The 144,179-nt window shown below is 35.3% G+C and overlaps 4 protein-coding genes across 6 annotated transcripts in view; all 4 read right to left on the bottom strand.

The window, feature by feature from the left end:
- LOC121407149 (chromodomain Y-like protein 2) overlaps positions 1 to 5,520 on the bottom strand; it is a 9,474-nt gene extending 3,954 nt beyond the window's left edge. The window contains exon 1 of the mRNA XM_041598089.1: positions 5,411 to 5,520. Coding sequence (XP_041454023.1) covers positions 5,411 to 5,428 — 18 coding nt within the window. The 5' untranslated portion in view covers positions 5,429 to 5,520. The remainder of the gene's footprint in view (positions 1 to 5,410) is intronic.
- Positions 5,521 to 25,660: 20,140 nt separating this feature from the next.
- On the bottom strand, positions 25,661 to 41,344 carry LOC121407148 (serine/threonine-protein kinase H1-like). Its single transcript, XM_041598088.1, has 3 exons — positions 40,311 to 41,344; positions 29,665 to 29,976; positions 25,661 to 26,716 (listed from the first exon to the last, which is right to left on the bottom strand). Exons 1-3 carry the CDS (start codon positions 41,199 to 41,201, stop codon positions 26,192 to 26,194), a joined length of 1,728 nt encoding a protein of 575 aa, XP_041454022.1. The 5' UTR covers positions 41,202 to 41,344; the 3' UTR covers positions 25,661 to 26,191.
- Positions 41,345 to 51,137: 9,793 nt separating this feature from the next.
- Positions 51,138 to 116,064, bottom strand: LOC121407146 (WD repeat-containing protein 89-like). Of its 3 annotated transcripts, none has more exons than XM_041598085.1 (15): positions 115,644 to 116,064; positions 110,790 to 110,915; positions 98,189 to 98,289; positions 79,885 to 79,969; positions 78,959 to 79,008; positions 75,752 to 75,854; positions 63,895 to 63,958; positions 63,107 to 63,130; positions 60,538 to 60,669; positions 59,441 to 59,527; positions 58,754 to 58,798; positions 58,109 to 58,194; positions 57,390 to 57,495; positions 55,439 to 55,594; positions 51,138 to 52,864 (listed from the first exon to the last, which is right to left on the bottom strand). In XM_041598085.1, the coding sequence occupies exons 2-15, from the start codon at positions 110,891 to 110,893 to the stop codon at positions 52,766 to 52,768; spliced, it is 1,242 nt and encodes a 413-aa protein (XP_041454019.1). In that variant the 5' UTR covers positions 110,894 to 110,915; positions 115,644 to 116,064; the 3' UTR covers positions 51,138 to 52,765. The 3 variants fall into 3 exon arrangements, with proteins under 3 accessions (XP_041454019.1, XP_041454021.1, XP_041454020.1); XM_041598086.1 differs by having other exon boundaries at positions 52,788 to 54,035; XM_041598087.1 differs by lacking the exon at positions 63,107 to 63,130.
- Positions 116,065 to 126,966: 10,902 nt separating this feature from the next.
- The window catches only part of LOC121407145, a 51,330-nt gene continuing 34,117 nt past the window's right edge, over positions 126,967 to 144,179 (bottom strand). The window contains 11 exon segments of the mRNA XM_041598084.1: positions 126,967 to 129,011; positions 129,857 to 129,932; positions 130,304 to 130,466; positions 130,925 to 131,038; positions 131,594 to 131,860; positions 132,111 to 132,208; positions 138,932 to 139,007; positions 139,894 to 140,016; positions 140,406 to 140,534; positions 142,216 to 142,280; positions 143,000 to 143,060. Of these exon segments, the coding sequence (XP_041454018.1) occupies positions 128,824 to 129,011; positions 129,857 to 129,932; positions 130,304 to 130,466; positions 130,925 to 131,038; positions 131,594 to 131,860; positions 132,111 to 132,208; positions 138,932 to 139,007; positions 139,894 to 140,016; positions 140,406 to 140,534; positions 142,216 to 142,280; positions 143,000 to 143,060 (1,360 nt within the window). The 3' untranslated portion in view covers positions 126,967 to 128,823.

The raw sequence follows: 144,179 nt of genomic DNA, 5'->3' as shown, positions 1-144,179 counted from the left end.
CCTTTGTTCCCCTCACCACCTGATTTTTCTTTTCTGATATTTTTTACCGGACATCTTCTTTACTTTTACAGCTTTAATGGAAAAATATTAACATTATGCTGAAGAATTTGTCTTGTATAAATTTGTCACTTTCTAATGCAATTTTGGGCTTACCTTGCTTTAGAATCCAATGTCATGTGATTTAATGTCTCATGTGTGTGTGATGCCTCCAAGCTTGGATGCCTTGTTCTAACATAGTACAGTTAATATCTATTCCTTGCTCTCATAATTGATTATGACATTGGATTGTAAAGTTACTCCCAATAGATCATAGTCAAGTGATATACTTGTAATGTGTAATGTTTTTGAATGTTTATTGTGAGCAAAACAAATTTCCATGTGGACATTAAAATGAAATTGAATTGAATTGTTATTTACTTAGTGAGTAAAGTAACGTTAGAAAGAAGTAGATGATCTAACTTACAACTACAACAGTCACAAGTAGTGAAGGCTGAAGCACCTAACATGGGCAGTTCTTTTTCTTTAGTTTTCTAATTTGGGCACCCTGCCTTTTTTTAGCCTTGGGCTGGCTTGCCCACCGAAAAGAGGCAAGCGTACTAATATTCTCTAGACAGGGCTAGGCCCAGTCTTCCCTTTGTTGATGTGTCTTTTGTCAACTGACAAACACCATTCATGATCTGTAACCCGGGTGTGTCTCTGTCACGTCAGCGTCAGTGCACAGCCAAAGTACCGTATGGGCACTAGTATTCAACCCGGCATAATTCAAAGATTTTGACATATTCCCCAAAATATTTAGAAATAGGGAATTTATCTTAATTTCATACCTTTGTTATTTCCCGGGTAATCTGTTGTCGGTATTTTCTTTAATATCAATCTGTCGTCTGTATGCGCAGACGATCGAATTATGCGGCAATGGCCTTTTGCACTGAATGGCACTAGTATTCAACCTAGTGAGGATAGATAGCAAATCTAACTAGGGTTTAGATTGCTAAATTAGATCTAGGATCTATGTAAGTCTCTGGCTTTGATTAATTCCCTGTTTGGTCTCATCTCAAATGGTCTAGTCCATAGTCGGATGGGACAAGGCCAAGCCCAAGGGCAGATTGAGAAACAGGACCATCTTTCATCGCTAGGTTGAATACTAGTGCCAAAAACCGTCGCCGTATAATTCGATCGCCCGTGCACAGTCTCTGACTGCTTGTTGAACTTGAAGAAAAAATAATGGAAAAAGAATAACCAGCATTAGACAGCTGGCAGCCGTCTGTTTCGAGGAGTCTTTAACATTTTTTTTAATTTCTCCTCGTACACAGACGGCTCGCTATCGTGCACGCACCATTAGGGGACTTGCAATGCAAAATCCCCCCGTCGGGGCTCTTCAATTTTTGTCTTTAATGAATAAAAAAATTGACAATTATTGTGACCAAAATGCAAATTAATATTCCCTCTTGGCATTAATTGCCAAAAAACGGAGAAAAATCAAGTTAAAAGGAACAAAAACAGTGACTTACCTCGGCTGTCACGCAAATTCACTTCCCCGTTTTGTCCTATCTTAAAGGGGAATCCAGCCTTGGCCAAAAAATGTTGTGTTGGGAAGGAGAAAAATAAATTAAACAGAATGGTCACAGTTTGAAATAAATTGGACAAGCAATAAGAAAGTTATAGCTGCTTTAAAATTGAGATCACTAATACCGTGTAGATTTCAAATTGGCAACTGGGTAAGTAAATTATGACAAGGGGCAAGGACTACTTTCCCATAGGCCATGTACTTTATTATCAGGGATTTGTGGTTTTCTCCTAAGTACCCATTCCCCTGGGGCAGTAATCTAAATATAACCCTGGTAGTATATTGTTTTATGTCCTCATAAAAGAAAAATATCATTTGAAATAATACTTTTGGGAAAAATGACATTTTAGCTATGATATGTATTGGAGTACATGGAAGAGTAGTCCTTGCCTTACATCACTATGACATCCCATATGCGGCCAATTTGAAGTCTCCATGGGTATAGTGATTACCAATATTTACAACTTTTAAAAATTCATAACTTTCTTGTTGTTTGTCCAATATTGTTCAAACTTTCACCTATCAACTTGTCTGATTTTTCTTTTCCTTTTAAATGCAAGTTTTTATTTGGGTTGGATTCCCCTTTAAGTACATAAACATATGGCCATTGAGTCCCTGTACAGATCGCGCTAGAACTTCGGTCTCTGTATTTGGTGAATGAAGCCAACGGAGTTCAGCTGAACAACCAACATAACAGAGACCGAAGCTTTTGGTCTAAACCTAGTCTTGAGGACGCAATGATGATGATTTTTTTAGATATGTCTTACATTCTTTCATCATTGACGTCTTGACACTCTCTCCATAACGCCTTCAGCGAACGACCAAAACAAAGATGGATTTCCCCCCAAAATCCATCTTTTTAAACCGAACTAACTAGAAATTTGTTAATTTTATTAATTCTTACACCTTCCTACGCCTAATGCGTAGGAAGGTTTTAAATACTACTTAAAAAAATGTAAAAAAAATGAAGATTTCTTACCTAACTGATGCCGCGTAGACCTCTCGTTCCACATGTAAACAACGGAAATACAATAGCGTCGACCCTTGAACCGCTTATGTATGACGTACTTCCGGAAAGCAATGCCGTCTTAACGAACAATTTAGAGATAAAAAATCTTATTTAACAAATATTAAAATTTATTTTGTGATCACAAACATTTTATATCAATATATATAAATTATTTATGATCACAAAATAATTTTAATATTTGTTAAATAAGATTTTTTATCTCTAAATTGTTCGTTAAGACGGCATTGCTTTCCGGAAGTACGTCATACATAAGCGGTTCAAGGGTCGACGCTATTGTATTTCCGTTGTTTACATGTGGAACGAGAGGTCTACGCGGCATCAGTTAGGTAAGAAATCTTCATTTTTTTTACATTTTTTTAAGTAGTATTTAAAACCTTCCTACGCATTAGGCGTAGGAAGGTGTAAGAATTAATAAAATTAACAAATTTCTAGTTAGTTCGGTTTAAAAAGATGGATTTTGGGGGGAAATCCATCTTTGTTTTGGTCGTTCGCTGAAGGCGTTATGGAGAGAGTGTCAAGACGTCAATGATGAAATGTAAGACATATCTAAAAAAATCATCATCATTGCGTCCTCAAGACTAGTCTAAACCAGCATTTGCTCTTGGAAATGAGAAGGGTCTGAAATTCAGGTGGGTGTTTCATAAAGCTGTTCGTAAGTTAAGAGCGACTTTAAGAACGACTGGTGATCCCTTCTTGCGGTAAGTTGTATATTGCATTGGCGATGGTTTAGCGCGTTAGAAAGGGTCACCAGTCGTTCTTAAAGTCGTTCTTAATTAAGAACAGCTTTATGAAACAGCACCCAGGTAAATTCTATATTTCTACATATTTGAGGAAACTCTCCAAACAGATTGAATACTAGTGCCCTTACAGTACTATAGACCTTATCGCAAATAGCGTCTGTCGCGTGAGGGCGTCTGTCATCGCAGAGGATCACGGGATGCGAAAGGGGGCAAACGCAGAATCGGCTTTTGGGAAGCCATACAACGCCATATGTTTTGTGCAGTGTCACTCAAAATCCAGGCTATTTTAAAAGTCTGATTTCTTCGTATTTAAATTACTTTGGATACTTGAATGTGGATTTATAGAACAATCTATGTATCATGATTGCCCAGTGAAAGTATGAACTCAATACTCACCATATTTTCGAAGTTTTATGGGGCTAAACTTGGGAAGATTTTGTGGGAAAAGTGAGACAGTGATTGCAAGTCAATGCCGATCGACTTTAGAAAAGAGCACGTCGGCGATCCCAATTAGATAGCAAAATTTTCCATTAAAGAATATTCATGAGAATCATAATGCAGACCATATATCTCCATATAATTTAGCTATATAGTTTTGTTATTTTGGGGCAAATATAGTCCTCCTTTGCAACTCGGGCTCTTTAGTTTGATCATACAAGCTCTATATAGGGGGTGAGACAAATCTAAAGTATATAAAAAATAAGCTATATATATATATATATATATATATTTATTTATATATATATATATACATAATGAAGGACATATAAAAATGACATGCAGAATAAATAAATCCCTGAATTTGAAACATCCCTCCAACTCTCTGTAATTTTATTTTGTCTGAAACTTAGTAGATGATGGATATTTAATTCATATAAATGATATATATTCCATTCTTTTGATAAAAAAATCTTATTTCAACATTTACATCTTCAATTTATTTCATCGCATTCAGTCACTTCTCTTACAGATCACCTTCCTCATTAATTTTCTTTTTGTATCTTATTTTTCTCTCAATATATTTTCATCTATTCTCATTTTTTATTTTCTTTTTTTTTCTCATTATTTCATTCATTATTTTGTCTAAGCATGCCAATGATTAAACTTCAGAATGTCCGACCACGATCCTGAATAATATGCAACTATTATTTAGCCTACTGTGGAGAGAAAAAGAAAACACAACTCGGTTTTTAGGCCTACTGAATAAAATCATGATTGAGATAATTATTTATGAAACATGTATTCTTGACTATCGATTGATATTACAAACACACATAACTAGAATAAAGTAATCAAATGTACTGCAGAGTTTGTTTTATTGATCATCATTTTATTTTGGCTTGGAATTAGGGACCAGTTTCCTCCACTGCCTCGCCGACGTACACTGTCCCCGGGCCGAGAGTGCATGCCCACTGTCCGTGCATGCACAGCAGCTGCGCAGCTCAAAACACGCACAGACAGTGCGCGAAAATGAAAGAAAATTATACTTTTCTTCATTAAATCTGTGGTAATTCTTGCAGCTATAGACAGTACATCTATCTCTGCCACCCATGATTAAGAAGAAAAGTGATGTTAGACTCTGGAACAAATATGACGAGGCGTTCACTGGAAGTTAGCAAAATGTTGGCTGCGGGCGTCGATCGTATTTTGATACACTATGGAAATCGTACACTTTATTGTCGGCTGCTTGCGCTCGCATGGTCGCATCCGGACAACAGCGGCGCTATTGCCCCCTTTGCGATCCCATGATCCTTTGCGTGAATCTATTTGCGATAAGGTCTATCAGTCAAACTTCGGCCACAGCTCATTACATGTCATGCCATGATCAACTTCCCCCAAAGTCCCAGAATACAGACCGTAGACGGTTCGTGCCGGTGCCCGGCGCGCCGGCACTCAGACTATCCACTCGACCCTTCTCACTGCGCCCGTACGGCGGTACCGTAGTCGTTAAGTTATGAATATGAGATTTTAGTACATGATGACGTCGATAAAAATTGTACTTTAAACCTATAAAGACACTGTGTACACTGATCTTGTCCGCAAAACAGTCTTATTAAGAAAACACGATAAACTTACCTCAAAAACGTCTCCCATTATTGATTTTCACTTGCAAAATTGCCGCCACGATATTCTCACTCTCGATCGCGCGATTATCAGAACAACCTCAGCTCCAAGTGTGTACCGAATACGGAATACCCCTATGCCATACGTACGAACTCCATATCCACCAAAAAGAAAACTTTTGTGATATTTGCAATAAAACAAAACTTTTGACATTTTTGGCATCCCAAAATATAGACAGTTAGCTACCATGGCCTACGTTAAAATAGACTTCAGAACACGAAAATACATGTACACACATAACTGTAAGTTGTAACAGAACACAAGTTGTTTTCTAAGGTGTTATTTTTATAAGAAATCTCAGTTCTTTCAGACCACAAATTGCTCCTTGATCTATGGTCTGGATAAACCATGGACTATAGGTCCATGCCATGGATAAACCCCCTTTCCCGGGGGGGGGGGGCACTTCCATTGACGAGTGGATACAATGCGCTACTCCAAAAGCTCCCTAAACAAGTATTTTCCATACTCTGAAAATGCACCCTGAACAACTTGAAGTATAATTGGCGTGTGAAACCCTACCCTATTGGAAACAAAACGATACCCTTGGCATGTACTCTCTGAATTGAACCACTGATCTCTCCCCTAACTGGATATGCGGGGAGGGTCCTTTGTTTGAAGCCAGCGAGTTCTATTGTCCGCCATACCAGTTCCCCCAAAAAGAACGCGATCGCTCCATTAGCGTATGCATTGTGAGCGATACGCTAGCTGTCTGCACACTAAAGCTCTTGCTTTTTAAACAAAACTTCATATATTTAAGGTGCCACAATTCGCAATTTTCTTGAAACTATGGTACTTTCCCAGTACATTTCGGAAACATAATTTTGAAGGGGTTGGTGTTTTTCTCACCTAAGGAAGAATGGATAAAATCTTTGACTTGTCTAGGGGTATTTTGGAGGTTTGCCAAATAACCTCTTAGGATCGATAGGGCGACGATTTTGGCGATTTTCTAGGTTATGCAGGCTGAAAACACTGGGCTTGAATATCCCTTTAATTTAAGTCCACCCCCCCAAAAAAAAATCAAACAAGTGTAACACCGAAAATCTCATCGCTTAAGTAAAACTATTAAAATATAACTTTCATATTTTACTTCTGATTTTGATTAAATTTTTAGCATTATTGTGTGGTTTTTCTCTCTATTCAAATAATCGTTTCCGTGAGGTGGACTCGCCCTTTAAAGGACAAGTCCACCCCAACAAAAACTTGATTTGAATAAAAAGAGAAAAATTCAACAAGCATAACACTGAAAATTTCATCAAAATCGGATGTAATATGAAAGTTATGGCATTTTAAAGTTTCGCTTCATTTCACTTAACAGTTATATGCACATCTCGGTTGGTATTCCATTATTAACATTTTGTGCTTCAGGCAAGGAGGTCCTATAATCGTCAAATTCGTAAAATTGAAATATTGTATAGTTCAAACTATAAAAAACAAAAGAAATAGTGAGTGAGTGACATCATCGACTCTCTCATTTGAATGTAACTGACTCGTTCATTTAACTATTTTGTTGAAAATAAGCGAAAATTTGAAATGTCATAACTTTCTTATTTTACATCCGATTTTAATGAAATTTTCAGCATTGTGCTTGTCTGATTTTTCTCTATTGATTCAAATCAATATTTTTCTGAGTTGGACTTGACCTTCTCTCTCTCCTGTCACATCGATCGACCCTCTTCAATTATCCTCTACCCAGTTTGTTCATATAGGCAGCGGAAGCGGGGGGGGGGTCCTGTCCCCCTATATCTTAGGTGGGGGATAGACCCCCAAAATTTATGTTGACAACTTTTTTTTGTTCTTTTTGCTTGTCAATTTTTTTCCTGCATCCCCCTAAGGTGGACCCCCCTAAAATCATTGTGGTCCGCCCTAAAATTCTGGTTGATATTCCTTTTTTCGATGCTTGTCAGATTATTTCTTTTGTTTTGCATCCCTCCCTAAATTTTGGGTTGATAACCTTTTTTTTGCTTGTCAGGTTATTTCTCTTGCGTCACCCCCTAAATTTCTGGTTGTTAACCACCCTTTTTTTGTTCCACCGAGACATTTTTTTTCTTTGAAGACATTCAGCATCTCAAAATAAGTTCTGTGAAATTTCTGAAGTCTGTAAATCCGTCTCTGTAGCTTAATGTCTTTTTTACATACTTTCGTTTAAAAAATGAGTTCTTGGAAAAAATAATTCGATCTATTGTTGACAGAGAAATATCACAAATTCACATGCCACAAGTTACATAACCCCCTAAAGTCCTATTCCTACCGTACATGTACCTCTAGCTTGTAAATTTCATTGTCCTTTCACAAATAAAAGATAAAATAATTTTCAGAATACCTTGTAGATCCCGTCCTTGTCCAAAAAATCAGTCTATTTCGGTCAGGATCTATGCTTCGCAATTTTTTTTAACTCCTCCGAAACGGCAGATTTTCAGTTTTTACTTAAGTCAAATTTCAGAATACAGGCTACACGGTCAGTATTTTCGTGTCTCGTGATATTCTTCTGTCCAAACATGACTGATAATTTGTGAATATTAATAAACTGAATATTTATTTGAATCATGGTTTAAATTCATCACGCTTCCAGAGAAATCACAACAATCGATTACCCCCCCCCCTGGAGTTTTAAAGTTTTGGAAACTTGCTCTGGTAATTTAGAATTACCACACATGTATTTTGAGCACATGGGACTACATAAAGTCTACACCTATGCAGTTCACCAGCTTGTCTTATCTGTGAAAAGTAATCCCCTTTTCTCTGTTTTCACGGTCGTCACGATAAGTGCAATTATACGTGGCACAGGAAGACATCTTAAACTTTGTATTAGGCACAAATTCACATTGAAAAGTGCTGTTATAAGAGTTGATCTGGTAAGTATAATTAAGATTGATACTATTGTCGTGAACCAGACTCTACTTCGATTTTGGCTCTTTTGGGGGAACTCGGCGTGCGGAGGTACCAACTTCCGGTGCTTCAACACGGAATAGGCCAATCAGCGTTATTGTTCCCATCCAGATAAGGGAGAGATCAGTGAATTGAACCCCTAATTGTTGGTTGGTTGAGTTTAGTGTAGAGGTGGCGCTATCCATCGATATCCGATGATTTCCGCCAGGCTAAACGAGAGGGATTTCACCCTCCCCTGTACAGCTCTCGACATTCGATTTTGTTATATTGCACTGTTTGTGAGATATAGATTCACCGAGGAAAGGCGTTGTGTAGTATTCAAATCTTATGAGTATTTTGTTTAAACATCGTTTGTTAGATTTAACAGTTAGTACTCGTGCTTATGTTTTCCTTTCATGGATGTGGGTGTTAGTTTATTGGTTTTAATAAAGTGTCTTTCGAAAGCATATAAGCGCTGTACTGCCGTACCTTTGTTTTATTAAAAATCCGAGAGAAACAGAAGAAAGAAAATGGTATCTATATGGAATTCCCAATATAATATCCAGATATATTATGTTTTGTTGTCTTTTTTTAATTCTCTTTTTTTTTTTTTCCACCTCCTCTCTATTTACATATATACATTTATACATTATTATGCGACATACTACTTTAAAGTCAGCCTAAAAAATAAGCCTGAATATATACACACAACAAAATAATAAACAGCCTCATATATAGGTATTCACATGTATTAGGACATGTACATATATGTATGTTTATATATTCTCTAGAGTTGGTTGTATTTTCCGCTGCCTTTTATAAAGGCTAAAATGGCCGGGAAATTTTCTTCTTTGGCGAATAACGTCGTTAGGTTCGGGTTCGTAACTTTCAATTTGCGATAAAGTCGATCCCTTTGTCTGGCATATAAAGGACATAATAACATGAAATGCTCTATGGTTTCATGAGTTTGACAATTATTACAAAGTCCTGTATCGTGTTTTTTCATTATATAATTATAATAATTTAATCTGCATTTACCAAGACGGAATTGATGCAATATTCGTTCATCTTTCCTGCAAAAACCTTTTATAATACAACTATATTTCACCTCTGGTTGTATGTTAAAAAGGTGCCTTCCTTTCTCCGTGTTTTCCCATGAACTCTGCCATTCATTTTTATAAAAATCTGACCTTTCACTCAAGTATTCTTGTTTGTTTTTGTTAATGTAAACATCAATGTTATTTTTTGAAGCCGCTTGTTTTGCTAAAGCGTCTGCTTCCTCATTGCCTGCTAGGCCACAGTGTGCTGGTACCCATTCGAAATTCACTTCTATTCCAAATCTGTTTATTATCATTAATTTTTCATATATTTCGACTATCATACTACTTTCCTGAAAATTTTTTATGGCTTCTAAAGCAGAACTTGAGTCAGATAAAATTACTACTGCTATTGGAAGATATTCCTCTATCCATTCTAAGGCCATAATAATCGCTGACAATTCAGCTCTCATAATGTTTACTTTACATAATCTAAACTTTTTTCTTACTTGTAACTTCGGTATGTAAAAGGCCGAACCCGTTCTTCCATCTTGTAACCTAGAAGCATCTGTATAGATTCTGAGGACATGAGACCATTTCTTAGTAATTATTTCATTAGCATATGTTTTAGACTCTATCGGTGATGTGAATTTCTTATTAATGTGTTCTTTGATAATCGTAGAAACATTTGGTGTTTTGTAGTGCCAAAAAGGTCTTCTTGGAGCACAGTCTACCTGTTTTTCAATATCATCATTTATTTGATTTCTTATCCTTTTGACAAACGGACCTTCTCCTGTTTTTCCTGTGATTATTTCGTACTGCCAACATGGCAATAATATTCTTTTTGTGGGATGCGTTTCTTTTGCCGCCTTTAGGTAGTAATTATATTTATCTACAAACATACTTCTTCGCGCTTGTAGTGAAATTTCATTGCATTCCACTTGTAGAGCATTTAACGATGTTTGGTGTGCTGCTCCCGTGATAATTTTTAAGGCTTGATATTGAATAGAGTCTAATTTCTTTTTCAGATTACCACAAGCTCCGTCATAGGCTTCACAACCATAGTCCATTACTGATCTAATTAAACCTTTATACACCAAAAATAAGATGTCAGATTTTTGGCCCCAATCGGTGCCAGCTATACATTTTAAAAGATTGAGTCTTTTTTTACATTTTACTACTACTTCGTTTATGTGTTTTGACCAGGTTAGTTTCGAGTCAAACCATACTCCTAAGAACTTGTGTTCTTTATTTATTGGAATTTTTTCATTATTTATTCTTATATCAAATTTTAAGTCTTTTTTTCTACCAAAAGTAACTGCTACAGATTTGGAGGAGGAAATATGCATCCCCCATGTTTTGCACCATTCCTGTATTAAAACGATTGCTGTCTCCAGTTTCTTTATAATGAAAGAGGGGTTCCTGTGGGAAAACCATAAACATATATCGTCTGCAAAAACTGAAATCTCTACTATATCTTGTATTTTATGCAGATCATTAATCATAAAGTTGAATAATAAAGGACTTATTACACTTCCTTGCATTATTCCCAACTCAACGTTTTGCTGTACAGATAGGTGGTCGTGGATCCTCACTTGACACATTCTTTTAGATAAAAAAGCATTTATCCAGCGTAAAATTCTACCATCAAATCCCAATTCATATATTTTGCTTACTATACCCTGTCTCCATACTAAATCATAGGCCTTCTGTAGGTCTAAGAAAATAACGACTGTGTATTCTCTATTAATCATTGCCTTGTTAATATCCGTTTCCAACCTTATGATTTGATCTGTAGTACTTCTTTCTTTCCTGAATCCAGATTGGATAGGGGTGATGATATTATTTTTCTCTATATACCAATTCATTCTGTTTTTTATCAATCTTTCCATTAATTTACATAATAATGGTGTAAGTGAAATTGGACGATAAGATGATGGATTGGAAGCATCCTTTCCCTTTTTTAGGATAGGAATTTGTATAGCTTCTGACCATTGATATGGCAATAAGCTCTTATCCCATATTTCATTAAATAAATCTAACATAATATCAATTATCTTACCTGGAAGGTTCCATATCATTTTTGCTTGGACATCATCCTTACCTGGCGCAGTGTCCTTGATTTCATTAATAGCACCTTGTAATTCACTCATGTTAAAATTGTCATTAAGTACATTTTCTCGATCAGTACTTACCTTTTCAATATTGTTCATGATTATATTCTCAATCTTTTTTCTCCTGTTTACTTCTGACTTGTCTAGGTTTGAGTTGATACGGTTAAAACATTGAAGAAAAATGAGTGCTTTTTCTTCTGCCGATTTAGCAATAGTTTTTCCGTTATTTATGATCAAATCAGGTATCTTAGATTTACAACCTTCTTTTATACCTTTTATCCTTTTCCAAACAGAACCTATACTTACCATTCTATTAAGTTTGGCACAGTAGTTTTTCCAATATTCTCTTTTTGCTTTTCTGAAAACTGCCTGTGCCTCCCTTTTTTTAATCAAGTATTTCTCAAAATCCTCATAAAGAAATGTTTTATACATGAATCTGTTTTTAGCTTTATTTCTTTCTTTTGATGCTCTAAAACATTCTCTGTTCCACCAAGGTACCGGTGATTTATCGAAATGTTTTTTTGTAGTATTTTTTCTTTGTTTATCAAAAGAGGCAAGCATTAAGTGCACAAGTAAATCGTATTTACCTTGTATATCCAACTCTGGGTATTTGTCTTTTATATCCTCAAATCTGGATTCCATTTCCATCTTATACCACTTCCAATTTATTTTTGCCTGTTTTCTACTCTGAGAAACACTGTATGTATACTTTATTTCAAACATGTCCTTAATACCCTTATCAATACTAAAATTGATGACAAAATGGTCACTTCCAAAGTTGTGTCCAGAGACCGTCCAGTGAGTATAACCACTCTTTTCCTTGGATATAAAAGTAAGATCCAAAGAGGATTTTCCCCCACTTCTTGGGTCCAACCTCGTTGGAGAACCATCATTAAGAAGAACAAGATCATATTTATTCATGAAATCTTCGACAGTCTTACCATTAATGTCCAAAGTGGTGCTCCCCCACAGAGGATTATGGGAGTTAAAATCACCACACACTATAACCTGTTCTTTACATTTTTTCATTATTTCATCAAGCAGAGTGTGACTGATTTTTTTACAAGGGTTGTAAAAATTTACGAGAGAAAAAGTATTGTTTTGTAAATAGATATCCACTATAACATATTCACTTATCTCTGGGGTATTTATAACCCGGAATGCTATAGATTCGTGCAGATAAATAGCAAGACCTCCACGTTTGTCGTGTCTATTCTTCTTTACTAAATGATAATGAGGAAAATGTAACATATTATATTCATCGTACCACGTTTCCTGAACACATACTATCCCAGGTTTCTCTTGGATAGATACATTCTGTATTATACTTTCATAAAAATTAAAGCCATGAGCATTCATGGATTGGGCGTTCCATTGGAATATATTAACCATAAATAATAAAATGACGATCACTGCTGTGGATGAAAAAGTTCGAAGAAATGGGGAAAAGGATTTGGAAAGAATGAGATAGCTGAAGAATGGGGAAAAGTAATAGGAGAAAAAGAGTGGAGAGCTCAGAGAGAGAGAGAAATGAGGGAATGAAGGAATTCCATCTGTCATATCCATCATTCATTGGAAGTTGCTAGTCTTTCGTGGATCATTTGGGGAAGGATATTTGTAATTCCCAGGCAAGATTTGGCAGCTTCTACAACAAGGCGTATTCTGTTAGAATGGGTGTGTTCGTGCTCCAAATTATTGATTATAAAAACAATAAAAGCTAGAAAGTCTAAACTTTTCATGGCAAAGGTTGTTTTCAGACTATTATTCTTGACTTGGCTATTTCTAGATTCCTCTCCGGACTGTAATGGCGAAACCGTGGAATGTATCTCATCCCTAAATGCCATTGGAGTACTAGTTTGGTCTTTGCCAAAAATAAAAGGAGAAGCATTTCCATTTTTTGACTTATGGCTTATCCTTTGGGGTTTTGGTTTGCCTGTTCTACGTTGAGAGGGAGTATTTCGTTCCTCTTTTTGCGAGGGTGCTTGAACTGTCGCTTGCGCTTGCGCAGAAATGGGTTCTGCTTTTACAGTGTGGAATTTTTTGGTAGCTTCAGCGTAGGAAATTTTTTCGTTCTGCTTGATTGAGTTTATTTTAACAGCCTCTTTGTATGAGGTACATCCGAGGTATGCTGCCGAGTGGTTTTGTTTACACCTACAACATTTACGAGTCTCTTTGTTTGGACAATCATCGTAACTATGACCCTCTCCACAGCGCACACAACGTACTTTGTTTTTGCAACTATCTGCCACGTGTCCAAACATTTGGCATTTGAAACATCTAGGTGGCGGAGGAACATAGTCAAACACTTCATAACGTTCATATGCAAAATAAAGTTCTTTGGGCACCTCTCTTCTCTCAAAGGTCAAAAGAACCGATGGGGTGTTTTGCAACTCCCCGTCGATTCTTTTCTTGAACCTTTTGACTCCAATGACCTTGTCCTTCTTCAATACTTCTAATAATTCTTCGTCTTCAATATCAGTACTTACCTTTATAACTCCTTTTCTTTTCTTCTTATCTGGGTCGTACCAATCTGCCTTGATTGCTATTCCTGCAAATTCTGTCATTGACCTCAATTTTTCTGCTTGTTGTTGGTTTTTGCACATGATCTTTAAATCATTTCTTCCTCTTTCAATCTTTTGCACTTGCCCTACATTTTCATTTAGAAATTTTGCCCTTTTGATCGGGTTAATTTTAACTACGTTTGATTCTATACCTTCTATGATAATGGTCAACCCTTGTTGTTTTACAGGCGAGTCATTAATGGTACTGATTCTTGCTCTTTTAGGCTTTCTTTGACTACTTCTAACCTTCTTTGGTATAGTATACCATTCTCCTTCTTCTTCTGTTGTATTTTCTCGAGCTTCGGTAATAGTTTGATCACTAAATACCTCACGGTCAGCCACCATAGGCGATGGTGGGCTGATTCTCTCTTGCGATTGATAATAAATCGCGCTAGCATAATCTTCATACGCCTCCTCGCCAGAGGAGGCAGAAGTAGCCATTTTGATAAATCACAGACACATTTGTTATTTGATTTGTTATGGTGGTTAGTGTTATCTATTGGTGCTAATGAATGAATAAATATGAACGCCAAATCGGTAAAATCTTACCTTATAGTGTGCAAAATATTAACAAATCAGAACACGTTAGAGCTCACAGTTTGTGTTTGCGTAACACTGAGTCAGATTTCCAATAAAATTGAAGCTGAAAATGGCTGTCAAGAAGACTTGTCCAATTGGTCCTGGCGTCCACGCCCGGGGTCCACGCCCGGCGTCCACGTGCGGTGTGGAGCGCTATCGATGACTGCGCGGTATAAAAATGCACCGTTTTTGAACAGGTTTTGGGGGTCTTGTGTCAAGTTAAATCGGCTCTAATATAAAAACGGGCAAAAACGGGCAGCTAAATTTGGTATCGACTTAAAGCTTAGACATCGGGAAAAACGATGTTTATAGAATTTAGACGGAAATCCACGGAAATCTAAACTATTCTATTGTAAATGCAAAAAACATGGATTTTTCAGCCTATTTCGAGGAAAAATCATCCTATAAACCTCTTAAAAGGTGTCTTTTATCTACTTTGAACCCTTTCACACGAAAAAAGAATGTATCAGGATTATGTAGGAGCCATTTCAGATTCCTACATGAAAGACGTCCTGTGAAATGGCCTGTTTTTCAACTAGGATGTCATGTACGCGACATTTCGCAAAATGTCACATTTTACGATTTCAGGTAGGAAATTAACAACCTTCATGCAAATTCCGGAATGAAATATTTTGCTGAAATATTCTTCAAAGTATTGTCTTTCAGCTGGGCATGATAAAATTAAAAATCTGAAATTGCCCAAAATGACTTTTGGCGCACTTTTGTTTCGCCCCGGCCCACTGTGCGTCGGTTTTTGCGTCGGTTGTGGCGTGCGCCTGTAATCCAAGCTGTGGGGAAGTTACAAATTGGTGCAGAGGTTCGAGCCCTGGGGAGCGTTTCATGAAAGGACTTGTCAGACGTTTTATCCGACAAGTCCTATTTTATCCGACAGTTACTATAGTAATAGTGCCTCTCAGCCAATCAGAATCAAGGAAAGATGTCAGATCTGACAACTTGTCGGACAAAAATGTTGATGAAACGGTCCCCAGATCACGTCTTTCGGATGGTGATGTTAAAGGTCGGTCCCAGACGTAAATAATCATACCTGATTGATACACGTCTGACAAAACTCAAATACACACGCTTAGCTACCTAAAAATGTGTTTAATACGGCCCCACCTCCCACACCTCGCGCAAATTGGACTCTAAACACGTAGTGTTGACTGTTTGGGCAAAAAGTACACCCTTTATAAAACATTTTAGTCTTTTTTATACCTTCGCAAAGCACCCTAAACGCGTAGATTTCCTAGTGAAATAAATACCCTTTTTTCATTATTCTAGTGTGTTTTTGACACCCTTATACGTTACGTACGTAACGTACCCTATCTTGAAAAAGACATCCTTCTTACGTGTTTGTTTTTTTTTTGGGGGGGGAGTCGCACATGGTGTCCACTCGTCAATGTAAGTGGCCCCCCCCCCGTGCCTCCTCTTCACCTTCTCCTCTCCCATCAATCTTCCTTGAGTCATCTAAACTAGTACAGCGATGTTTTTATTGTTATATGTCACGGACCGTCGCACAGTGGGCCAGAATGAGTTGAAAGTGCGCCAAAATTATATTCCGTGTAAGATTTTTACTTTAACATGTTGATTATGGGTAATTTTGGGCGTAGAATCGACTGAACATAATTTTAAGCCGATATGACGTCACCTTGATACAAAATTTTGATTGGCTACTTGAAATATCTGTGCTTTATCAAGCTGTGTTGAGTTGTATAAAACGCAGAGTGTATAACACCACGAATGTGTCACTATGACGAGGGTTTTAGGCTGAAATTATTCTACAAGTAAGTTTTATCCCTGGAAGAGTTGTGGGTATAGCCCTTATTTGCTTTAGCAACATTTATTTTGTTTACATTAAGCCCGGAATTCATGTCATTTTCATGGAATGGAAGGGGAATCGTCCTCACCGTGCAAAAGCGAACGACAATGTACCCCCATGCGGTGCGCTACGATGACTGCGCGGTATAAAAATGACCGTTTTTGAACAGGTTTTGGGGGTCTTCAAGTTAAATCGGTTCTAATATAAAAACGGGCAAAAACGGGCAGCTAAATTTGGTATCGACTTAAAGCTTAGACATCGGGAAAAACGATGTTTATAGAATTTAGACGGAAATCCACGGAAATCTAAACTATTCTATTGTAAATGCAAAAAACATGGATTTTTCAGCCTATTTCGAGGAAAAATCATCCTATAAACCTCTTAAAAGGTGTCTTTTATCTACTTTGAACCCTTTCACACGAAAAAAGAATGTATCAGGATTATGTAGGAGCCATTTCAGATTCCTACATGAAAGACGTCCTGTGAAATGGCCTGTTTTTCAACTAGGATGTCATGTACGCGACATTTCGCAAAATGTCACATTTTACGATTTCAGGTAGGAAATTAACAACCTTCATGCAAATTCCGGAATGAAATATTTTGCTGAAATATTCTTCAAAGTATTGTCTTTCAGCTGGGCATGATAAAATTAAAAATCTGAAATTGCCCAAAATGACTTTTGGCGCACTTTTGTTTCGCCCCGGCCCACTGTGCGTCGGTTTTTGCGTCGGTTGTGGCGTGCGCCTGTAATCCAAGCTGTGGGGAAGTTACAAATTGGTGCAGAGGTTCGAGCCCTGGGGAGCGTTTCATGAAAGGACTTGTCAGACGTTTTATCCGACAAGTCCTATTTTATCCGACAGTTACTATAGTAATAGTGCCTCTCAGCCAATCAGAATCAAGGAAAGATGTCAGATCTGACAACTTGTCGGACAAAAATGTTGATGAAACGGTCCCCAGATCACGTCTTTCGGATGGTGACGTTAAAGGTCGGTCCCAGACGTAAATAATCATACCTGATTGATACACGTCTGACAAAACTCAAATACACACGCTTAGCTACCTAAAAATGTGTTTAATACGGCCCCACCTCCCACACCTCGCGCAAATTGGACTCTGAAACACGTAGTGTTTACTGTTTGGGCAAAAAGTTTATAAAACATTTTAGTCTTTTTTATACCTTCGCAAAGCACCCTAAACGCGTAGATTTCCTAGTGAAATAAATACCCTTTTTTCATTATTCTAGTGTGTTTTTGACACCCTTATACGTTACGTACGTAACGTACCCTATCTTGAAAAAGACATCCTTCTTACGTGTTTTTTTTTTTGGGGGGGGGAGTCGCACATGGTGTCCACTCGTCAATGTAAGTGCCCCCCCCCCCGTGCCTCCTCTTCACCTTCTCCTCTCCCATCAATCTTCCTTGAGTCATCTAAACTAGTACAGCGATGTTTTTATTGTTATATGTCACGGACCGTCGCACAGTGGGCCAGAATGAGTTGAAAGTGCGCCAAAATTATATTCCGTGTAAGATTTTTACTTTAACATGTTGATTATGGGTAATTTTGGGCGTAGAATCGACTGAACATAATTTTAAGCCGATATGACGTCACCTTGATACAAAATTTTGATTGGCTACTTGAAATATCTGTGCTTTATCAAGCTGTGTTGAGTTGTATAAAACGCAGAGTGTATAACACCACGAATGTGTCACTATGACGAGGGTTTTAGGCTGAAATTATTCTACAAGTAAGTTTTATCCATGGAAGAGTTGTGGGTATAGCCCTTATTTGCTTTAGCAACATTTATTTTGTTTACATTAAGCCCGGAATTCATGTCATTTTCATGGAATGGAAGGGGAATCGTCCTCACCGTGCAAAAGCGAACGACAATGTACCCCCATGCGGTGCGCTACGATGACTGCGCGGTATAAAAATGACCGTTTTTGAACAGGTTTTGGGGGTCTTGTGTCAAGTTAAATCGGCTCTAATATAAAAACGGGCAAAAACGGGCAGCTAAATTTGGTATCGACTTAAAGCTTAGACATCGGGAAAAACGATGTTTATAGAATTTAGACGGAAATCCACGGAAATCTAAACTATTCTATTGTAAATGCAAAAAACATGGATTTTTCAGCCTATTTCGAGGAAAAATCATCCTATAAACCTCTTAAAAGGTGTCTTTTATCTACTTTGAACCCTTTCACACGAAAAAAGAATGTATCAGGATTATGTAGGAGCCATTTCAGATTCCTACATGAAAGACGTCCTGTGAAATGGCCTGTTTTTCAACTAGGATGTCATATACGCGACATTTCGCAAAATGTCACATTTTACGATTTCAGGTAGGAAATTAACAACCTTCATGCAAATTCCGGAATGAAATATTTTGCTGAAATATTCTTCAAAGTATTGTCTTTCAGCTGGGCATGATAAAATTAAAAATCTGAAATTGCCCAAAATGACTTTTGGCGCACTTTTGTTTCGCCCCGGCCCACTGTGCGTCGGTTTTTGCGTCGGTTGTGGCGTGCGCCTGTGATCCAAGCTGTGGGGAAGTTACAAATTGGTGCAGAGGTTCGAGCCCTGGGGAGCGTTTCATGAAAGGACTTGTCAGACGTTTTATCCGACAAGTCCTATTTTATCCGACAGTTACTATAGTAATAGTGCCTCTCAGCCAATCAGAATCAAGGAAAGATGTCAGATCTGACAACTTGTCGGACAAAAATGTTGATGAAACGGTCCCCAGATCACGTCTTTCGGATGGTGACGTTAAAGGTCGGTCCCAGACGTAAATAATCATACCTGATTGATACACGTCTGACAAAACTCAAATACACACGCTTAGCTACCTAAAAATGTGTTTAATACGGCCCCACCTCCCACACCTCGCGCAAATTGGACTCTGAACACGTAGTGTTGACTGTTTGGGCAAAAAGTACACCCTTTATAAAACATTTTAGTCTTTTTTATACCTTCGCAAAGCACCCTAAACGCGTAGATTTCCTAGTGAAATAAATACCCTTTTTTCATTATTCTAGTGTGTTTTTGACACCCTTATACGTTACGTACGTAACGTACCCTATCTTGAAAAAGACATCCTTCTTACGTGTTTTTTTTTTTTTGGGGGGGGAGTCGCACATGGTGTCCACTCGTCAATGTAAGTGCCCCCCCCCCGTGCCTCCTCTTCACCTTCTCCTCTCCCATCAATCTTCCTTGAGTCATCTAATCATTAATTTTCTCTACCTCATCCTCCTTGCCAGTATCCACTTTCGTTACACTACATCTCCTCTTCACATAGCAATCTTTGTTGTTGTTTTTTACGTGTACAAAAAAATTGTTACCATAAATGCTCACCGGTATAGCATTATCATTTATCCTTACAGTAGGTTAAAACAGCACAGTATTAAAGATTGAATGCCTTGCTGGAGCGGATAGATTTCATAGCCGTGATCGAACCTCGGACTTAAGTCAGGCGCCTAGGATAATCTGGGGCCCGTCTTCCACAGACTTACAATTGATCCAATCAATCGTAACTCTATGGAAATCAATCCGTGTCATATTTTTTTTTACAGATAATTTGCAAAAATGTCCTTTGTAAACAATGAAGAACACACCAAATTGTCAAGAAATTAAAGAATTTATGGATATACATTTATATCTAGAAAATTTTATGAACAAATATGCATTTTATATGTTGACTTTGCTGGCCGTCCATAGTTGCAATTAATCGGATCGATCGCAACTCTTTGTAAGACGGGACCCAGCTGAATATATTTTAAATCTTAGAATAAATTGGAACAACTATTTTGAATAAAGATTTTATAATGCTTGAACAGTGGTTGTTCCAAAACTCGAATAGCGCCATCTAAAGGCAAAGTGTCCACCGAAACTTTAATGTGACGTGAGAAGCTGTGATACATATATGTACATTGTTCTCTTTCTCCTCCTCCTTCTTCTTTTCCCCCTCCTTCGTCTTTTTCTTTTCCTTCTTCTTGTTTTTTCTTGTTTCTCTGCTTCTTTTTACTGATTTTGATTATAATGTATCACACCTTATTCCTGCTTATCATCAAAGTCAAAGCACAAAATCGCTGCTACTGTCTCCACACTTTCTATTCCTTCTCCTCTTCTTCATCTCCTCCTCCTCCACTTCTTCATCTCCTCCTCTTTTTCATATCCTCCTCCTACTCTTCTCCTCCTCTTCATTTCCTCCTCTACTTCTTCTTTTCCTCCTCCTTTTCTACTCTTCTTTTCCTCCTCATTTTCTACTCTTCTCATCCTCTTCTTCTCCTCTCCTATACTCCTTCATTTTCTCCTCCTATATTATCCTTCTTTTCCTTCTTATTCTTTTTCTTGTTTCTCTGTTTAAACATAAATGCATCACACCTTCTCACGTCATACTCCAATTTCATAATTCAAATACAAATTCAGAAACTTGCACATTCATGTACATATTAACCTTTGTATGTTTATTGAATTATAATATGCATGTTCCGTGTTTGGAACTCAATCTCTATCAATTACATAATATAGTATAAACACGATAAATCATTCTTTATGAACATTGATACATAATATTCTCATCATTGTAATACTGATTAATAGGTAAATCTATACACAATGCCTGCAAATTAAACAGTCAAGACAATTTTATCACATAATATTCTCTATTCAGCTCTTTGGCAATAAATGTTTATATCTACATGTCACTCTTCTGTAGGATCATATACACAGCAAAAACTGTGGTGTTAAACGGTCTACATAGAGGACACACCAGTTGTTTTGGCACCGGTGTTAAATTGGTGGTGTCAGTTTTACACCCATAGGCGTTATTACAACACCTTTGGTTGTTATTTTTACACTTTTTGGTGTTGTGTTCAATCTCTAGGGTGTAGTTTTTAACACCTAAAGGTGTGGTCCTCTATTAACACCAACTGGTGTCAGTTTTAACACCACAGTTTTTACAGTGTACTATTCAGCACACATGATTGCGATTATTATTCTAGACCAAACTGCTACAGCTATAGTATTCACAAGCAAAATATTGTAAAATACCTTTTTTTTCTTGGGATAAGACTATTGACATGTAACACTGAACATAAGACATTTTTTAATACTGTGACTCTTAATTGACTAATTGGCATAATAACATAATTATAATTACATGTAACCTGATAAATTGGTTTCTTATAAAAATGTGTGAGCACACTTTGGAACTATTTTTATTAACAAAAAATGCAGATTGTTGAAAGCATTAAATATTCTATGCTTAAATCATTAGTACATAAATTATATAGACTGAAGAGACAAACCATATGTCCATTTACAAGGCCATGCATGTGTTTAACAAGTACAATTTCTGAAAATAATGCTTGTTGTTGTTGTATTGCTTGTTTACCTTAACTCTATTCAAATAACTTGATTAAAAGGGTATGCACAGGTGTGCATTTCATGAGATATTTGGTCCATCAAAGGGGGGGGACAGCCCTCTCCTATAGGCTCCTTAACAACATTAAAACCTTTAATGGGGGGGGGGGGGGGCATGTCTCCTACATGTAGGCCTACCTTCTTCAAATGGAAAACTTTAACCTGTGAGTAGGGCAAAATTTGGACCCTACTTCAGCTAATCCACCCAAAACAAAAACTACATTCCACCAATGAGTGCGGTTTCAAAATACTAATAAACATCTGTATTCCATCCAAAAATATGATTTAAAAAAAAATCTACACAATTACCTGCATAGTGGCACCACTGTGCAGAAAACACTCCATAAATTTACAGATTTTACAATACAAATAGATAAGCATATCAAAACATGACTACCATTACAAACATAGAGAAAAGTACATGTAGTATTATGTACACACACACAAACATACAAGCTTATCTTTTCTACATTTTGAACGAGAAAAGAAAATTGGCACATTTCCATTCACATAATGTTTCCATTACTTCCACTAAATTAAATATGATATTGTATCAAGAGACAATCTACTTTAAACACAATTCCACCATCATGATATGACATTTATTTCAATTAGATTATACATTGAGATACATGTATGAAGTATAAACATATTATTTTCTTTCTCGATGTATTTCTGCAATGTAATTTTACAAAAATGCAATAAAGCTAACTTTGACCAAAAAAATTAACCCTATAAAAGTTAGCTGATCGTGGGTTTCCATAACTCTACCCTCCCCCCCCCCTTTATTCCATTCTATTCTGTAGTATGGGGTAGGAGTCTGTACTTTATTCCTTGTACGCACACTCAGACACATGTATTAACCAAAATAACCACAGTGCCATGATCTGCAAATGTGGAGCATGACTTATAAGTTGTATACAGCATATCATTTGTGCCCATTAAAACACGAGTTTGCTTCAGGGCTGGAAAATCATGAGAATAATTTTATATTGATTGTTTGATTTTTTGTCAATTGTAATTTAATTTTACTTGTAAACATATACATGCATCACAGAAGTCTCAGCTATATATCCCCCCCCCCCCCCCCGAGAAAATTCTAGATGCTTTTTCTGACATACATGTATATATTATCAAATGATGACTGGAAGGATATTGGTTTTGTGTATGACTTTGAGTAATGGATTTTCTGTCTTGCCACATGCAACTGATTGAAACTGATAGTGTGGAGCATACAGTTTGTTCCCTTGGGCCAATGAATAGGTATATAGTCCTACAGGCATCATAGGGTAAAAGTTAAGTAAGTAATAAATAGCCGATATCCATTACGCCTAAAATTTGAAATAACTCAAATATTAATGGACATGATGAAGCTTTTACAGATTTCATCTCTTAAAACCTTTTAAAACTCATTCTCGTGTTTTGCTGTGAGCATGTGCAAGTTTGGAAACTCAACCTTATTCATATTTGACATATAATCATAAATCTACTTCCATTATTCATGTGCATTATTTATTGTGATGAGTGCGCATGGAAAAGCTTGAACACAGGTAAGTTTGCCCAATGTTAATCTTTCCAGACCAAATCATAAGTCTGTTCGATTTAGTTTAGTTTAGTTTCCCACTTTAGAATGATTTTACTTAGATGAGAGGTAAAATATTTTGAATATGGTAGATAGACTGGCGCTAGTTAACCTGAATGTCTATATTTCTAAGAAATCTGCCATTTTCATTGAAAAGTCACAATACAATATCCATGAAAATAAAATCACTTCGATATATTCAAGCTCTGGTACATTTCATCTTTGGTTACTGGACTGTTTGTTCTCGATTTTGAAATTTGAACTCATTAAATAGTCATTCTATATCATTACACCCATTGGCCCATATTCTGAAATCCGTTTAACTTACAGAACTCCATGTTAAAATTTGGGGATGGAAACAATTTCAAATTAGCATTCACATTACATATTATGTGTCCTATCTTTCCTTGGCTCATTTCATCATGAAATGAAATGAAATGTAAAATGAAAATCCATAATTTATTGTTCGAAATAGACATGAAATGAAATACTCTGAAAATTTGCTTTGCCCAATTGTTCGTGGGCCCGGCAGCCACTGTGCAGCGCCAGATCGACGAGGCTCTATCCCTTTAATCGTTGAACGCCAAGCAGGGTAGCCGCAACTCCCATGTTTTAACGTCTTTTGGTCTGACGCGGCTGGGGTTTGAACCCCCGACCTCCCGGTTGTGAGACGGACGCTCTACCAACTGAGCCAACACACCGGTTTTACATCATGTTTTAATGATGAACTTTTCCGGTAATCATTACAAACCAGTTATGAATGCTTCGAGTTTCAATGTGTAGACAAATTGACATTGTACTGTATGTACCTGTCAGAATGGGCTTTACATTATGACTACAATCTATCTGAGGATGCTACCGGTACCTGCATTAACTTTAACAGCTAACGGATATATTTGTACATTACATGTAAACATAAAGCCAACATACAAATCCACATACAAATCAAAGGAATTCTATCGATTGTCAAGAATATGCAAAGTGGATTATACAAGGAGACATGTATATTATCTGCTTAATTGCTATGATGGATTCATTGTTTATTTCATATATGAGTTCATTATCAAAGGTAAAAGTTTAATCTAGAGTATTAAATATATTTTAACATCAAATTTACAGCATTGATTTTTCCCACAAAAGGTCACTAAACAAATAGTATTGTATCAATTTGTTGCAGAAACATAAACATTCAGCTAAAAATAATATAATAATTCTATAAATATAAATTTCCATTTTCATGTCCTTTGGTATCATTTCCATGTTATAGCACAGAGGACGATTGTAACACAGATATGAAATATCCAACTAACTTACTTGAGTGAAATAGGGTGGAACATAAACTTCTATGATGATAATGATGTTCAATCTGTACATGCCTGTACATTTCTAAGAGAACTTACATAAAATTAAATATCTGGACCCTAATTGTTTGAAATATAGGATTACATTAACTTTGATATTCACTAGTAACTATCAAAGAAACCTACATACATTTATTTTTATTGGCTGTTTAGCCCTGTTACCATGGTAGCTAGTATTGATGACAAAGTTGTCACTGACTGTCAGTTCAGTGCTACTGGACCTAGAGTTGATCCTTGGGATGTTTAGAGATCAGGGTCCAGCAACATTAACTTAATCATTGATGATGGGATTGAAATCTATGATTGTCAATTCATTTAGAAATTAATTGATCCAATTGCTAATGTACATGTACTTCACCTTAGATGATTATTTCCCATAACATCTTTGGTCCAATTTCAATCCTACCATTTTTTAACTAATCAGACTAAAAGACTGGTTTTAAACCATTTTGGTACTTGGAAAATGATCAACTTGAAAGTAATTGAATGGTTACTAACTTGCAATTATATCAGATCTGAGGCGGCGCCAGGATATAGTTTGATGGGAGGGAGGGAGGGGCAAGATGACGTCAAGGCAACATCATCTTCTTCTCAATCTTACCCGTTGACTACTGAATTGGGTGATTGCATTGAATAGTTACTAGACAAACCTGGGGGGTGTTTCACAAAGATTTAAGTATGACTTAGGTCGCACTTAAATGTGGACGCGTACATTATATTCAACGCGCAATCTTATTGATCAATACGCAGTAGTGCGCATCCTCTTGGCATGATCTGACCAATGCTGTCATGCCTTTTATACTGCACGCAACAAGACATTTAAGTGCGACTCTAAGTCATACTTAAATCTTTGTGAAACACCCCCAGTTGTTGTAAGATAGAGTTCTAAGACTAAATGGGAATTAGACAAAGTATGATTAGACCAAACGATGGGCACAAGGCAAAGTGAGATTAAACCAGATGGGCATAAGACATAAGACCAAATGGGCATATGTCAAGTGGCCAATCATATCTAATGGGGATAAAGTGCTTGATTGTATTTCTTTAATACATGATTGCCTCTTCTTTTGAACTGGATCACAGGCAGTCTGGATCAGAAGTACATGTTCATCTTGCTTGCCCTTCGGATGAGATTAACGGTGACATGACAGTTGCTCCTGTGACAATAGCTCCGGGCTTAATTTAATACAAGATGTAGGGTTAGGGTTGCAACAGGGTGTTATATTAGGTTTAGGGTATGGTATATTGTGTTCGGGTTGAAGTTGGTCAATCGATTAGTGTGTGGAATTTAGAGCGGAGCAATTGTCTGCGGAGCAAACCGAGATAAACACATATGACTTGCCTGTCTGGTAGATCATCAGGTTCATATAATGAGTCAAGTTTTATGCCATAAGGGTTCATCTTGATAATGATGAAGATGAGGTTTTCTGTGAGTTAAGTGGAGGAAGCACACTTGGTCTTGTAAGGTGGTGGTCACTGCTAACTTTGGACAGTGGATCATCCTCACTTGACATCAAGCTGGGTTGACCATTCCTCAAAGTCACAACAGTCTGGTCAACCTTTGATGACGCGACAGTCTTGCTATTCTGTAATGAACGTTCAGTCCTTGAGGATAGGATAACCTGGCCATCCCTTGAACCATCCCTTGAACCATGGTCATTCTTAGATGATAGAACAGTCTTGTCATTCCTTGATGATTGGTCATTCCTGGACAAGGACTGGTCCTCCTTTGAAAGGCCATTCCTGGAGGATGATTGGTCATTCTTCAAAGGTGGCAGATTGTTCCTTGATGATGAAGGGTCATCCCGTGATGTTGTTGGATGATGATTGATATCTGGTAGAGGTTGAAGACTTAAAGCCTTGGTTGTCTTGTCGGGTAGGCTTGAAGTTCTTCCAGACTTCACGTCCGATGTCTTTGTTTCCTGAAAGTCAAATAAAAACATAAAACTTGACTATGGTTTAGAACGTAAGATTTCAATTTTGATACCGCCGCCACCATAGGAAAAGTGGTGCCTACAGTGTCACTAGTACACTGCGTTCATGCTATGCAGGCGAGACAAAAACAGAATCGTTGGTATGATTTGATTATTTAAAACAGAATATGTACAATAAATCACTTAAACATTTTCTCACATTTATATCTCATTCTTATCATCCTACTAGTTTTCATATTGTTTCAACATATATCAATTCAGCAATTTTATTCATTTAGTTTTGTAAATCAGAGAGTGACCAAAACATACATGAATTCTTGAAAGCCTATATGGTAAGATCCTTGAAGCATAATACTGATGATAAATGCATTGCCAAGCCTAAACTGACATAGACTGTAAAAGATCTCAACTTGTTTTGAATGCAGGAAGTAGGGGGGAAACTGAGGTGTTATAGATTAGCAAGAAAATAAACAGACCAGACTCTTGACTACCAAACCCCTTATTACCATATTATTGACAATAGATGCCTTCACACATGCTTAAGGAAAATACCATGTATTTTGTCTGCATGAAAGTAAGTACTAAATATCCCTGACAGAAAATATTCACAAGTTTTTTCAGTAACATATGTACTTTTCAAAATTACAAGAAGTTTCTCAAGGTATTCTCCAAAGCAACACAAACATTTATAGCAGTGTGAAGGAAATTATGAAAAAAAATGTTGGTGAGGCAACACGAATTATCTGTTTCATGTACATGTATGTGTGGATAAGCATACATTCGTAATTCTGAAAGTTCAGATATTCCGAAGATTTGTATTCCAAAGGTTGGTATTTCCGAAGGTTCATAATTCTGAAGGTTCGTAAGTCCGAAAACAAAGTGAGGTTCGTAATTCCGAAGGTTCGTTTATCCGAAAACGAAATGAGGTTCATAATTCCGAAGGTTCGTTAGTAGAAAAAGTAATGATTAACGAACCATATTTCGTTTTCGGACTAACGAAACTTCGGAACAATGAACCTTTTCGTTTTCGGATTAACGAACCTTATTTTGTTTTCGGACAAACGAACCTTCGGAACATCGAACCGTATTTTGTTTTCGGATTATCAAACCTTCGGAATAACGCCACAAATGTTCGGATTAACGAACCCTTTTACGTTTTCAGATTAACGAACATCGAGGTATAGGCAATTTACGTGTTTCAGAATTACAAACCTTCGGAAATCGGAATTACGAAGTGTAACCGTGTGGATACATGGAATAATTATCCTGAATTCATGGACTGAACAAGTCATTGCTATAACAGATATATTTATTATCAGGAAAGTTTGAATATGCCTAAAGATTATTTGTGTCATATACCCCTTTCATGAATGCACCCCCAAATAGTCCTGAGATTCTTGACTCAGTGCAGATAAGAAAAATTGTGTTCATGAATTCAGAAGTAGTCTGCATTATTTGAGAATCCTGTACATGAAAAGAATTCGATGATGAGATTGAATGTCCCCAATAGCACTATAACAGCTCTCAAATAATCAAATTTATTCTGGTCCTTCACATTCCAAGACTAATCTTTGGGAAGCGATCTTCGCAAAGAAGTACAAGAGTCTGTGACTATGTTTGGCGCCCTACTTTACTTAGTACATGCCGTGTGAAAGATGCCTAAGCTGCAGTTTCACATTTCGTGTCAAAAACGGTGACTCCACTCAGAGTGTTCCCACACCAACAGGACCACTTCATGTCAAGTGGTTCGAGAAACAAGTTCAGAGGATGCTTATGAGGACACCAGCAGGATAATCTTCTAAACTGGTTAAATGGAAACCAGTTCAAGAAAATAATCAGAATGGGGTCTTTACTAAACTACATGGTTTCAGACCACCTCAAAGTTTGTCAGTTCCCAGGTATTTTGGAAATGTGAAAGCAAATTATCCGTAATCTCCCCGAAAGAAAATAACCGCCAAATAGTAGGTACTTGTCAAAATTACGAGAACTATCGCGGGGAATTTTCAAGGTCAGAGGTATTTTGGTGATGTGAAAGCAAATTACGGGAACTTGTAGCACAGAGTGTAGTAGGGCGCAGGCGCTATGGGTGGCTGCTGAGCTAGCGATTTTGAATCTCGTGCCTTGATTGCTTATCAGATCATATACTGCACATGCTTGTAACTTCAGAAAATTATCCCAAAGGGTGTGTTTCAGGGAAGTGTGAATGTCGGAATATTTAAAGGGGAATGAAACCTTTGGAACAAATAGGCTTGTGTAGAAACAGAAAAATCAAAGAATAAGAATAAAAAAGTTTGAGAAAAATCGGACAAATAATGAGAAAGTTATGAGCATTTGAATATTACAATCACTAGTGCTATGGAGATCCTCCCATTGGCAATGCGACAAGGATGTGTGATGTCACTGATGAACAACTTTCCCTTTGGTGGACTATAAAATACCCTTAAAATGTCTCTTTTTGCTTTTTCTTATGATGATGCAAACTCTTTATCCATGATGTATTCTTTAAAAATATGTATTACATGCCCTCATGTAGAAAGAACACATGATCTATGGATAGATGTGATAAAAGAGGCAATTCAAGTGAAATATATACTAAAGTAATGGGGAGAGTTGTTCATCAGTGACTTCACACATCTTTGTCGCGTTGCCAATTTGCTAGCTCCATAGCATTAGTGATCGCAATATTCAAATGCTCATAACTTTCTCATTATTTGTCTGATTTTTCTCAAACTTTTGTTGATCTGTTTCTTTGATTTTTCTGTTTTCACACAAGCTATCTTGTTCCAATGGTTTCATTCTCCTTTAACAGGTATTTACTTGCCTGATAAAAAGTTCTCTTAACAGGGATTCTTGTGATCGAGGCGGTGTAAAACCACCTATTGTACCTCACTTGACCATTATTGATTTTATCAGGAAAAAATGCAAACTGGACCCACCTTCTTGATCTCTTTAGCCAGCTTGTCAAGATCTTTGGCTTTGACCCTCTGGCCACGGTTTGACCGAAGGGATTTGGATGACTTGTTGGAATGATTGGAGCGGGTAGAACGAGCTGAACGGCTCCGGGTTGAGGTGTGCTTCAACCAATTTTGGCTGATGGATCGTTGGAGGTTCTTGAGACTAGATTGTGCTGCCATGGTAACGATCCAAGGATGCTTCATAGCTTGGGATGCAGTCATCCTCTCTGATGGATTGATCACGAGGAGTTTATCGATGAAATCCTTACCGGCCGGTGAGACATCCTTCCATGGCTACAAAAGAAAAATTTAAATTAGAAAATAAAATAAACAAATAGAATTAAAATGATATGAAATACAAACTTCACTTCGAAATAAAGTACTATTGATAAATATTCTTAAATTTAATGCTTCAAATAACACTGATATAAATCTGTGCTTGAGCTGACACATGTATGTTTTGTAGTAAGTTCCAAAGTGATTCAATCAGAAGTGATGATTCATCACTGATTGCATCACATAATTTACATGTAAAATAATATCATCAGTCTGAAGAATCCTTAATTTTACTTCAATGTGAAAAAGTCTAAACATAGCAAACAATGTGTTACTCTTGTGCATCTGCAGTTGAAAATTTTATTGTATTCATACTGCAGTATGGTGTGTGCATCTGATATTGGTGACCTATGTTTTGACTCAATCCAATTTGTTATATTCCACACTATCTTGGATATTTGAAATTTGAGTGATTCATGTGGGACAGCATTAAAATCCTCAAGACATTCCCAGCTCAAAACAATATCTCAGAAGATGAGTGGTAATTAATTTGCATGTAATTAGATGAGCCTGCACCTATAAAAGCTGTGGATAATCACAATCAACTTTTGTTGTTATGTGACATTTTTTGTTAAAAAAACAAGGAAGTGACAGAACATAAATTCAGATGTTTTTATGAAAGCTCTAAGGTTGAAAATTTTATTTTTACAGGTCTAGGGCTTTGGAAAAAAATATGTGAGAACCCCCATTCTTATGCACATGCACATCCTATATCAAAGCATGGAGGTAGAACATCTCAGAATTTTGTTTTCTTCAATATGATTCCAATTGTTAATCCGGTTGATTAAACTTTTGTCATTACATTCTAACAGGGTAGCTCAAGCCCTTGTGATAGTGATGCATATACTGTAAAAAGGAGATTGCAAATAGGCCAGAGAAAGGGGGGGGGGGGGAGAAAGCAAAGCACAAAGTATAGCCAAACAAATATATCATTATCTTATGGATTATCTTATTTCAAAATCTGCCCAGAGTCAAACAAACATTTTCAATGGGCAAAATTTCAAAACACCTAGGTTTTGTGTATAGGCCTATCAAATATATATTTGATTTCAATTGTTTTTTTTTACCAAAGTTACGATTTGACAGATTTGACTTATTACCAGACCACATCTTTTCAGTGTTAGATGCATACATCTATTTCATACACCTGATGACCTGCAGTCCCTTGCAAAAATTTATTTCTACAAGGAAAACTTCACATTTTTATCTCACTTCGCTTGAGGTTTTACATGTACAATGTAGGTTTACATACACCCTTTCGGTATGGCATCATCACCTTTCAAAAGGTACATACCTGTCTTTATGCAAAATGTGTGAATTGTAAAGAAACTAAAAATTGGCTTTGGGCACAACTTACAGACTGCATACAGGAGGCATTCAAGGCATCTTTTATTATGCAATGTGTATTGTCAATTCTTGTCATTCAGGGCCATTCCAGAATTTGTAGGGCTTCAAAATAACATTTGTTCATGCCACTTTCATCAAAACAAGGGGAGGGTGGTCAAGTATCATCACACTACTCGTATTATGTAGGAAATGAATTCTCTCCTCTATAGACATCATTTAAAACATTTTCTTGGATTTTGATGTCAACTATTCTACAAGTTTCCTCATAATCATATAAATAAAAAAGATTAATGAATTTTATTTGAAATATGCATGAAGTCACCTGAGGTGTGTTTTCATAAAACTTTTTAGTTGTTTAAATTTATTGCAACAACAGTTTAAAGAAATACAAATCATTCAACTTTGATTGGCTGAAAGTGAAATTTTGCATATATGTATTTTTATCATAACAAGAACAACTCTTTATGAAACAAGTTCCTGGTCTTATAAAAACCTGTGTAATGTACTGTGTATCACATATCCATTATGGCTGCATAACAAAGAACTTTAAGAGGCAATGTGAACACATTGAATGCTGGTGACCAATTATCCGCAATTTATCTTATTAGCTCGAAAAAAGAACATGACACACAAAAGATCAGCTCTGTGAGTCCTTTATTCAGCTTGCCTTGTCCAAACTGCAGAGAATATTACCAGAAACTAAACATTCTAAAGAATGACCTGAAGCCTTTTCAAAATGATTAATTTTCCTCACAACAAAATGTTTTTCTACAAACCCAGTCAGGGTTACATTTTTAACAATCATTGAAAAAAAATATTTCCCTTGATTCAAATTGCATATACATTTAAGTTCCTTGATTAGGGCAGGGATCATACAACAGTGCTTGATTTAAATGCAATATGATATTTATAAAGTGCAACTCACTAAATACATCTTTATGTGAAAATTTTTTAAATTGGACTGATCTTTTTATGAGGAATTCTGAAATCTTGAAGTTATTAGGCCTATAATATCATATATACATTCTAATTTCAATCATTTTTGGTTTGGCTTGGCCAGATATTAAGGAATTTGGCATTTTGCACGTGGCCTATAGACACAGTAACTAGCAGTAGCAGCATCCAACTTGTATAACGGTAATAATACAAATTAATTTCTTACTAAGCTTGATAAATATTGAAATGTAAATTTTCAATACTAGTAGTCTTAGTTTGATAACTTAGATTTCAATATAAGCCTATATATCAGCCAAATATATACCACAAAGTTCACAAACAAACAATTTAACAAGTTAATTAAGCCAAGCTTTCACCAAAGTTAGTAAGTTACACTGCAGATGTATGCCTGCAAATTCATACCCTCTAAACACCATCCCACCGCTGCCACCATAAAGAATAGAGTCATAGTACTTCACAATGTCTACAGCAAAACTGTGGTGTTGATGTACAAAGCCATTTTACTGTGCTAAATTCTTAGTGTAAGTTCAAAACCTTTTTAATCATCTTTGATCGTTACTTTACAGTCTATGGTATTATTTTCAATCTCTACATGTAGGGTGTAGTTTTGCCACCTTGGGATGCGGACCTCTACATGTAGGTACACTAGTCCCAAGTAGTTTAAACACCCGAGCTTTTACATTAAACATCATTGTTTCGGGGGTTGGATTTGCTCATATAAATTACATCGTCACTGAGTGGTACAAATTGTTTAGATTAGGGTTGACCCAGCAAGGAACCATCCTCCAAAGGACTCAAAGCACTTTGAATTTGAAGTTTGAATCAAGTACTTTCTGCAACAATTTGTATTTTGTAAATTGATACTAAATTGTAAATCACATTCAGGCTTTGGGCCAAAGAGGCAATGGCTTGCCAACTGACATGCTAAGGAAGTGTTCCATTTCAGTTTCCAAATTTTAACAGAAAAATGAATCATGATTGAAAAAGTGATTACAAAACAAGGCAGCGAGCGACACTGGTGCCAGTGTGATGGTCCCAGACCAGTAAAAATTGAATAAGGGCTACATGTACATGTAATTAATTTTCAGAAAAAGCCAGATTTACTGGTCCGACATGACCAGTAAAAAAATATACATGTACATGTATCAACTGATACAAATATTTTTTCCTCTTTTGTAATTATATAAATGGCTCTAGCATCTTAAAAATGGCTCTCCAAATTTGAGAAATGGCTCTCATGAATTTTTAATGTGCAAGGTAATGTGTGTGTACTGTTTGTTTGATTTTTTTTTTTTGGGGGGGGCAATAAAAGACAGCAAAATAAACTCAAGCCTTTTTTATGTTTTTCTTTGTTTTTGGGGACCAGTAAATTTTAGGTTTGGACCAGTAAAATATGGAAAAACTGGGTATCTCCTGGTCTGACATTGAACAGGTTGGACCAGTAGACATAAAGGTTAGAGTGGAGCCCTAAATGAGAAACAAAGGGTGTGTTCAATGTCCTCCATTCCTGGTCCTAATTAAGTAAACGTCTTTCATCTCTTGATTCGGAGGAAAATCTAATCACCAAATCAGCTCAGATTTTATGACCATCATGATGATCAGAATTATGTTTTGAAACATCTTGTCACATTGAAAAGTAGGTTTTAAACAGTGGGCCTTCTCATCCACACCAAATAGTTCCCTACTTATTTCCTAGTGAGTCGTGACATAGGCCAATATTCTGAACTTAGGTTTAAATTAAAGCCTGGTTTAAAGTCTATGGAGAGCCAATTGGAGCACAAATCCCTGACACTACACATTCCATTTATTAACTCATATGATGCCCAGATTGTTCATAATTGGCTGGGAATGAAAACTGTATTTTTCTTCATTATGAAAGCAAAAGAAAACAAAATAGTAAACATAAGAAATATAAAATATAAACATAATTTTTTAACTTTTGGCTCCCCATAATTTTAGCACAGACTTAGATCGAGGTCTAAATTAAACCTGACTTCAGAATACAGGCCATAGAGTCTGTTATTATTATGGAGCTGGAGAATGGTGCTACTTGCACATCAGGATTACTACCATTGTTAAAGTTCAAGTGAAAGTCCTCCCCCCCAAAAAAAAAGTTGATATGAATCAATAGATTTAAGAAATATTTCGGAAGCATAATGGGTGTGTCACGGTCTATTGGTTAAGATGTCTTTCTATCTGAGGGAGGTGGGTTCGATTCCACGCCATGGTGTGTTTTCTTTCAGCAAAAAATTTACCCACAATGTGCTGCCCGAAACCCAGGTGAGGTAAATGGGTACCAGCAGGAAGTATTTCCTGAGAGAGATGTGAGCTCCAGAATCGGTTGCTGAGCTCAGCCAGCTGGGGTGATATAGCACCTAACAAGGTGGATACGTGCGATATATAAATCCTGTATTATGTACTATAATGGTGAAAATTTCATCCTAATCTAATTACATAAAATTTATTGATGTCACTTATTTCATGTAACAAAAAAAACATAGTGAGTGGATGATGCCATCGGTCTTGTCATTTGCATACCGACCAGGAAGTTAATAACTGTTTTCTGAAATTAAGCGAGACTTTATAATGTCACAACTTTCTTTTTTTACATACAGTTTTGATGAAATTTGTTTGATTTTTCTTTTTATACTCAAACCAACTTTTTATTGGAATGGACTAGCCTTCAACAAATAGTTACATTATGTGCAATAACTGCAATTAGATTTTACATGACCTATATAGATTGACTGATGTTTTCCCTAACAGATTATTGATTTTTTTTAAATGTGATCAATACACATAGCCTATCTTTCCAAAACCCCTGTAACACAAGAACAAATTAATATAGTCTATATCCTACATGTATGTGGTTGCCAATACCATCAAGATCATGTATCACCGAAGAGTGCCCCAGACTGAAGTTAAAGATAAATAAATGTTGCACATGGTAATGAATGATCTCACAATGAGTCCGAACAGAATCCAATGTCCAAGGTGTTTGTATGTATGGCAAGTTCCCCTAAGTCTGCGCAGTCCCCCATATCTGCGCAGACGCGTATCTGCGCGATTCTAGTAAAAGAAGATATGCAACGAGCACAAACTTTACACATGCCATACATAGACAGGTATTCATAAAAAAATCTGACTCATAATGGTGGAAAATAATGAATTTAGGACATTTCAATCATGTAACGGCCCAAAATGCAGCCTTTTTCATCAAAATCCCCGAATCGCGTGCAAAGTGAATGAGTGCGCAGACATGGGTTACCATTTTTTTTTTCAATCTGAAAATGACCGCCCGAGGTTTTTTCAAGAAAATCCTATATTTTCTTTTATCATTTATCATAAAAAATTTGGTACACTACTTAATGATATCAGGAACATCATTAACTGAAAGATTTTGTGAAATAAGAAGTGTTAAATCTTAACTCAAATTGTTAGGTGCGCAGACTTGGTGCCCACCATCATATTATAAATAAAAATATATGTGCCAAATATCTCTGGAAGAAAATGAGTAATAGCTGAAGAAATGAGCAAAATATTATTTATAAGCACAGAATTCCATCAAATGTTAGGCATTTTTGGAAGCAATATTAATAGACTGTCCCACATATGCTTTTCTGCAGTAGAGAACAACAGAATTATCGATTTTGAGCTAAGATTTCTTTATTTTACAAAGATAAGTTAACCGATGGGCTGCGATCTGCACCAGCCCGAGCTTTCAAATTAGCATGCTATTTCTGATCCGGCAAATTATTCAGAGCTGAACAAAAATTCATCAAAATTTTGTGAAAACATTTGTATGGACACCATCATGAATATGCAATAGGTTGGCTGATATACATGTCAGTGAGTATGTGACATCATCATTTGCTTACAGTCACTACAGTGTATTCATGGTGACATGCAGAACTGTTTGGCCAAATCACTGCAAAACTTACGCCATAAATTTGTTTTTATTCTTTGTCCGATTTTGATGAAAATTAATTTCAGTGTTTTGTTTGCCTGATATTGTTCCAATCGTATTATTTTTTTAATGTTACACCTGAAAAGTTTAAGAATGGAACTGAAATCTGAATGATGGTATTTTCTTCAAAGTCAATTTCTTTCTTTAAGAAAAAAAGGAATAGGACTATGTAGAGCCTGTCACAATGGAAAATTAATTTTCATAATGGAGCATATACAGGTACATGACGCACATGTACATCACATGCACCATACTCGTTGAACAATACTCCATTGTCAGAGATGCAGGCATGAATTCCTGATGTTAAATGAACAAGACATCTGACCCCAAGCTAAACAATAATCCAGCAACTTTAATACCGAGCATCAGTGTTGCCATGGAAACTCAAGGTCATCAGTATCACATTGCCAGTTGGAGGAAAGGTCACAGGTCAAATAGTGTGTTATTGTGCAGGGTTCAGAACAATAGCATTGTTTGTGTAAGGTGAATTCCAATATGATTCCCTAGTGTCTTGTATGTATACAACAATAGGTAGTATGTGTAAGTGTATGTTATGGTGGGTATAAATCTACAGTACTGGTCTAGAACCTTTGCAAGGAGACTTTACTAGTAGTAAGGATGCTAATACATGTATGTAGTAATGAATTCATCCAAGCAGTTTTTGCATGATTGTGTACTTCTTCGAAGTTTAGGTTCCATTTATTTTTTTAAAGATTATTTTGATAAGTCTCATGACAATCTAGGCCTATATGACTAAGGGTGCGTTTATTCGACACTTTTTTACCCTAGAATCATGATTAGAATCATGATTCAAATCACGATTCTGCAGAATCACGATTGCGTTTAGTCGAAATTGAATATAATCATGATTAGAATCACAAACATGAAACACGAAAAAAGGGGCGTTTGGAAAGACGTTTCTGTAGAATCACGAACGAAAAAGGTCGTATAAACGATATCGTGATTTGAATCATGATTCTATGACGTCATTGTGTCGTGCTTCTTCCGGGTTCGACTCAAAGGCGCGCGCTGTGTTTCGTGCAGGTTAATTTTCGTGTAGCAGTATTGCCAGCATTTAGGAATTATCATTCTGTGTATTGTACCCCCGGGGTTGTACTGTAGCGTCATTTGTATATTTCATTGTTTTCATCAATCATTTCTTCAAGTTCCAAAGGCACAAATTGGACTGATCGTCGATGAATTAACTCAGGGCTCTGCTTGTGCTTTGGGCTCAGCCTGAAGCACAAGCATCCCTTACCGGGATTCACAGAAATAAGACGATCCCTTTCAGCGGCGCTTGCGAGGGAGGGATTTCAACGGAGATGTGGCACCGCCTGTCGAGACAAAATTAACAGAATTCGTGCCCAGTACAGGTCCATCATAGACAAGAAAAATCGATCGGGAGGTGGGAGGGAGGATAATGACCCCTTCTGGTTCCCGATCAAAAACAATCTGAGGTACAATACACGGAATTCTGGAAGTAAAAGATTTATTTTTCGGAAGCCGAGTAAGCGTTGCACTTGCACAAACGTTTGCTCGTTAGCTCCGGCGGCAGCAAAAATCTAGCAGCCGACGTGAAGTTAGAAACACGTGCGAAAATGTTGACCTATACTTCCTGGGTCAAACTGCGCACTGTGATGATGCGCACTGGATCGGCCCGAATTCAGGGAGAAACAGCGTTAGAAAGATGGTCGTATAAACGCTGATTCTGTCGGATCGTGATTCATGCTGCTGTTTTGAATCATGATTCAAATTGTGATTCAAATCATGATTCTGGGTCGAGGTCGCATAAACGCAGCCTAATAATACTGAATCTCTATCTTATCTTCACCAACAGATGGTGAGCATGTAGCTTATATTTCTCATCTTGTTCTTTTAAGAAAATTATAGTTGAAGAATTCTGGGTAGAATGTTTTTACCCCCTCAATGAAATACACATTCCAAAGGCTTTAAAGGAATCACAGCAACTGGAAAAACAGAATTTATCCATCATATCATACCACGTTCCGATAAAACCTACATGTACATTGTACTTCTACAGCAAACTAAAAGTACCTCTTACTTCGTCTCAGGGATTAAATAACATAATTGTTAACATTAGAAATGACTAATTTAGGCCCTATACTTAGTCATGTACTTTTAATTTACAGGTGTATTTCTAAATATGAAAAATGTACAATTCATAGATTCATACAATGTACTAACATTTTTTTTTTCTTAAGACTTAATATCTTTAGTCTTAATTATGCAGTTATAAAGTATGCACAATGTTCTGTATAATGTTGGTGAATGGTTTCAATGTTAATGACCGCATAAATAAGTACTGTATATCTAATGTATATGGATATTTTTAGTAATTGTTGGTGTGCCATTGTTGTAATGTCCAGCTTCACTTACTAGATCTAGATATTATTGATGAGTCTCAAGCTCAAAAATTGACAAAACTGTTCATTGAAAATACATGTAGAAAATTTTAAAAGGAACATATTTCAAGTATTTTAATATTCAATATTAAAATGGATGGTAATCTAGTATGATGTTGCTGTTGTTATCTGAAGGTTTTAGAATATAATCAGAATAAACAAAAGGGCAAGGAGAATGTTATTTTGAAGGAAAAATATTCTAAAATAAGATTTTTTGAAAAATGAAATCATTTTACAACTAATGTGTAAATTCCTCATTATCTTACTGTTAGTAAACTCAAGGGAAAAAAGAATTTCAAACATATGCCAGACATAATCATATAATATCTCACAAATATGGTTAACTATATACTGTCATCCAAAGAACAGGCAAATGGCCTATATAGTAATTTACCAAAAATAAATGATTTAGATTAGAAGAGTATACCACAAAATATAAACAGTATGATGAGTATCCACTTAATTAATGAAGAAATCTGTTTGGGATGAATGGATAAGGGAATAAACAAATGATCCAAAATAAAAGATAAAGGTATAAATATACTTTGAAGAAATGAAATGAAACAAAATGAGAAAAGGTAAGGTGGGATGAGAGAGCTAGAATTTCCTAGAAAGGGTAAGGGTGTAACAGAGAAACAGAAGATGAGGGAGTCATAGAGATGGAGAAAAGGAAAGGAAAGGACACAGAGGAAGTGAGAAGTGGAAAAGAGGGGAGAGACAGAATACACTGTAAAAGAAAGAGAATATACGTGTAATAGAGAAGGGATGGAAATGGGCAGAGACTAGAGTACAGAAGAGAGGGGGAGGAGGGAGGCAAAGATAAAGAGCAATGTGAAGGATGTGATTAAAACATTTGAATTATATAGTATTTTCTTTTCATTTTGATTAAATGCTCAAGAAAGAAAACTAAGAAAACAGCAAAAGCAAAAAAAAGAAAGATAAGTACAAGAAAAAGTACATTACAATAAATAGAAGAAATAGAATAGAAGAAATTACATTACAGGGCAATAGAAGATGTAATGAGAATGGAAGAGGAAAGAAAATAAAAGGAAAGGTAAGAAGTAGAGAGAAACAAAGAGGGAAAGAAAGAAAGGGAGTAAAAGGGAAATGAAATTGATTTCCATAGTTATTGATCATTATTCCACAAATTATATGTACTGTACATGTACTTGTTATGTTTGTTTGATTTTTTTTTACTTTGTATTGACCCATTCAGCCCTGCTGCTGGTTAATATATGTGCATATACAATAAATAAATAAATAAAAATTACTGAAAGAGAAATTGTGAGGTATGGGAGTAAGATGAGAAGAAAGAGAGTGATGTGAGGTTAATCATGACCTGAAGTGTTAAGGATTATTCACAATAATCTGAATTAAATGTGAAGAAAACTTAAAATAATTATTCATAGAACTTTAATATCCAGAAGAAAAACTAATCTTTGTTCAAAGAAGTCAAGGCACAACAAATATATTTGTAATGAGTAGTAAATACCAGTATGGTTATCATGGACAAGGATGGTGTTGAGTAATAAGAAGTCTCCAAACAATGTCCATTGTCCACCATGTCTAATACTACTATTACAAGCTATCATACTCACATCTCCAGTAAATGAGTATTTGGCCCGGAGTATCTTCCGATATAACCTTGTCCTATTGTCATCATCGAATGGCATCCTTCCGCTGAGAAGGATGTAGGCCACCACACCTATTGCCCATAAGTCCACTGATTGAGTGTATGGTTTACGAAGTAAGATCTCTGGTGAGATATACTCCGGTGTCCCACAAATTGTTCTCATCATATTGTTCTCCGGTCCTTCCGCGTTCTTCCTGAAACTTGCAAGTCCAAAGTCGGTGATCATGATCTTGGACTCGTTACCCGGATGATAGTAAAGGAGGTTCTCTGGTTTCAGGTCCCGATGTGTTATACCTAGTCCATGTAAGTATCGCATTGCATCAAGGACCATGTGAAGAACTCGAGTAGCATCTCGTTCCGTGAAGTTTCCTCTCGTCACAATTCTATCGAATAACTCCCCACCGGTAGCCAGTTCCATGATCATGTATATCCTGTCTTTACCATCGTAAACCTCCAAGAGTTGAATAATATTAGAATGCCTTACCCTTCGTAAGATTGTCAATTCCACCTCCCAGAACTGTTTGCCATCTCGCTTCTTCTCCACCATTTTGATTGCATAAGGCTGTCTTGTCGAGCGATGTTCAACCCGAACAACCCGACTGTAGGTCCCTGTCCCAATGAGGGCTTTGATATCATACTTTGCATTGACTCTTGGGTCAAATTTGACCTTCCACTTGGCTCGCCTTGTCTGGCCTCTATTATCGCCATTATTGACGCGATTGTACTGATTTCCTTTATTGGCAGCGTTATTCCCCGCATAGGAAGGTACACCACCCGTCTCCACGGTTTTGACCCAGTCGATATGTTTGTCGATAATCGGCGAGTCGGGAGCTAACTTGCCGCTCCCACACCCCATTTCTTCTTAATTCCTCCAGTTTCGATGAGTAAAACAATCATCACTTCCTCCTTGGCATCCTCCAAATGTCCAAATCCTACATTTCGCAGCAATTGTGGGTTTAAATCCTCCAAAAGTTGCTTGCATCCATCTCCAGAGTTAAGCTCAGCTCAGTCGAAACTCCATCCAAAACTTTCGAGAACTACTGCACCCCGTTACAGGTGCAATTAGAACACACTATACAAGTCTCCGCGCAGTACGGTCTGGGTGTAATGTATGCGGTAATCTGCTCCAATCTGCATCGCATACACAACGAAATCTTCAAACACACAATAAGATGAAAGAAATATCACTCAAGGCAAAGTAGTCTGCTTGTATGCAGTGCGTGGTGACGTACAAAACAACAACCATAAAAGATAAGCCTCCATTATTTTGGAGGGTATTTACAATTTTCTTTGTCTTCAGTACTCTTTTTAAGGAATATATCTCCGTGTATACTTAATGTTTCTGTTAATAAAGTTTCCATTTGCTCTCCAATAAGATGCATACATCAAAATTTGAAATATGAAGTTCCGAAATATTGGAAAAGTGGTTAATCGGATTCGATTATACGCCTATATAGCTAGTGGAAAATTTTCATAAATTAATTTATCACTTAGGCCTATGTTTTTTTTTGTATTCATGTATTGTAAATACGTTCTTACTCTCATATCCCGAGGTCGATAGAGTCAATAAAATCTTACAAAACTATGTATCTCTCTCCTGAATAAGCTTATAAAGTCATGTACAACTAGATTCCGCCATAATCAGACTTATTTGAGATTATAGTCTAATAGCTCTTTTTTTTTTACTTTACTTGGCCCCATTATATAAGGGCCGCAGAAACGGGGAGGGGGGGGGGCTGGGTGGTCTCCAGCCCCCCTTCAATTTTTTTCAAAGCCGTGTACAAAATAAAAATGACATCTGATTTTGATTTTTGGCATGGTCAGCCCCCCCCCCCCTCCCCCCACACACTTTCAAAACCGTTCCGCCACTTCTGCGGCCCCTGCATTATACTTTACTTTTTACTCTTTTGTTTGTTCTACTTAAAATACAGGTTTAGTGATCATTTAATATTTTCTTACATGGTTAAAAATGATTATTTGAAAGAAGAAAAAAAACGTTTGTCACTAATGGTCTAGGACCGTGAGAAAAGGAAGATCTTGGACAAAATAAAAAGAAAATACCTCGGAGTCGGCAAACAACAGATATGTTGATAGTTCTTTTTTTGTTACGGAATTTATCTTTATTTCCCTACTTTTTGGGGGTGTCTTTTGTTGCTGCTTCTTTAGAGGGAATAGATGTCATATAACATATTTCCACATAAAAATACCAAACTACGATTACTAAATTTGAAGCTAAAGGAAATATCCCCTTGATCCGTTCAATGAAAATGGTCACAGGCAAACGCTTCAAAATAAACATGCATATATATTGATTAATATATCTCGTGCTCGTTTTTCCTCGAAAAATATTCATTTATTAAAGGAGGATTACATCAGTTGACAGGGACAAAATTTAAAAAAAAAACAAGATTAAGAACCAAATCAATAAAATTTTAGAAAACTGGAATAAATTATAAAAGTTATTAACATTTGAATTTTTCGATCACTACAAACACCTCTTGTTTGCAATGAAAAGAAGATGACTTGTGTGATGCACACTTGAAAAATTATCCCATATCTACATATATATTTTTTAATTGTCACTTTCACACAAGTTCTTGTTCCAAATGTTCCATTCTCCTATAAAATTATTCTGAATCATGAGCAAAATATCGTCAGGTGCAGAATGTAGTCTATCCTGGGACAATTTAACTATAGAAAACGAAATAATAAATAGATGAAAAAAATAGCTCTGCTTCTAAGTGAAAAAAGTCATGTTTTGAACGAGGGTAGGGGCCTTGGGTGAAAAGCCCCCTGGGCATGCTTGTCCATTTCACTGGCTTATCAAGCCTTCATGACGTCATTATTTTGAAAAAGGTTTTCATAGTAAAAACAAATCTCTTACCATTTAACTGAATCAGAAGGACTTTTAAAGTCAATATCAACACAATTGGAGTAAAAAGGGACTCATACCAAAAATAAGTTTAAAAGGACCACCAGACCTATTAAGAATTAACTCATCTTAAATACATGAAGATAAAATCTCTTCTTAAAGTTTCAAAATTCTTTAAAACAACAACAACAAAAACTATCGTGCCAGTCAATACGACGTATACAATTAAAGTTTTGTTGCCCCAAATTCTACTCCGAGCTTCTCCCCATGTTTCCTCACAAATCACACAATCGGTTTCGTTATATATTTTTTTTTTTAAATTTATTTTTGTCTATAGAGGAAAGTACTTTTAAGGTCTTGGTTTATGACGTAAAGATGCCCTATCTATTCGTTTTTTTTTTAACTGCATGAAACCTTTTCTTGCAAGAAACCTTTAGCCTAATTTGAGGTATATAGGCATATAGCGCAAAAATTTGGTATTTAAAAAATATCGCAGGTGCTAATACAACCAGAATCTTACACCAGTTTAATGGTGTTAGTTTAGTGTCCAATGGCGTTCTTGTAATACTATCGGGCCTATTTATCGTTCCTTTCCATTTACAACAGCGTATTCCCTCACTCACACCAGGCTCCCAACACCCTGCTTGCACCATTTCAATACAACACCCTCTTTTTAAATGTGTAGGAAACAGGCTCTTTTGAGTCCATCTCTATGGTCTTCCTCTGGTGTAAAACTGGTTCTCTAGTCTTTCTGATTTTGAGATAGCATGCAAATACCAAAAGCAAATAAAGATAAATAACATTTTCTAACACTGCAATATTGACAAAACCCCCACTTTTTTCGTATAGAAGTAATAGGTTCAGGTCTCAATGTAGGATAAACATAATTTATATTTGTGATATCGAAAATACAATCGCTTTGTTGTCGGCCCTAGACATGGCTAAAGTAGGGCATTGATACGTTCATGGTTTAGCACTTAAATGAGTCAAATGTTTTTCTCTAAACAACTCAGACTGTAAATTGCCTAATGTCCGGCCTAATGTTACCATCATTTTCATTTCATACAACTGTACATTGTATGTTGTTGCTGCAACTGCCAATTATAATTAACTTTCTTGTTCGCCGGCAACAAAGACGTTGTCAAGAAGCCTTTAAGTCCTTCCTCTCTGGACTTTAAAAATAAAATCAATTGTCTTCACGCCCGATCTTTATTTCTAAACCGCTGTTTTTGTTAACATCGATCCAATTCATGTCCAGTACAATGTTAATAACTCCCGTTATATTCTTACAAGGTTGAACGGTCTTCAGTGCGACTAGACGGATTGAGAACCACAATATCACCATTAACCCCAACAAATCGTATTAATAGCTTTATGAAGGAACAACAAGAAAAGGAGAGTAAAATGTATGCATATAAATAAGAAGGGATGGAGAAAATTATCAAATGGAAAAAGAATAAAGAAGGAGGAAGAAGAAGGAGGAAGAGAAGAAGAAGACGAAGAAGAAGAGGACGAAGAAGAAGAAGAGGAAGAAGAAGAAGAAGAGGAAGAAGAAGAAGAGGACGAAGAAGATGAACAAGGAAGAAGAAGAAGAGGAAGAAGAAGAAGAAGAGGACGAAGAAGAAGAAGAGGACGAAGAAGAAGAAGAGGAGGAAGAAGAGAAAGAAGAAGAAGAAGCTAGAAGAAAAAGAAGAATAAAAAAGAAGAGGAGGAGAAGGAATAGGAGGAATGAGAGGATCGAGAAATAGAATGGAAGAATAGAGAGGGGTGGAGGAAAGTGAAGAACATAAATGAAACCAAACAAATATTTTTTTCCTAAGGAGCTATATGGTAAAAGACGATGGAGAAGTTTGCAAAATGGTATTTATTTCAGGCCCACACCAAAGAAAATTCACGAACGAAAACTGCATCAAAGTAAGGTGGAAGGGAAATGAGAGAAGAGTGGAAAGAGGGAGAGGGGGTATAGTAGGGAAAGAAGGGGGTATTATTATGGAGAAGGACCCAGGTAAACAAAATACAGCCTCTACCTTTCTTCTGCTCAACAATGCCAGGTAATCTGCCTTTGTTGCTTGTGGATGGGAGGGGAAAAAACGGACCTCATTGATTGTCTATATTCAGCGATCTAGATGAAAAGAAACCCCTTGGTAGATAAAAGGAATGGGAAGCATGAAAAGAGGCGTTACGTAAGAAGAGAACAAGGCTCTTTGTCGTGGATTCATTGTGATTCAAATAGTTATATGAATGGTGAAGAGCTAGTCATATTTACAGAAGACGATTTCAATATAATATGAATACCGCTTGCTGCGTCATCGGTGAACTGCTATTGTCTAGTCATAAACCATTTCCAAGATAGCAGAAGAACATTATTCCCATCGAAGTAATGTAATTGATCAACTATTCACAGAGTCCTTAAACACATGATCGTTGAAAAACTGTTTTGAAAGTTTTGCCTGGAACATGTAACTATTACATTCGACAAGACTTTTTATCACTGTTAGTTTAATAATCGATAGCATTTGACTAAAATTGTGCATCTACATCAATGCCACTTTTTATATTCACTTCTCCTCCTTCATCTTCCTCTTCTCCCTTTTCTTCCTCTTTTCTTCTTCTTCATCTTTGTCTAATAAACTACAAATGACAAGATTTTGATTTCATCCTTATAATATAATCGATAAATTTAACAGTCATAAATAAAAGCAAAATTAATTTCTTGCAAAGTTAACTGGTTGCTACAACATGGTGTTTTGTGACGGTACTAAATATTTTCACAGCCATGCTTATGTTATTTTTTCATATTTCAAAATCAATAATTCATAAATTTGAAGTTCGGCTCTGGGTGGTTTGGTCTCGAACATGCCCCTCCCATCATCAATGCGTGGACCCAAAAAACAAAATACCTCCCTTCTCAGCAGCAAGTCATGATGAGCGAAGGTAACTGTTTTGTTCTGATTCTGGGATCGATCGAACTCCTTGAAAAAAAAGAGATCACTCTCGAAACCTGAAGAAAATGACATACGCCCCCAGACGATTTTTGCCATACAGACCCAAAGAACAATCCCATGCGAAAAAGAGAAGCCAGGAAAGGTGGGATGCGGAGAGATATTATTTTTGAAAGGTGGTCAGAGGAAGAGCGGAAGAGGAGGAAAAGGAGAACAAATCAGAACGAAAAGATGTGACATATAGGATACAAAAAGGGAGGGGAGAATGGGAAAAATAGGAGGATAACTTTATAGGAGAGTAAGAGGAAGAAGATGAGGTGAAGAAAAAAAAACAGGAGAAAAACGGGGAAGAGGAGCAGTACAGGAGGATAAGAAATGTGAGATTAAAAACGAATAAGAAGCCTAAACGGCGGGACAAATAGGGAAGATATACAAGGATGATAAAGAGGGCGAACAGATGAAGGGGAAATGTGAGGTGTAAGAGGAAGGTGATGGGAAATAAAAAAATACATAAGAAGGACGAGGTGAAGGAGAAATAAGAGAAACAGGAAGAGAGAGAATAGGAGGGAGAACTGTGTTAGGGAGGCGGGCATCTTGTTTCAATTAGGTCCCTTGTCCATATACCTAAGAAAAAAAAAGTAGTATCAATAAAAAAATATTTGTTTCTGATTACACAGAATAATTGTGGCTCTAACATTTTTTGATAAAGACATAACAAACACAAAGCACACAAATTCTACATGTACTAAGAAATAAGGAGAAATAAACAATAACAATTATAGATTTTATGTTTATTTCAAAATACACATTTGAATAATATGCGTTTCTTTTTTTTATTTGTACATGAACTCAAACAACTGAAGCAGAAAGAATGAATGTATTAAAGAAATCTAATATATTCTTTGAAATCAACACAAAGGCATAGATCTATTTATTTCATGTACATGTATTTTCAAAGATCTTTGTGCTTTTCAACATCGATCTCGTATGCTAGTGTAATGAATTTTAAAATGTTTTCATTTATGATTTTATAGCTGATCTCAATATTTATATTTCTCTCTGTGATAATAATACATTGACAATAAATGTTTAATGCAAATACTGTTGTAATGAACCCCTTTCATACGACTGAATTTATATAAAATGCACATCAGTAGAACACTTTATTACATAATTTGATTTGAAGAAGACATCATAGTTTGCCTATCTAATAACATGTTAATTATCATAATAATGGAAATACAATTATGGTATTAAAACAATTTATAGCTCTCACACTTTACACAAGAATGTATCTTGTTGCATAAATGACTGGTGTTCATTGAGGGGCTACAAGAAATTAAATACAAGGGGCAATTTCATAAAGCAGATTGAAAGCTACGCACCACTTAATGAACAACTGGTGACCCTTTCTTTGGCTAAATAAAATACCCAGATTTGCCAGGTTCAAAATGTTAAATTATCATACCAGAGTAAAAATTGTTCTTTTTAAAGAAAACTTATCATACCACACTAAATACCAATTAGTCATAGGAGAAACAATACCAGAGTCAATGTGAGATGGTGTACTATATGCAATCTTGAGTATATTTCATTTTGGAATTATACCAAATGTTCGCTTTAATTGTCATCTTAACTTTTTATTCGATTATGGAACGCAAAGGTCTTCCAACATTGCATGCAAACAAAAATTTTACTAAAATAAAAATTATGAATTGCATGTTTATGACGCAAAGCATAATACTATTGTTGATATCATCATTCATATGTCCTTTTTAAAAATTATTAATTTTACAATGTACAATTATGATAAATCATCATACACCTGGCAACACTGGAGATACCCTAGACTTCAGTATTAATACAATGGTAATGCATTTTCTATGACCCTAAAACAAATTTTGAAAAAAATATTGAATTTTCCATCAAGATGTTTGCGATCTGAGACTAAAAAGATTGGATTTCAACTGTAACTAATGGAAAATCAAATGAAATGAGAATCTGATTTAATACCTAAGAAAGGGTCATCAGTATTTCATTAAGTTGTCAGGTCTCCGCACACCTAACAACTGGTCCACTATCCAATTTTTTAACAAATCGCATTTTGTTAATTTTCTGAAAATATGAACAAACAGTACTGGTATATTTTAGGTTAAAATTAAGTGTAAGAAAACTTGTGTAACAATTTTGTATGATAGCTAGCCTTTAGTTTGGAGAAAAAGCAAAATTAACACAGAATCGTAGCCAATCATTCAACTGCTATATGTCATTATGACTAATTATCATATTCACTTTTACTCTAATAAAGATGGTAGCATAGTCACAGAATTGAACATAAGTATTTTTATGTTTAGAACTTTGAACAGTAAAATGTTCCACGTTTCAATATTCACATAAAATTTTACATTTTATTCAAAATTTGGGTCACTGACCAATCGTACGATGTGCGGTGGCCTATACAAAAATATTCTTGGAACACCCTCTATGAATGGTTTATCATTGTAGTTATGATAACTGATATGTGTGTGTATGAATGTGTAATAGAAACCAATCTTTAAAAAGTACAACAGCAGAGCTGCCACCCTGAACAAGAACATTTCAGTATTTTTAAAGCTAAAAAATTAGTATTTTGGCAAGGAAATCAGTATTTTCAAAGAAATACCTTAGGACAACACATAAAACTGAAACTTTAGAAATCAGTATTTTGCATGAAACCATCAGTATTCTTCTCATTTTTCAGTACGAAATACTGAAAATCAGTACTACTTGGCAGCTCTGCAACAGGGTGATTCAAGGTGTTGACAGTTGGTGTTAAGCAGATTTTTACACTGCACAGAGAACTTGAAATCTCAGTGTTAAGATATCAATATGATTGGTATCATTTATTTAACCCATGGTCAGGCAGCCAGATTCAAACTTCAAACACCAACAACAAACTTGAACTCACCAACTGATTAAATCTCAAAGTTCAAAGTGTTTGAGTTTTACATTTTTAGAAAAGGGAACAGGCCAAGTGTATAAGTTTTGATGAATGAACAGAATAAAACTAAAAAGCACTGTAATAAAATAAAAAACTGTTTATCATTTGAATGTGATATATATATTGACATAATACAATGGTTTTCTTGTATATATATATACATACAAGTGGATAAGTATATTTTCTATATACTATCAAATACATCAATATTTGTTTCTTTAGATAAGTGATATGAATATATAAAATCAAAATAGATAACATACTTACATCTGTACATATTTTTCAATGACAATAAATATTCCATCTCATCATGTAATGTATACAAATACATGTCGTAATAGGAAAGTGGATTCTATAAGAAAAACATAATACAGCTCAAACCAAAGATTCAAACTACAAATGGATTCAAATGAAGTATTTGATTGACATAATCCTCAATATATTCAAAGCTTTTTTATCCAGGTGGTAAGATATGAAAAAAGAACCAATAAGGAGAACAAGTACAACAACATAACTTGATTAGGGGAGATCATGACCATGAAAAGTTTTCACCAACCTCTAAATGTTGAAGACAAGCTTTAACTCTCTCCTGCTCACCGTTTCTTGCAGTAAAATGCTATCTTCCTACTTACTGGAAGACCTAATGATTTCAAATCAACAAGAAATTCCCATACAAAACCAAAAGATGGTGAAGATAAATTTGGTTTGAATTTACTAAAAAATAGAGAGAAATAGTGTATAAAAAGTATCCAAATGTAAATTTAAAAAAAAAAAGAGAAAACAATCTTTTGATCTCGACAGAAAATCTGGAAAAAATATATTGAAATGGAACTTATGAATTGAAATTTTTCAAATGAAATTGTACACCCAAGGAGGTTTATTACAAAGCCATTTGAAATACACAGAGTGTAATAACAATAATAACAAAAACATCATAGGAAAAGGGAGGTGAGGGGAAATTGATGGGAAGGGGAGGAGAAAAGAAATGAGGGGGGGGGGGGTGTTGTAGAGTAACAGGTGACAACCTCTACCTTTGGACATGACAGGCTGCTCTATTTTGATATTGAGAATATCAACTGATCAAACAGAATTGGAATTCAACATTTAAGTGTTTGTACTATCGAGAAGCTTTATCACAATTGGTATTATGACTCAAGTGGAGAGGAAGTGGGGGGGGGGGGGAGAAGGGAAAAGAAGAGAAGAGAATAATGGGAGTAGAGGGAACTTAGAAGGGGAGACAAGAAGGAAAGGTCAAAGAAGTGGACAGGAGATGAAATAGAAGATGGACATAATTACCTCGATGCTGCTGTCAATACAACAATTAAATATATGTATTTTTGGTATTAAATTAAATTAAGTTTTCACAGATTAGTCACACATCACTCAATGATAACTTGGGAGGGTGTGGAAGGGGTAAGGGAAAGGAAGGCAGGGAAGGGGTAGGGGAAAGGAGGGTGCAAAAAGGTATGGTGGTGGAGTAGTATATAAAAAGGGGTATAATGACCGAGATAATATAAATAATTTTGTATAAAACTATCAAATATGTCCAGGATCTAACAATCTATCATACTTGATGTAATTCAAATAATAACATCCTGGCTGTTTCAAGTTTATTACTAAATCCTTATTGCTATGGTTCTAGCTCTATTGATGAAACAAATAAAACGCGTCCTGAAACTATGGTAGTAAAAATGGATAAAAAGAACAGAATTAACAAGCTTAATTAATCCAAAATTTAACAGGATGATTTTACAGTAAAATATGGAGACCCATTTTTAGGATTTTAAACATTCATCACACACTAGTCAGATAAGAACGTATCAAATCCTTTTAACGCAATTAAAAAAGAAAATGCAAATATCATCAAGTTAAAACACACAAAATATATCAAAATAACACTGAAACAAAGCATCAGCAATAATAAAATTCCAACTTATATCCACGAGTGGCAAGAGATTAAACATATATTTTAAATGATCTTACTGATTGTATTTTGCGTTGATGAATTTAAACTGATTTTCATAGAAGAGGATACAAAACAATTGATCATACAAATTCACAATGGAGGTGCAGTTCATACAACAAAAAATACAAATCAACTTCAGAAATGCTTAAACGACTTATAAAAAGTGACCTTTTTTGTAAACCCTGTGGGATGTGGACATTATTTTCACAACTAATTGACACCAAGATCATTAATTTTGATTTTTAATGTATTTTGAGTCAGCTCATGCTTTGTAATAACCTTAATGAAAAAACAAAGGACACTCATTATACAAGATGATTTTAAGGGAAGCACTGCATAAGAATCAAATTCTAGAGGTGACAGTGCCCCCGCCAAAATGGGCCAGCTCAAACCATGGTCTTCGTGTTTTATAACACAGGAACATAAATACTTTACTTTGTACAAAAAAAATAATAACAATAGCTTCTTGACATGCAGTCCACATGGTCATTGAAAACTTATACCTTTTTTGAGAGGGAGGGATCAGCCTGCCTCCTAAAATTAGAAAATACAGAATATAACTAGACTTCAAATCAATATACCACATTAATTGTATTACTCAGTCATATTGATTACAATAGATAACTGACTTCATACGATAATGCCTCAAAAACACAAGGAATGTATACACAATTGAAAACACATAGACCTGCTTAATATATGAGTATTATCAATGAGAGAATAAGTATTAAAAGGCTTTGTTCTAGATATTCAGAATCCACATTATAAACTGATGAATCAGTGTATCTTACATTGATTAAAATACTCACTTGTACAAAAACGGTTAAGCTGAAGCAATGAAGAGGACAGCTGCCATAGCTACTTAGCTTAAAGTGTTAAATGAATATTAATTGAGATTAATGGACTACATCAGCTAAATTCAATCATATCTGACTCATTCGGAATCACAAAAGCAACCTAAATAATCAGCCAATATGTGAATAAACAACTTTGCTAATTCAAAGAACATGGTATGAAAATTAAAATACATTCATTGTAAATAAGTAAATGAGAACAAATACATGTAATATTATAGTATTTTGTTTCTTATCCTCATTAAAAACATTCAAGATCAGAAGTAATTTTTTGTTTGTTTTTGAAAAAAAAAAGGATTTTATATGGCTTCTTCTGAATGAAAGAAACTAGCAGACAACAATCTTGTTTGATATCATTCAATGTTTCCTCTATCATTCATTATATATGTTTCAAGTGGATTAAACTCATCAAATAATTGAAAATCATACCTCTGGAATAATATTTAACTTCTCAGGCTATAACTAAACAGGTAAATAACCCAGTATCACATGGTAAGTATTGGACCAGATTTTTCTCTCCAGTTAGTAATTACCAGCATTTCTCATGAAAATGAACTAGAGCCAGGGTTTTTTACATTCACTCTCGATTATTTGGTCCCAGATCCTTATGAACTCGACAGATTGGCTCATGTGGTCTAGGATTTCTGAAGAATGACAGGATCTTCAATGATCACACCCCTTAATCCGTTGGTCCTGGGCTAATGCTGTCCAGTATATCACAGTCTTATATCCATTTTGGTCCAGGACATCTGCATAATTAGAATAAGCTGTCCAGTGATCAGAATCATGTCTTAATTAGTCCAGGTCTAGACAGGCTGTCCAGTTATCACAACACTTGACTTAGGCTTGTTAGGTCCAGGACTTAAGAAGAACTGAAAACAACTCCAGCAACATTGTGACCAGCCCTGTATGTATTGTTGACAAATAAAAATAATCAATCTTTCTGTATCACTTGACTGAGTAAGAGGTATAAAGGGTTGCCCATAAATTCTTGTCCCCAATAATATAAAATGCTAGCGATAAATGGAATAAAAAATTTGAAAATAAACAATTTTGATCATTTACTGGTCAATATAATCTTAACAATATATGGATACACAGTGATAGTGTTATGTGAGTTAATAGTAGGCGTGAACATATCCAAATGTGTTACGCCAGAAAATTCAAAGAAAATAATCAAGTGCAATAAAATCACAAAAATATTTGCCAGAATTCTTTAATTCAAAAGAAATTAAAAATACAATAGTAAAAGACCCCTATTGCAATTATATTTGTCTAAATTGGGAATAACAGTGTTTAGAAACACTTATGATGCCAGACTGAAAGAAAAGGATTATGATTCCATTACAACCATTAATATTCATCAACATTAAGCCTATATAATCATATTTGATCAAGATTACTTAGAATCTTAGGATAGACAGCTCACATCAGATCCATACAATACAAGTATACATGTACAATGTACATCTATGCAGACACTCTAAAAGGTATGACTGTACAAACATTTGTATAACACTTCATACAAAACCACATATGACCAACATTGACACTGAAATCCAACATCATTATCATTAACAAAATATTCCCTTTTCAGGGTGAGATCTGAAAAGAATGGACCATTTCACTAGCATTCTCAAGTTCATGGATGATATAAGTACTTTAACTACTTAGCAGTCTGCATGCATTGCCAGTTGTTATATCTGGCAACCTCAAGCAAACATATCAGATTCTACAAAGTGATATTGCATTTTCATAGGTACTGTTTAAAATCAAGAATTTGAAGAGATTCTGATTGTGATAGTGCAGTAACCTTTCATTCAATATCAGAAAAGCAATTGACAATGAAACTGAAAAAAAGTCATTTCATATTGCACATTCCTTTAACAATAAACATTTACAATACATATAAGACGCATTTACAGAGCAGCCAAAAAATGACAGAACCAAACATTGAAACATTGAGACATGAGCGATAACTAGTGTGTTTTGATTTCAGGTTTAGGGTGAATATGGTTTTGATCCATGCTGTATTTTCATCCTCTGCAGTCTTTTGGCAATTTTCTCAGGTTGGCTCTGCAGATAGATGGTAGTAGCAGACAGGAAAAGAGAAATAACAAAAGAAAAAAAAGAAAAGAAAAAAATCATAAGCAAGCAAGAAAATATGTGCAGAACAAGAACAGTAGAGTATAGAAGCTTCAAAGTGCCACCAAGATGTCTAGGAGATCAGATGACGAGATATAGGATCTCATTGTATCTGCATTATTTAGACTAGATGATATCTAATGACAAGTTGAAGATGTAGAGACAAGGATATCTCAGAAATTATCATCTCATCAATTCTTCAAAATGATGTAGACATGACGGGATTCAAGATTTGTCATCTCATCATCTCTTCTGAAGGATGCAGACGTGACAAGATCCAAGATCTTTTTCATCCGTTCATCTTTTCAAAAGCATGTAGACATGACATGATCTAAGATCTAGTCACCTGATTGGCACTTTATAGCTTCCATAGTAAACAACAATAAAACACATAACAAAGACAATATTCATATCATGTGCTAACAAGTTTACACAACAAATGCTTGATTTTGCAGACAAAACCTAGTATTTCATAGCACTACTTCATCAGAATTGTGTTTATTATGTATTTTGATTTTAATTAAATACAATGAAGTTCATGGTTTGGATTGTATTAAATTTCTGTCTCTATCATAACTGAAAGTGAATGACCATGCCACTGATAATGACCTTTACTTAATAATGTTTGTTCATTGATTATGAGTGGGTATTTTTTGTGGGGTGCATTGATATTTCAAACCAACTAGATTGAAACTAAACAAAATACAAACAAAAAGAAACTAGGCAAGCTAAATACTTTATCTACTTGCATTGAATCAAATGGCACAATACATAAAAACTATTTTTTTTGTGGTAATAATATGTGGATAAATATTTGTCAACAAGAAAGAGAATAACATATTTGATACAGAGCAAAGGGGGATGCAAAACAATGCATAAAGTACAGAGATGCGATCATATAATGACTGATAACATATTTCATCCTTAGATTTTCAGCATCAATAAAGTAAACAAAATTTTGTAATCAAATAAACTGAAAATTTTAACAACTTAATTCATATAAAATTTGATATTTTAAATTGTGTCATTTTAAAATTATTTATTTTTTCAGATTCGCAATTTAACTCTTCTCTATCATTAATTTAGAATGTAATCTTCCCAATTATTTTCTTTCTCCCCAAATTTCTATAAAAATAGTTTTCACGTATCTTCACTTTTAAAGGAAAACACTTGTCAAATATGCCAAATTGAAATATTTTCAAGAAAAGTGAGGTGATTCTCAAGAAAAAAACTTATCATATCCAATGTCTGAAATTTTCTCAAACTTTCAATTTTTTGTTCCAATTTTCTTCTCATTTAATGCTTCATTAATGACAACATTTTGTACTCATTACCTTGACCGGTGAGCCTCTCTTCTCTGCTCTCCTTCCTTGCCGAATCCTACTCGTCGGTGCTGGTGTGCTCTTCTTTGTTGATGACTGATTGGCAGTCCTATCAGGTTGCCATGACGATACCACAGAATCTTCTCCCCCTGTGATCAATGTCTGCGTCTAGAATGAAATACAGACTTACTCAGATGAATCAACATATCCCAAGTCATGTAAGGCACCGTTCTCACTACCTTCCTTAAACTCGTTTACTGGAAACTAGTTTAATAGTTGAAACTAGTTTAACATGTAATGAGAACGGTTGAAACGATCTTCCAAACTGATTCATAAAACCATCTTGCGAAGTAGTTTTCAAGATCGCTTCGTCTCGGTAATCTGGTTTTAGCATTAGTGAGGACACAACCATTCTTCACACATTTTGAGCACGCTACTCCACACGACAGGTGTAGAATGCCTACGGTGTGGTTTTGAATTTCATGTGAAATGTGCCACCCCACTGAGAGAACCATAGCAACAAGATTGCTTTACGTAAAGCGACGTTAAAAACCACTTTTGTGTGATCAAATGGGAATGCTAGCAAAGCGATCTTCCAAACTGGTTTCCTGAACCGGTTTCCAGTAAACTAGTTTTTGAAAGCGTAATGAGAACAGAGTCTAATATATATAATTATCAACCCTTGACTGTACAGTTTTGATACACCCTCCCCAAAAATACACTTACATGTAGGATGGAATATGACTTAATATATCCTAAAACATCTCCTTGAAAATGAAGATGTAGAGTATGCATGGATTAAATGATTAAATCTCAGTGCAGTAACATCAGGTCAAAGCTATTGATGCCATAACCTAACTCCCCTCACCCATGCCTCCAGACGATATAAGGGCCGGTGTGTGAAGCACTTCAGGAATGATAATATACACAGTAATCTTCATGAGCAACAAATACTTGTATAGTATTGAATTTGGGTGCACTGCAAGAATACCAGCTTAATGTCCAAAGTTATACATCTATTGATTAGTGTCTTGTAATTCTGTTAATTTTTAATTCAGCTGAGGGCTCATATTACCCGTCTGACCCATTCGACAAATTAATTATGTGGGTCTGTCTTACAAAAAAATTGACCAATCAGACTACAAAATTCATGGAAAAAAATGTCCCACTAAGAGATAAACAACATCTTACACATCTGTTATAAATCCATTTTAAAGTTGTGCAAACAAATGATTTTAATCAGTTCTTTTTTGTAATAATTAGCTCTACCATGTTTGTATGAATTCTATATACCCCCTCCAGCCTCTGAACTCTGGATGTACATCAATGAAGCACTACAATATTTCATTTTAACTCAAATTGCAGATTTACCACTAAATATTTTTGACGTCTCCCCAATCTTATGAATTTATATATTATTTTCATCATAACATAAACTGCAATTGATTATACTAACTTTTATACACATTATATCCCATTAGTAGAGGATTGTTCAGCTACTCGGAAACCTCTTGATTGTACAGTGCGTCCCAGAAAAAACGAAACCGAGATTAAGCGATGATTTATCATAACTGAATCACAAATACAATAGACAAATGACCTACCAATGTAAAGCTTAGAATGTCCTCTTTCATCTGATATTGCTGAGATTATTCCTCATTCACGCATAGTTTCGTTTTTTGTGGGACGCACTGTATAACTAGGCCAGGTTTGGGTAGGATAGATGGTTGTGCTGTATAATTACCGTGGTGAATCAGTATAGCCTTCAGCCTTCTCAACCAATCTGCTGGCTCTTTCCCCTTCCATTGTTATCAATCTTTGCTTATGATTTGAAGATGTTATGATTTTTATACATATATTTTTGTTGCAATGTATCATGTAATGTAAATTCCATCCAATTCAGCTTTGGGCTGCTATGTGGTTTTTAATAAATAACTTTTCAAATTCAAACCCCTATACTGACCTGATCATCCCAGTGAAGACACCTTACTACTCCTTTATGAGTTCCTTTCAATGAATGTACAAAATGAAGTCTGTCTCTCCCAACAGTTAGAAGATGCAAGTCACCGCTGTAACCAACAAACAACAGAATTTATGATAAATTATACCTGAAATCTATACTTTTCTATAGGATATCAATCATAGCATCGCAACATTTGTTACATCAAATGCATGTACACAAACTGACAAATAAAATGCTAAAATCATTAGTGATTTATGTTCGTAGAGATTTTCCTCATCCATCTATCTAACATATTTTTGGGTTGGATTGATGTGTTTGTCAGATTCATAATTTTACGCTCATCGTTAAGGAAAGTTCAAACACTAGAAAAAAAAGTGTCATTCTTCAGAAGATCTCGTCCACATGAAGATGCATATGTAATTTTTTTTCTGTTATTTTTGAGTCCCGAACGACATGGTACTATTTTTCATTTCAACTGAAAAATATATGTAACTGAGTCAAGTTAAGTCTTCAGTCTTGTTCCCCTTCTAGTACTCCTAAAGGATCACTATCAATCAAGAAAATATTCTTTCGTTTTCATGTCAAAAAGACGTAAAATGTCATTACATCCTGCCCGACACAGCATGGAATCATCCTAATATATGTCCACTAAAATTTGTAAACACAGAAAAAGAAAAATTACGATAAAGAAATTCAAACAAATTGATCCAATAAATTACCTTACTGTTCCTCCTAGAACTACTAACGACTTTAGACCAGAATGATAGAAACAATCAACCAGATAGTCCACCTTACATAGATCCTCCTGTAAAGGTAAACAAACAAATAATAATTAAATATGTAAGCTGAAGATGTCTTAGAAATGAGTCATGCTTTCCCAATGCTTTCAGAGGAAGTATTGTTTCACCCACAAGTGTAAAAAAGTAATCTGCTAAGGTAAATTGCATGCAAAATTCTATGTGTAAACATCAATGTTATATGGTATGATCATACAACAAATTACCTCTTTTTAAGACATGGATGTAAAATTACAGGATGCTTTATACTCAATATTAAACAACAGTTAAGATAATTCTTAAAAAAATAATGAAATAATACATGATTATTGCAACCATTCCCCATGCAGCGCAAGGGAAGATCAAGGATATGGTGAGAATTTTGACATGCAAATGAAAAATAAGAAATAGTTTTTTACAGTTCATACTTAAGTATTTTTCTCTGTATTCTTCTGTAAAATTCTGGCTCCAGGGAGGGGGGGATACCATACATAAATATGTCATTGGCTAAAATGCATTTAAGTTCTCTTGGATGCTATCAAATCAGGGCTATTTTGATAATTGTAGAATCTACACACATTTACTTACCATTAATGATTCCCTTACTGAGTCAAATTTGGTAATTTCTGATGACTGGGAAAGAGAGTAGGAAAATTAACAAGATTGACAATACATATATTACATAAACATTTGGAAATGAATAGTGATATTAAATTCCAATAGTAATGAACTTTTTAACCCATTAACTATGGCCAGTCCTGCAGGTTATCGTTTCTCATTTAAAACAAAAATCATCCTAAAAGAGCATATGGAAGTACCAAGGTCTATCCCATGGCCTGAGAGAAATAACGATGTGATGAGAGAGAAAGAGGGATAAAGACAATTTGAATAGAACAAATAGAATTTTAATGGATTTCAATGTATTCATTTATTTGTGAATCTATTACCATTCTTTATTTTTAATTGATTAATTTGATCATTTACAATAAATATAGTTTTTAACAGCTTCAGTAATTCATTCATCATTATTTATCTTTTCAGGCAATGAGGCCAGGAATGGGATGAACTAAATATAATACAGAATATAGGAGAACATAAATGATTATGAGGTGATGTGTGTAAATGTGATCATGAAATTTAACAATATTTATACGACGGAAGTTATATCCAATAATCATTAAAAAGCAATTGCTCAAAAATACAAAGTTGACAAATTCAAATTCATTTCACCAATTAAAATTTTTTTTTGAAATTCTAATTTCTATGAATATTTACCTCAACAGCATCAAATATTCTGATGGTTTCCGTATGAGTTAAGCAGTAGAGATATTCACTATTTGTTCCACACCAATCAATATGGCTCTGTTATGAACAAATTGTAATCAAAATCATTAGAATCATTATTACAATCATCACAACAGCAAAAAATGTAGGTTCTTAAACCAGCTACATGTAACATGTGTAGCATTGCAATTAATGATGATAGAATTTCTGCCAAAACCAGGGCCCCGTCTCACAAAGAGTTACGACTGATCCAATCAATCATAACTCTACGGAAATCCATCAGTGTCATAATTCTTTTCTAAAGAAAATGAAAATTAGCAAAATGTCCTTTGTAAACAAAGGAGAACACACCAAATTGTCAAGAAATCAATGAATTCATGGATGTACATTCATATCAAGACATGCTCCCCTGTCCCCCTAACACCACTGACTAAAATGTCTTGATAGAATAAGAATTAGAGCCAGTCTGTGGCATCGACCTATCCATAAAGGTCACATTTATTGCATGTCTCAACCTACCCATAACTAATATTTGCAATTCACATTTATTAGATACAATAACTCATAGGAGGATCCTACAAGGTTCCAGGCACTTTACACAGTCATACCCATCGATTTGAAATTCATTACAAAAAACAACCTCCCGTACAGGCAGCTTTATCATAAATCTTTCCTGATAACTGGCAAGCAGGAAGGCTACAGTCTTGCCTAGATGACAAACTCTTGTTTCTTATACTGAAATAATTTCAATATTTTCAATTTTAATCACTATTTCAGAGATTTTTGCTTACAATTGGTTTATTCATACTGAATAAAGGTTGAGCTTCTATTTCTGCATTTTGAATCATCAAAAAGTTATCCTATTTTTATTTCCAGATAAATGTACATTAGTAAATTACTGTACAATGTTTCAGTAAAAATAATGCATTCTTGCATTACTGCAAAGCCTTTGTATGAGGATGATGAATATGTTCAAATAGAATGGAATGAGAATAGAAATCTCAAGTATGGTTTTTCCAAATACAAAAGGAAATTGGAATGGAATTGGATTGACTATTCATTGCTATAGTAAGACTAAAGTAACATACCACTGATGATTCAGCATTGAGCGTCGTCACAAGGGCATCTTCTTCATTCGTTTGACTCGTATCGAACACACAGACAAGCCCATCGGTCGATCCTGTTGCTAAACTTGATGATTTGGTGGGGTGAAATTTGACCTGAAGGAATAAAATTATTGCATTAAACCAAAATCATATTTATCTCCTATTAAAGCAACCTTGTCAAAGTAACAAGCCTTAAACTTCAAATGTTTTCAGGGCAATTTATATGGTGCTTTACATCACAAATGGGAGATATTATAAAACCTGGCTCTCAACTTTGTGTTCGGGGCTTCCGTTCAGCTGCGGATTGTATGAACGCAGAAAAACGCATTCAAATGAAACACAACGCAATAGAACAAGCTAATACGAGGTCAATAAGCAGACTAACGCAGAGGCCTCACATTCTAGCTCAATAGTTTGACAATTTTGCATACATCTGCAAATGAACCCAACCAAAATTCATACGATCAAAAGACGAGTGGCAATGAGCAAGTATGAGGAAGAGCGAGTGGATAGCACACATATTAGTGCTCGATTTACCTCAAATTACCTTGTTTTAGCTTGCTTTACTGTGCGCAACTTTATACAAGATCCGATGAGCTTGTAGGCAATAGTTTGATTGCAACCAAATACTTAGCTGCATAGTATGCTGTGTCAATATGCAGCTTTAAATGCAACGGTTTAAGATCAAGTTCACCACAGATAAATGATGATTCAAGCCAATAGAGAAAAATCAAACAAGCAAAGCGCTGAAAATTTCATCAAAATCTGATGTAAAATAAGAGTTATGACACTTTTAAAGTGTTGCTTATTTTTCACAAAATAGTTATATGCACAACTCAGTGATATGCAAATGAGAGAATGACAATGTCCCTCATTCACTATTTTTTTGTTTTCTATTGTTTGAATCATACAATCTTATAATTATCAGAGGTTTGACAATAATCACCAATGTGACTGAAACATAAAGCATTCAACAATTATTTTTATGGTAATTCCACAGATTCAGGGAGGGAATAAAATTTGCTTCACATATTAATGAGGAGAAAATTTGAAAAGTTCATATTTCATATAATGAAAATCAAAAGAAATAGTGAGTGGATGACATCATCAGTCTCCTCATTTGCATACCGACCAGGGTGTGCATATAACTGTTTCGTGAAAGTAAGCAAAACTTCAAAATGTCATAACCTTCTTATTCTACATCTGATTTTGATGAAGTTTTCAGTGTTATGCTTGTTGGGATTTCTCTTTTTATTCAAGTCAGCTTTTTGTTGGGATGGACTTGTCCTTAAATTGACACAAATGGTTTCAAGAGCAAGAAGAGGTGAACTGATTGAGGGCAGATAACAGGGAATCCATGACTAAAGTATAGCCTGGATCAATTAAAGCCCTGATAATCTATATCTACTACTTTCTACAGCTAAATTTGTATCATACTTTAAATAAGTTTGCTTGTCTACCCTACTAGATGATATAATTTCCAGCTTTAAATCACCCATCTTATTGGTGGATCCCCTTGAAAATGGTGTAAGTAAATCAAAATGCTCCCCTCCTCATCCCCTAATCTAAATATCAACTGATTATTTCCATTTAAATGACTATACAAGCATGCAAGGTCTTCAACAATATAAAGATGGGGGGGGGTCATTTTAAAATGGTGTATAACTAAGCCCCCATCCCTCCACATCCCTGAAATCAAGAAAAATCAGCTGATAATTTCAATGACTATACATGGATACAAGGCATTCAACAACATAAAGATGGGGAGAGGGAGGGGGAGTCCCTTTAAAATGGTGTAACTATGCCCCCTCCCCACATTAATCTGGAAATAACACCAGCTAATAATTACAATTTAAATGACTTTACATGTTTACAAGGTGATCGAAGACACAAAGACGCACTAGTGCACAAAGGTACACAAAGCATCTAATCACCATTTAACACATGTCTATCATTAGACTTCAATGGCCAGATGCTTAACACGTTGAATGTGTGAATAATTTATCAGAATATATCATATTCATAAGATAGGATAATAGAGGTGTGCTGGGAGATGGACGTCATCATCGACAGCAATGGGCTCATTTTGTGAACCATTGGAATGATTGTCACACAATAGTAACACTGAATGCATGCATAAATCATACAGAGAAAGAATGAAGAGAATATGTTTTTTTTTAAATAACAAAAGCTGCATCAAGGATTCATGTAATAACAGACATAGTTGAGGTAGGAAAAAAATGTATACTTAATGAATAACGAAACATCAGAGAGAAGAGCAGACAAGAAAAGGGAGGATTAGAAATTAAACAGAAAATTTCTTCTCTATAATATGCTACCACAGAGCAGAATGAAAAGATGTTTTTGTTCTCCTTCCCTCTCATTTATTCTACAATTTTTAATACCTTTATCATTGTAAGCAGGGGCAATAGATGTAAAAAAAAACCAGACACTGAAAAAGTTTATATCTACACAATAATACACAACAAAAATATGTCAAAAAACAAAATACTTCAACAAATTACTCCATTACATGCATACATTGGTTTACCTGTTTTATGACAAAAGGATTGTTCTGCCCATATTGAATGAAAGAGAAGGTGTTTGCAATTAAAAGGTATGATTTTGAAAGATCATTGGATAATTATGACTCTAATCACATCTCAATGATACCTTATACAATATCTTATTACAATCAAGCACTCAGCCTTGTAAAATACAATTTTTTATTACCACAAATTCTAACAAATCATGTGCATATTATATTACCAAATGTTTCACATGCTTTCATCAATGCATTACTGGGCCGCACAATTGCAAACTTCAACACCAACAAATAATTAAATTTCACACTATTTTGTTCGCTCATTTCCAGAATCTTCATTAGAATAAAATGAATGAAACATCATCATAATCTAGTATCCCCTCCTTGCCTGTAATCCCTTCACAGATGAATAGGATTGGCGTTCATTGTCTGAACTTTATCTCATCTTAGAATAAATTTTTCTAGAAAAGATGGAATTTAGATGAAATAAAATGGACACTTACTCTATTCACAGGAATTAGTTCAAAGTTCACACATTTTTTTAAATCAATGCCAGCAATGATCTTTCTCATTGGACATACATTGCAAAAATATACCAAAGACTTTGTTTTAAGTCACTTCATAATATACATGTTCATACCATCCTTTCCCTTCATTTCATCACAAAATCATTTTTTAAAACTCTTCCATGTGCAACTAATATTATCTGTAAAAAGGTAAAAAAATTGACTATCAGCACTTCATAATACTTTGGAATAATGGCTTTACATAGTCAATGTTATCACAATACTAACCTGTGTAATATCATCTGAATGTGATTCCTTGTATGTACCAAGGAGATTTGTACTTCTCCTATCCCTGTAAATCAAACAAAATAGGAAGAAAAATACTATTTTTATAAACAAGGCATTATAAATCATGACAATTTTCTTAGGATATCAACAATTTATTTCATTGCAAATATTAAAAGATAATAGGAAAAAAAATGCTCAGACTACTAATGAGTCAATTTCAGACACAGAAAATAGACAATAGGCATAAAAACAAATTGAAAAGTAATTTTAATAATAATAATGTGACTTTAATATAAAGAGCCAAATCCACTCTGTATAGTGCTCAAGGCGGGTAAAGAGCCAAGAGTTAAAGTTTTTAGAAGATTTTTGAAAGTCACGACAGAGGAACATTTTGTTATGTCTTCAGGAAGGCTATTCCACAGGGTGGGGCATGCAAAAGCAAATCCTTCGCCCCAGTTTTTGAAACTTTTGGAATAACAATAGATAATATTGAAAATGATACACTTTAACTCTAATCAGAAACTGAAGTATACATGGATGAATTTTTCATCACATCAGTCTGCTTTTTTTAAAAACAAGCTTCTGTTTTCATGAACATGTATGTTTCTGTGACAGAAAGCTTTGTGACTGCTAATATGATTTAAACTGTTTTTAAAAATTGACTGCACATAATGTAATCAATTATCATTAGTATTACAATCAATTACAAGGTTTTGTGTTACGGGGCCTTGAAATCTAAACATTTTACAGATTGATACAACCCCCGAGGCCTGTTGCAGAAAGAGTTGTGTTTAAACGCAAGCCAAAAAGTCAATCCCAAGTCCCAAATACACGTTGTTGATTGGTTGAAAATCAAGTTGCGCATGATTTTTTAGAGTTGCGATTGATTGCAACTCTTTCTGCAACAGGCCCCTGGTCTGCTTCCCACAAAATGCATGCAATCAGCAAAGGATTTTCTTGCTACTGTCAATTGATAATCCGGCTCCAACCCTGGCAAGCGGAACCCAAGACATGTTATGAATAATTAGGGTTTTTGTGATCCGAGTTAGATGTGGAAGAAGTACAAATAGAATGTGAAATACTAGGAGATGTCTCCACGGAGGAGCGTGGGATTAGATATTATCAACACACAGATAGAGTTTCTGAGACAATTCTGATAAATCATGATGAGGATGGATGGGAGAAAATAAGGATAAATCAGAGATGAGAGAGGGGGGGGGGAGAACTCATGGAAGAGGTGGTGGTGGAGGGGGGGGGGAACGCATGGAAGAGTTGGTGGTGGAGGTGGGGGGAAGGGGAGATCACTACATCTCAAACCTAATTATAAGTGATCATAATGAGAATAGTAGGCAGAGAAGAGGGATAAAGCAAAGCACAAGATGGATTGAGCAAGGGAGAGATGGAGGGATGGGTGTGTGAAAGAGAGAAGAGAATTAGAACGGGGCAAGGGAGAGCGGAAAAAAAGGAGGAATGTGCATGGGGTGGTGGTAGTGATAAGAAAAGTAAAAACAGTGAGAGAGAGAGAGAGAGAAAGAAGGGGTTTCTGGGGGAAGACAAATGAAGAGGTATGCATTAGAAAGACTAAATGAGATGAGGTGAATATGAAAGAAAGATATTTTAGATTTGATACATGTACTTGCAGAAAAAAGATAATGGGATAAATAACATAACTTTGCAAGCTTATATACTGTAGAAAGAGAAACAAAAAATACATTTAAAAAGATTGATTTTTTAAATTAGAAGTTGCCCAAGATCTTGTCAGATTTTGATGAATATATTTCCATTTCTATTATTAATCATGATGCGAAGTGAGTGAACATGTAGGTGGGAGGGAGAGAGAGAGATAGAAGGGAAAGAGAGACATTTATATCTAATCTCATTATAGAATATGATTACCTATTTTGGAAGCAATGAAGCATCAAGCATGTCATACTACGGTCTGGTAAGCACATGATAAAAGGTCACCCACTTATTCATGTTTTGATGAATTACACAGGTCAAAGCAAGGAAAATGACTTTTGATCCATACTGCATGATCATATTAAGGTGTTGAACACCGTGTTGGTGTCGAAGCAAAAACAAACATCAGTCACAGTGTGGAACACCAGTGTTGGAGTCAAGCAAAAACAAACATCAGTCACGGCGTTCAACACTGGTGTTGGAGTCGAAGCAAAAACAAACATCAGTCACAGTGTTCAACAACGGTTTGGTGTCGAAGCAAAAACAAACATCAGTCACATCAGCAAGACTGGAACTCATAAAAACTCTGTAGGCATTTGGGCAAAATATCTATATTTGAGATTTTCACTGAAAAATGGAAGTACAATACCTACTCAGTGCCAAGTGTTTTTTTTTAATGACAGACTGATTAACACCAACACCAGCCCGGTTTGGTGCAGGCCTGTGCTTGTTTAATCATGTACTTGGGAAGAACTTGTTTATTTAGATGTGCTGATATGAGTATTATAAAGCAGAAAGTGCAACTTTCTATTCCTTAGTGCAGCACACTTCCACCAGATATACACAGTTCAACACACTTTCATTTTGTAGATACATCAGGGATCGTGTCATCAACATTTGTCATCTGACAACTGTGCTTGATTATGATTGGCTGAGTAGCACTGGTCCGACTGTTACTATGGTAACAATATGATTCACTTTTCAGTCAAATGGACAGCACCACTTTTGTAATGAATATTTATATGATTAATTTGGAGCTAAATGATTCGGCATTAAGTGCAATGCTTCACTACCACATGTTTTTATTTTTTTTTTGGAAAAAAATCTGATGATGTAGATGACAAAAAAGTAATTTATATAAAAACATCTTTATGTTTTACGATATAAATCTTCATGTACAGTAGAATTGTATTCATTACAAATGTGCTGGATTTCATTCATTGCACTGAGTCATAATCTAATTAAATTTATAAATTAATAAAGCCTAGACATTTTTGATTTACAATTATTTTTGTATTGATAAAAGGTCAGATAGAGATAGGAAGGATTTGCGGCACTGCAATCTGTCCACATCGATTGAGAATATTTATTTAGAGATTTGATGTAAGTTGAGTTAAGAAGGAGGTCCTAGAATAACTACTTGATGAAAGAAGCAAAAGGTCAGACAGCCTTCAAAATCTTTAATATGAACAAAATTGAACAGCTGTCTCAACAGAAGAGTACTCCGAAAGAGCTACCTGCTTCAAGCCAACAAGTCTTCATTCCTCCGAAGTGAATTTATTCTAGCTCGGGAGATAGAAAAGAAAAACAAAGCTTTCGGGGTATGTCACTGCCAAGTGTGGTACATTAAATCCTGCTGTATCCACAAAAATCTTTGTCGGACCTCTGGCTCTGGGGTTACTATTTTTCAGGCACTTTGATGTTCCATCCTTTTAAAGGTCAGGCCCATCCCGAAGAAAAGTTGACTTGAATAAAAAGGAAAAAAATCAAACAAGCATAACACTGAAAATTTCATCAAAATCGGGTGTAAAATAAGAAAGTTATGACGTTTTAAAGTTTCACTTATTTTTCATAAAACAGTTATATGCACAACTCAGTGACATGCAAATGAGGGAGTCGATGATGTCCCTCACTCACTATTTCTTTTGTTTTTTAATGTTTGAATTATACAATATTTCAATTTTTACAGATTTGCCAATTAGCACAAAAAAATGTTAAAACAATAGTTTACACATGATCACAGAGAAATAAAACTTCATTTCATATGACAATGAGGAGAAAATTAGAAGATTTCATATTCCGTGTAATGAAATACAAAAGAAATAGTGAGTTGATGATGTCATCAGTCTCCTTATTTGCATACTGACCAGGATGTGAATATAAGTATTTTATGAAATTAAGCAAAACTTTAAAATGTCATAACTTTATTATTATATATCCGATTTTGATGAAATCTTCAGTGTTATGGTTGTTTGATGTTTCTCTTTTTATTCAAACCAACTTTATGTTAGGGTAGACTTTAAAGACTGTTCCCTTGCAGTCAAATTTTTGACAACAACATGCTCATTCATCGTCCCTGGAAGACATTGTCTCGCAATTGATGACTGATCTTTAAAATGCAGAAAAAAAAGCGAGAGCTTTGTTAACAATTTTATCATTTTTTGAGCAATAATATGCAGACAGCTTAATGAAACATAGTCTTTACTGAAAGCAGTGAGAATGAGACTTTCATTTCAGTCTCGTCATGACCTATTTATCGGACAGTAAGGTGTTGAATTCACACGAATCAATCAATGCGGATTAATTCTCATTTTCTTGCTTCTAAGAAATGGATTATTACAAAATACCAAGGACAATTCTAATTCCTAGATTGTTTCATTTTCCATTAATGAAATACCACAGAAATATAGTCCTCCTCGAGAAATGTTTAGTTAGTCTCAAGGATTAAAAGGATTTGAGATGGAGCAAGCTGTCAATCTAATCCACATCTACCACGCTCAATTTCATCTTCAATTATGCTTGGCAATGATGATTATGATGGGTCTACCAAACTGCCTGTCTGCTGATGAGCCAGCCAAACTAAACATTTACCATGGCATACAAATGATCTTCGAACAGGTTGCAGGGTCATAACCTCGTTAACTCGTATACTCTCCATTTCAATGACTTAAAATAAATATGGATTGGCAGTGAATAATAACATTGGATTTAGACTTGAATCTTGTGGATTTTAAAGTTAAAAGATAGTAATTGCAGTAAATCATTTCATGAAAAAGTCTTTAAATCAACGTAAATTGCCACCATATTATCACAGATCTAGATGTGGTACATTGAAATAAACTTATCTTTGAGAAATCATAAAAGCTTAGCTGAGAACCGATAATTCTGATGATCCCTAATACAAAAAGGCATATGTGGGACAGTGCATTAATATTGCTTGGAAAAATATCATACATTTTATGGAATTCTGTGCTTATTTTGCTAATTTCTCCATTATTACACACTTTTTTCCCAGAGCCAATTGTCACATATTTTTTATTTGTAAAAACAAACACTTGGGTGGTAATTTTTTGGAATCTGTTTGAAGTCATTTTGAGATCCTTACTACAACTGGCATTTATCTTTAATTCAAAGTAATAGATTCAACTTTTTGGCTTGTCACTATTCACAGCTGATGTGGGTTTAAAATTTAAATCCTTGACATTTAAAGGGTACTTGATATGAAAGGGATGTTCACCAAGACAAAAAAAAATTTTTTGAGGACAAGTCCACTCCAACAAACAGTTGATTTGAATAAAAAGAGTAAAATCAAACAAGCATATACATTGTAACACTGGCATTTTAAAATTTCGCTTAATTTCAAAGAACAGTTATATGCACATCGTAGTTGGTATCCAAATGAGGAGACTGATGAGGTCATCCAATCACTATTTCTTTTGTATTTTAGTAAATGAAATGTGAAAGATTTTAATTTTCTCCTCATTGCCAAGTTAAACAATTATTACTTCCTCCCTGAACATGTGGAATTAGCATTGTTTAATACTATATGGTTAAGTCAAGTTTGTCTTTATTGACAAATCTGTAAAAAATGAACTATTGTTAAATTCAAATAATAAAAAAAAGAAAAAGTGAGTAAGGGACGTCATTGGATGTCTCATCTGCATGTCACTGAGTTGTGCATATAACTGTTTTGTGAAAATAAGCAAAACTTTGAAATGTCATAACCTTCTTTAATATATCATATTCCATTTTGATGAAATTTTCAGCGTTATGCTAGTTTGATTTTCTCTCTTTATTCAAATCAATGTTTTTTCTGGGGTGGAATTGACCTTTTAAAAAACAGCAGAAACATAATAAAAAATATAAGCGAAGGTTTGATTTTGAGGAAAATCCACAAAAGATTAAACAAGTTATTACAAGTTCATTAATTCATTTTTATTTGTGACGTTATACAATGTATGTGAGCAGCTTTCGATGTATTGTGATTTTTTTTGTCTTTTAAATCTATGAAATTGAAATGCCACTTTCCCCAAAATTGTAAAAATTTTAATAGTAGACAGATCATTTTTCACCAGCTCCTGAAAGAAACAAATTGAACATTGTTGTTTAAATCATAAAACTCTGGTTGATTTTGTTTGAGCTCTTAAACAAAAATTATAATGTTCATAAAGTAGGCCTAAGTCTATTGCTAAATATCCCTAGGATATAGCTACTCACAAACGTCAATTCATGTTTTCACTTATCAAAAATATACAATTTTTTGAGACTGAGATCAAGTTTTTGAAAACCTAGTAAAAGTTTAATTGGTTTATGATGATCTCTGTAAATTTATCTGCAAATGAATAAAAATTAATGGAATAATCTTTAGATTTGCCAAAACCTAAAATTCTTTGAAACTTTGTTTATATGGTGATGCATACAGTTTTTACTTGTAATGTTGCTTACAAATGTCATAAATCTGAAACGGTCATATTCAAGGGTTGATTACATATTTACATTTGTCCCTGCCATATGGCATTTTTGAGTGAAAACTAATTAATAATTGCAATACATATATGCAATATTAGATCTTCTTAATATCTCAAATCATCCATAATTTCCTTGAACTTTATTACAGAAAGCAAAATACTAACAAAGAACCAATTTTAATTATTTTTTTTTAAGGATTTCATTTCACTTTTGAATTCATAAATCATAGTCAACAACTTTTCCACGGCTTGCCTTGATTAAAAGTGAAAAGAAAATGATAGGAATTTGTAAATATACAAGCTGAATATTTTTTTGTAGACATTTACAATGAAAATTCAAAGACAGAAAGCATCTGAATAATTCACAAGGCATCCAATCTCAATCTATACGACACAAATCAGAATCAATTGTAATTTTCTAAAGATAGACTGAAAAATCTGAAATGTCCTTGTTCCAAAATTTTTTATTCTGTAAGACTGTGACATGAATTTATAAATGTAAATGTTCAATACCCTTTTTTTACAAGTTCATACCGAGAGCACCAAAATCAGAATTCTGACTGGAGGCAGTGCATTTCAGATACTCTGAAGGAGCCTGCTTCAATTTCACCTTCAAATGTCACAAATCGGAAACGGTGACTTTTCCATGGATAGATCAAAATGTCCCTGCAGTTATGTTAGTCTGTGCATGATGATTGATTAGAATATATGTTATGGTATTACAGAGGACTCTGCGTGTAATTCATCAGTATTGTCCAACTGGTGGAGGTGACGTCAATCTATTGCATTTACAACCTTGATGATGAAGTTCATTCAGATGGGAATTGTAAACTGCTTGTACTTAATTCATAGTGTACCTATCAAGCTCATTTAAATTTTCAATAGGGGCATACACAGTATGAGAATTAGCAATCGAAGAGAATTTGAAATTGTTATTTCTTACGATTAAGTGAAGTGCTTCTTTATTTTCAAACATGGATGTTGAAATATTGGACATTTCATAAAAAAAGAAATAGTGAGTGACATCATAAGCTCACTCATTTGCATAATGGCGATGTGCAAATTTTTACTCTTTGAAAATAACCTTTTCATTGGGGTGACCTTAGACCTTTAAGAACCACCAAGACATTTTGGAGTTCATTTCCCCCATGTAGCGCCGGGTTGCAAACTGGCAACATTTTCAAGAGCTCGAAATCCATTGCAAGGGGCAGTTTATATAAACAATCTGTTGCACTTTGTAGCATGGTTTAAAAGGTTAAGTTATGTTGTCTAGATGGGAAATTGGGAGACTTTTAAACTGTCAAGTTTAATTGGGCTCTTTGAATGTTCGGCTGCCCGAAGCTCTCCTCTCGGGATGGGCTTCAGGTAATCATCACTCACGGGACAACATCCAGGACTGAGGGTGCGACGAGAGAAAGATGAGGATTGGCATCAACACCGAATGCGGGATGCGCATCACATTATTAATGAGACGGAAGCAGAGATGGAGGGAAAGAGAAAGAAGATGGGTGATTGTATCCACACGGTATATGTGCACTGTTCATCAAATAATCACTGGATTGGAAAAAGGAGATGAGAGCAAGGTAGAGAGGAAGAAAATGATAATTGGTAACAAGAAGGTATATACAATGTACATCAGATAGCCACTGAGTCAGAAAATGGTTAAAGGTAAAAGACAGTAGTAGCAGCAAACAATTATTTCATGAGAAGGTCTTTAAAATCAAGGTTAATTGTCAAAATATTATGATACATCTAGATCTGGTAAATTAATGTAAACTTATCTTTGTAAATCACACAATCTTAGCTGAAAATTAATAATTCTGATGATTATTAACACAGGGAAGCACATGTAGGAAAGTGTATCAACATTGCTTCAAAAAATACCTGATATTTGATGGAATTCCACGTTTATTTTGCTCATTTCTCAGCAATTACACATTTTCTTCCAGAGCTATTTGGCACATATGTTTTTTATTTATACATACAAAAACTTTACATATGTTTTTTATTCATACATACAAACACTTTGGTGGTTATTTCATTGGATTCCGTATGAACTAATTTTGAGATTGTTACCACAATTGGTATCTATATTTAAGCCTATGTTTAAAATTTAGAGAAAAAAAATAGAGAGACAGAGAGGGGGATAGAGACCAAGTCAAATGAGAAAGATATAACATAAGATTCTGTAAAGTATTTCTGTAAAAATGAAATTTGTTTCTCAGTTCGCATACAGTAAATTATAGAATAAAGTGAGGAGGGAATTTTGATAGAGAGAGAGAGAGAGGTGGGGGGGGGAGCTACCCCAAAGGTAACATAATTTTGTTTTCTTTATTGAATAACAGGTGTATAAGGACGTACACAATGTACAAGACATAGACATGTCTTTTCAATTATGTTTTTCCTTCTTCCTATTTTTCTTATCTTTTCTCCTCTTTTTTTTTTTACTACCTGTCAAATCTTAGCCCCTCCCCCTGTAATGTTGCCTCTGCCAACAACACATGAGCTAGAATTACCAAGGAATTTCTACCAGACTGCCTCAAATCAAGCAAGTTACCTGACATGATGGAATCAGAAAAGAGGAGATAGGAGCTCCGATGTCATTTTCCTCAAGAACAGCTTGAAAGCCGGAGAGAGATTTTATCACACTTGACCTACCAACGGAACGAACCTCACTCATACTAATGTAATTCTAAAACATGGATTGTCATGGCGGCTTTTTCATAAAGCTGTAAATGAATTTATTCTTTTTGATATAAAACCTATTCTAAAGCATTAAAATGGGATAGAATTGTCAGGATATAATCTTGTAGCTCTCTGATATCAAATCACTAAATTTGGAGGATAATTGTTTGAAGAACATTCTAAAGCCAAGAGAGGGCACAAGATTTGAATACTTCAAATTTCACAAAGAATCAGCAAATGAAAAAGAAAAATCAATGGCAACTACACTTCTGTAATTGTGTGATGCTATCTGATCATATTTCATATCCTTGCCCTTACACTGAAGCTTAAGCCATATTTAAAGAAAGAAACCATACACTTTTAATCATGCTTCTATTCCTGTCTCCTAATCTACCAGGGGTATTTTTAATTACTTCCATTTTTAATCGAGAGATTAATTTGCTGATCTCACGTAAGTGAACTCATTCCACACCCAAGCATCCTTACATCTTCAAGGTCTGAGAAACAACTTCGACCTTACACACGACACCAAATTAAAGATGTAGGAGCAAACTGACCATCCTCATAACCGGTTTTCACTGACTGTGTGTTAAAAATAGCAAGTCCTTTACCCTTTTTACACAGGCTAAAATTTCCTTAACCCCGTACTATAGGTGGGGCTAAATTGCCATTTAGCCTCACCTATAGTACGGGGTTAAGCTTAGCCCACTTTCTTTTTACACAGCATTTTTGCAAAGTGGGCTAACCCCACCTTTAGTACGGGATTATTTGGCCCTGCAAAAAAGCAGGGTTATCCCAGCAATTGCGGTGTTAAGAGCGATAGTACGGGTTAAGATCGCTAGTGTAAAACAAAGTGGGCTAAGCTTAACCCCGTACTATAGGTGGGGCTAAATAGCAATTTAGCCCCACCTATAGTACGGGGTTAAGGACATTTTAGCGTGTAAAAATGTACGAGTGAAGTACTTGTACTACGAATGATCGACAAAAACCACTAGTCCGGGGTTAGCGAGTTCCGTGTGTAAAAAGCAAGCATTCCTTATCCGGGGTTAGCAATAACAATTTGGCATGTGTGAAAAGGAAAAAAAATAGTACGGGGTTAAGGATAGTACCGGGTTAGCGATAGTCCGGGGTTAAGAAATTCCTGTGTAAAAAGGGTACTAAAATATACCTTGAGAGATAAAACATAAATAACGGATTTAATAAATTTGACTATCATGTTGTTTGCATAGAGAAAATAAAAGATTTTGAGAGCAAAGATCCTCTTTTGCTACATTGTGAATATAATTACGGCGGTATAAAATATATTTAGTATAATTAGCATGTTAGCTATTGAGTGGGCCCATATTACAATACTACATGTACACTGCTAAGAATGTTGCATTATGGGAGAGAAACCTGGCCAGTTTTTGTAGTTCAGGACTTAAAGTGGTGCTATAAAGACCACTGGTTCATATCTGCTATAACAATATTCATTAAATAATGCCCCAACTCCCACAAAAGGAAAAAAAATGAGAAAGACTTTTGCCACTATTCTGAAATGCAAAGAGAAATCCTATGATCCTCAATGTCTCAATCAACTTTTGAGCCCTCATATAAGGAATTTATCATAACACCAATTATCAAACTGCATGCAGGATTTTCAAATTCCTCTATTTTGATGAAGCAATCACAAATTTAGACCATTATTGAACTGAAAAATGGCAAACATCATGTATTGAATTCGTACTTCCATGATCTACAGTAGATATGGATCTATTAACCTACATGCAAGATATTTGATTTCCTATAATTGAAGAGATCATAAAATGTGATCATTACAAGGAATCATTCATTGAACTCACAAATTGCAATCATCGTGTATTGAATACACACTTCCATGATCTACAGTAGACATGGATCTATTGAACTCTGTAGAATTTTCACTCCCTTATAAACAATGTAGCCAACATAAATTGCAAACATTTACTGACCTCTAAAATGGCAATCATTGAGATTTGCGATGGCACTCACATGATCCAAAGTAACAAATGATGTATGGAATTGTGTAGGGTTTTGTTGAAGCAATCATAACTTGCAGTCATTTATTGGCCGCGTAACTTGCAATCGTCAAGTGTTGTGTTTCACTCCCATAATCTACAGTAGATATGGATCTTTTACACTGATTCTCACTTTCCTTTGAATGGTTAAGTTATAATGAAATGCAATTATGAATTGCATCACATGTCAATATCCTGTGTTTCAATGCATCTTCTGCAATCATAAGTTACCATCATAAATTGTAATTTACATAAAGTAATTATAAGGATGCATCCTGTTGTTGCTGGGAAGATTGATCCCCAAAATAAAAGCAATAAAGAAGTGCAATAAAAATAACGCAATCATTTATTTCAATGCACCTTAAACTGTATCTTTTACAATCATGCAGGCAATCAAAAGTTTCATCCTCATATATTCATATATTGCAATCATGAATGGTATTTCATCACTTCCTTTTGCAAAAATTTCTTCTGCAGCCTCAAATTGCAATAAAAATCAAATACTTTCTTTTGATGCCTATTTTAATGTTCTTTTGCAACACAAATTGCAATGATGAACTGCATACTCTGCTACTTACATTCGCAATAATGACAGTATGTACAGAAAGCTTTGGGCTAATGAAGACCATGATATTGGTGATTGCTTGCGCTCTTATATGAGATCTTATCATCATTGCTGGAAATGGCGGAGAAGCATTGGGGACTTACCAAAACATGAGGTATGCATCATTATCTACTGCTTCCGTACCAGCACTTAAAATGTCATCGGTGGAGTTGATGTCAAAGCTTGTGAAAGAATTTCCCTCGTAACCTGCATAAAGAGATCAGAACATCTGATAAGCACTGTGTAAGCTGATATTTTCATGATGGTTTTATTTTCCATTTATTTTTGGGGGTGAAATTTGGGTATATCGCCTAAGTCTCCAATGGTGCATGCGAAAATATATAACTGGTGAATACAATGAATGAGTGAAAAATCCTAAATTATCCAAATATTCCATAAAAAATTATACAATTTCTTTGCATTATAAGGAAGGTATGGGTTTGCATCAAAGAATTTCACCCCTGTGACATTTACAAATTTGGTTAAAAATTATTCACAAGGACGGAAAGTGTGGTTTTCAAATTACTTCTTTTTCATATCACACTCACACAAATGAAACCGATCGACGGTCTGTCATAGGACATAATGTAATAGCTTTTATCATTTTGGAGTAGGTTTCGCTGGTGTGACAGACTTAGCTAATCCTGTCAAAGGTTGCGTAAGCATGCCGGCTACCTGCAGTAATGAACAAGTTCTTAAAGTAGACCTGTCATGTTTGTACAGTCAAGTGTTTGGTCATGCATAGTTTGAACGTTCAGTGAACTCCAATATCTCCCTGTGCTTCCTTTTATCAACATCCATGTACATGTATGAACATGCCTCGATCACAATTCAAATCACACTATTTTTTTGTGCAGACAAGAATGGTTCAACACAATTCAAAAATATTTAAAACATTAAGGAGTGTATGGTTGAGTTCCAAGATGGGTTGGTTCAACAGAAACAAACTGCTCCTGCCAAGCACTGTACTGTTAAAACTATGGTGTAAACAATAAGACCATGCAGTGTTGAGAGACACCAGCACCCTCTTTGTTAATGGGACTTCATAAATGTCAGATGTATTTCATTCAACAATGATATCAGTCGCAAGTAATATCACTTAGTTGCTTGTAAATTTTCTAGAGAAAACCTAATCATGTGCTACAAATAATTTGACCATAATAGTACATTAAACTCTGGCTAATACCTCGTCTCCACAGTTGTGGGATCCATGAAATTTGCCATTTTATCAACAATAAACTACATGTACAATTTGTAGCCAAAATTGACCTCAAGAGCTGATTAAATCTGACATGATCAACACGATTACTCCAAGACTAAGATGGCAGTTTTAATCATGGCAAGATATGTGACAGTAGAAACTAGATATCAGCAAGCGATTGTGACGAAAAGGGTCTGAAACCCTAGACTCACACCTGCATGGAATCCTTTTAGTCTATTTTTCTTACTCAAATTGGCTAAGATTGCCTAGTGTATTTAGGCACGGATATCCAATTCCCAACACCTTTCACATGCTTGGACTATAAATATGATTAGATTGAACTGTTTTCATGACATACAAATAATATCCAGGGGTCCTGTGGAAGAATTATACCTATCACAGGGTCAGGTATCCTGACTTGGAATTCAAGATTATTTCTAACATTTCACTTCTCTGGGAAGATCGATCCCCAAGATGAAAGATTTGCTATTTTTAAGCCATAGGTGTTCTCCTCATAGAGCAATGCAAACATTAATCGGTGCATTAAACTGTTCTGTGAAAAAATTTCAAATACGGCAGGAGAAAATAGGTACAAAAATATATCAAGAGAAGAAAAGAGAGGAAATGACACTAAATGAGGTAAACCTTGTAAGTTTCATCAATTTCAGTCTGATTAGGAATGTCTGAGAGAACACTCCAGAAGAAGTATGTGGTGATGCTGGTTTAAAATCAAAATGATCAAATTTAATAACTGCTGTGTAACCCGACCTATTCATAATAGCCATTTGATGCAACTAGTATCTGCTCAACAATACTAAATAAATTCTGAATAAATTCTAGAATATTAACTAATTTGATCTAATCACAGCCAATGCCACCACTTACTCATAATATAGTGGTTTGAGGATGATACTAATAAAATTGATGTTTATCACAGAACAACTGGTTTTCCCCACTTCTCCTTGATATATACAACATCTATCTCTATCTCAAGATTACTTCAATCATTTTATTACTCTTTGTAGATTGAAAAATAAAGCACAAAATAGATTCAAATTTCATATAGTTAAAGTGCTGATTCCATGCTTAGTCATAAGTGTGTGAAACCAAAGTAGACAGGCTGCTACACCCAACTCCAAGTAGAAAAATGCATTCAGCACAGAATGAGGCATAAACTAGGGCATTAGATATATTTGCCCTAAGCGCAAGCTGTATTGCCCCCCTAGAATCATTAAAATCTTATTCTTAGACTCTCATGACTATTTCTGTTGAAATCCCCCTCAAGTGGTTCCATGATTTTCAATAAAATTGATTTATTTTAAGAATAACTGCTTTGCTTTAGACTCTCTATCCACCTGCTATTTCAAGTCACTGCTTGCCTTACTTATTTATACATTTGTGCAATATGCATTGAAGAGGAGCCCCTACAATTTAAACACCCCCTCCCCATTTAATATCTTTAAACAATGCCCCCAAAATTAGCCCTTAAAAACCATTGATTCCTGTCTTAATTAAAAACTGAAATTTGGTTAAAATATGAACTTACCCTGCATTTTGGTGTCATCTACCTACACACCAAATTTTTTTAATCCATTAAATATTTTTTTGAGTTTTTGCCGGAACCAACTCGCATATTCAATGAGCTGTGACCTTTGACTGAAAAACTCAGAATTCGAACTTAGCCTGTATTTTGGTGTCATCTACTTACACACCAACATTTTTTTAATCCATTAAATATTTTTCGAGTTATTACGCAGAAACCAACTTGGATATTCAATGAGCTGTGACTTCTGACCTGCGGAATCCAAATTCGAACATAGCCTGTATTTTTGTGTCATCTACTTACACAACAAAATCTTTAAAAATCCATTAAACATTTTTCGAGTTATTTCGCGGAAAACAAGTGGGGGGACGGATGGAGGCAATGCTTAATGCCCCCTCCGGACTTCATCTGCGGAAGAATAAAAATCTCAAATCAATTTGCATGTTATTTTGTTTTAACCAAGAGCTGATAAGTTAATTTTTGTAACCAACATATAGGTTAAATAAAAAACTTTTGAGAGTGTAGTTTTTAGCAGTAATCAGGCCCTGGCAGTAACATTGGACTTACCTGTGAAGACTTGGGGAGCTTTGTTTCTTTTCATCCGCGTGTCCCAACATCTAAAATTAAAAAAAAAGAGGATATTACCACAAACCGTGATGAGGAAGTAGCATCAGGGACAATAAATTTCTTGAGAATTCTTGTAACAGATTGAGACCCAGTGTATGAAAATTGAAAAATTACATTTTGTGTAGTTTTCCATTTTCAAAGATAAATGAGTTCAGTTCAATTATATTCATAATTCATGAAATATAATTCGTTATTTGAATGTGCAATATAATCACTTTTGAGAATCTTTTCAATCACAGTGGTTTTTAATTATGTCAATATCACAATATGAATTTTATTATGTACAGAATTCTGAAGGAAAAAAATCAAATCAAATATTTCATAATTGCCACAGAATCCGATTTTACATAAGAAATTAGGAAACTTGAATTGAATGCAGTTTGGTTGTAAGCCAGCAAAACAACAAAGCTATTGAGATGTTGAAGATTCTAAATCAATTAATAAATCCAACAATCTCAGTTTGTACATGTCATGAATACAAAGTCATGATTTATCTGTCTAGAAATCAAAGGTTGTTTGCTTCTGCATTAAATGCAACATGAGTGAATTATTTGATTCTGAGGGGAGGAAGTTTTCTCATTCATAATCAAGAATTACAGATGAAAGTGAGTGGAAGGGAGGTTGAAAAGTAAATACTTGAAAAAAATGAAGTAGAAGGGTAAGGAGAAGGAGGAGGAGGAGAAGGAGGAGAAGAAGAAGAAGACAAAGAAGAAGAAGAAGGAGGAGGAGGAGGGGGGGGGGATGTATAAATCAATAAAATGAGAAAAAGAAGAAGAACACAAATAAGAAGAAAAAACAGAAAAGATAAAGAGTCGCATCGGAGGATGGAGAGGGAAAGATGGAAAGAGGGCCTAGGGAATGCTTACCTGACAGTACCATCTCTTGATGATGAGAATACTGTGAATGGGTTTCTATGTGCAAAGCTTACACCTGAAACAGGTCCACTGTGACCTGAAATCAAACACAAAAAATTGGAAAACTCAGTCACATTCAAAGTAGGTAAAGACAAAGAAAAATCATTTTCATTAAAAAATAATTGATAGGAAAAGTCTACCTTCCTTGCACACATAAAAAGTCTTCAGTTTCACTGTGTGAAATCTGCTTGTTTGGAACTGAGAAAGAGTTGTAAAAAGAAGCATATAAGCTTTCTTCATTTTTACAAATTACTGAGAAAACAATGAATTGTGTCATTTATGGGAAGGTAATTTTTTTAAGAGAAAACTTATAGAAGATGGATAGGACTTACATTACTAATTTCTCCCAATAATCTTCCCTTCTTTTTATAAAATGAAGAATATCTGTCACCAGGCAATACATTTACATCACCATCTTCAAAATGGAAGTGAGTAATTATGAGCATGAAATTGGCAATGATATCAACAAGATAATACATATTGAAAGACAGAAAGAGAGAGATAGATCAACTGTTGAATAATTGTTTATACTGGCAAGCAAATGTTAGGGGATTTATTTTCTATCATTACCTAAGCAGTGTATAGTGTTTGTTCTGGTGTCTGGGAGGTAAATTACAATGGCACCAGCCGAGTGCAAATAATGTAGGTCTGTCTCTATCAATTCTCAAAATACATTTCCATGATCACTGCAAATACACAATCGAGAAGCCTTCATTAAATATGTCTGTACATTATCATCTAATGAATGATGATAAAGCTTTCAATCAAATCAATATTACTTGAACATTGCCCTAATTTTGAAATTGCTTTGAAAATGATAGGGTTGTTAATAATGATATCATTTTTTTTGGTCATCAATGCGTAGACATCTTTCCGCCTGACTCAGATGTAATACTGTTGGTAAACTTTATTATTTCCGGCATGCATTTAAACTATGATTGAAAGGTTAACAAAAATGTCAGCAAATTTTGCTTAAGTTAACAATAAAAATTGTGTACTTCATCTACATTAAAACAGGTTTCCTAATAATACCCCAGATAATAACAACTGGAAATATCACTGAAGGTATTTAATACCCCTGCCCTACATGTATGTAATTACCATGGCAACCCATTTTCCAACATACTTTTACAGTGAATCTTGCATGTCCTTACCCAAGAAGATTGTTTGTGCCAAATTAAAAGAGCTTTAGTAAAAAAAAAATGGGGAAGTAGTTTTCCAGGGTTTTAGGGCAATAACATGCTGTTACCATGGCAACAAAATTTGGAACACAATCAGAAAGGGGTTGCATGTTTATTCAGAGACAATTGCTGGTGTCAACTATCATGAACATAGGCCGAAAACTGGAGTATTTTGATCCACGAGGAATTTTCTAGGGATATTGGTCATAATATATGGTTACCATGGCAACAAAATTTCTCACAAAAATTAAAAATGTGTCTTGTACTTAACTCAAGACCTATATGTGTGCCTAGTTCAAACCACAAGGTTTCAGCAAATTATTTGCCAATTAATGTTGTTACCATGGCAACATGATTTCCAACACATGGCAAGCACATGTCATGCACATCTTTACCTTAAGACCAATGCATGAACCAAATTTCATGAGAATTGATTATAACTGATGAAGTAGTTTTAACCAGAAGATTTTTTTTTCCTAATTTTCCCCCAAAAATGATGTTACCATGGCAACATGATTTGTGAGGCATACACAAAAATAGTGCCGCCCACATCTGTATGCCAAATTTCATGAGAATTTGATGAAAACTGATCGTGTTACCAAGGCATCATGATTCCAGGTATTCTCTGATCGGGAAATTTACCCCAATCAGAAAATACCAGGTATTTTGGTAATGTGAAAGCAAACTACTCGTAATTTCCCCCAAAGAAAATACCCGCTAAATAGTAGGTACTTGGCGAAATTACGAGAACTTTCGCGGGATTTTTCCAAGGTCGCAGGTATTTTGGCAATGTGAAAGAAATTTACGGGAACTTTTAGCCCAGCGTGTCGTTGGGCGCGGAAGCCGCCGGTGGCTGCTGGGCTAGTGATTTTGAATCTCGTGCCTTGCCTGCTTATCAGACCATAAAGCGCATGCTCGTAACTTCAGGAACTTACCCCGAAATGGTATGTTTCGGGGCGGTGTGAACACAGGAATAATTAATGGGTATTTTTTAGCCTAAAAAAGTTATTTAATGGGGATTCTTGTGATCGAGGCAGTTTGAAACCACCTACTCACACAAGGTAAAACACCCTCTGTTCTATCTAACTCCATGGTTCTATGAATAATACAGACCGTACCTATAGAGCTTCCAAACACTCATTATATACATGAATAGTTATGCTTTGACACCTTGTTCGGCCATTCACGTTAAACTACACACATCACCATCAATCCATAAACCATTGCTTATATTAAATGTCAGTTTCGACTTTGAACAGGAAAAACAACATTTGTATCATGTGATGATATGTTGTCATATTTCCAATTTGCTTTTGCTATCATTTTTTGTTTTACTCTAAATTTATATTTAGGATAAATATGCATTATCAATTTATCAACCTGTTTCAATACTGAGTTCAGTTTTCTATTAACATACAAACATTAATTTTGAAATAAAAATCCTTATTCTATAAAACTAATTTCATGGTTAATGTTGTAAATTTGCCATGATCATGAAAAACAGCTGAAACCATTGTGATGATAGGGATAGTGTGCCCTTGAATATTTCTGAAAAGATCATTAACATGGTTGGAAATGAAGGAAATCAATGTATTCCACTTAACACACTTTTTGTAAAGTTTGAAAACATGAAAATTTAACAGACTATGAGTGAAACAATTATAGGGAAATACCATTACAAATGTTAGAGCATAAAGTCAGTACGTAGGATGTATCCAACTGTAATAATATTCAAATCAATGTTAATGAAGATTCCAAACATGGTATCATAATTGAAATCAAGTGTGTAAAATACTCATTGATATTACTTCATGGCCCAAAGCTCTTTTAGTTGTATAAATTGAATAAAAGAGACAAACACTGATACAGGGTGCCCCCCATATTCTGTAAATGTAATATCTTTCCGAGATATCCTCTCCTTTTTCTTGTCATTGTAAATGATTCTTCGAGAGAATAGCTGACCGTTTATAAGGTGAAACCATTATTGCTTGTCATTTTTGCTTTCATTGACACCATGAGATTTATATCTTGCCAATGAAAAATTTGTCATTGTTGTCAGAAAGTTGACCAAAGAGAAAGGACTGACCCCCCACCCCACCCTCAATTATGAAATCCTGGATCCATCATTGAACATACATGAGAATTTAGTGTTATTATATTTAATCAATATTGACGTGCATGTATTTTGAGGGTGAAGTGATGACAAAGATTCAACAGGAAGAAAGCTCTATATACATGTGCCTTGATAACCAATCAGTTGTAAAAACTTACTTAAAAAAAAAATCCTATGTGGTTTTTACCACTGTGTTTATCACAGCTAATACTGGAGTTACTTTCCTGAAAACAAATAATCATGCAGACTAAGAGAAATTTAGATTCATCACCAGCAACCACATCCTCTTCAATGTCTGTGGATTCCTTTTTCATTACTTCTTTTTGGCTAGTGTTCTGTTTCCTTCGTAGCTTAGGGTAATGACATTCTACTGCTAGTACTCGGCGTGTGACGGTTCCGATTTCTCCTGCCTCTTTTCGATAGCCTGACTCTTTTCATCCATCCTATAAGTCGTCAATGGAACCGGCTCCAGACCGATTAAAGCTAATGTGTTATTTTGAATGGCATATCATCCATTGGTTTGCTGTTAATTTCTTTGGTATGACTGTATCTCTTCGCTTCTCTGTCTTATCAAATGCATGTCCCTACACTCTCTCTCCCTCTCTCTCTTTCCCATCTGCTTTGAAAATCTCTCATTCCTCTCTCTCTTCCATACTTCTCTTATTTCAAACACTTTTCCTTCATCAAGATTTCTAAGAACGAGATGAATAATGCATCAGTGATCAGTATAAAATAGAATGCGAAAAACGTTATGCCCACATCCAAACAGTTTTGGACAGGGCCTAATTACTTGCTCAAGACATAATATGCTTTATATTCTAGTGATACAGTTTCTTTATCAGTATTACTTACATTATCAGAAAAAGCTATATAAGCTCTTCTACTAAGGAAACATGATGTATGGTGGATTTCCTATACCATTATTATGAAGATCATCTTTAAGATTGAATCTGTTTTAAAATTATAAGATGGACCAGGGCAGCAGTTTTTCTTTTCCAAAATAACACTTATCTCTAATGCATTTATCATTCTTCCTATCTAAAAAACAATAATAATTTGACTGGAAATATTAATCACATTATAAATGATTTCAGTACATGATATATTTTGCTTAGTACTTTCAATGCAAATTGTATTAAATTCAGCCACAAGTCCCAGGTCCCAAAAGGATGCAATATTTTTCCTATAAAATAATATATTACTTCAAGGAATTGTTTTTTTTTGCAGAAAACCATCAGCTACTGTTGAATAAACATTTTTACCCTTAAAAATGTGGAAAAATTGGAGGATAATGAAACTTAGATTAACAAAATTATACCATTGATTGCAAAGTCTCTAGCAAAACCCCTCCAGTTTAATATTTGCAAAAGACTTGAATTAAGTCCAGTTGAAAATTGTGAGCATATTTCTAATAACAACTTGTGCAAGGTCTCATTTAAATTATTACAACGATGGATGGGAAGTAATAGACCAATGGGAATTAAAGAAAAATCACTAATGATGTGCCACTATCACAGGTCTTGATAAAGATCATACAATTTTTGTGTAGATGCCATAAGGAGAAAGTGCATTGGCCTTTTTTTTACTGCACATGTCCATCTAAAATCATCATTGTACAACACAATCTATTAGTCTAGAAGCTTACGATTTTTGAAAACTTGTCAAATTTTACGCTTGCCAAAAATAGTAGATGCTACCATACCAATATTATATTTGAAGCCTGTGAAATCATATGATAAATCATACAGTCCTAGCTTCTTTCCGTAGGGAGATAAGCTTAGAGGGCACATTCAGGGGGTAAGAACTTGCACCAAATGTGATTACTTAGTGAGAAAACTAGAGGCAATGTAAAACACACTATTGACTCTGACAGCAGATATGAAAATAGAAGCAGTTGAATTAATTATTTGAACACACCCACAGGTCTATAGTTGGTAAGATGTTCAAGGAAAAACGTTGAAGGAAATTTAAATGTCAAAAATGCAATTCAAGGGTGGTTCCCCACCCCAAAAATTGTAATAAATGAATAGTAAATTAAAGTAAAACCTAGAAAATATCCTGTATCTGTGTGCCAGTCAACCAGGTCAAGGGTGATTTTTTTTTTAATATTATTTTTCTTTATTCCACTTTCTCTTCTTACATCTTTTATAGAAATTGAATAGACATTGAATAAAAAAACATAAAATATCATTACTCTGTCTCCTACTTTGTATTGTTTTTATTGGAATCAAATAAATTCGAATTAGAAGCAATTCAAGCACACAACTATACGAAAATGCACAAAGCCAATGGGAACGCTCTAATGCAGTGGGAGCAGGGCAGCTAAGGGTGAATGCGGAAACCCATTTTTAGAGTGTGGTGGCAAAGCACACCTTTAGCATGTGATGATGAAATGTCAGTTAGATGTCCCACCTCTGTATTTATTCAGCGGTCAGAGGCTTGTATTGGATTCACAGGAGCAAACAGGCAAGGTTAGGGGTATAGGGAATTAACATCTCTAGATATGAACAAGTGTGACTGAGGAAGCTCATTGTGAATAACACTAAAACGTGACCATGGTCAAAGGAAGGGGGAAAACAAGAGACACAGAGAATGGGCGAAAGAAAGAGATCGGGGGGGGGGGGGGGTGATGAAGAGGGAGGGGGAAAGAGAGAGTGGAAGAAAGTAGAAATACAGCACAGAGGATATTTTACTTGGAGAACTGGATGCTAAACATATAAATGGTACTACAAAGATGCTCCACCATAAAAAATAAAACAGAATCAGGGAGACATAATGAGAAGAGAAATAGAGAGAGAGAATGATAATAGGATAATAGAATCTGCTAATTGACGGATATTCTCTGAGGATGATGAGCAATTTCCTTTCACACTGGCAAAAATACCAGGTAAGTTGGTTCTATGAATGGGTCTGAATGCACCTCATAAGAATTGATCATTATTTGGCATATCTCTGAGATCTCTCATCTGTATGTAAATTACCTCCAACTATTCCTTTGAATGAGGAGAGGTATTACAGACAGATTTTGCTTCTCCTTTGTTGATTATCCATTCTAGCAAGGAATGAAAATCAAAGCACCTTTTAGTTTTGATTTGTCATTAGTCCAGTAGTCTTGCTAACAACCAGTAATATACAAGCATACATAGCAAATCATTGAAACAGTTTTCTGAAGACTGGGGATCACATCAGATCCAAAAAAGAAACCCTTAAAGATAAATTCCAGTAGTTGCAGTAAACACTGATTTCATGAGAAAGTCTGTAAAACAAGGCTTAATTGTCAGTATATCATCGACGATCTAGATCTGGTACAGTTACATAAACTGAACTTTGTGAAATCTTGAAATCTACGCTGAAAAATGTTCAGACGTAAGATCCCCAACACAGATAAGCGCGCGTGGGACAGTGTATAATTATTGCTTCGAATGTCAGGCCCGACGCTCTACCAGAATCCTGTGGTTATTTGCTGATTTCTCAGCAAATTACACGATTTCTTCCAGAATCCTTTGGCACATACGTTTTATTTATACAAACAGACACTTTGGTGGTCATTTCATTGGATTCTGTACGATCTCATTTTGATATCGTTACTAAAACTAGCATTTACCTTTAACATTGTATGCCATTTGAATGATTCCTCAAATCATGGTTTATCACGTCATACACGAATTGCCTAGATGAAAGAACAGGGCACCTTGACACAAATCTAAACAATCAATCCTAAACTCGATTTGTACAAGCAAAGCACATAATGATCAATGCAATCCATCATTAATATCAGCACTATGATCAAATGCCATGCTTTAGGACCCATTTCTCTAAAGCAGATTATGTTCCGAGGCTTGATCCAACATACATTATCAATTGATGCTACATAATAAATGCCTGCTCTGAGTGGAAGGGCACGTAGAGGGGGTGAAAACTGGTGTTTGGTTCCACTGCAACATCACCATCACGCGCTTGATATTTGAAGTCTCACGAGATATATTTGTCAACTAAATAGATCAATAATAATCACATAGGAACAAAGAAGTGAAATAGTAAACCTAGGACTATGGAACAAAGTATTATGGGATGTCATCTGCTATTGGCAAGGTGTACAAATGTATAACAAAAAAATGCCAACAATACTATCAACACAAAAACAGTCTAAAAGCCAAAATACATTTTGACAGCATGGTAATAAAAGAAAAAAATCAATTATTAGTGAAAGATTTCACCTATTACTTCAGGAAATCATGAAATGGTTTCATTGACAATAAAAAAGTTAATCATATCTTGAAATGTTTATAAAAAGTGGGTGGAGTAGTCACCTGTAAGGGGGTTTCTCTTAAATGCACTAAAATTCAAGCATGACAAAAAAAAAATGCTGAAACATAATATTCATCCTTTACATTATGCTTTGTAACAAATCAGTTGATTTATGACTATCTGGAATACCTGAAAGTTTCAGGCTGAAACCTTACTGCATTTCAGAATTTTCATTTGGAAGTATAGGATGTAAACACAAAATGTTTTTTCATTCACAGCCTCCTACAGTTTCAAAGATTCATGCACAAATCTGAGAAACAAACTGTAATGATTACTGTTTCAAGGAAATTGGATACAGACTCAATTAAGATGAATGGCTTGAGGCAGTATACAAATAAACAAATACCCAGAGCTTTAATGACATTTTTCTCTATAATACATGCAGTATACTTTAACAATCAAATTGCAGATTACATTTAGGGTGGATCCAGTGTGTTGCAAATCTCACTTGATCAACACTTTGATTAGAAAGTTATTAATATGACGGTTAATACTATAAATGACATCCTGCATTAGTGGGTGTACAGTCGGAGGCCAGCATGAAAGTGGTTATTTTCGCTCAATAAATGAGAAAGCTAATGACTGTTTCACAGCGTGCATACAGTACAAAGGCAGTGCATTCGCACAGCACTTAAACTCAGTACAGGTGGTCTACATCTCATATAGTTTGAGATCTAATTTTAGGCAATGTGAACATGGTTTCATAGAGTGTTTTAGGGCAGATGGCATTCTGTCACAATCGATAAGGCCTATTAGTATAGGTATTTCAATTAGGAGGCAGAATAATGTGTTTGGATAAACAGATTTGTCTTTTTCCAAAGAACTGAAGTCTGAAATGTATTGTTCAATTTCTTAATGATTACCCTTTATAAGGAGTGTATTTTAGGACTGTATCTCAGTTTAATATTTTCTTCTAAATGATGGGGTCCTATAATTTAATTAAAAACAAATTGACAAGATTTTATTGTTGAATGATTCACCTGCCTTGTATTTTGTATTATTATATTCATCAATTCATTTGTACCATTTGTAAGGTGTATTATAATATAATCATATTCAAGAATATGTTCACTAGATAAAGTCAAATGTTGTATCATTTATCAAACTTTGTATAAAAATGAAAAATATAAAATAGTTTTCATAGCAATTAATGCCACCTAAAATTGTCATGAAAGCTGAATAAGCTTTCCAATGGGATAGAAATTAATGTATCTGCCCTCTCCCTGAAATTTGATGACCTTTTTAATGTTGTCAGATTTTTTTTTGATGGTTCATTAAAAAATCAAATGAAAATGACATTTGACCTCTTCTTTTTATAATTTTAGAAATTTTAGCCCCCCCCCGGAGATTTCCCAGGTATGTCAGTGGAAAAGATACTACTTCAAGGGAATTTTGTAGAAAATATTGTGTTTAAATGCATCTTCTTAGATAATAAAGTGCAAGTCCCTATTACACTTGTTTTATTGGTTGAAAATCAAGTTGAGTTTAACTTTTTGAGGTAGTGTTCGATCGCAAAGACACTTCACATTTCTCAATAAAACTACTCATATTAATCTTTAAGTCCAATTCATCACTTATGTCAAGATCAAAATTCATGCCGATGTTAATTGTTTTGAATATTAATGTACACTAGTTAAATTGATATTTCCAAAAAGCTATAACACAAAACAGCTACTCTATTTATAAATCTATTATCATTTCCTTCACCTTACCATCAGCTCATACCATATTTTGATGCAGACAAGTAATGGGGTAGAATGAAAATAGATAATTGATTTATTAATGGAAGAACGATGGGGTGACAGAACAATCAATATAATGTCTACCTTATGCACAGTTATAATAAGCAGAGTACTCCAGAGGCTCTTTATTAAATTAAGATGCCTTTGTAAAGGTGAAAAGGTGCTTTTGAAGTAATTGTTATATAATTCTGAATTTTATGGTCCATTTTAGAGCTATTACAGGCTTACAGCTCCTGTATTTTCTTATTCTTACAGAATTTTACTTCTTTCATAAAAATAAATATATTCTCCTATAACAATGTTCTAAAATATTGTATGAAAAAATGTCTTCTCTCAATAAAAATTCTCTCATTTCTCCTAAGGGGAAAACATTACTCTTTAGAGCAGTTAAGTACCAATACACTGACTGGCTGCTTTTGAGTGGCAGAAAAATTCTCCAACCTCTTTGAAAAATGGTCACATATTTTACTCTCTTTCAACCAATCAAGTATTAGGATACAAGGTATAATGATACACTATAGCGATGTTCACAGAGAAAAAAATAATCAGCTATAGACCTTCTACAGGCAATAAGGTTTATTAAAGAATTCAAACTTCATAATGACCATAATGTATATCAATTTTCTAATCTACTTTTTAGTGGACACCTTCACATTATAACGAACAAGGAATATCATGGTAAAATTACAGACGAGATATCATTAGATTATCTAATGGTGGCAGTATACAAGTCTTCATGCAATGAGGTCAACGCATTTCGTTATGTGCCCTCTAGGAATAACTAATGGCAATCAACAGCCCTAAAATCTACATTGCCGGCATGCAGTCTTTGGGCCTAATGGCCATTCAAATATCTAATTGCATCTTTACATCTTCAATGCGGCGACACTATGACCCCCACAGGCATGAATACATTAGTCATCTTTACTCACCATCATAACTCTGCTAGCAGCGTAATGGATTTCAAGAGGCTTTACTCACATGTTATTTTACCAAAACTCTAATAACATCATTTAAATTACAACAATCTAGATTGAGGACATGGAAGGGGATTTTAACAAACTGACTGTTTCTGCCATTTTGCAATTCCCGGAGAGAGGCTGGATATCTAAGAGCTTATAAGGTCACGTGTCAACTCTAACCCTCCCCAACCCTTAATTCTAAAAACAAACAAAACACATCCAAATTGCAGCCATTCCCTCTTTAGATTTTGCAACATGATTTTAGTGTTACAAAACAACTAATTATCGTCATTTAAATGCCACAACATCGATTCCTATCCGTCATTTTAATTTACTTTCCATCAAGTCTAGCATATATTCTTAATGCAATTTCATTTACTGAAATGTCAGTCGATGGATGTTAAAAAGACACATCTAAAAGCCTTCACTGAAGAAGAGAAATCAATTTCCGCATCTATGTTTATTGACAGATGAGGAAGTATGCAGATATACTAATGGAATATTAAATGAATCCCTCTGCATTTCATACATATTTTGTGCCAATATTTGTCTCAACTTATGCTGATGGAATATATGTAGTAATGAAATAGTCGTTACATCCCTAAGAAAGCAGTTCTAGGATGTTTCAGAAAATGTGTCATCTTCATTGTCTGTTTTAATAAGTTATGCATCTAAAAATTTATTGCCATTTCATTTTGATTTTCTTTTTGTATAATTGTAAACCCCGACTAGTGAGGAGAGCTTCATGACAGAAACTAGTTTTTCTTTTTGTCATCCTCAGGCACTAGTCGGTGGTAATTTTTTCCTCTTGTCCATATTCTTGTTGATTTTTTGCCTGGAAATAAAATGAAATAAATGAAACTAACTAAATACATGAGCAAGAAAATCATCGTACAAAATAAACTATCCAACTTTATTAACACTATATAAACAATGATAAGTTAAAAAAATCAATTCTGGTCAACATGTTAATACTTTATATAACCAAAAGATACCAAAATATTGATCAGTAGGAAGGAATAATGAAACTACTTATAATCTGTCAGTGTCATTGTGCTAACCTCTACAATAGCTCAGTTTTCCGTCACATCATGACACAATACCCTATAAATTTGAATGAACATATACATATTTGACTTGAAACAATAGGTAATTTTTTACCATAAGTGCACAGATAAATTAAGTTCAGATTATCCATGGTATGCACTGTTTAGAGAAAAGAATTTCAAAATGCATCTTTGAGAATCTCTTTTGTTCCCTTACATCACAATGACTTCTTGACACAATACAGATAATTGTCAGACCAAGGCCAGTATTACACAGTTTGACAAACTTTGGTAAGGATCATTATATGCAATCTATATTAAAAAATAATTGCTAAATTTTATTTTGTGTTCTGAACAAAGTTCACAATAGAAAAGTACACATCTTTTTAGGATAATACTATTGTAAGTACAATGAATGTCTTTTGACCTCTGATAAAATGCTAGTCTGACAATTTGAAATTCATAGTTTTACACAATATATACACTGTAGATATATTTTCAAGGTCTCAACTCACATGTCATTTTTAGGATTGAATACATTACTATGTGCAATCAATCACAAAATTAATTGAAAGATCAATTATATTTCATGTCAATGTCCTGAAAGGTCTAAAAAGGTTCATATCTACTCAAGATAACATTAAAATACAATTTAAGATCAATGCCATTTGACCTCTGATTTAATACTATTCCAACAAGTTGAGATTCATAATTTCATAAAATGATGCCTTGTTCTAATTCTATCTCTGCGCACCTAAAATTTGAGCCTGAAAAAATACAAAAGATATAATTAAAAGGCTGTGGTGAAAATAAAAATTGAATAAAAAATCAAACAAAGCTAAAAAGAAAAGAATGAACAAACTATTTTTCAATCTAGCCTTTTCAAAGTAGGATTACATAATTTTAATGAAAACTTACAAGTAAGTTTTTCAAAATTCATAGTATGGTATTCATGAAAAAAGACTCTGACTTAGAGCAGCTTTAATCCTCAATGTTGTAAAATGACAAGGTCATATGAACTTTATGAATGTTCCCCCCTCTCCACCTTCTTATTTGGTCAGGAATCAATTACATGTATCCAGGCCTATGAGGTAGAAAAAAATAATACAATCATTCTGTGGGGATTTCTTTTCATCTCACACTTTAATTTTGCCAAAAGTTTTCTTCCAATAGATTTAATAATCATAACAAATATTATTTACAACTAAAGAAAATGACTCTTTCAACCTACAACTGATCACAACAGATGCTAAAAAGCTACAATGCCTTACCAAAAAGCAACAGAAATTCGAACAAAATATCTAACTGGTTATGAAGGGCAAAAGCACTTAGTGTTAGTGATTCAGGAAGACGAGCGGATGCATTAGATGACTATGTACATAATATACCAACATGTGTGATTTATTCATTATGGGTCGAAACGGACCATTTATGCAGTATACCCCCATCCAGGGCATACAGGCAGCTAACATATTTTATTCCAGCTGCCACCTTGGTGATACATAAGTGAATTGACTGGCAATAAAGTATCTGAAATAGAATTATTCAGAGGCAGAGAAGGTTTTCTTTTCCAACAGTGAATCTCATACATTAAACATAAAAGTATACCAGGGACTGCTTACACGTAATGCCTTGCTGCAACTGATCGTACATTTGATTTTTGCAACTGATTGGATATAATGATTAATGTCATCAATCATTAATATCAGGTCAATTATCAATTGCTAAGCTTAGTGTCAATGGGACCAGAATGCATCAGATAATCAGTGGATGAATATACTATTACATGATGGGAGAAGTGGAGGGAGAAGATTCAATCTTCATAATGCAAAAGCACTGCCAAATTTATTTATGTTGGTGTATAAAACCACCTGAATCTTGTTTAATGACAAAATGTACATTTCACTGGACACCTTCATTCATCATTCATGAATATTCAAAGATTACGTTTACTTCGTCCTTGACATTTATCTAATCAACAATTATATAACTTCTCTCTCTCGACATTTACCTAACTTAGCACTCAGCTCATGGTTTACATGAATACACTAAAAAAAAAGAACCATGATAATTAAAAATGAGGCAACATCCCAAGGTGTTAAAATTACACAAAAGACTTTTATTAACACCAAATAAGATAAAACAACCAAACATATTAATCTAATACTGGTGTATTGAGGGATTGGTGAAGCATGCTACATAAACCGGGTGGTGTATGTTTAATACAATTTTCCAGTATATCTTGACTATGAGCCATTACCTTGTATTGCATTAACTCTCAAAATCATCAAAGGATTTGATTTTTCATCTTGCTTTCACTAATTTCCTCACCATTAGTTTAAAAAAAATCCCCTTCTCATTATGCAAATTTTAAGTTTTTAAGTTTTATCAGGCATGTTTTTTGTTTCTTTATAGCTATTTATCTTTAAATATAGTGGGAGTCTCTTACATGAGTGATATCCAAGCAGTGTTCACTAGTCAATTTTATCTTCTTTGTTCTCAATTTGACCTTTAATTGATGGCTCTTTTGTGACTTTCTGTATTTCCCCCAATCACTGAGAAAATCCCCCCCCCCACATCTCACAAGAAATAAAGGCACTTCATCATTCAACCTCCAACATAAATCCTGTGTTTTAAAATCTTGAAGTGGATGATGATGGTGATGTAATCCTGATATTGTGATTGATTGTGGGGAGAAGCAAGAAATATCTCCCAACCCACGCTCTATTCTTCCCTCTACAGGTCATAAAGCATTTGGCATGGGGTAGTGAATTTGAAGGTATGGCCTGTGGCTGTGTTTGCCGAGATGAAAGCAGAAAAGCGGCGAGAGATGAGAAGCCGAGCGGAAGATTCACGATATATGTAAATGTCTTGAGAGAGAGAGAGGGGCAAGTATTCTTGAATTCGACAATCATTGGTTAGCTATAGATATGTGTTGGATCGTGACGTATGCATACAGGCTCCATGTTTGTTTGGATTGGATGTCAATGAAAGCAGGGTGGCTATAACATCATAGATCTCAATAAATTAAACAACTGTTTTGAGGTTTTCAACTCGGTTTATTTGAATTCTCAGAAACATCACAATGACCTCTGCAACTGTCATGATGAATTAAAAAGGTACAGTCTTAATTTCAAGGAGTTGATGAATAAATCCAGATTAGATTGGCTTTGAATATTGACTAGACAAACATTGGATTGATGATAAAGTCTGCTGGTAAAGTATTAGAAATAAATTTAATGCTTAGCTGATTACTCTTTATAGTAGATCTGGTTTTATTGTAAATTGTAAAGGTAATTCTAAAATAGAAAAGGATTACATCTCCTTCAATATCTGAAAAGTGATCATGTAACTATTGAACAACTAATTTAAATGCAAACCAATATGCTGCATATGAAAATTGTATTTAATAATACTAAGCAAATTCAAGTAGATTGATGATCATTAAAAATTTCATTTAAAATATTATGACATTCATTTTTTTACAATATCATTCCAATTTAAATGAAAAACCCAGAGAAGATGAAATCAAACATGTATAAATTTTAAACAACCTGGCTTACTATATTAACTTACAAAATATATATAAAAAATAAACAACAAAGTTTCATAGTTAAGCAATAAATATCAGAAACTGGACATTCTTTAAGTTTTAAGCAATATGTTTAAAATTTAAACAAAATTTGATCAGTTTACTGTAAACCAGATTGTTGAAAGCAATTTTAGTGCATACAGGGTACTGTACAGGTGGTTTATGCATTGCTCACTGCTGCGTGAAGCGGTTCTCTAACGGAGACACCATCAGCTGTATTAGGTTGAGAGTGCATGCAGTGAGTGCTAATAAAGACATTAGTGGAATGGATGTTAGAAAGATCTCCATTATAAGGCCATCACACTACACCTACTGCTCATTAGGGATGGTCTTTAGACCCCTTGTCAGTCAAGTAAAGCAAAGCTTACGCTACAGTCAAACAAATGTAACCGATTCCAGTCCAACTGACAGTATTCCATTGGTAATGATGTAATGTTTTGCCAGTGTGACTGTGGCATGCCTTACATGACCGTATGCAGGGGGGGGGGCATCAATAATTTGAAAAAAATGAAAATAGAATTCACCCCAAATCTTTTAATTTCAGTATTTCACTTAAAAAATGCACAAGCACCAAACTGAAAAGCTCGCTCGCTTTAAAGTTTCTTTATTTTTTTATGCATCTTGCCCTCCCCCCCACAAATAATGAGTGCATCCATGAAGCCTTACGACTAGAATATCTACCCCTTCTCATCCACTTGCTCATCATATCTACAATTGTGTTTAAAATTGTGTAGTTCAGAAGCAAGATTCCAGTTGGATAGTAGCAGATTATGAATTTTCACTTTCTGATTCCCCCATACAATAACATCACCAAGCCAACTTTTAATAACATTTGAGTTGTGTTCAAACCCTCTGAAAAGATAATTTCTTTATTAACCTTGATTTAAAAGACTTTCTCTTCAATAGAATCATTGTTTCCTCTCTGATTTAATTTGTAATTTGATAAATTATTCAAATTTCCTGAATCTTCTACTATCATCACAATGTTATACAGAATATCTTTCCAGAAAATGTATAACATAGATTCAATGTTCTGAGCCATTCATAGGTGGACCTAGTACATGTAGCTAAGATATTCCTTTATCTAATTGAAAGGAAATTGTAGAATCTTCAACTTCTCTGATGCTTGATAGCTTATCCCTTTGCCCTTTACTTCTCCCAATTTCTTTTCAATTTTCTGTTTTACGAGGGAAATTTGAGCCTAAATTGGATTCTCATTCGATCTGTAAGCTACATCGGGAAAATGAACAGGCGAGGTGCCCTGCCTTCCATACGCAACGACTTGAAATTAAGTTTGACGGAACATTTTGGGCAGGCACGGTCATTCCATCTTAAATGGCAGATAGCTGAAATGGAGAAAATATTTGTTTTCAGTGAAGGGCTTTTTGTGCACATAATGAAAGCTTATAATCATACGTCAGCTCTCGACAAGTCGCATACACAACAGCTATACATGGTATTATCCATAGACGACATCATGACAGTTTGTATTCTACAGATATAACTCTTCTTAATCATATAGAGGGCTTATCATGAGGCACCAAAGTCTGGATAAATAATGCTTTGACTTAAAAAAAAACACAATTTAAAAAGCTGTCATGAAAAGGTTTTTTTCTTCAAAATTTTTGCATAAATTATCTAGTTTATAGTATTACCATGAAAAATTAGCATCTCAAAATTCTAAGTTATAAAAAAAGTTGCAAAATTTGCACAAAATAACTGGAGTATTAAGAGGCAAATGTATTTAAGGTAAGGGCATATTTTTTATGAGGCATATTTCTACACTGCATCACAACTGGGATTTTTTTTAAAGGGAGCATAAAATATCTAAGAGAAATGAAAAGGGCATTGAGGGAAATCAAAAGGGTACCCAAGCCCTGTAATCTCAGCCAATCACATGCCAATATTTCAGTAGCTTATAACAGTCAATGTAAAGTGCTATCATAAGCAAGTCTATTTCATCTATAATCTTGAGTAGATATGAAATGAGTTCTCTCGCTCTCTGTTTGTGTGTCTCTGTCTCTCTGTTCAATATTGCCAAACTCATCACCCCTCTGTCTCTTTCCTTTCTCCACTTTCTCTCTTTCCTCTCTGAAGACATTTGAAGTCATCTTTCAGTGAAGAAAAATGAAAAAAATGCTACGTGTGAAAATGAAAAAAAAAAAGCTATTGAACACCTTGCAGACATCCATTGCCCTCCCCCCTCTCTCTCATGGTTGCACCCTTTCTCTGTCATGTGACACATTATGCACCCACATACTTCCCGTCCCTATCTCATCAATATTCCAATCATCTTGATTATATTGTATTCTCATGATAAATTGCAATACTCGGCACTTAACGCTTCATCCATCTTCACACCCTAGAGAAATGTAGAAAATGGTAGGAAAAGGGAAAATTACATTTTTCACTACAGCCTTGCATGAACATCTATGTACAGTATAGAAAGGTACCAAATGCATTTGTCCACATAAAAATAAGTTGAAATTTGCTTTCTTTATTTTTGCCTTTATGTCTAGAGAATTCTAATAACACTACAGTCCAATATCTTTTCAGTAATTTGTATATCTTTTGGAATATGTCATAACAATTTTGTTTCCTGTGTAAATACTGCTTTGAAAATTTAGAGCGGAAAATAAATAGCTTTACTTGATTTAAAAGATAGTAATACATTACTTCACTCACTCACTTATTAACTCACTTCATTCATTCATTTATTCATTCATTCATTCATTCTTTCTTTATTTACTGATCTGTTTTATCAATCTATTCATTAGATATCATTCACTCAACTATTTACTGATCTATATGATCTAAAATACACATCCCCACTACTGTTAGGCCGATTCTTTCACACCTGAGGCGATGGCTGAGGATGATTGGACTGCTTTGATAATATAGAATGTTGCTTAATCATTCTAATGACCTCAATACAAAGTGTTGTGCATATTCAATTTACAGCATAACAGTATCGGGGTCTTTAAAAAAGAAATGATCTTGAGTACCCTCATATTTTGTTGTTGGTTTAAATATATGACTTCAATTTTGGTCACTATGCAGAAGAATCACTCAATCAGGGGCAAATCACAGACAGAGTTTAAATACAACTCAAAAGCACAAGTCAATAGTGCACCCATTTCATTGATTAAATATCAAGTTGGGTTTGAATTTTGGATTTGCTTTTTATTGTAGCTCTTTCTGTAACATGTTCCACAATTTTCTAAATGTTGATTATTTAGAAGACCATATCACTATCCTAGCTTGTTGTCCTGGCAATAAGTCATGGACCCTTGTATGGTCAGATAAGCTTACCTGTGAGTTGGCCTCGTGATGACATGGAATCTTTACCGACCAGTTTGATGGTATGATCTGAACACACCGTGGCTATCAACGGCTCCCCACATCGTGCAAACCTACAGAGAAAAAAGAGAAAATGAGTTCACTGTTAGACCATGCATAGATGGACCAAATGTCAACTCGACCAACTATTTTACGTGGGTTTTTTTCCCCCAAATCTGGCAGAAACTTTCCAAGCAGTATGCTGACTTGTCAATAAATATCCTATAATAGCCTTTTTTGCAGTATACCAGATTCATGCTCCCATATTTTTTTTTCAGTTCGAGAAGAGCATCCATTAACTAGAAAACTCTCTTCAGGCTACATTAGGAAATGAAAATAAAAATCATACATGTACAATTAAACTTGCAGTTACGATGAGGAGAATTATGAATGTTGTCTATTGAATTTCATGGAAACGGAATCCAAACAAAAAGATAATATTGTTGACATGATAAACAAAGTTGTCTGTTTTCGTCCCATTGAATCAGTGAATAATAATACAAATTGTGAAATGACATCAAACATGTTTGCCATTTCCTTAATCTGGCCTTTACCTGATAGAAATCAATATTGACCTTGGCTTATACTGAGTCAGATTCTCACTCTAGAGGTGCCTTCCTCATCAGCCCGAGCTTGCACAATCCAAGACCGCTTGGAGCATTCACATTATATGTTAAACTGGTTTCTAATTTACTAAAACTGGGTCCCGTATTACAAAGAGTTGCGATTGATCCCATCAATCTCAGCTATATGGAAATCCATCAATGTCATAATTTTTTCTCCTGGAAATTAGCAAAATGTCCTTGGCAAACAAAAAGAAGCACACTGAATTTTCAAGAAAAACAATGGATGCCTAAATATACATCATATATGTACAAAGTATTTTGAACAAACAAGCCTGTTAGATGTTGATGTTGCTGGCTTTCCATATCCAATGGTTGTGGTTGATCGGATCAATCACAACTCTTTGTAAGACTGGGCTTAGGTTTCCACTAAACTAGTTTAGAAAGAAGAGGAGAACAGGGTGCATGAGACAAATATAAATAGGCCTGTGTTCGGGCCTCTGATGCATCACTTCTGCCAGTACATGTGATGTGTGTCAAGTATTAGCTGAATAAATTTTCAAAGCATAAAATTCATGAGCAGTCAAAAAGGCTGAAAATAACCATGAGCAAGTTTTCTTTACAAATGAACAGCAAAGAAATCTATTCCTTTATTATTATCTTCTGTTTCTACTACTGATCATTATTTTCATTTTTATTCATTATTCTGATTTTTCTTTGAAATCGAATCATACTTCACTTGTTGCACCCCTAATTACTTTAGAGATGTTATTAAGTTTCCAGCCTCTCGCTTGGTTCGGTGTTACAAAAGTGCAGGATTAAAATGATTGAGACGATTTAATTCAATCATAGGAACATGTAAGCTTGCAAATTTGAATTTGAAAAGATGAATCAAACATTTCTGTGGTACCAATTTATTAAGTGCTGTGACAGACAATCTCCTAAATTGTAAAGTGCACTTGATAATCATCAACATTCAATACATTTTGTACTACATCAACATCACTTTTACTTGCTCCTCATTTCAAATTAAGTGCACCATAGCCAATAGCCTTTATGAATAATGACACTGTTCTCTGAACCCTATCCTGTATCATACTAGTATTCTCTATTTCTGTTTATAGTTTATCAGGTGTATTCAGACCGACTCGAACTCCAGAACACCTGTAAATTTTGATACGAGAACTGGTTCATTGCTCAAAATATAAGATAATTATCTTGTGCATTCATACCCACCAAACTAGAGACTTATAGGGTAAGTTTTTGAAATACTGAGCATGCGTAGTATGGTCTGGGTAGGAGGCGATGTGTGCAATTCAAAATTGCTAGCTCAGCAGCCCCACGGCATCCGCAAACAACATACTTATTGGGTTTGGAAAGTTTTTGTAATTTGCTTTTGTAGGGCCAAAATATCCAAGACCTTGGAAACAAAATCCCTGCAAAAGTTCTGGCAAGTTTGACAAGTCCCTACTATTTAAGAGGTATCTTCTTTATGAGAATATTACAAGTATTTTGCTTTCACATTGGCTAAAATACCTGGGAAGCATTAACATAGACCTATCATCTGACATGTTGTCAGCTACACAATTTACCCTGAATATGACTGACTGCTACTATGGTAACTGTAGGATAACACAGGACCCTTTTGATAAAACATGCAACAAGTGCTTTCATGAAATGCTCCCCCATATTTTCTGATTGAGGTGGATAAGGATAAATTTCCCGATCAGAGTATGCATGTACCTACATTCTCAAACTTTGAGTTGGTGTGAATACACCAGTCGTGAGAATTGGAAATACACATGACCTTCAGGACTACCAAGTATCATCCTGTATCATCAAATTGAGCTTGGTTTGGCACGCTTACCAATCTAAGCTAATTAATTGAGTTTTATTTATACCCATGGACGGAGACCGTATCAATCAACATGCCACATTGCACTGCAACAGGATTCAGCCTCCAAAACCCCCCCACAAAATACGATGTCTGTCCAAATCAGATTTTATATTAATTCACCAAAATAGGATTATAACCACAATGACAATGGGATCATATATCCACATGGATAAGTGCTGAATTGAACTGGGTTTGAGAATAAACCCTTGCAATTTCCTGTGTTTTGACTCAAATGAGAAACAGAGAACCTGCTGTCCTAATTGCATTTTCAATTTTGGATGGTGACAAATTCACAATTTTCATACAGTATTTGGGTAGCTAAACTGATGGCACTGTACACACCCACCTCTATACAACTACTGCTGATAATAAGCCCTGGCTTTTTCCTGTGTTTCGAATCACAGATGAGAAACGTTCTTCTTATCTTTGCTGAATTTGTATTTTTGGGTGCTATACATTTGCAATTTTTCATATTTTAGTTGTATAATGGATGCTTTCATGGTGATGCATAATTGCACACACCTATGCAAGGTTAGTACTGCCACCTGTCACGTTTTTTACAATGGTCCCATCCATCACAGAACTCCCCTTTGGGATGGTCTCTCATTGCCATGACAACCAAAAACTTAAAGAAGTCAATCCACGAAGAAATATTAACAAGATGAATTTTGACAGAAGATGAATAATGCCTCTTAAGCAGCATTATTCTGCAGGTGAGGCTATTTAGAAATATAACCCTACCTTTTTTGTCGCAATGTTGAAACATTGTCTTGATAAAAAAATTTAGAACAAGGCTAGGTCAAAAAAAAAGTTTGCCATACCCTGACTGACCCTAGTCAAACTTGCCAACTTTAATTATTTTATTCAAACTTTACCCCTGAATATGCCAATCGATCTGAATTGCTCTTTTTATAGTAAATCAAATAAATGGAAATACTTGGTGTCTTGAAAATATTTTTTTAAATACATTTGGGCTAATGCACATAAATATCTTAACTAATTATATTATCAAATGAATCAATGATGGATGTTCTTCAAATATTTGATGTACTGTTCTATTTTGTAATATTTGCAGACAATGATAAATATTGAAATATTGGCTATGTTATGTACAAGTATGTACATGTATAGATGTAATTGATCTTTTTAAACAAAATTTATATCTGAAAAAAAAAACACTTTGAGGTTCAAATCCTTTAATATAGGCAATATTCTGGATAGGTCAAGTCTTCATATCCTCTGCATCTTGAACTATTAACTTGCACTTGGCTTACCTGGCAGGGAAGACACAACCCAGAGATTTCAAGTGTTTACAACTCTCTACATGAAAGAGAGCCTGCTACGGAAATAGGTCATTCTATCCACCCCCCACCCCCGAAAGAGTCATTCGATCCATCTACCCCCCCCCATACATACATGTACACACATGGAATAGCTCAAGAATTCAATTCCCCCCCACACACACACACGTGGAATAGATCATTCAATCCACCCCCCACCTGCCTCCCCGACACATACACACATTAAACAGCTTACTTGATTCCCTCACACATTCATAGAAATGGGTTATTCTTTCCACCCCGTCTCACAAACACTCACATGCACTGGTCATCTTCAGAATCATTATTAAACACATTTGTTTACAGTGCTTCCTTTGAAAAATCAATTTAAGGCGATTCAAATATCCTTGTGTTTCAACTAATAAAAACAATGACCTTTGGTGTGATCAAAGCATGAATTTTATATTGGACATTTGATATATACTAGTGACAGTGCCCTTGGCCTCCAGGTTGACTTGTAGGTGCAAACTTTGATGAGATACAATTTGATTGAATTAAAACTTTCTTTTTCACCATCATCTAATTAATTTTTACTTATAGCCTATTATTAAATGTTTTTCAAATTAGACTTAATGACTCAGGCCTCATCATAGATATGTAGGCCAATTAATGTCACAATAAATGTGCCATCATAAATAAGTCTTCTGGCAGTCATGATCAGAGTCTCATACACCACTGCTATATAATTAGGATTCTCTGATATGGTGCCTGACAATCCTAATTGTTGGTGCTTCTTTAGACGGTTAATGACTTCCATTAGGTCTTGAAAACACACCGTACACACAAAAAAAGACAATTGACATTATCTCATTCTGCCTGAATCAGAAGCAAATTTTTCTGCTTTATTTATCCTTTTATCACCAGTCATCATCATTATGCACTGTCACGATTAAACCCTTTTCACCCCTATAGGATGTAGGCAGGAGAGCATCTCATTTACATAGATGCTGTCCACTAGGAAACAGGGCATTGGTGAATAAGGTTACCAAAGGTTTTTGGTAACATACACGGGTCAATGGGGTATTACAGCCGATTGGATCTCTGTGTATCATTTGCTTGGGAATTATACCACTAAACACCCACTCACATCAATGGATCCTGCCTCTTCTTGTAATACCTTGTATTCTAAATTAGTAGAGTGGGCTGCCACGGACATTCAAAACCAATCTCGTACTTTGAATCAAGAATTTTACTCCATGGACATTTTTAAGCTAATTCTAAAATCATTCAGAATTTAAGACTATTTACTTTGATCTAAAAATTAATGCAGAATGGAATAGTTGAAGTTCAGTTTATAATGATTATTAAAATACTTGTTATTTATGTATTCATATGCCTTTATATCACTGGCTCTCAATAGAGTGATCGACCAGGTTCAATCCTATCTTTTCAAGCATTAATTTTATAATACGCTGTATGTGACCATTTCATTTTTGTACACGGTACAGGAATATTGTTTTGATTTTCATGCAAGAAGTCAGACCAAACAAAGAGCTTACTCAACAAAGAATTCACAGAATTACAACATTAATTTTGCTTCAAAATATTTCATGAATCTTTCTAAGTATTTTAATTAAGTTTAAAGTTGAATTGATTTAAAGCAGGTTAATAATGGGAAAAAAATCAATTATCAAACACGATCAATATCACAACGGGATATTCAACCTCCATATCAGTAATCACTAAACTTAGACTGGATGAAATGGTAGTTTGCTTTTTTTCCCTTTGTTGAGGTCAATATCACAGGAACATTTTCATGGTCTTTTTTTCTATTTCAATACCCTTTCTAAATACTTGTTCAATCAATTTTAATTGCATTTTTTACTCTTCTTCCCTCTTCCCCTCCTAGTCATATCAAATCACATCACCATAAACAATTTTCTTTTACCAACCTTGCTTCTCAGAAGACCAACAACCCATTTTGACGAAATAAAAAGCCACAAACCTTTAAATCACTTCACAAATCACCTCATCACAGACCTATGATGTTCCAGCTCACTTACAGACGTCCTACTTTAGATCGAACACAGTCCATAGGAAAGTCATTATAAAGGGGCTTGATTCGAAGACGCTATTAAATATTTATTGATATAAATCTCACTTCCCTGCATAGGGATCAGTTTATTTGCTTCCAGTCTATTTCATTTTCCTTCAATTACCAGTCATTTCATGCAGACTGGCTTCACTCAGAGTGTTTCAAATATGAAAACATTCAGGTTTGTGAATTGTCACTTGGTTAACCGCTTTGTCCAATTCCCATTGGGTAATCTAATGGGGGGCCACTTCCATTCACGAGTGGATACCATGCGCGACCATGGGGTCTCGAAAAGCACCCTAAACATGTAATTTCTATATTCTGAAAATGCATCCCTTAACAAGTATTGGCGTGTGAAAACCTACCCTTAACAAGTATGGGAAACAAAACGATACTCTTGGCAAATATTCCCTGAAATGAACCCCTAAACAAGTACAGGAATGTTTTATTGTTACGGGTCCTTCGGCCGTCGGCTTTAACTTATTTGGTTTAGTACGACCCCACATTCTACACCTCGCGAAAATCGGACTCTAAACACGAAGTGTTGGGGCAAAAAGGACATCCTTTATAAAACATTTTAATTTTGTTTATCATCCCCGCAAATTCGACCCTAAACACGTAATTTTCCTAACGAAATAGATACCCTTTTTTCATTATTTTTGTGTTTTTGACACCCTTATCACGTTACGTACGTAACGTGCCCTATCGTGAAAAAGACATCCTTTTTAAATTTGGTCTATCTTATTCCTTTTGAATAAATCCCACTTTGTCTAACATGTCTTGGTATAATTTCACTTGGTCTAATTCAACTTATCTACAACTTTAATATCCATTCAGTGCACAAACAATTTACATGTAAGCTAGTCGTAACATCGTTCTCCCCATAACAGTTTGATAGTGTAAAAAAATGCCTCTATACTATACTATATTTAGTTATCATAGAATTTGAAATCTGGCTATATCTTATTTTATCCAATTCCAACTTGGTCTAGACTATCAGTCAATGATGTATCTAAGAATTAGACAAACTTGTATTACACAAAGTGGCCACTCAAGCTCAAACTCTCTATGTCTACATATTTCTAATACAAACTATTTAATAATATATGAACAAACTAATGACAAATTAATCTTTCATTCCTTTTCTGAATTTCGAACATGAAATATTACAAGATGAAATTTTTAAAAATGGATATCAGTTGGTGGTTTATCTTATTATGCAAAATGTTCCATTATCAAAGTAGCTGTTAATGTATTCATATTTAATAGGTGTCTTTCATAAGATTAAGTCTTACAATAAATTTCATGACGTCTGAAAGGCCAATGTAGAAAATTATCATCAAAATTCACTACACCGCCCCCATGGCCAATCAGTATGCACAGCTCCATGAGCCATAAATAATAATGACTTCATTTATTTAGGAGAGGGAGGACATATACATTTAGAGTTTGAATTTGTTTACAATGTAGGCTAAAGTATTACATGAAATAATGTCTCCATCATAGTAACATGCAATCAGGAAATAATTTTGCTTTACAAATTTGCATAGCATTTTTGGCCATTAGGGAAAAGCTCTCAACTAAGTAATGTTCAGTCCTATGTAAAAATATGCAATACAAAAGACTTTGTGCATAGCCAGAGCAGTTTTTCAAAAATGTTAAGTAAATTGCGATGCGATACCAGGAAAATTATTCCCTGGCAATGTTCCGTTAATCATGATTGGTATCATGCAAATGCAAAAGATAAACACTCACTTTAGTTTAACTTACTATGTCCTGGGTATAACAAATTCATCTTGATGATATTAAAGACTTTCTGGTGCGATTAATTTTTGCTCAATGTAATCTTAAAAATTAGGTTTTAATGATTTCTTTTCCTTGCTTTTCTACTTTTGTTTCCAATGATTCGATAGAATGTGTCTGTATGCACTTGGTTCACAAATGTACATACAATGTAATGAACCCTCATGTAGCCAGCCAACTCACTATCCACATACATGCATGCACATTATGCTAATCACATGGATAATTATAGAGAACATTCTCTACAATCAATATAATCTTCCCCAAGGAAAACAACATCTCTATCTCCCTTCTAAATGCATCAGCAAATATCTCTTCTCACAAGCCGTTTTCATGAATTTGATTCATTGGCTAATCACATTTTTCTACATAATTTTCAAGCCTGTACTCCACCATCCTACCTTCTTTTTTTCTTCCTATCCTTCTTTCCTTTATTTATTTACTTCTATCCTTTCGTATTCTCCTCCTCATCCTCCTCTTTCTTCTCCTTTTCATCTTCTTCCACTTTTCCCAATTCTTCTCTTTCTTCCTTTTATTTTTTGCCATCTTCCTCTTTTTCTTCTTTCACTCCCTCTTCTTCTTCTTCCCTGCCTCTTTTTCACATCTGGAAATTCTCACTCCAGGGGTCTGTGGGTGTGTACTTCAAACAGGTGTGCACATACTTAAAATAATCATGGTGTGCCCTTATAAACATTTTATGAGGTTGAGTAAAAATATAACCATCATTCAGAATTTACTTTTCATTTAGTGATAACTTCAATTTTTACATTTATTTTCTTACCTACATGTAGCTATAATTTGGAAAATTTATATCTGAAATCTCCCCGAAGAGATCGGAGCGCCCCACTTCTACGGATTTGCCATTAGTATCCATCCATATCAAATTGCATACACTATGGACTTCTTCTGGATGATTTGTGTCAATTTCAGACAGAGAGTGACAGCTGTGTGAGTCACCATCACTAAGCATTAATTCTGAGAATAGAATGCTTGTAATATCACAGGGAGATCTAATACACAAAGTGGTATGGCAAATACTATCTTTTCCCATGATGACAATATGACATCCATGGACATTACATGAAAGAATAGCAGATTTCACCATACTAATTCATCATTGCAATGTTTTTTCATTGCATCTCAAAATGTGTGAATGTTGGAGCGCTGCACCAAGGTGCATCAGAAGGCACCCAATCATACAGTAATTTCACAACCTGGGAATCAGGAAATAAGACACCATTCACATTCTAAAACTAGCTTTACTGGAAACCAGTTTGGAAGATCCCTTTGCTAGCATTCCCATTTGATCTCCCGAAGGTGGTTTTCAAAACCACTTCACATAAAGCGGTCATGTTGCTATGGGAACATTCTCAGTGGGGTGACATGTTTCGCGCGAAACTTGAAACTGCAGTATAGCCATTCCACATACGGTGTGTGGAGTAGCGTGCTCCAAATGTGAAATATCGCTTCCCCAAAAAACGGTTGTGTCCTCACTTAGGCCAAAACCTGTTTAACGAGGCTTCCAAGACTGCTTCGACCGTTCTCATTACACGTCAAACTAGTTTCCAGTATAAACTACCGTTCATTAAAAAATGTGAGTTTCATAAAGTGATTCCAGGCCTACCAACTACTTTATATTTCATTAAAGAACGGTGTATTATTAATGTGGAATTGACCATAGCACTCTCAACTGTAAGCAGTCTTGCTTGCATCGCTCCAAAACAAACCTGCAACTGCAATTGATGATAACTAGTTTGGCCAAAAATAAAGACTGAACAACATGCTGCCGTGCACATAATAATGACCCAGTAAGCTATGCATTAGGATATATATGTGCCATAGCACCTTGGTGTGCACCAAGGTGAGCCACTGGCACCCTTCATATTTTCACTGACTGGGAATGATCAGAGCAGTCTCAATCTAAGACAATCTTGTTGTCTCAAACTTAAATTTTTTTTGCAATGTTATCGATTCTGTGCGAGTAATCAATTATTCAAGCTAGAATCACCAACATTAATGATAAATCAAAAGGGAACATGAAACATGATTAATGTGGGAGAACATATATATATATATATATATATATATACATATCAAAAATCTCCCCCCCCAAAAAAAAAGGAGTAGCTCCTTTTAAAAAGGAGTAGTTGGTAGGCCTGGAATCACTTTATGAAACTCACATTTTTTAATGTTTGCATAAAAAGACCTCTTTAAACAAACAGAATTCATCATTTCATTCAACTAACCATCAATTGATTCAATTGCGCAATCTTATGTTCTTGAAAATGGTTGCTCGAATACAATTTTTTTAGACCTCTTATAGCAAAAACAAAACAGGAGAAACAAATTCAGAAAAAGATCACATAAAGCAATGGGAATCAAAATGGGTATGTAGATAGCAGCATGTCAAGGAAGATAAAGTCATTTCAAGTTGACTTTTGTGCAAATTCACTAGCCTGCAACCGTTCAAAATAGGTAAAAATGCATTAGAATATTGTAAGATATGATTAACAGTGTTGAGAGGTGAATCAACTAACTGATGATTAAATATGAGTGAAAATATATTGGCTTAACCCATCTCTAAATTACAATGTGAATATTACAAATGGCACAGAGGAATCCGTGGAATATAGTCCTGTAAAGGATATGATTTATTTCTCTCATTATATCCGCTTGACTAATGTCTCCCATCACTAATATGATTTTATTGATTCATGGTTCGACCAGGGGCACAATAATCATCTTCATGATTGGCTAGTCACGTGACTGCTTTAAGCGAACAACATCTACGTGTTAACAATCATGATTGCAAAAATCCACATAAGTACTCTCCGACAACCAACCGGCCTTTCATTAGCCCAATGATGAAAGCACGCTAGTAATACTACTCATCTACTGCAAATAAATCCAACGCTGGAATGCTCGCTCTTAGGACAACCTGGTAATTACGGTTTGCTCTGTACACCGTGCATTGTTTAGAGAGGTATTGCACCGTCAGCGAAAATGAAAAGGTTTCACCACTTTATCCTAATTGCAAGGCCAATAAAAGCTTGATTATGGTGTATTTACTGTTTTAAGGCTCCGCATATAAAAAATACAGTATTCATTTAAATATGAGGATATGACTCTTTCCAAAGTGTACACTGGTGATGAATTTTAGATGCAGCCCATGTTTGTATGCATAAGACTGCCTCTAAATAACTTATTGATTTCCATGAAAAGTACTAAATAAATAAGCCAGAAAAAGGCAATCATCCCGACTGGAATCAGCCCAAAATACTAAGCCTTCTTCTAAAATATTTTTTTGTAAAGTAATTTATTCTGCTTCATTTTTCCTCAACATGATTTCATACAAGTATAAAAAGAATGACAAGATTCAAATGACAAAACCAAAGTTACACAGTTTTATTGGTAATATAATCCTGAGATCTCATTGTATTGTGGTATATTTTGTGTTTCCCAGTAAACCTATTGAAAAAAAAAGGTAAATCCAGTGACAATTACATGTAAATACCATTTGTGACTGGCCACCCCAAAACCAAAAATAACTTGGGCAAGGCCCAAAATGAATTTTGAGATTTTTAATAAGTTTGAAGCACATCCTTAGCTTTAAAATGATATGTGATTTTGCCAAACTTGATCAACAATAACTCACTCAAATCCTTGATTGAATGCGGAGAAAACAAAGTGAGAGCTTCAGAAAATAAGGAAAAAAAAAATTAAGTTTGAGTTCAAGCACGAGATGTGTACACTCCTCAAAAACTTGTATCAAAGAAACTCTTGTATCTTGTTTTGTGTTCAACTTTAGAACTCAAAATTTTTACAGTATAAAGATGAAGAAGTATTCCTCTGACAAGCTACGTTTTCAGTTTCATCTTTTTGAAGACCAATTTACTATTTTGGCTATTAGTATTAAAACACAAAACCTTTCCTGCCAGCTCATTGGTGGTTTTCGGGTGGTTGGTCACATTTGTTCAACCAGTTGCAGAACAATAAAACAGAAATAGAATGAAATCATACTCCAGAAGCTCAAATCCAGGATATTTCTAATAAATTATGCATGAATTAGTGAAATCTGTCCTGGAGTTAGTTTGGGTTTGGTTATTCACTGCATACTTATCATTACAATTTCTAATCTTTTAGCTTTTTATGATCCCCTTATTTGAGTCTCCAGATTTTCAGCCCTTCTTGCGTGCGCTCTGAAAGCATTCTTAATGGTGTAGGGGAGGCCGGGATTAGTTGGAACGTGGGGTAAGTTGAAACATGGTAATTTTCTTTAACGCAGGCCTGTAAAATAAATTTATGCAATACTGCCCTCAATTTATTGCAATGATAATTTAGTTGTTGTATTATTGATAGCAATAAATTGAGGGCAGTATCGCATAGATTTATTTTACAGGTTTTGAAGAAAATTACAATGTTTCAACTTACCCCACGTTCCAACTTACCCCGGTCTGCCCTACCCATGCCAAATTTCATATCACCCTTAGAAAGCACCTGCATCCTCCTAAAGTGAACCGTTCCCATAAAATGCCCCTCCTCCTCATTCACCACAGGCACATTGACATGCATATAGCCCCCCGCTCCCGATTTCAGTTTATAGAAGGAAGCATACAAAATATTTAACTCTCAGATACACCTAAAAAAATCACAGGGGGGGGGGCATTTCAAAGAGGTTCTTGTCAGGTGATTTATCCAACAAAATATATTTCATCTTACAGTTACCACACAACTGAGTATTGAACTTGTGTGTTATAATTCAAGTGGGAGTGTGGGACAAGACTACACTGCTGAGAATGTTGCATTATGGGTAATAAACCTGGCCAGATACAAGCAGCTGAGGACTTGAGCTGGGGCTATGACAATAGGCTGGTATACAATTCACATGTGAACACAGCCAGCATGAACAGACTGAAAGCAAGCCTTATTATCTTACCTTTTCTGAGCATCAATCTCTGTGATGTATACGGATTGGTTGTCAGGAGCGATGGTGGTCGACCCACTGAGGTTTAGATTGGTGATAGGTTTGAAAAGAGACATCTTAGATTGCCGACGGAAAGACCTGCAAAAAAAACATCCATTACATTGTCAAACAAACAGTATACACCCATTGGATAACAATCTAAATATTTAGGAAAGAAAAAGTCAGGTACACATCCAGAGGATATTTTTCTTTTTTTTAAAGCAGGTCCCATAACACAAAGCGATTGATCATACAATATTTTTTTTTTCACAATTAATTGTACATTGAAAATACAACTTATATGGCTTTCAGCCTTTCACCCAGTATTTAAGTCAGAATAAAATCTTGGAATTAGCAGGATATTAACCTCTCATCTACTGATTGCTAAGGACATTGTGAATTACTTTTACCAAAACTGGCCATGCCCTTTCAGCTGACTGCTATAATGTTCACTTTTATGTATTGTAATGTACTATGATATAAAATAACGATTACATTCTTACATGTACATGTATGTCACAATTTTGTCAATTATGATAACATAACTCACATGAACGTGATGTCATAATGATTTCACCATCATGTCATGAGTCATATTGAATTGAGACATGAGTTTGACCTCACAATTCTGGAAAGCTTTAATGTAGACATTTTCTAATGTGCAAACTTTGTAAAAAAGGATTGCTGCAACATTTTTCCTTCCCAAATCCCCAATTACTTTGTTCTGGAAAATTTTGTTCAGTTTTGCCATGCCATATATTTGCAAACCTTTAGGAATTTCTTAGCGTATGGAATCCTTGCAAACTAGTATGTTAATGCAGGATAAGCAGCATCAATATTTCCTTTTTCCTGCATTATGCGAACATCATTTTTAAGTTAGCAAGGGGGCGGGCATCAATTTCATCTACACACTGCTCCCTAGTGAAATTAATGGATAAGGCTAAGCTATGAGGGGTGTCCAGCGCATGTATGCTAATTGAAATCGATCTCCAATGCATAGGACTGTTGTTGCATGCACAGCATGACACGGTAAATAATTTGAAATTAATGAAAAAACCAAGTATAAACAATACTGCAGAGATGCTTAAAATCTTTACAAGGTTGTGTACTTGTATGACTCAACAAGCTCTATCATACATGTACATAAGTTTAAAAAGCACTTATTTACACATTCTTGGAAAGCAATGAAGTTCAACAGAATACAACACTGCAAGTTGCATGCTTTTTTCACTGCCTAAAAAAGCAGAATGATTTCCTTAAAGGGGAATGAAACCTTTGGAAGAAGTAGGCTTGTGTCGAAACAGAAAAATCAAAGAATAAGAACAAAGAAAGTTTGAGAAAAATTGGACAAATAATGAGAAAGTTATGAGCATCTGAATATTGCAATCCCTAATGCCATGGAGATCCTCCTTTTGACAATGCGACAAGGATGAGTGATGTCACATGTGAACAACTTTCCCTTTGATGGACTATAAAATACTCCCCAAATGTCTCTTTTTGCTTTTTCTTGTACAGTGATACAAACTCTTTATCCATGATGTATTCTTTAAAAAAATCTGTATTACATGCCCTCCTATAGAAAGAACACATGATTTACAGATAGATGTGATAAAAGAAGCAGTTTAAGTGAAAGTAATGGGGAGGGTTGTTCACAAGTGACATCACACATCTTTGTCGCATTGCCAATTTGAGGATTTTCATAGCATTGGTGATCACAATATTCAAATGCTCATAACTTTCTCATTATTTGTCCGATTTTTCTCAAACTTTCGTTCATCCGTTTCTTTGATTTTTCTGTTTCAACACAAGCTACATGTATCTTGTTCCAAAGGTTTCATTCACCTTTAAAAACAACTCAAATTTGTTAGCCTCAAAATGGGCATTATTGTGTTTCTCAGCAGGGAAAATTACAGGGGGCTGGGGGCAAACTATGTACCCTAAATGCTCAAAAGGGCCATGAAATCTAAAACAAGGTGGTTCACTAACGAGTCTCGCCTGATATCGATCGCAATCAATAAAATATGCAATATGATCTTTAGACCCCTAGATGACCTTTGACCTTACCACCCTCAAGAACACACATGTGGTATTACCCAATGATCATTTGTACCAAGTTTAAACACAATTGATGCAGAAATAAAGAAATGTGAGCAATATGATCAAAAACTTGACCTTCTGACCCTTAAATGATCTTTGACCCCATCATCCTCAACAACACAAATGTGGCATTGCAAACCCATCAAAAAGATGAAGACATTTCTCATTTTATCATCAAAGACAACTTCTGTTCTAAACTGGCCTGTGTCCCCAGCATCCCCCCCCCCCACATGTCTGAACTATAGGTAACCCTGAGATGGAAGACAGAATATGGTACATGTACCCCTCACAGTAAATAAATCCTCATTCAAATCACCTTGGAACCACCATCTGTAATACGGGAATTTCAAGAGAAAAAAGGCTGATGAGATGGGCACCCATTAAAGGTCAAGTCTACCCAAGAACATATTTCATTTGAGTCAAAAGAGATAAATAAAACAAGAATAACGCTGAATTAGTTTCATCATAGTCAGATGTAATATATTTAAAAAATTTATGACATTTTAAATTTTCGCTAATTTATCACTTAACAGTTGTACAGTATGCACAACCTAGTGATATATAAATGAGAGAGTTGATGATGTCCCTCACTCACTACTTCTTTTGTTTTTTTTGTTTGAATTATACAATATTTCAATTTTTACTGATTTGACAATAATGAAAGAGTAAGGACCTACGTGACTGAACCATAAAATGTTAAAACAATGGTAACTCCACATGTTCAGGGAGGAAGAAATCTTTGTTTCACATGGGAATGAGGAGACAATTAGAATATTTCATATGAATTCAAAGGAAATAGTGAGTGATGTCATCAGTCCCCTCATTTGCATACTGACCAGGATATGCTTATACGGTTTTGTGAAATTAAACAAAACTTTACAATGTCATTACTTATTCTATCCGATTTTGATGAAATTTTCAGTGTTGTGCTTATTGGATTTTTCCCTTTTTATTCAAATCAACTTTTTTGTTGGGTTGGACTTGTCCTTTAAGGTCCCTTACCTCCTTGACTTGGGCTAACATGAAGGTCGGTATCTCTAAAAATCTGTCAGAATCCCCCAGGGAATTTCAACAGGCCTGTAACATCTTTCTCCTTCTCTCCCCCTGTTTATTCTCCCCCCCCATAAGAATAATTTAAAACGTAATGCATCAAATTCACTTTGCAGAAAGCTCAAGATACTAGGCTTGATTCAACCATTTAATTATTTAAATTTAACCATAATTTGCCTCATATTTCCTCTTTCACTGGCCTTAGATATTTTTGTGCCCTTTCAAGATTTTCCCTTTTCTGGTGTTGTATGAAAATATGCCCTTCTGAAAAGTGGAATTGTCGTAAAAATAAGGCTCATCAAGGAGAAAGAATGTAGGCATTGAATTGTTGCATCTCCACATAGGAACGTATCTATTAATGTGCCAACAGAAATCCTTTTAATACCAGAGGGAGATCATTCCAAAGAGCTGGATAAGTGTTTGCTAACTTCAGAAGCCCTTACCCCCCCCACAAAATGATGTGTGGAACGACAGCAGTGCCTCTTAAGGTTACGTAACCCTAATGAACTTGGGATATCATTCGGTAAACTGCTGATTCATCTATTGCCATCTCGTCTTCACATGGTCTACCTTCATTTAGTCTAATGCCATTCCGTCCATCAACATTTCATCTAACGACCATTTGATCCATTAACCAATATTGGTCCAATCATCATTTTGTCTAATCACCAGTTCTCTACATTACCATTTCATCATGTAACCAGTTGGTCTGATACCCATTTCTTTATCATTAATTTCGTCCAATTAACACCAAGTCCAATAAGACCAATATGGTATATAGACTAAATGGCTATTGGACCAACTGGTTATTAGATTAATGGGGAGTGGATGAAATGGCAATTAGACCATGTGATTAAAGGACGAACTGTGTAGTAGACAAAATGATTCATTCATTCATTTCGGTTTATTGTACACAATACTTCATTGTTAAAACAGTTGGGAGACTGAAACAAAGATTACAATGTAAGCATAAATTTCATAGTTACATAAGTGAAATGAAATAGTCAAATAATATAAAGTAACAATTAATTAATTGATGTTGGTATATTGCACTTAATGATACTAGACGAGTTGGTAATTGGACAAATTGGCATTAGAACAATTGAAAATACACCTGTATTAAACATCAGTAGGTAAATGTACTTCAGTGGGCAGCTAGGGGCAGGAAGGGGAGTCATTCTAGGGAATAAACAAAGATAATGATGAAAATGTGTTTGTGCGGTTTCGATGAAAACATGGGTAGAATGGCAGTGACACATGTATGACTCACAGTACGTGACATCTTAATCATAATTATTTGCATTGGGCCATTGGGAGATAATTATTGAATAATCAAAATAATGATAATAAAGCAATATCATTAGGACAGGCTCACACATCTAAAACAATAATAATCATAATAACCATCAACGCATCATTCGATCTTGTCACCTGTCACAATAGAAATCATATTTTAAATCATAAACAAATATGCTACATATTTTGTCTCTAACACAATCACTTAATCAGTAAAATCAATGTTTTGAAATACAATTGTCAAATAGACAGAGAATGATATTACTCTTAACAGACTTAAACTTAAAAAAAATGGGATCCAGGGCCACAAAGCCAGAAACAGAACTCCACTCCAGTTCAGAATCAGGTTGGGGGGGGACGTAACTAGATTTTCACACTTCTTACCAAATTCCAAATTGTTCACATGTGCATCTTCAGGCAACGAATCTGGTTGAGTTTCCAGTAAAGCCTACAACGATTGTTACAAAGACAGTCTTTTTTTTCCTTAGTGAAGATCTTTCAGGAGATGTGATGGTGCAACATGGGTGAATTCAGCGAGAACCAATGAACACCTTACCCGATTCTACCGGGTTAGCGAACCATCACTCCCGTACTTTGTCCTCAGTGAGCACGGCTTTTTTGAGAAGACTAACAAACAACACACGATGAATGTTATCGTCCTTTTCAGTATTTTAATTCATCCCTTTCAGATCATTGCACAGAAAGCTGAAGAATGATAGTACGTTACTCATCCCGAATATTACAATTGATGATGGTAGTCGACGAAGCACGACTGTATTGCCACTATTATTGGCACTGACACTGTATTGAGAGTGGGGATCGGAGAGTGGGAGCTTGGGCGCCTGGGAGAGAGAGGTGCACCGCGCGAGATTCCGCACACACATCGGAAATGCTGACAGGGAGGAGTGCTAGTGCAGTGGCGAACAGTGATGGCCTATGCAAGCGAGCACGTAACAGGTGCATGGAGTATATGCATGGGGCGGGGGCGGGGGGGGGGGGGACATCGGACACCCTGAAATTTTCACGACCAAGTTATAAAAAAAAGAATGAAAGAGAAGGAGAAAAGTAAAGAAAAGGATGGGGGGGGGGAATGGTGGGATTTTTATATGTACTGGTATATAAAAAAGTATTAGGCCCCTATATGTTCAAGGTCTATTTCAATTGAGTTTAATGAAGAAAGGCAATTTTGGCTCATTATACCTTAAATCTTAAAAAACAAAAAACAAATGAATAGATATTTATGTCCCCATCCTCAATGCACTCAGGGGCGGATCCAGGATTTTCCAAAAGGGGGGGGGGGGCGGGGTGCACATTTCCATAAGGAAAAATTTGACAAGCAAATAGTAAAAAAAAAGGTCTTCACTTTCAAAAGGGGCACACTTCTGTTTTTAAATTTTTTTACATTACAAATTGCAATCGTGCCTCTCAAGGGGGGGGGCACAAGCCGGCTTTGCCCCCCCCCCTGGGCCGCCAGTGTTCGCACTATACAACACCAACTTTTACAAGGCCTTAGTACTACTTTGTCATAGCATGTCTGTGTATACTAAAATAATCCAATTAATGAAATAACATTGATTTTATTAATCCAATCATTGAAATGCCTTTTTCCCGGTCTGTTCTTTCCCCCGAATGTTGCCAGTGTTTTGCTTGTATGATATATTACTCTATTCAGTCACATAGGCCTAATATTTCAGCAGTCCATTCAAGTGCCCCTTTCTTGCAATAGATAATTTTGTATCTGGTTTATTGGTCTAATGTCATTCAAGCAATAGTCCTTAGGAAAGTATCTTGAAAAGTTTTGTGTTAACATTCATTTGTTGGGTTGGGTTACACAAAGCAGTCTTCATTGCTTTGTTTTTTTTTTGGGGTCATCAGTGCCAAACTCCTTCTATTGTGGTACAAAGTCATATTTGATTAACTATTGGTACCACCAAACTCTCGTGCACACATACTTTTAAAAATATATATAATAATAATAATAATAATAATAATAGGCATTTATATAGCGCCATCTATCTAGAAATATTCTATTCCGAAGCGCTTTTTTTTATTATTATTATTACCCCGGCTTTAGCTCGAGCTGCCTCTCAGCGCTCATGCATTCAAGGAATTAATCCTACCGGGTACCCATTCACCTCACCTGGGTCGAGTGCAGCACAGTGTGGATAAATTTCTTGCTGAAGGAAATTACGCCGTGGCTGGGATTCGAACCCACGACCCTCTGTTTCAAAGTCAGAAGACTTATCCACTGGGCCACAACGCTCCACTATATCATTAATCAATTAAAAAATCATCTATACATAAAATGAATTTAACTGACACATACCCCTGACTTTCCCTGGATTACTAAACCCTATTCAGAAAACCAAGAACATGCACACACTGTACTACCCACACAATATTCCCCCTCCCCCCACCTTATCCCCAGGCCAGTCTGATTTGTTTCCTTCCCATTCCTCTTTCAATCAAGCCCATTTGCCTGTATTCTGAAGTCAGATTGAACTTAGACCATGGTCTCTGTACTAAAATTATGGAAAGCCAAAATGTCAGGTTTTTAAACATATATGTTTCGTATGGTGACCATGCTCTTTCCTCAACCTCAATACCATGGTCACATTTGCTCTACGGCGGCCGTACGACGAGTCGAAAACAGCCGTTTTATTCATTTTTATTCAAACCACCTATATTTAGTTGGTACAAAAATGTTAAAACGGCTGTTTTTGACTTGCCGTACGGCCGCCGTAGAACAAATGTGACCATGGTATTACTGGTGAAGACAACTATCTTATTCATTCTTCTCAGACAGTTAAGAATAAGTCAAATCGGCTGATAAGTTGAACCTATACTTTTAGAGATTTATGTCACAATTGGCTATCCATAGTTAAATCTCAAGTTCAGAATAGAGATTAAAGCGGACTTCAGAATACAGGCCATTACCTTTCCATCTAATTTCCTTGTCTCACTCTCTCACCTTCCCTCCCCCCTCTATCTCCCTTCATTTGTCTGGTACAATGTTATTGCGAATCATTGAATATCACAAACTCCCCATCCCTCACAATGCTAATGTATAGTCATTCAACATCAATGGGATTATCATTGACATTTCAAACAGTGAACTTCTATGTTTACTGCTACTACAAAAATTCCCAATACAACAAACATAAAAGTACCAAAGAGAATTCTATGTAAACATAAAAAGGCTTTAATTACTGTATTGTTATGTAAAACTGTACAACTGTACAATATTCAAAGCAACAAGCTGCAAAGAGAAACTTTGATCGCAAATGGCAAAGTGATCAACCTCATAAAAACACAGATAGGTGCTCTACTGGCAATATAATCATGGACACCCAATCATCATACACTAGTACTCATGGAAACAGTTCACATAAACCCCTCTACAAAAGTTTGGAAATCTGAGTCTCGCCATTAATTTTCCCAACTGCCAATTTTGGACAATGCATATTTGATATCCCGGGGGGGGGGGGGGGGAGAGAGCACTCAGTATATGATGCATATGGCGTATGTGCTGCGGAGGGGTCCCCCATTTTTACACTCACATTTCCGTTCCAACGCAAAGCATTTTTGTCTTATTGAGAAAAAAAACAGAGAAAGCCGATTCAAAGCATAGCATTTTCTCTCGAGGAAAAAAAAGAAATAAATCCACTCCAAAGCTTCGCATATTTTCCGTTACGCTGTTCCGGCAGTATTGATCTGCTACAGTGAGCCGCAATTTTGATGAAAAGCGGCCGCAAAGCGCTGCCCGACCATCGCCTCTGCGCTAGTGCACCTGGAGCCCGGCAAGCTACATGCACGTATGTCCGTTCCATAGGGATGAATTCACTCACACACAGGCAACCCGTTCCAAGGACCCCCGTTTTCACAAACGTAAGTAGTTCTGAAGCCCATTCCGATGACCCTCCTTTTTAAAATAAGCCCTCTCCAAGCCCCTCGTTTTTTGTCTCGCCCACGGCACACCCCTACCATTTTTTGGGTCGAGTGCCCCCCGAGGTTGATATCATTCAAAAGATCATTTAATTCTCTTTAAAATGATGCCATGCTTTTTATAATCATGCCATCACAAAAAGTGCAGTATTCAAGTGTTGGATGAGGACTGAATTGAAAAGCTGCAAAACAAGAAGAAATAGACATGAAGGGTCAATACAGAACATGATTCTATTGTCTGTGTAAATAGAGATGAAAATCCATTCAAATCAAGCCCCTGCTTCTTCATCTTTTTATATTTTGTTGTGGTTTATGCAGTGATGGCTCTGTGAGATAACATGAATGATAACAAAAGAAACCGCTGAGAAACTCACTCATCACCACAGAAAAAAGAACAGTGACTTTCAATATTGTGCCATTCTGCAACTTTTGAATTTTGAACTTGCCCCACATTTCAAGTCACTGCACTTCCATGTGAACCATAATATCATGTAGGGTATCATTTTAAAGAGAATTAAATGATCTATTCATTGATCTTAATTACAGGATTATCGATAAAAATCAGATTTCCAAACTTTTTTCGAGAAGTTAAGTATAAAATATATCTTAGGCTTGTAGCTAACAATCAACAATAACTCAATTCAAATTAAATTCCATCAAATCACTGAAAAATTGAGAGACAAATATAGATTGATTTCAGCTTGAAATACACGTGACATATTACAATTTTCCTCTTCCCTTGTAAATGTAGTCATCCACAGTGGTCAGAGGAAAAAACATCTTATTATCCCTTGGATAAGTGTTTAAATGAAAAAAAAAATTTCTGATTAGTCTACACGTGGGTACCCTAAGACAAAAGATTAGCGATTAATCATACACTTGATTTCACAATTATTTGTACATCATAGTCAATGCAATCAATTGTAGAAAAATGTTCTAAGATTATTGCTAAGCTTTGTGTTACAGGCCCCCTGATTCATCCAATTTGTGTTTAGTCTCACTTTACTTTTTTTGTCACCAACCAGTTCATCTTCTAACCATTTGGTCTGATTATTTAACCCATTTATCATTTTGTCTCATTTCCAGTCAGACTATACCCATTTTGTCTAAGAATAATATCCACTTGGTCTGATAAAACTTAGTATATATGTTTTAATGAACTGTTAAACAAAAATTTCATTTGACAAAGCAAAGAATAATAAAAAATAAGCAGAGTAGAAATTCAACCAATTGGGTATTACAATAATCAATGAGAATTAGACTCAGTGGATATTAGAACAAGTGTATTGTAAACACTAAGGATTTAAAATAAATCCAGATTGGCTGCGAGAAGTGGACAGCCAAATCTTAATAGTTATATAAACCTTGCAAATCTTGTGGATTTTACTACTTCCTCAGTTTTCACCCAATGCTCAACAAGACTGGGCATACATATGATCTTGGAATAAAAAAAGTGAAAGATAATTCGGTACTGCATTGCAATGGTAGAGGCATATTACAGCTATTAAAGGTATAAGACAGTAATTGCAGCAAAATAATTATTTCTTGAGAAAGTCTTTTAAATCAAGGTTGTCAAAATATTATCATACATCTAGATCTGGTACATTAATATAAGCATATCTTTGTAAAATCATGCAATCTTAGCTCAAAATTGATCATTCTGATGATCATTAACACAGAAAAGCATATGTGGGACAGTGTATTAATGCTGCTTCGAAAAATACCTGACAGTTGATGGAATCCCATGCTTATTTTGCTCATTTCTCAGCAATTACGCATTTTCTTCCATAGCTATTTGGCATATATTTTTTTTACCTACTAACACTTTGAAGGTAACTTCATTGGATTCTGTTCAGACTCATTTTGAGATAGTTACCACCACTGGAATTTATCTTTAATCAGGGAAAAATCTTAAGAAATTACTTCCTCCCACTGGTGGGTCAAGGGGGGGGGGAGAGGAGGGGGGTTGGGCACGTGCCCCTCCCCCCTTTTGAGAAGCAAAATTAAAATCTGTAATGTAAAAATGCCATTAAAATAGAGGTGTGCCCCCTCTTTTGAAATTGAAGACCTTTTTTTTTTGCTTGTCAAATTTTTTTGGGTACGAAATACCCTTAATTTGTGGTTAAAAACATTTTTTGTTTTTTTTGCTCGTCAAAATTTTCCTCCGAAAAAATTTACCCCCCCCTTTGGAAAATCCTGGATCTGCCCCTGCTTCCTCCTTTCCTTGTTTTTTTGCCAAATTTCCTTCTGGTATTGTATCCAATTTTGATGGAAATTTCTGCAATAGACTGGTCTGATTTTAATTTTTTTCATCTAATTCTGGTTTTGGGTAGACTTCCCCTTTCAGCAAGCCAGATGCTGCTGTGAAATAATCAAAATAATCTGTAAACCAAGTACAATTGCAAAACAAAGAGGCATGTGTAGGCACAGTCATCAACGATTGCTTGGAAAAATAACTATTGATGAAATGCCAGCCTTTTTTTTTTCACTGAGCAATCTTCTTATTTACTAACAAGATTTTAACATTGATTCATATATATAAACACTTGGGTGGTAATTTTCATCAGATCCAACAGATAAATAAAAGTAGTTGCAGTAAGCACTATTGTTATGAGAAATCAAGTCTTTAAAATCAAGGTTAATTGTCACAATATTATCATACATCTAGATCTGTTACAGTTACATAAACTGAAATCAAAGCTGAAAAACAATCACACTGTAGATCGCCAACACAGATAAGAACACGTGAGCAGTGTATTGTTATTGCTTGAAAAAAGACCTGACAACTTGCCCCAATATCATGTTTATATCACTGATTAATTTCTCAGCCACTACACAATTTCTTACAGAATACTTTGGCATGTATATCAATTCATACATACAGATACCTAGGTGGTCATTTATTGGATCCTATACGAACTCCTTTGAAACATCACCAAAATTGGCATTTATCTTTGAAGCAAATATACCACATTCATAAGAAAAGCTTTGTCTGCTCATGTAATTCCTACATCCTTAACCATGATTCAAACATTTTGATTATGTATTCTTGTAACATATACCCATATTTATTATTTTTACACTACCCTTAACAATATAAAACAAGTGGAATGCCTCTGGCCGTCTCACCTGCATCACGCGATTCAACATAGCAGCAGTGCTGACTTTGAAAACTACTATAACTCGCACAAGATGTTCAGTGATACTTGGTTACTCTTATTTCCACGTTTTATGAACTAGACCAATACACTTACAGAGATAGGATGGTACATGTAATTCAACAAATACCCCCATTATGTCCAAAGTTCATTTACCTTTCACCTTGGTCATGTGACCTAACATGTGAACAGAATGTTCAGTGATACTTGATTACTCTTATGTCCAAGTTTTATGAACTAGACCAACATACTTTCAAAGTTATGATGGTAATTCAACAAATACCCCAATTCGGCCAAAGTTCATTGACCCTAAATGACATTTGACCTTGATCATGTGACCTGAAACATGCACAGGATGTTCAGTGATAATTGATTACTATTATGTCCAAGTTTCATGAATCAGATCCAAAAACTTTTAAAGTTTTGATTGTAATTCAACAGATACCCCTAAATTGGCCAAAGTTCATTGACCCTAAATGACCTTTGACCTTCGTCATTTGACGTGAAACTCATGCAGGATGTTCAGTGATACTTGATTAATCTTATGTCCAAGTTTCATGAACTAGGTCCATATATTTTCTAAGTTATGATGACATTTCAAAAACTTAACCTCAGGTTAAGATTTTGATGTTGATTCCTCCAACATGGTCTAAGTTCATTGACCCTAAATGACCTTTGACCTTGGTCATGTGACATGAAACTCTAATAGGATGTTCAGTAATACTTGATTAACCTTATGGCCAAGTTTTATTAACTAGGTCCATATACTTTCTAAGTTATGACGTCATTTCAAAAACTTAACCTCAGGTTAAGATGGTTAAGATTTGATGTTGACGCCGCCGCCGGAAAAGCGGCGCCTATAGTCTCACTCTGCTATGCAGGTGAGACAAAAAACCAAGAAGAAATCAAATAGAGATCGTTATGTTTCCAAGAGTCCCCTTTTCTCAAATAAAAATCAATAGACATTACATTTCTTCAAGAAACAAGTGGAACTCTTTTAGTACCCTTAAGTCCAAGTTTCATGAACTAGGTCTATATACTTTTTAAGTTGTGATGACATTTAAAAAACTTAATCTTGTTTAAGATTTCAATGCTGACGCCTCTGCTGCCATCGGACCATAGGCAGCGGAAGCGGGGGGACATGTACCCCCCTAAATTTGAGTTTTTTTTTTTTTTTTTTTTGCTTGTCATTTTTTTTGGCTGTGTCCCCCCTCAATTTTTTTAGCTTGTAAAAAAATTGTGGCGGTCCCCCCCCCTAAAATCTTTGGCTTCCGCCGCCAATGCATCGGACAAGCTGCGCCTTTGCAAGAGAGACAAAAAATCAGTTAACTTTTTTTGTCTGACGTGGCTGGGGTTTGAAATTACGACCTACCAGTTGTGAGACGGATGCCCTACCAACTGAGCCAATACTCTTTTATCTTGTTTTCTCTTTAATAATGATATGCAATATTTATATATCGCTTAATACAAATGTTTCTAAGCGCTGCATTCTATTACCCCAGCTACCCTGATTGGGTGCATCCAGCATTCAAGGAATTCTTTCCTACCAGGTACCCATTTACTACACCTGGGGCGAGAGTGGCAAATGTAGATAAATGCCTTGCCAAAGGACGCTAGTGCTACGGTGGGATTAACAGTATGAAGGAGAAGAATTATTTTTTTCTTATAAGCTAATTTTTTGAACTATTACTTTTTGAAGACTGTAAGAATTGTAAGAGAAATTACATGCATATTCATTCATCTAGTTTTTTTTTTTCTCTCTAAGAAAGTTCATTGTAATAAGAATATTCCAGAATGTCACTTTGCTATGTACACGCATAGTTAATGAGGTAGTGTAATGTCTGGTATTTCTGTAACTTACAATAGATGGCCAGTCAGAGAAAAAGGACAATATGAATAGCTATGTTGTTTACATTGTTGAGTTCAGTGAGGTCATTTAAGCGTCTTCTAGAATTAGCATTGCTCTAGAAAGGAGAATGTTCTTTTAAAGACAATACTAGAAGCTTCCAGAACATTCATATGTATAAGCTGGCAGTGTATTCAAGGACATCATCATACCAGATCAGAACTCAAAGAGTTCAACGTCAGAGCATTGTTCACTTTTGTGTGAAATACAGCATTAACTTCTGTGGAAATTATTTACACACCATCAATAAACTGTTTGCAGGTATTTTGAGAGAGGAATTGTCAGTTTTCATCAAGATCATCAACCTGTTCTAAAGAATATTTTAACCCATGGATTGCTGAAATCAAATGTTTATCATCATCATCAACTTTGTCTTCACGAACATTTCAACTCACTACAGTGACCATTATCATCCATCACGTTTCAAAATCAATTTCATCATCACCAGCATTGTGGACCTTAATCTAAGGAATCATTGCCAACCAATTTGGAAAATATACAGATTTAATACAGGACATAATTCGCAAATACTCAAAACTGACTTTTCAAGATATGTAAGATAATTTTTATTTTGTTAGTGGATGATCTGCTTACCTGTAAAATAACAAAAAAAAACAATCCAACTAAATTCTGTCAATTATTTGTTTAATTATTTGTTTAATCATAACAAGACCCAGTTTCTATTTTGGCTATTTACAGGGAACCCTTCCTGACAACTTATTGTTCGTTTTGGGGTAGCTGGTCACAAATATATGTAAAGCATTTATCGACACCGTTCCAATGTATAAAAGGTTACATAAAATCAAAATATCATAATCAGTCATAGATGATTTGTCTCTGTTTTGTGCATTTCATGTGTGTTGTGCAGGCAAGCCGAAATTTTTTTTGAGTATATTGTATGGGTAATATATATATATATATAAGTGCACAGAGACACAGTCCCAATATAATAGCTATAAAAAGGAAATTATCATTTTGATTAGGTATTATTTGAAACAATGTATGTTTCATGAAATGAATCAACTAAAATTGTAATTGTTTAATACTACAAATATTTTTAAGCAAAGCTCCCTCTCATTTCTTGAGAAAATGGCATTTCTTCACATTCTTGATTTCTGAAAAAGACGAACTGTTCAAATTCAATGAATGCATCTTTAAATTTCACAAATGTTTACTTTTAAGGTGAAATTCAATTGCAAATTTATGAATTTCAGTTTGGTGATTTCTTCACCACAGAAATGTTTCTAAGCACATTTTGAAGGTTTATTTCCAATTCATCTAATGCCAATTCGTCCAATTGCCAACTTGTCTGCTTTCATTTGGTCTACCACCAGTTCGTCCACTACCCACATGGTCTACTTTCATTTAGTCTAATGCCATTCCATCTAAACACCACCAGTTGGTCCAATAGCCATTTAGTCCATACCATTTGGTCTAATTGGAGAAAGTGTTGAATTGTGCAATATAAATGACAAGGCAAAAGCAATAATGTGTCTCGCCCACGTATAAAACTAACCAGAAATATCGTGATTCGCGAGGGCATGCAACAGAATTGTATCAAAACTTCATTGTAATATGACTGGGATGGAATAACACTTGCCTTAAGAGCCTTGCACGTAAACTTTAATGTTGACCTAAAAATGACCTTAGACCTTATCATGTGACCTCCAACTGCAGCATAACATGCAGGTCCCCCAAGTCCATCTACCATCCAAGTTTGGTTGAAAAGCACCTTACGGTTGCAGAGTTAGGTAAGGTTGACCTGAAAATGACCTTTGACCTTATCGCGTGACTTCCGACTGCAGCATAACATGCAGGTCCCCCAAGTCTATCCACCATCCAAGTTTGGTTGAAAAGTGACTTACAGTTGCAGAGTTAGGTGTCATAAGAGAGTCTTGCATGTAAACTTTAACGTTGACCTGAAAATGACCTTTGACCTTACCATGTGACCTCCAACTGCAGCATAACATGCAGGTCCCCCAAGTCCATTTACCATCCAAGTTTGGTTGAAAAGCGACTTACGGTTGCGGAGTTAGGTAAGGTTGACCTGAAAATGACCTTTGACCTTACCATATGACCTTTGACTGCAGCATATCATTCAGGTCCCCTAAGTCCATCTGCCATCCAAGTTGGGTTGAAAAGTGACCTACGGTTGCAGAGTTAGGTGTCATAAGAGAGTCTTGCATGTAAACTTTAACGTTGACCTGAAAATGACCTTTGACCTTACCATGTGACCTCCAACTGCAGCATAACATGCAGGTCCCCCAAGTCCATTTACCATCCAAGTTTGGTTGAAAAGCGACTTACGGTTGCGGAGTTAGGTGTCATAAGAGTCTTGCATGTAAACTTTAACGTTGACCTGAAAATGACCTTTGACCTTACCATATGACCTCCGACTGCAGCATATCACGCAGGTCCCCTAAGTCCATCTACCATCCAAGTTTGGTTGAAAAGTGACCTACAGTTGCGGAGTTAGGTGTCATAAGAGAGTCTTGCATGTAAACTTTAACATTGACCTGAAAATGACCTTTGACCTTATCATGTGACCTCCAACTGCAGCATAACATGCAGGTCCCCCAAGTCCATCTACCATCCAAGTTTGGTTGAAAAGCACCTTACGGTTGTAGAGTTATGTGTCATTAGATTTGTGACGGACGATGGACGGACGACGTTTGGATCCCTAAGTCTCGCATTCACCTCTGGTGGGCGAGACAAAAATGAAATACATATTAGACCAACTGGTTATGAGATGAAATGGTGATTAGATGAAGTGATTATCAGGCCAAATGGTTGTTGGACGAAAGGATGGACGGAATGGCATGAGATCAAATGAAAGTAGACCATGTGGTGAGTGGATGAGTTGGCAATAGACGAATTTGCAATTTACCATTTTGAAGGGGCTCATAATTCATCCATACAACTATGATTAAAATGAGTTATTCCATCTTGTGATCAACAAAACACTCTGGAATACCTACATAAACTGCATTCCTATTTCTGTTAAGTGACCAAATTGAAAAAAATTTACCCCATTAAAAAATTAAATTCTAACCCACATTTTGGATAGTATGTAGAATGCATGATCATGTACTGTACATCTATTTTTTAACCAGATGAAGACATCTTTAGTACCTGCAGTGGCTCTAATTCTACTGCTCTTTTCTCCTTAGATTAAAAAACTTGATAAGGAATATAGAGTGCAAAAATTGAGAGATTATGTAAAGAAAGTGATTATTTCAACCCAAATAATCACTTTCAAAACTACAGATTTTCAAAATTTGTAGTATGCTTTTCCCGGTGTTGTATGCCATTAAAATCTGTGAAAATCTTTGGTTGAAATCTTTGAGGGTTGAAGTTTTTTCCTCATTGATTGAGCCTGACTGGTATGAGATTGAGATGTATTGGGAAATAACAATATCTTTCAATTTCATTAAGGTTATCTTTAACACAGCAATACTTCATAGAGCAATTTTATCATAGTTCATGGTTCATCCATCTATGGGAGAAGTCGAAGAAATATTCTCAAATTACTCTGCAGAAAGTAGCAAGAAAAAAATGCATCTGATTGTATTAGAAATATTGCATTTCTTTTCCTCATGTATTTTTTGTTTGACAAAATGGAAGTTGTTAGCTCTCTCCAACAGGCAATACCCTAGATGGATTCTTGACTGCACTCAGTCAAACTATATGCTTCTGCCATTGGCAGATCTGAACTATATTGCATTTTTTTTTTATTTGTGCAACCATCAATTATCTAATCACACAGATTAAATTATAAAATAAAGAAGCCATTCACCAAAACTCAAGACCATTGTCATTCCTACTTGTATATGCTTGCATTCATGAACAAGTTTGAGGTTAATTCTTCAAATAGTTCTTGAATTATCATGGAAATGATATACATGTATTTCAGGATGCATGACCTATGTGAGCTTTGACCTATGTGACCTTTGACCTATGTTCCCTCAACTAATCTTATCATGTCATTCGAATAGACATTTTGAAGTTGATACTTCAAATGGTTAATGAGCTATCACATGTACAAGGCGTTTTGAGGTATATAATGATCTTGGTATCCAGGTACCTTAGACTTAGTGACCTGCAAAGCTTATCTAATCACCATCACATTAATATGCAAACACGACCCAAGTTTGAAGTTGATACTGCATGACAAATGGTTCTTGGGTTATCAAATAACCGTACATTGTAAGGTATATAATAACCTCTGTGACCTAGAGCCTTTGACCTCCATACCCCCAAAACTACTAGGGTCATTGTTTCTCACACAGGCATACATGATTTATCACAAACACACTGCGTTTTAATCCTGCCTAGCTTTGTATTCAACAAGGGGAGTCTCTGGCCACTGAATGCGTATGAAATGCACAACTTGTGTTGTGATGTTGTTTGATGTAATTGGTCTTGTATCGGAGTCGGGATGTGATGGTTGAGACATGATTTTCAAGAATAGTGGCATGTTTTTAGAATGATACATACGTGTCATTGTGTGCAACTGATCATGTTTTCTTTGTTGCCACACCAGACAAGCACTACCTCAACTACTCTGACCAATGTCTGTATCACTCCTTGATGACAGTGTTGGTACATCTTCAAAAGCTTTGTCAAACTCGTCTCCCGAGAAGTCCGACAGATCTTCATCCTCCTCCTTTTCTGACCCACTATGATACTCAATTGATTGTTCCTCCCCCGGCTCCAGTAGTTTGTATGAGGTCTTCTTGGAAGCTATAAAATAAAATAAAAATTTCATTTGAGACTCTTATGAAGCCGCTTGGAGAGCAATTTGACACTATTGTCTTAAGATGATACACAGTACAGGGATTCAAATGGAGTCTACTCAATCATCACTGCCCGGGGGGGGGGGGGACACTCTCGTATTATAGCAGTGTGGCCCATAAGTCCCCCATTTCACGTTTTGCCAGCCATTCCCAATTACAATTGTTTTTCCCCCTTTGTCATTTACTAACATTCTCCTCCATCCCTAAAGCATGCAGTTGAAATCTCTCATTCTCTGGTCTTACCCCTCATTTTGTCAACCCCTAAACATAAAGATTTGATTTAAAGGAATCCTTTCCCCATGCAAGCACCTTCCTTACTTCACTCCATTCTGAACAAAAATGCACACAAAACATTATTTCCCCAACCAAGGTGCAAGTGGCAGTGCTATTCCATCGACGTGGTTTGGTAGTTCCTAAGATTCTCAATTTCATTTCATAAGACAGGTCCTAAGACCCTCATTTCAGACATCTGTTTTCAAGACCCCCTTTTCATGTTAAATTCTAGTTCCAAAGCAACCCAATTAGAAAAGGCCATCCAGTTCTTAAGCCCCATATTCTATAACAAATTGTAGTTCATGAGGGTACAATTTCAGATTTTGGGGCCACACATCCCTACCCTTTCCAAATTGGAGTACCCCCAATCCAATTCAATTAGGCAAAATGTAAAGACTCAATTATATTTCACAGTTTGATTAAATTCAAAGTGTTATAATTCTTTGGTTATTATCTGCTTCAAGTTGATTTGTAGTTGGTGTGGGTTTGGCCTTCAAATGAATTCATTGATACACTTACTATGAGGTATTCTCTTTGAGTTCTCAGCATCCTCATCATCCTGCCATCTCTCAAAGTCTACGCTAATGTATGGTATCTGGGAGAAAAAAAGATAGAATAACAAACATTTTCAGTCTCATGAGCACAAAATGTTGTAGATAATGAAGTATGGATTTATACGTGTAGTCCTATCAATTTCTTGAATTGTTGTGTCGTCATCTTAACCTTTTTTGTTCTTACACAATTCTTTATTTCTAATCAATGATTCTCATTTAAAGTTCTGTCAATGATTTTAGATAGAAATGATCAAGCTTTGAAAGATGTACTTTGAAGTGCATACCATTTAGAAAAATAACTATCATCAATGTCATTGTCATGATCACATGAACATCATGATTATCATGATCATGATCATCATGATCATCATCATCACCATCATCATCATCATCACCATCAACAGCAACTAACCTTTGTTTTTGTTTGTGTGAGTCTAGTCCATTTGATACCGATGCTTTCTTTGTAAAGTGTGATAAGGAATTCTCTTCCAGCTGATACCATGGTGTAGTTAGTACTGTCTACTCGGCTAAATAGATCAAACTCAAACTCATACTCTGTATGTTCTACAATTGCACTGAATAAGAAAATTAGAAGGAAAAAAAAACAATCAAAATAATTGCTAAGTAAAAATAAATACCGTTCAAGGGGTCAACTGTCTGAATCACATTGAAAAACAGTTCATCATTCAGCATGCATTGAGCAGAAAAATCTGAATGTGTTGCGGTCTCCTACTAAGTGATCACTAGCTGAGAACAAACACAGGCGCTGTCACTCATTCATTGAGAACCTTGCTGCTTTACATGGTCTGGCCTACAGGTTTCATGACATTAACTATACCCTTAAGATTAAAATTTTCATTCAATCCCCATGAATTCATGCAAAAATATTCTTGTTACAATATATACCTGTGTAGTCAATGGGTACCTTATAGCCAAATATTCCTTCAATGCAACACTGTATCAAGTGGCATATAAATGGTGCACATTATTATCATCATCATGTTTATTTTATTTACAAAATAACATCTTTTACCTGAATGAAATACTGCTTGTTGTGACGCTGACATTAGGATGTTTGATGTCTTGAACTTGGATGCTAAGAAGGACTGAGTTTGCATGCTGAGACCATAATATCTTTGGGTGACATCTAACAAAAAACAAAATGAAAATATACTGACATATCAACAATGTAAATCAAGTTATGTTCATATAATCATATGCAATATAGGAATGATATCCTGGTTGAAGAAAGGTCAGTGAATAATTGTTAAAAAGTAGTGACACAAAAATACTGGTATTGAAGTTTTAAAGCATTTAGACATATAAAGCAGATTTGCAGGGTTTAACCTATTACCTACATTCAATGAATAAAAAGAAACTTTCAGCTAACTATACTCTCGAATGTGCACATTATAAAGTAACACACATAGTACAGAAATATCACATCCTGGCAATATTTCCCATGTTGTGTCAAAGCTTGCAATGTTTGCTAACAACACACATCTTTCATTTTTTATATCAAATTATTTCATACAATTGGCAGTATATTAACCTGGGTGAATTCACATACAGCTTGTAATCAATAACATGAAAAACGTTAATGACAAATAAGGTATCAGCCAATCGGATGGTACCATTCGATCATAACATTGTAATATTGTTATCATCAGAGTTTTGTGAAACAGAAATGTGAACAACTTACTTTACGATCTCCACTTCATCATCTTCTAGAGAAGGCATGTCATCAAAGTCATCCTCCTCCTCATCCCCACCATTGAATGGAAGAGTCTTATTACTGCCATTTGATTGGGGCATTGGATGGGTTTTAGGGACAGTCAATTCTGACTGGGGGAGAGATGCCTTGATGTGTGTATAAGATGCTTCATTAATTTCATACTGGTCAATCATGTCAATTAGAGGGAAACATTCATCTTTGGTTTGTGTTGAGAGATACTGAGACATGAGGCACCTACAAATAAAAAATAAAAACAATTAGAACAGAAAGAAATAAATTTAAAACTTGGAGAATGTCAGTGATTCTTGATAACACTTCAAAGACAGAATTAACATTTATCTATGTATCTCTTAAACTGCTCCAAAGTAATGGAAAAATTTACAAGTACACATATACAATGCAAACTTCTTTGATATTGGCAATTCAAAGATCAAATAATAAGGATTCAAATAACTTGCTGTACTAAATGTTATTTAATACTTACCCTTCCAGGCATGGGACCATATCTTCTTTAATCATCATCTGTACAGCTTCAAAATCTTCACCCAGAGTCCTTAACAACAAGGCAGTCTCCTGTACAACCTTAACATATGCATACAAAGTATAATGTCAAAATGAATAATAATGTAATATTTTTCAGGTCTTGGCGTGTTAATGGGGTGCGCTTTGTTAATGATACTTTAGGAACTGATGGAAAATTTCTCTCTTATTTTTTATTTTCAACACAAATACAATGTACACGTAAATTTTCTTCAATATTATGGCCTATGTAACGCCATTCGATATAGTTTCAATAAACATGTAATACCAAAAGCTATGGAACCTATTATTCCAGAAGCACTGCTTTTGATGATTAAACTTAAAAAGGTTGTGCTCACATTTACAATATTTTTTTGAAGTATAAGTTGAAAGATTGCAAAAGTCTCATCAAATGGAAACAAACGTTTGACTTTGACAACACTATATGGAGGTTTACTTTCAAATACCCTTTTATTCAACTGCAGATGTCAACGTGAGGTGGTGACAGTTAAAAATAGTGAATAGAATTATTTATATGAAAGATGCTTTGTTACGATTTAAATTAGTTACAGATAGCTTATGTACTTTTTGTAATAATAATGAAGAAACTATTATGCATATTTTTTGTTCTTGTGCCCACACAAACTAAATATGGTCTCAACTCGAAATTTGTTTTTCCCATAACAATTTGCACATCAAAATTTTAAACCAGAATAAATTATTTGTTTTTTACCGAAACAATAATGGTGCTCTTAAAGGGAAGTTCACCCTGAAGAAAACTTTGTTGTAAAAATAGCAGAAAAAATAGTAAAAAATATTGAAGGTTTGAGGAAAATCTGTTAAAGAGTAAAAAAGTTATTAGAGTTCAAAGTTTTGGATTTGTGACATCATAAACGAGCAGCTGCCCCATGTGTTATGTAATATAAAATGCATGAATTTCAAATTTCGTATGGTTCCTGATGACTTAATTTTGTTTTCTATTCATGATCGGGTGTGGAATGATTTGTCTATTGATATACAAAAGGTACAGTGAAAACCATTTTTAATTTTCTGAGAAAATGACATTTCATTGATTTTTTACCATTCACTATGTAGGAATGTTGCTCGCATATGACGTCACAGATCAAATAATTGAAATTCTAATAACTTTTTGATTAATCGATGAATTTTTCTCGAACCTTCGGCAATATTTTTAATTATTTTTTCTGCTATTTTTACAATAAACTTTTTATCAGGGTAAACTTCCCCGTTAATTGTATTTTTATAATTGTACGAAAAGTATTTTTTGCAGCAAAATGCAAGCACTGTCTTCCAGTTTTCGATCATATTTTGATTTGATTTTATTTTATTTCTGCACTCAGCATAAATATGCAACATAACATCTAGGTGATGCAAATAAGTTTTACAAAACAATTTAAGCAATAGTCATAGCAAAGCAATGAAAAATTAATATTAAAAAGTAGCAATATTCAATGAAAAGAAAATAACAGCTTAAACGAATGCAGGAGACCGCCATCGTGAGCGGTTAAGCTTGAAAATGATGGCGGCCTCGTAAAATGGTACATAAATTTCTTTCTTCATTGTTCAAGTGGGTGCAATGCAGGTACAGGTGCAGTAAAGGGCAGTTGAATAATTAACTTGAAGAGGGGGATGCATATGATTCAATCATTTTTCTTTTAACTCTTAACATGCCACGCACACTACTAAGCCAACGCCACAGTGCTAATCCGATGCTAATCCCCTGTGCCAGCCACAAAACCCCCCTGTGCCACATTGATTTTGAGATCGCGAGTCGTATTCACTCCTTTCAATAGTCATGATTTCAATTGCTTGTAACTCTCTAACGATTAGTTTATCCACAAAATATCGTGTAGTAAAGTTGTAGGAAATTTCATACCCCTTATAATGGTGTCCTCATTATATGGATTGGTTATTATCTTTACTGCTAAAATATGAGTTGTATCAAGTAGTTCCATTTTGTGGAGTGTTTTGTATGGATCAAAAAACCTAGGTCTCTTCCCTCTCAGAGGCGGAACCATATCTTGTAAAAAATGTAGAAATACTCGAAAAAGTCGAATGTAAACCGCGTAAGTTGATCTCTCAGAAAGCAGAGTTCGCACTGCACACAATAGTGCTAATTACGGCGTGCATGCGATGCGCAATACAATGCAAAACGGCGTAACAATGATTGTAATTCCAAATGTGCGCAGTCATGCACGAAGCAGGCGAGGGTAGGAAACAATGCAAGCACAAAGCAATCAATAGTAGGCGTGCGAGCACGAGTGTGGCATGTTATAGTAGGATACGTAGAGTGTACGAAGCACTCAATGAGTTAATAGTGGCTTTAAATGAGTATATTGTTGAACATGACTTAACATTGTTTGGAAAGTTGGTTCAAATATCGGGACCATAATGTCGAATTGATTTATGAGTTATTAATAACTTAGGGTTAGTGAGATGAAGGTTTCCTGATGTGCGGGTTGGGTAGGAATGAACAGACCTGTTAAACCTAAACATATTATTAAAGGGCGGAGGAAGTTGATTATTAAAGTATTTGAACATAAAGATAGATACTTGAATCGTATTGATATCAAAGATTTTTAAGGTTTTAAGTTTATGAAACAATGGGTCAGAATGAGCCAAGTAATATGACCCTGTGCACATACGGATTGCTCTTTTTTGTAGTTTAAAGATGGGTTTAGTTTAAAAGAACCACAATTTGCCCAGACGATATTACAATATGTTATATAAGGGAGGGCTAATGAATTGTATAATAAGAATACAGTTTTGTCAGGAAGAGTGAATTTTAACTTAGAAATTATTCCATTACTTTTGGAAACGGACATTGTAACATGGTGTATGTAACAGGGAGCATTTTTTCCTTAGAAATCTGTAACAATGAGGAATAAATAAATGAGGAAGACTGGAAATGAGCTTTGAATTGATTTGGAAGCATAAAGAGTACAAGAATGTACTAGAAGCCCACCATTCACAGTTTAATAATATATAGTAATGGATCTCTTTTCTGACAAACCGATTAAAATATTTGAGTAGTGAAAGAATGAGATGATATCTAATTAGGGCGTTTTCTACAATGTATAAAGAGATTAAGCAGTTGAGCCAAAGGAATGGGCGTATTAGGCATAGTGATTGATTGGAAAAGTGGCAGGAAAAAACACTATAGTGAATTCAAAATACAAGCCCAACACATTATTATGGATCCATCATGTGGCTGAAAAGACGAGACCAAAACTAGTATACATTCTTGTGTATTAAGCATAAACAAATTAAGCATAATCAACACAATCAGGAATGAATTACGTAAAGACATTGTGTTCCCCCTCCCTCTCTCTCTTCCCTATTGTTCTTTTTACAAAAAGATTTAAAGGCTTTTTCGATCAATGACCGTCCAAGTCCAAGTAAAATACAATAAGAGGGTGTTTTATGAACAAAACAGCCGGATATCTACGTTGAAGCATGCATTCTTATACATGTGCATATACAAAAACTATAGATAGTATTTTGCATACAGGTTGTTGCTGCTTTATAAAAAAAAAATATTTTGTACGTCATGACTTGCCGCTGTGGAGAGAGAGAGAGAGAAGGAGGAAAGGGGGTGGTAATACTGATTGGTGCAGAGCAGGAGCGATTGGTTCACTCAAGCTATCCATCGACCAATAAAATTCATGAACAATGTTATAGGCGGGAAATGACCAGTGGCAGTGGTGCATAAAATCTACGCCCTGTTTGGCGAAACCTGTGGATGTGGGCAACCGAATGAAGTGAATACAATAAGCTGTATAATTGCTTTCTTACTTGACAAGTTGTTTAAATTATTTTGAAAAAGTTAAAGAATGAAATCGTATTATAAGTTAGGACTCTGCCTAATTGAATAAAGTTAAGCCGTTGCCAAACAAAGGGTATTGCCTTTTGGAATGAATCATCAAATTGGTGGGAAAACAAATCTCTATAGAAGTACTTTAAATACATGTAAAAGGCGAGATTAAATATAATGGTTACTTCATGTACCTAAAGAGAACGTCACTGACATCAATATACACTCTAAAATCATGATAGTGTGAGAGGGTGCATGGACCCCCGCCCTCCCCCTCTCTCTGTCTTTCCCTTTACAATTGTCTCAAAAAATGATCGTTAAACAACAATTGCATTAATCAATTCCTGTCTGTTAATAAAAGATAAAGGATACTGATTTTTTTTTTCTTCTTCCTTTTTGTATAAAACCAACCTATATAGTGTACAGGCATGTCTAGTCGACACTTACAGAAAAGGTGTAATGCAGTTGATTGCAGAAATGCAGATTATTGCTCCTTTACAAAGTAATGTATTAATTACGTAATGAGATGTCATTAATTAGGCTCTGAGAGAGGGGGGGGGGGGGTGGTGCATAGGCCAAGGCAGCTTGCTTATTATAGTCAGTGCATAAAGTTCTCTCATGCTCATCAATGAACAACGTGAAAGGCAGGAAATGACAATCGGTGCAGAAAAGCCACGCCTTATTTGGTGAAACCTGTGGATGTGGCATGCAAATTAAATGCAACAATGCGTGTACAATAAGCCAGACCTTTACAGTGAAACAATAATTATGTCAATTCAGTAGTAATCTTTCTTGACGAACCATTTGAAATATTTGAGAAGTATAAGGTGAACACATAAGAAGCCTAATAAATAATCTTTTAACAAAATGTTTAGATATTTTGAAAAGTCAAAAAATTAAATTGTATCAGAATTTAGGACTCTACTTTACTGGATTATGCCGTTCCACATAAAAAGGTAAGTGTATAGGAATGAAACTGAAAAATGGCGGCAAAAACTGCATAATATGCAGTACATGTCAAGTATAATTTCATAACAGTGCCCTAACCTTTAAATCTTGTCCTAACTAAAGATTTAAAGGGGAAGTTCACCCTGAAGAAAACTTTGTTGTAAAAATAGCAGAAAAAATACCGTAAGTAACGGTGTATTAACCGCACCCCCAACTTTGGACTAAAAAAAAAAAAAATACTTCTCACATTTACATGCATATTTGAGGTACGAAGAAACAAAAACTTAGTTTAAGATTTCAAAGTTAAGTATCCAAAGAGATTACCGGTATGCGGAAATCTGCTGTTCTTGATCAATTCATCTACAAATGTTAGAAAGAAAGAACGGTCCCGCCAATATTGGCCACTTACACACTCACTCACATTCACAGTGTACACACACACAGAACTGCCATTTCATTGCAAACTACATACAGTAGCAGTCATGCCAATACATCTTATCAAATTATGATCTGTGTCTTTCCCAGCGTAGGAGGAAGAAACATTCACATTTCTTGCATCACAACCTCACAATCACTTTCAGAAATTTGATGTTTTAGCATGAATTTTGGATACGGGATTACAGGAAAGTTCAAGAAACAAAGAAATTGACATTTTTTTCCAGTTGTTTTTTACGGCTTCGTGCCGTCTCTCTCGTGCATGGTTTACATGGTATCTTATGAAGAGCAAACAGGAAGGAAAAAAACGAGCTGGCGCGAAACGGAACTTTTAATAGCGCCAGCTTAAGTCGCACTAACCATATTACAACGCAATCTCTAAGCTCACTCAACTCCCGCTCAGCGGTGACAAAATTTTACCGAGTATGCTTGGCGTCCCTTTTAACTTAGCCAGGGAACTTCACTACTTTGAATTGAGAATAAAGTCAAAATTAGTGTCATGAAGGTGGGTGCGTTTGTTTTTGACAATATCTAATTAAGATCGTAATAATTGCTTCCCATTACCCGCGGCTCATACCCCTGTAAACGACATTGCCTGGGCGGCTACGCCCGGCCACTCGATGTGTTGTGAACTGGCAGACATCGTACATGTACGGGAGGGGTTATGGCGGGCCGGCTCAAACCCGTCACCGTGTATAAACCGCACCCCCGACTTTTGCTTCTATCCCGCCGAGAAAAAGGTGCGGTTAATACACCGTTACTTACGGTAGTAAAAAATATTGGTGAAGGTTTGAGGAAAATCCGTTAAAGAGTAAGAAAGTTATTAGAGTTCAAAGTTTTGGATTTGTGACGTCATAAACGAGCAGCTGCCCCATGTGTTATGTAATATAAAATGCATGAATTTCAAATTTTGTATGGTTCCTGATGACTTAATTTTGTTTTCCATTCATGATCGGGTGTGAAATGATTGGTCTATTGATATAAAAAAGGTACAGTGAAAACCATTTTCAATTTTCTGAGAAAATGACATTTCATTGATTTTTTACCATTCGCTATGTAGGAATGCTGCTCGCATATGACGTCACAAATCAAATAATTGAAATCCTAATAACTTTTTAATTATTTGATGAATTTTTCTCAAACCTTCGGCAATATTTTTTATTATTTTTTCTGCTATTTTTACAATAAATTTTTTGTCAGGGTGAACTTCCCCTTTAAGATTCAAGATCATATAATATTTTTCTGACTGATCAATCCAGGTATTCAACACACCAGAACATCCCTCCAGTCATTGCTAATTGTACAAGGATATGACGGAAGGAGAGGTTAGATTCTTGGCATAGGCCTACAGCGTATAGTCTGAAGGTGCACGCCACAGCACTTATTGCCCTAGATAATTTCATGTTTATTTACATCGCTCTATTTATCTCACATCAAATAAATGAAAATGCTAAAGCCATTATTGGTACAAAAAAAAGGATAGTGACGAAGCTACACACAGTTGAACCTTCATTGTGATATGACGTCTCTTTCACACAATCCTCCTTTACCTACCAAGATATATTTACCTTGTCATCTCGAACATTCCACATGATGTTACAAGCAGCTTGTAAACCATCATAATGATAAAGCATATCACGATTCCTAGAAAGAAATAATGAATAGACTTCAGTAAAACGTTTCAACACTCAAGCAATAAGCACAAGGCTTATATTCTACTCCATATTATGCTAGTAGCAGAGAAGTTTTTGAAACCAGGGGTGGGGGGAGCAAAAGTGAAAATATATCTAAAATACAGAGTATTTACAATTAAATATAAACAGTTTTGTATGCTTAATAGAATTTTTAGTTTAGTTTAACAGCTTTTTAGTACATTCCAATCCTTTAAAACATATATTTGCACTGCATATTTCGAGTTGTTGAAATTAATGGGGTTAGGTAAATTGACTGGCACCCTAGGATTGAGGCCTCTGTCTGACACATATCCTGAGTAGTTGCAAGAAATTTACACATGTTCGAGTTTCAAAGGATGTTTGAAGTCTCTTTGAGACATCTTCATAAGTTGCAGATGCTAATTAGTTTCTCAGAGATTGCTGTGACTGAGAAGACACATGAGAGGCAGAGTAGAGAGATGTCTCTCTGACTTCCAAGCAACTGATCGACACCTGGCTTGGAGATTTCTACAAGTCCCCTGAAGCTGTACTCTTGTGAAAGTGCAAACAATTTTTTTTTGTCAGAGAGAGGACACAAATACATGTTTGCAAAAATAATTGGCAACATCTTTTTTAAAAATAATATTTGTCTTTATATTTGTTTTGTGCAGCCTTCTGATGATTCTGTTGTATGCTGTATTGGTCGAAACAGAATGATAAGATAAATTAGCTCATAAATCAGAGGACTGTATTTTATGGTATTTTTAAAACTATTTTTCTGGTTCCTCATGTGAACAGCTCAGGTCATTAATTATTGATATAATTATATGAAATGTCACCATTGGTTTCATGAAACATGGAATGAAGCAAATACATACCTTTTGATTTTGGCAAGGTCTGCCAAAACAGCAAGTAAACAAGGAAGTTTGTTGTTATCATCCGCATTACTGATCATATTGCAGAGAGATGAAATCACTTCTGATGGTATGCTCTCTCGTTCACTGTAGTATTAAAACATACAAATTATCATAAATCATGATTATTCTTGAAGAGTCAAGACAAATCATACCAAAGGATGAACTAATTGTGTTTATTAGGTTTAAGAGCTGCATGGATCCATACCCTAAAAAACTCTTTCGTCTTGGTTGCTTCACATGAAAAGAAAAATAAACTTGACAAACAATCTAAAACGGATTTTGAAATGTGAAGGAATTACATGTATGTCTTGTGTTTTTTTTTTTGGGGGGGGTTGAGGTGGGAGGGGGAGAGACATGAAATTGGAAAATATAGAATTCTAAAAGAGCATATCAGGATAAAAATACTTAATATTAATTTCCTTCTTCATTTCCAATTCTTTGCCAAAGATTAAGAAAAAAAAAACATTTCTCACACATCATTGTAGAAGAGGATGTTCCTGAAAGTGTCACAGACATTCTTTATCACCAAACAGCTGTTGTTCAAGTCTAGCATCTGCTGTAAGATTGTGATTCCTCCAGCAGCTAAGAATAGGTCTCTGGTCCTGAAAAATGAGAGAAAACAACAAATGGATGAACCTTCTCTCTATCCCTCTTCTTATCATTATTAGCATCTTTTCCTTTCAGTCTTTTTCCTCCTTCTCCTACTGCCCTGTTCATGTTATCAATATTTTCATGGTCGTCTTCTTCCTCCTTCTTCTCCTCTTCCTCAGTTCTCTCAACTCCTCTTATCATTGTTATCCCCTACCTCCCATGACGAAAATCTTGCTTTGAAGAGCAGTATACCCCATGCAGTTTCCCTTATCATCAAATCTCTTCTCCCAGTACTACAAACCCTATTGCCCTCAAGCATGAAATTTAAGTATAGAGACACCTGTTTCTGTTTCTTGACCTCGGTCCGAAGATAATACACCCCAGCATCAACAGTCACAGCAGGGGGCCACACACGATGGATTGCAATGTGTGTAGTTCTGGTGAGTGCATGGAGTTCCATGTATACACGCGTTGATAGAAACTTTTTCTTCCTTTCTTTCTTTCTTTCTTTCTTCCTCTCTCTCTCTCTCTCTCTTCCTTCCTTCCTTTCTTTCTTTCATTAAGACTGTATCATTGCGTGAGTGAACGGCATGCATCCCATATTTTCTTGCTGGACGTACAGAAACTATATGGGATGCATCGCGGTCCTTGCATGCTAAGCATACCGTAATTTTTATTCCGCTTACTTTCCTTATTTCGAGGTCGATTTTCTTCGTTCGAAATTGAAAATGGACTAGTATTGGATGTCTGAATGTAATATGCTTTTGAAAACGTGATTAATATCGAATACAATAATTTACTTCCGAAGATCCTTCTACAGGCAGACAAGTCTTACGTAATATAGCACAGCTGTTGTTTATCATTTCGTCCTTGGCTCAACGCTCGTTTAGCTGGCCCGTGGTGGTGAAATTGAGACAAGGGGATTACCTGGCCAAGATGGGTTTATCGGGGTTGGAAATGTTGTTTGAGATTTTCCAAACGAAAATGGGGTATACGACCGCAGTTTGCAGTCCGAAGTGCGGTCGAGAATCAAACGGGAAATTTTCGTAATGCACCACCTCCTTCTTCCTCCTCCTTTCTTATCCACCTAACCTTCTTATTGTCAATATTACCACTACCATCCTCCTCCTCAGCATCACCTGTTTTTTGTTTTCATTGTCTATGAAATCACCATGGTGTAGCCGTTTTGACTCTTGTCTTGTAATCAGGGGGGCGTTTCATGAAAGGACTTGTCGGATGTTTTATCTGACAAGTCCCATGTTATCCGACAATTACCATAGGAACAGTGCCTCTCAGCCAATCAAAATCATGGAAAGATGTCAGATCTGACAACAACTTGTCGGATGAAAATATTGATGAAACGCTCCCCTGGTCATGTGTTCAAATCCCACTAGTGGCCTAGTGTCCTTTGGCAAGGCATCAATCCACAGTTTACCACTCTACACCCAGGTGGGTTATGGTAGGATATAAAAGCCTATGCAGTATGCCAAGCAATTGAATCTTGAATCTCTTGTTGGAAAGCTTCCATGAGATTGGAGAAAGCACATACATTGTGTGCCATCTGCATGGATCCGACAACAGGGGTAATAACATATCTGTAAAGCACTTGGGGATATCGTTCTGATGTATTAAGCACTATATAAAAGTTAAATGTTATTTACTTTGATGATCTTTATAGCACACATTTCTTACCTTTTCTCTGTTGAGATTTCATTGATAAAGGAGGTGACATCTTCCTTTAATCCTGTATCCGATGCCTGGAAATAAAAACAAGAACAAAACAAATCAATGATAATGTAGAAAACTTTCATTAGTTGGGGATGATAAATTAAATAAATTTTAAATTTCAACAAACCTTTCATACACCGTCACAGGCAGTAAATTTTGTGACTGACCAGTTGGCTTGAGAAAGTCCTGTAGGAGTGGACAAAAGCTCGCCCCATATAAATCAAAAGGTTGGTGGAAGCTTAAGATTTGATAAATGCTAATTAAATGTCTTTGGCACCTTAATGGGGCATCATTGCAGTGCCTCATCCCTTTTGCTTACATTTTGCATACAAGTTCTACTTGTCCTCTTTCAAAACTGGAAAGGACAGTTACACATATAATGCAGGGGGGGGGGGTGTATATGTAGTAACTTCAGAAATAACTCCAAGAATGAAAAACCTCAAGTTACTGAGAGTTGAATAGAGTGTAGGCATTTATACTTCACCACTCTCCACTCAGGAGTTAAATGGTTACCATGCAAGAATATCCTCTGTATATTTAGTATTTTGATCTTAATGAAAGGTTCCCCTGAAAGTAGAGAAAGTACATACATTATACAATTGCAAAATAGAATCTGATGGCCAAGTAATAATATTTGTGGAGTGATCCAAGACATTGGCCCAATGTAACAATGCTATACAAAAGTGGAATTATGTTAGCATCATCATGTTCTACAATTTTCATTTTTTGTGATAATGATCAAACTTACCTTCATAAGAGCATTATGGATGCTTTTTAATCCTCCTTGGCTGGCAATCTCTTGGCATATTCTGATAAGAAAACATAATTTTGCATAAGTATGATTAAAATTAATTTACATTTTACAAATTCAAGGGTAAAAAAGCATGGAAAAGGGGCAGAAGAAAGGTATTGGCTTATACAGAAGGCATTTTGATTTTGTTGTCTACCAGTCTCCTTTCTTTCATGTTCCTATTAAAAAATATCTGTTTTTTTATTTAAATTTTGCAAGAGTAAATAAGCTTCTAAATAAGCTCACTTTGCATTGTATCTATTTCCAACATATATCAAACATGAATCAATGTTTACTTAGAAAATTCTTGTTATGGTTAGATATAATTCAACTCCATCATCATTATTTTCTTAATCCATTATTATAAGCTCAATAGTTAGATTCAATGAGAAGCCCATAAGCAAATAAATCATAGTAGTGCACTGTTAATCAATGTGAATGTTGAAGGATACAAAATATCAGTGTTGTAAGTAGCAACATAACTTCCAGTCACGACAGAGAACTTAAATCATGGCTTGTGTTGGTGTCAATGTCACATGATCTTAAGCTACCAATGCTCTGATTGATGCAATTGTGTTAAACCCGTTGTTGGGGGTTTGATCAGCAGCCTGATTCATGCTTTGAACATTGACACCAACATCAATACTTTATTATCTTATTCCAGTAATGTAACTGAGCATCATAATCAACACCAATCCCAGACATCAGAAACACAAAAGTCCAAACCATCACTACACTTGAACACTAACATCAACATCATTCATGAATACCAACACCATACTCAAATTATACCAAAACTAACCCACATAACAACACACTATACTTTTATTTATTTATTTATTTATTTATTTGTTTCTGCATGTCATGATAATTTACATAGTGTAATCATCACAAAATTGATTACATTGAATTTTACATAATAATAATGTATAATTATGATGATTAACATAACATTAACATAACTGATTATAACAAGGTTGCAGACATGCAGTGGTATGACAAAATAAGCAGATGCTTGAGCTGTTGTCAGACCTTTGGATATATGATTTGCATACATAAATATAAAAACAATACTGAAAAGTCAAAACTAATGATTACTCAAAGAAGGGAAAGAAAAAGAAAAACAAAACAAAGAAAA

Source organism: Lytechinus variegatus, chromosome 2 (genome assembly GCF_018143015.1).
Source record: "Lytechinus variegatus isolate NC3 chromosome 2, Lvar_3.0, whole genome shotgun sequence".
In the NCBI taxonomy this organism is placed as follows: domain Eukaryota; kingdom Metazoa; phylum Echinodermata; class Echinoidea; order Temnopleuroida; family Toxopneustidae; genus Lytechinus; species Lytechinus variegatus.
Note: the sequence above shows the minus strand (reverse complement) of the source record. Positions and strands in the feature narration are given on the sequence as shown.

Coding starts and splice junctions, on each gene's coding strand:
- LOC121407148 (XM_041598088.1), bottom strand. CDS start 41,201: ATGGGGTGTGGGAGCGGCAAGTTAGCTCCCGACTCGCCGATTATCGAC. Junction 29,977..40,310: donor AATACTCATTTACTGGAGAT/GTGAGTATGATA, acceptor TTTCTTTTGTAG/CCATGGAAGGATGTCTCACC. Junction 26,717..29,664: donor TGGCTAAAGAGATCAAGAAG/GTGGGTCCAGTT, acceptor TTTGACTTTCAG/GAAACAAAGACATCGGACGT.
- LOC121407146 (XM_041598085.1), bottom strand. CDS start 110,893: ATGTCTCTTTTCAAACCTATCACCAATCTAAACCTCAGTGGGTCGACC. Junction 75,855..78,958: donor AGCTCCCCAAGTCTTCACAG/GTAAGTCCAATG, acceptor CTCTTTATGCAG/GTTACGAGGGAAATTCTTTC. Junction 59,528..60,537: donor TCAATGCTGAATCATCAGTG/GTATGTTACTTT, acceptor TGTTCATAACAG/AGCCATATTGATTGGTGTGG.